Source organism: Neovison vison, chromosome 8 (assembly GCF_020171115.1).
Source record: "Neovison vison isolate M4711 chromosome 8, ASM_NN_V1, whole genome shotgun sequence".
Classification (NCBI taxonomy): domain Eukaryota; kingdom Metazoa; phylum Chordata; class Mammalia; order Carnivora; family Mustelidae; genus Neogale; species Neogale vison.
In genome coordinates, this window is record NC_058098.1 from 94,498,565 (window position 1) to 94,621,506 (window position 122,942).

At 49.6% G+C, this 122,942-nt stretch overlaps 1 protein-coding gene across 6 annotated transcripts; it reads left to right on the top strand.

Annotated features, from left to right (window-relative positions):
* The first annotated feature begins 17,890 nt into the window (after nucleotides 1-17,890).
* On the top strand, nucleotides 17,891-119,389 carry TET3 (tet methylcytosine dioxygenase 3). 6 transcript variants are annotated; one of them, XM_044261411.1, is made up of 12 exons: nucleotides 17,891-18,016; nucleotides 20,085-20,810; nucleotides 35,400-35,456; nucleotides 69,862-71,995; nucleotides 89,695-89,785; nucleotides 95,953-96,046; nucleotides 101,364-101,572; nucleotides 102,573-102,723; nucleotides 105,527-105,616; nucleotides 106,099-106,236; nucleotides 110,599-110,935; nucleotides 111,518-119,389. In XM_044261411.1, the coding sequence occupies exons 2-12, from the start codon at nucleotides 20,508-20,510 to the stop codon at nucleotides 113,293-113,295; spliced, it is 5,382 nt and encodes a 1,793-aa protein (XP_044117346.1). In that variant the 5' UTR covers nucleotides 17,891-18,016; nucleotides 20,085-20,507; the 3' UTR covers nucleotides 113,296-119,389. The 6 variants fall into 6 exon arrangements, with proteins under 6 accessions (XP_044117346.1, XP_044117348.1, XP_044117347.1 ...); XM_044261412.1 differs by lacking the exon at nucleotides 17,891-18,016 and adding an exon at nucleotides 19,180-19,235; XM_044261413.1 differs by lacking the exon at nucleotides 35,400-35,456.
* Nucleotides 119,390-122,942: the final 3,553 nt, after the last annotated feature.

A 122,942-nucleotide genomic window follows, 5' to 3' on the forward strand; every position in this document is an offset into this window, starting at 1 on the left:
CCATCTCAAGATCTTTAGCCTCAATTAAATCTGTGAAGTCCCTTTTGTTATTAAGATTACATAAAAGTGTCGAGGATCAGGACCTGGATGTCGTTGGAGGGCTGTTATTCACCCTTGCAGAGATCTCAACGTCATGGCTCCTACTATCATGACGGGGTGAGGACCTCTGAAGAACTTGCAAACGTGGAAAATGTGAGTCATTTGTAATAGCAGAGGGAATGGTCCAAAAAAACCCTGTATCCCCATTACCCACACCCTGGCCCAATCAGCCTAGGATCCCTAGGAACAAATCTGTAGTTTGACAAAATCCGATTTACTAATTCATTGCAATGAGGGAGGCCACACGGGAGGAACTAGGGTATCTGACCAAACAGGAAAAGAGAGAATTATAGGATTTGGGGGAAGGATAGAGTATAGGTCAAAATGTAAATGAAGCAGTGCTTTGACAGGCTCAAAGCAAAGCAGGTCTATGTATACAAGAGCCAACACCTGGTCTGAACTGCACAGTAGACCCGGATTCATTTCCTGCAAAAATACGAAGTTAAGGTAAATGTGGACTGTTGGGTTCAGAAACCCCGTATCAGAAGCTCTGAACCTGAGGTGCAAACTGAGAACGCTGCTCAAAGTGACTTAGATCCTCCTGGCAACAGAAGGGGGTTTCATTTTTACTGATAAAATTTCAAACAGTGAAATTTCTGATGGTCCATCGTTTTAGAGAAAAGGTTTCTCAGTGAGTCAGAAAGCAGCAGTTCCGCAAAGAAGGGGGTGGTTATGACGCCTTAGCTGCCCTTGGGAGGAATATTGTTCCACAGTAACTTTGTAGCCCTCCAGCTTTGGTTTTCTTAGTCTGAGCTGATTTTTACTTTCTCACCCACTTTGGTTATCTATTCAGAGCAAATCTGGTGTCACTTTGGACCAAATCACCACCCTCTGATTGTTTTGAAGCAAATCCCGGACAGGAGGACGACTTTGAAAGCTAGCTCGGTCCGGACCTCTGGGAATCATTACCTGCCTATCCCTTCTGCTCAGCGTGTGTAAAACAGTCCCTCGCCTCCACACCGCCCGGGGCAACAAAGCCTGTTTCTCTGGCTTCTCTGTGCTCGCAGGTGACCACAGGAGGAGTCCTCCCTGTCCTCCAACTCTCTTTCTACACCCTTTCTCCCCAAATTCTGCTTGTTCCCCTCTGAAAGCTCTCAGACCTTCCCTGCACCTCCATGTCTGCTGCTCTAGCTGCAGGTGTGCAGTGCACGGTGCGGTCCAGTCCCCCAGATTCCTCGACTCAGACACCCAGCACCCAGACTCCCTTCCCAGCATGGCCCTGTCAGGAGCGGCCACAACGCCCACTCCCTGCCCACCCCGTACTTCTACCAGCAAGCCACCTCAGCTCACCCGTGGGCCAGCGTCCCCCCTTATCCGCGGTTTCACTTCCCTGCGGTCTCGGTTACCAGCAGTCAGCCATGTTCTGGAAGCAGATGGTCCTCCTGACGGGTTGTGGGAAAGTCCCAAGCCGCCCCGTGCTGCGTCACACCGCCTACGTCATTCCCCTCACTTCATCTCATCACACGGGTTGTCGCATCTCACAGCATCACCAGGAGAAGGGTGAGCACAGCACAGTAAGATTTGGGGAGAGAGCACAGTCACAAAACTTACAGTGTCTTAATTGTTCTGTTTTGTCATCAATGATGAATTCGCTGTTAATCTACAGTGCCTAATTTATAAATCAAAGTTCAACTTTATCATCGATATGTACGTGTAGGAGTAAAAATAGTATATATAGGGACTGGGGACGACCTGTGGTTTCAGGTTTCCAGCGGGGGTCTTGGAACGTACCCCCCTCAGAAAAGGGGAGACCACTGTCCAAAGAGAACTGTGGTTACTCTCTAAAAGCACAGCTTCCAGTCCGGTCTTCTGCCAGCCCCTGCCCCTTCCCACTCCTGCCTCCCACCATGACTGCCCCTCAGTCCCCTCAGTCCTTTCTGTGGAGAAGCGTTAGAGCTGCCATGTTTATACAACCTCACCAGCCTCCACTCCTACCATAAACCCCACAAGACTACCTGTGCTTCCAGAAGACAGCTTGTGTTTCCCACATAGTGAAATGCTTCTCTCTCATCGTCTCCCACTCTTTCTTTTTACTGAAAAGAACTACTGATTCTGCCAGTCCCCAGTCTACTCTCTCTGGGAGGCTCTACCCTCGCCTCACACAGAAGGAGCCAGTGTTGGTGCGCTTGGACACAGTGCTTATTAAACTCGTCCAACTCTGTATCAGACCTGAATGAAAGTTGACTGGAGACCTCTCTCCCCTCTTGGGCTTTGCCATTTTTGACACAGACCATGTCTTGGTGGCTTAGCACAGTGCCTGGCTTTTATCTATTTACTGCTCTTTGGTGAGCGCCTAATATAGACTTGCTAAATAAATGAATGAGGTAACTGGAGACATGGTCTGCCCTTTCTGGGGTCATCGGGTTTGGGAGCTCCATGTTATAATCACCAAAGTATGAAGTGCCTTCTGTGTGCTAAGTACTATAAGGATATGCAAAAAAATTACGAGGCCAGACCCCACCCTCAAGTTAAGGGAGCCGATGATTATTGAATACCTACTGTGTGCCAGATACCCTGTGGAACACTTTTATTTATTTGTTGTAAAGATTTTCTTTATTTATTTGACAGAGAGCAGGGAGAGCAGCAGACAGAGAGGAAGAAGCAAGCTCCCCGTCGAGCAGGGAGCCCAATGCGGGGCTTGATCCCAGGACCTGAGCTGAAGGCAGATGCTTAACCGACTGAGCCCCCCAGGTGCCCCGCTGAACACTTTTTAAATGTGATTTCATCCTCTCAGTAATCTTATGAAGGAGGCTTAAGGTCCCAGTTTTTACCAGTGAGGAAAGAGAAGCTCAGGGAAGTTAGGGACTCCCCCAGGCTCCTCCTGCACTAAGTGGTGGAGCTAGGGCTCAAACCTGACTCCAGCGACTGCTCTCTTCCCACAACACAGTGCTTGTTAAGGGAGACAAGACAACGCTTTCAGAGAAGAAGGCCAGCATGCATCTCTTTGGCTCCCTCTTTAGATTTATCAGTCCACTGGTGTTGCCCAGGCAGGCAGAACTTCGGGCCTGCTAGCGCTGTGACGTGGAGGCCCCCACATGCGTCCTGAATATGCCTTTGGCTCAGCTGGCCCTGAGCAGGCAGCCATGCTTCCAGTGGCCCAGAGCTTTTCTCTCTGGCAACCACAAGGTGTTGAGTCCCTCCAGGCACCAGGCATTAAGGTGCATTTGGAAATTCGGTGAAGATTCTGGAATGCGTTTACAAATACCTTTCTATCCAACTTCCTGGTCCAACGTGGATGTTGCTATCAGACAATTCTCCTAAAACAGCCTTAATCATATTCAGTCTTCTCCTTTAACAAGATTGGCATCTAAATGCAAAGTGGTATCCTGGATTGGAACCCAAAATAGAGAAAGGACATTGGTGGAAAAACTAGTGGAATCCAAATGGAAACTCCAAAGCCTGGAGTTGAGTAAATAGTAATATGCAAGTGTGGGCTTCTTAGTTTCGGCAAATGTAGCATACAATGCAAGACGTCAGCATCAAGGGAAACTGGGTGAGGGGTATATGGAAACTCTGTGCTACCTTTGCAACTTTTCAGTCAATCTAAAATTATTCTAAAACTGGGGCACTGGGCTGGCTCAGTCAGTAGAGCATGTGACTCTTGATCTCAGGACTGTGGGGTCAAGCCCCACGTTGGGCATAGAGCTTACTTTAAAAAATTATTCCAAAATAAAAGTTTATTTAAAAAAAAAAAAGTTAGGGGCACCTGGGTGGCTCAGTGGGTTAAACCTCTACCTTTGGCTCAGGTCATGATCTCCGGGTTCTGGGATAGAGTCCTGCATAGGGCTCTCTGCTCGGTGGAAAGCCTGCTTCTTCCTCTCTCTCTACCTGTCTCTCTGTCTACTTGTGATCTCTCTCTGTCAAATAAATAAATAAAATCTTTTAAAAAAAAATAAAAAATAGAAAAGAATGTTTGTGCCTCTTACAAGGTAATAACCAAGCTCCTGAACTGGGCTTTTGGGATCCTCCCGCCTTAATCTTCCCCTACCCTGTGGAAGAATCCTCTGGTTAGCTGAATGGTTTTACTCACTGTCCTCTGCACAAAGTTTGTGCTCCCCTCCCCACTGTGTTGTCCCTAGCCACGCACCCTGCTGGACGGATAAACTGCCAAGGAGTCGTCATGGTCCTTAATTGCAAACGGAAGCTGGTTACGATGGACCTAGTGAAGCTCAACTTCAAGGCTGTCATTTGCAAGGTCCCAGAGTGTCCGGCGTGGCTGTTATGAGAACATGATCCCTAGTAACAGCTCCTGCCACACAAATTTCCTCCTGGACTCGAGCCTCTGGTAGGTGTATCTTAGTTGCAGTCTCAGCCACAGGCCCTTGACATGCCAGGTAGCTGCAAGGAAATCTGAGAAAGGTGGTATCTGAGTTTTCCTCTTCACCGTGTGAGGCTGGCTCTCCCTCCAAGCACAGTGGGCAGGTCCCCGAACACAGGAAGAGGATTCATTCACTGCTTCTCCACAAAGTGGCACATGTTCACTATAGGTGGGCTTTCTAGAACCAAAGCTCACACTCGGGAGAGCAGCCCAGGGGACACTTGCAAAACCAGCTTAGTTTGGCCCAGAGGCTGCCTGGTCCACACTATGCTCCTGCATTTGATTCATCGGGCTAGGGCCAAGGGCACTTCATCTCCCGAGAGCACTTGAATTAAAACGCTGTGCACGTCTTTGGGAGTGGCAATGGAAAAGAGTAGTACTGGGGAGCGGCAGCCTCCTCCAAAGCTGGGGACGTTCCCCAAGGCAAGAGAACGCCTGCGTTCTCTGTATCTGCGGGGGTCTGTCCCCCCGCCGCCGGCTACCACAGCTAGAAACAGGGGGGCATTGGACTCCTCCCTCTCACTCATCCCCATCAGCTGGCTGATCCTCTGGGACTAGCAGTTGCCCCCTGCTGTTTCCCAGCTCTTGTCCCCAGCAAGCATCGTCTTCAGTGGCTGACCTCCGCAGCTGGGCCAGGCGCCTTTGTGCTCTTGCTGAGTGCCCTTTGCGTGTCTCTTCTGGTTGCCTTTGCCACCGGAGCATCAGAATGGTCTATTTCCTCGTATCTTCAGTAGATCACTGACTATGTCTTATGAGTCTTTTTATCTCTGGTGCCTGGTACATGGGATATGCTGCTCAGTAACTATTAGACAAATGGAAAGAAGGACAAAGGGGAGAAGAGGAGGCTAAGCTTGAGAAGGGTCCCTGGACTAAGCAATGAAATGCCCCCCCACCTTACTCCTACCCTTTTTGCTGCTAGGAACGTGCCCCATGCTTGCCAGGTCCCAGACCAGCTGCCAGCTGGGGACTGAGCATCCTCTCTGGCGTAAACGGTACAAGCAGAAGACAGCCAGGGAGCCCTCTGAGTCCTCTTGTAGGTTCCCTGCCCTAGGCGATCCCGGGGACCCTGGGGACCAGGCAGGGCCTCATGAGGAGGGAATTGCAGGAGACAGAAGAGGCCCCAGGCCCTAGCTGGGTAATATTGCAACATTATCCCCAGATTGCCCTCTGCAGGCTTCTTCTACCCAGGAAAGATATAAACTTAAGTCACTGCTGTTTGTATCATTGTATACATTGTATACATATATCATTGTATACAGCTCAACTAGTAACCCAGTGGCTCTAAACTTGCCGAGACATTCTCTCTTGCCTCCTCTGGGGCCCTGCTTGCAGGAACCAGCACTGGAGACCCCCCTGCAGTGGATAGACGGTTCCTGTGTCCCCGGGACCAGCACAGGGGAAGAACGAGGTAAGGGGGTGGAGAGGAGCCGTGCCACCCTGGGCCAGTCGTGAGGCCTAGATACTCCTTAGGTTCCTTGCTCTGAAAACAAGAAAGATGATCCTCTGAGTTCTTATAGCTTCAAGCTCAAAGTATTTGCCTTACGAATGAAAAAGTAGTATGGAAGAGATGGAGCGCTTGGGTTTAGGTATCACACCTGGGCTCCAATCCCAGTTGGGCCACGAATGAGCTATGCAACTTTGACCAGTTCCAGAACCTCTCTGAGCCTCTGTGTTCCCCAAGTCTGAAAGTGAAACTGTCTTTGCTCCCATTTTGCAGGGCCGTTCCAAGATTAGAAATACCGTAGACAAAATTCTGGGCACAGAGTAGCTGCTCAGTAAGTGGAGCCGGTAGGTTTTTGGGTGGAAAATCTTTCAGAGAGCCTAGCTGAACTGAGCCTCGGAGATGAGGTGCAGAACAGGACAGGAGGCAGAAAGTAAGGACAGAGCAGGCAGGTAAGGGGTGTGGGCAAAGGAAGGAAGACGCAGGACGTGATAGTGAAGTGGGGTTACCGTGTGGTCCCAAATAGGGAGAGAGGACGTGTGCCTACGTGTGATGCAAGACAGATGAGAGCCATTGCTGCTTCCGGCGAAGGCAGCTGCACGGGTCCCGCGGCCTGTGAGGCGGACACCACAAACGGGAAGAGGGTCTGTAGAGCAGAAGCTGGGATAAGTGGTTGTAGAGTTAGCGCCATGGACAAAGGTGGGGAGCTAGGAATGTGTCCTGGTGCGCATTCTGGGGGCGGGGAGGGCAACGAGGCAGATGAGGAATGCTCAAAGGCTTTAAATAGAGCCCTTGGGGCCCTCTGCTGTGCAAGGCAATGACAGGCCGGCCAGGCTCCGATGTTCACCCTGTGTACTACCAGCTTCCCCTTAGCACCTCGGCGTGGGCTGAGTCTGTGAGGCCAGAGCCAGGATGCCTGGGTCTGGAAAGAGCCTCTGAGGTCCCCCGGGAGACCTGGCAAAGGGGCTGATACAGGACTTGTGTTCAGAAGGTGAAGGGCTTGGAGTGCAAGCAAGCAGGCATTCACTGCCGCTTCCTTCCCGCCTGGCGGCTGGCTGCGCGCCCTGAACTTGACCTCAGATGACCTGCGTGTTCCCTTCCTGGAAACGGTTCCATGGCCAGAAGCTGTTGAGCTTTGGCTTTGGCTTTCTTTCTCCTTCAGAGCAGAGACTTTGCCGCTGCCGAGACCGGCTCTGCCGTGGAATTCTCCCTGCTACCTGAGCAGGACCTTGCTTTCCTCTCCGTCACCTGCCCGCACGTGTCTGCGGCTCCCAAGCGCCCTCCCTGCCTCTTGTCAGCCTGCATGGTTCTCAGTTTTGTATCCGTGACTTTAAGAGTGTGAGATCACCGCATAGATAAGGACAGAGAGACCAAGGGGGAAGTGTAAAATGTTTTCCCCAGGCTGCACAGCGAATGTCTAGTTACTACAGTTACTACGGGCGGAGCCCAGACAGCCCGGGAGCCTGGCTCGGCCAGTGCTCTCTGTCCCGGCTGGGAGCTGCATAACGCTACACTCCTCAAATTCATGAAGGCGGGTGGTGCGCAAATCCAGATTAATGTCAGTGTCTCAACACCCCTGGGTGGAAGTGAGTCTTGTTTCAGGCATTGTTCTTGTTAACAACACCTAACTGGTTGTTTTGTGGACTGGGTCAGCCCAAAAAATAATTCCAAAAATGCTTGGATTTGTCCAGTGTTGCTGATTAGTGTTGCCTTAGGAAACTAAATCCAGTATTCGCCCCGGTAAGGGGAAGGAACTGCAACATTTTCTCTTCAGTCAAATGCATAAGGTGTATAAGAGACAGAGAGAGAGAGCATACTTACCAAAGAAAGGGACTCATTTCTAATCAGCATACAAACTAGAATTTGTTAATTCCGAGTAGGCTGCTTTGGTCCAAAGCCTTTTCAGATTTACCTTTGGAGCCAGTTTATGGGTCCCAGTAGAAAGCCAAGCTGTGGTCACCATTCAATAGGAATATGTTAAACATCTGGGTCCCAGGCTGTGTGCAGGGTGCTGGGAATGAGCGGGGTAGGGAGACAGGCACACGCGTGTTCTTCACGAGTGACCTCTTTGCTTAAAAAAAGACAGTCTTATCCAGGCTTGAATACCATCTTAATCATCAGGTTTGGTTCTGAAAGATATTTTTGACTGTTTTCTAAAATTAAGCTCCTCTTCAAAGGATAGAGAATGAATTCACTGATTGAAACTACCCAGAAAAAAAAATGTAGCTGAGACAAAGGCAATCTCAAAAGAGGAATTCCCAAGACATTTTAAGCAGTGGCCACGCAGCCTCCCAAGGAGACGGTTAAATAAAAACACGTATTTGGAAGCAGTAGGTATTTAAAATGCAAAGGCACATTTTCATGAGAACAAGGTTTGGGCTTCTGGAAGGCAGCCACCTCTCAAAGCAAGATGACCAAATGGTCTGAACCAACTCAGATCTATTGGCTGCTGTCCACTGGCCATGAGCCCTTAGGCTAAGACCGTCCTGGGCATCCACATCTGACAGCACCTGCCTACCGAATCTCCAAATCAAGTCAAATTACAAGACTGACAGAGCTTAGAAACAAACCGGCTTATTTGCATGGGTTCCCATGTTGCCAAGGATATTTCACTGATCAAAGATAATTGTTATCATCTCAGCTTCCAGGTTCTAACAAGGAGCTCATTCTATAGGCTTTCTATTTCATGCAGAACTTTCTTATTTACTCTTTCCTGGAAGCCATACCCCCAGCTCTTGAGGTAAGCAACAAATATCCCCATTTTATGGACAGACAAACTGAGGTTTGGTTAGACAGCTTGCCTAAAGCACACAACTACAGAGGGCCACTGCTGGGGCTTGAAACCAGGTCTTGCAGTTCGTCTAGCACCAGAGGCCTAAACTTCTGCCAAAAACGTGAGATGGCTTCGGCAAGCAGAGGTTCCCAGCCTGGTTGCATGTTAGACCACACCCAAGTGTGGTTAGATGTTGCCAAGCACATGAGGCTTGGGGCCCCCACCCAGATCCATTCAACCAGAATCTCTGGGTGTGGGGCCTGGGCACCAGGATTCCTGGAATTCTCCAGGTGGCTGCAATGTGCAAAGCCACAGTCATTCTGTTAGTAATCAGGATTGGCTTCCTTCTTTCTCAAGGAACTGCTTTCCATTTGTCTTTTTTCAAAAATAATTTTTTAGGGGTGCCTGGGTGACTCCGTTGGTTGAGTGACTGCCTTCGGCTCAGGTCATGATCCCGGACTTCCAGGATCTAGTCCCACATCGGGCTCCCATCTCCTTGGTGAGTCTGCTTCTCCCTCTGACCTTCTCCTCTCTCATGCTCTCTCTCACTCATTCTCTCACAAATAAATAAATAAAATCTTAAAAATAATAATTTTTTATTTTTCCATTGTAGGAATAATATTATTTGTTAAAGTTTTAGAAGAAAGGTATTTGTTTAAGAGATTTTATTTATTTGACAGAGAGAGACACAGGGAGAGAGGGAACACAAGCAGGGGGAGTGGGAGATGGCGAAGCAGGCTTCCTGCTGAGCAGGGAGCCCGATGTGGGGCTCGATCCCAGGACCCTGGTATCATGACCTCAGCTGAAGGTAGACACTAAATGACTGAGCCAGCCAGGACCCCCTAGAAGACAGGTATGAAGAGAAAAAAATCATCAAGAGATCCATTGTTATTATTGCGATGTATTCTCTTCCTATCTTTGTGCGTATCTACTTACAAATGTATATGATTTCATATATTTCATAAATGTTTTCCAATGTTGCCAAATATTTTTCAAAAACACTATTTTAATATTAAAACAGAAAAGATATTTTTAAGATTTATTTATTTTAGGGGAGGCAGGGACAAAGGGAGCGAGAGTCTTAAGCAGACTCTGAGATCAGGACCTGAGCTGAAACCAAAGGTGTCACTTAACCAACTGTGTCACCCAGGCACCTAAAACATAGATTTTTAAAGATATGGTCTACAAAATTAATAGTGATTAACATTGAACTGCATTTTTTTTTCAGATTTTTCTTTTTGCCCATTTGTATTCCCATATGTTGGGAAAGAGAATTGTTACAGTCTTTGCAAAATTGAGTATTTTTATTTTATAATCTACCAGTTTGCTGTGATTATTAATGAGGTTGGGCTTTTTATATCTTTATTGGTCATTTGTATTCCTTGTTTTGTGAATGTTCACATCTTTGGCCTCCCCCTTCACTTTGGATATTCATGTTTTTTTCTTACACATTAAGAATACTAAGTATAGGGGCGCCTGAGTGGCTCAATGGGTTAAAGCCTCTGCCTTTGGCTCAGGTCATATCCCAGGGTCCCAGGGTCCTAGGATTGAGGGTCCTGGAATCGAGCCCCATGTCGGGCTCTCTGCTCAGCAGGGAGCCTGTTTCCCTTCCTCTCTCTGCCTGCCTCTCTGCCTACTTGTAATCTCTCTCTGTCAAATAAATAAATAAAATCTTAAAAAAAAAAAAGAATACTAACTATAGGGGCACCTGGGTGGCTCTGTCGGCTAAGCATCTGCCTTCAGCTCAGGTCATGATCCCAGGGTCCTGGGACTGAATCCCCCATCAGGCTCTCTGTGAGCAGGGAGCCTGCTTCTTCCTTTCCCTCTGCCTGCTGCTCCACCTGCTTATGCTCTCTGTCAAGTAAATAAATAATGTCTTTAAAAAAAAAAGAATACTAAGTATATATAACACTTTTCCTGTTCATTTGGTTTGGAAATATTTTCCCTAAATTTAGCATTTAATTTGGGTTGTTGATGTACAGAAGAGTCTATTGATTTTGTGCTCAGAAATACCTTTAGACTACCTGATCAGTTAAACAGTTACCAACAGTCTCTTCTACAGGTCTCAGTGAATAACTGTGTGATTACATAGGAGCAATTTTTCTGATTAAGCAGGATTTTATTGGTCTGGACTAAGAAACAGTTCATCTCTTACAGGAACCTGACTTGAAATGATCAAAACTACAATACTTTTTAGGACATATTCCTTGACCTGCCCTACCAGATACATGATAATGTGAAAAACACATTGATAAGCCCCACCTTTGTAGAACAAAACATTTAAAAGCAAACAATATGGCATAGCCTCTCTCATAAAAGACTGCCCCACCCTAAAATTAACAAAGCCCATTTTCTCTCTGATTTCAGAAATAGGGTAGGCTGTAGAAAGGTACCACTGGGCCTTAGGTGGAGACTGACTTTCAGCCCCAAATTCCCCTGGTCGCAGGCCTTGGGAGCAGACTCGAACCCTGCAGCAGGGCTGCTTCAGAATGTAGCATTTGATATATACATATGCTAAGAAATGATATGTTGTTTCTCTGACATTCAAATTTAACTGGATGTCCTGTGCACAGACCCTGCATCTCAGGTATATCATGTAAGGAATTCGCCTGCCTGCCTCCAAGGAGGCTTTTATGGCCAAGGGGCAGCCTCCTCCCTGGGCCCTGGGGATATTTTCCAAAAATCCCACAGCTTCGACTTTTCTACACCCATCGGGCCCTGTGGGTTGCTTCCAGCTTTCTGTGTGGTGTTGTTCTTCTCCCTCCTTTTTCTAGCAGCTGTGAGGTTCTCTGGGGCTTCCATCACTGCCTCACTCACGTGCCCTTTGCCCACTGCACCTTCCTGTGTGAGGCGCTAATCTGTATGTTCGCTGTGGCTCTTTCTGCCTTCACACCCCTTTTCTGTCTGAAAGGCTTTGGTTCAGCATAAATAATTATATTGTTTTCCAAAAGTTGGATGTTCAAATTTGTGCTTTATTGTGGTTTGGAATGGCCAATGACAGGCGGATGTGGGTCATGGCCTAGTCCTGTCTTCAGGAGGACAACCTAAAGAATGGCAAGGAGAGGGAGGCATCAGCTCATACCCACCCCTTCCCTGGCTTAGCAGATAAATACTGCCATGTTGGCAATACAGACTCCCTCCCCAGGAACGCTGCCAGAGTGACCTCAAATGACTCCGTCCATCAGTGCAGGTGTTCCCAAGAGCGCCTCTCCTGCTCTACAGGGAAGCACTGCGGCTTTTTCATCTCTAGCCCGTTAATCCCTGAAGACTTTGCAAACAGAACTTCTCCATTTGTAGGGTGCCCAGGAATCACCTGGAAGGCTCGTTGGAACGCAGAGCCTGACTCAGAAGCTCCAGGGCCTCCTGAGAGTCTGCTCTCAGGAGGAGTCTGCAGCTGCTGCGGGCCTACCTGTCACACCTGGAGAGCCTAGACTTTGAAACTTCTTCTCCTCATAGGCTGCAGGATGGTCCAGGCTCCCCGTCTTTTCAAGTCTAGGGCTCTGGTGAGACTGCCAGGCCGAGGAGGTCTGAATCAACGGCGGTGGGATCCATGTCTGTGAGAAAGGAGGCCTTGGGTTGAGGGCAAGGAGGGGAGTGGGAGTGAGAGCTGGGTAGCTACCTGGAGGCCAAGAGAAGGGACAAGTTCAGGACAGTTTAGAGTGGAGGTGGCAGGCGCTCGGGCTGCTTGAATATGTAGGGAAGGACGCATTTGGAAGTCTTCAGCTGGGGAGGCTGTTGGGGGGCTTCTACTCAGGGGCAAGTCCCATCCTGCGCACCTGGACATCATTACCTTCCTTCTCCTAGGTAATACATAATATCCTCCCTAATGATTATATACATTTTAACTCTGGTTGTCATGGCTACATGTGGTTAAAATACTGTAAGTCCCTTTCTCTGTGAATGGGGAAGAGGAACCAGGGGATGGGACGGGATGAAAGGAGGGGACCACCTGAGTGCCTACTATACACCAAGGTCCGAGACAGGACATTGTCATAGCATGGTTCCTTTGATCCTCTGCAAAGGACTCTGCAAAGGAGGTAATATAAGTAGCATTTGGACAGATGGGAAGGAGGCTGGGGGGAGAGGAATTACCTCACCCACAGTCACAAGCCAGTGCACAGCAGAGCTGGAAATGGAGCCCAGGCACCCAGAGGGAGCATGTCAGTGTTTGGGGAAACGGGAGGTGTGGGGGGAGGGGCCCACAATGGCCAAGTGGATTGGTAGGGGCTCTGAGGTTGGGTTTGCCAGCATTGCACAGTTCCTGCAAATGGGGCACGCATAAAGGATATGGGGCCGGGGAACCTTGAGAATGAAAGGGGTTGATATCAAGTTCGGGTCTCAGATGGGACAAGCTCCTGCTCTGCAGAGATGGAATGGGAGCAGCATATAGAAACAAGGCAATGGGACAAACAGGTTGAAGTTGAAGCCATCTTGTAAGGATGCTCAACTCTTCCTAAGAAGGCTTTGCAGCGCTCTGGCTGGATTCTTAAGATGTGTAGCTCAGGAATTTCATGATTTCATAGTACATGTATTTTCTGTGCTTTCCTCTCCCCAACTCTCCACCTTTTTTTTTTTTAAAACAAAATCCTTTTAGAAAGGCTGACCTTGCTCTTCCAAAAACTTCCTTCATACGTCCTCATGTCATCGGTCCCTACCCTGTTGACGTGACTCTGTAAATCTCTCTCCAGTACTTTTCTCCACCCCCACCTCACAACCCAACTGGAGGCCACCATCAGTTTGTTCTCACCTGGGCTCCTGCAGCAGCCTTCCTGCTGGGTGCTCTGCCTTCATGCTGAGATTCTACCACATCCCCGTAGGGCAATCCTGAGTGAGATGTGCTCTCTTCCCACAGCACAGTTCACAGGACGGACCCAGGCACTCTAACAATGTGCTGGGAAGGTTCAGTTTCGAGAGACCATCAAAGGCTTCCTGGAGTGTCACCCAAGTTTAGCCAGGAAGAATGAGTGGGAGTGAATGATGAGAAGGCAGGAAATGCTTCTGCCGTTGCTCTGCTGCTTTAGAACTTTCCTTTAGCAGGTGGGTCCCTGGTGATAGAGATACCCTGAGTCCTTTCCACTGCTGGGTACTTTCTCAATTTAACATTAATCTACTGAGTTTGCCCCACTGCCACTCATCTCTTCTACTATGCTTCCCTCTGCTCAGATTTCCTTGTCCTTGGTCTAAGTCTCAGAATCCTCTCTAGTGGGAGGAATGACAACCCAATAGAATGGGAATCTCAGATTCTCATCCCCAGGAGGCAGAAGCACTCATGAAATGGGCGGAACTGATTGCACTTACACACCCCTCGAATATCCACATCCGCTATTCCCTGTGTGTTATTAGTGCTGTTAACCAAATGTTTGCTTCTCCTTGCAGGCACATGGGAGCATTGCATGCACAGTTCTTCCTGGCCACTTTGCAACTTGCTTTGGCCACTAAAACGAGAGCAGAAATGATGTGAATTGCTTCCAGGTAAACACTTTGGAAATTAGTGCTTGATCTGCCTCATCCTCATTTCCTGCCTTCAGGGTCGAGGGGGCAACATGTCCAGTTGCAGCTGCCTGAGTCCCCGAGTGGCTATGGGAAACAGGGCTCCTATTGGCTCCCAGTGGACATATTTCATGATTGACACATGGGGCTTGTTATTATCATGAAACCTAATGGATCCTGACTGTTACATCGGGTCAAACCAAGGCTTGGGTGTGGGGTTACCAAGGCCTTTATACCTGTTTGGTACTCAGCAGCCTGTGAATCGGAGTCCATCAAAGTTCCCACCCTCCTGTCCAGCCCCCTTAGGCTGGAAGATTTCCAGGTTATTTCATCTTTTTCCTACTTCGGTGGGGACTTCGCATTCTCCTTGCTAGTTATACAGTCTATTTGATTCAGCCTAAATTCAAAAATAAAACAGGAAAGCATTTGCTGAATTACTCAGAAAACATAGTCTAGATATACTACACACATCACACTAACCAATGCATGACCAAAAGGAATCTATGGACACATCTGTCTCTTCCTAGGAGCAAAATGCCGGCTTCTGCCCCATATCAGCTCTGGCCCTGATAGGTGAATTACAGAGGTCCTGGGTTGTAGGCCCAGTTGAGCCACCTGGTAGTGAATGACCTTGGACAAATTACCTCCCTGAGTCCCTGTTCCTTTATCTGTGAGATGGTGATAATAAGAATAGAAGCTATGTCACAGAAAGAAAAGGAAAATAACACTTGCACTTGGTGTATTTGCCACTCTGCAGACAGAATGATAATATATGTGGAAGTGCTTTGAAACAGGAAAACTCTACGAAAACAGCTGATAATATTTTTAACCAGTACAGGACCAAAGAAGAAACACATCCCCAACCAAATAAACCCCCCATGCCTTCAGGTAGGGACCTAGCTGTATGTTTACATTTCTGCAAAAGGTTCCATAGTGCAAAGCTCCTTAAGACAGGACAAATTCCATCTTAGCTAAAGAGAAGGAGCAGGGCCAAGCATCTCAGAGGTTAGTCACACGCGATCATTCACAGGTTCCACAAGCAAGCGGCAGTGTTCATTCCATGAAGTGACTTCCAGAAGAACCTCGCGGGCACATCAGACCCAACTCCCTGTGCTCTTCGCCGCATGCTGAATCCACTGCCGTTCCTCAGTGGAGCGGGAAGTCTTCACGATTTCCCAGCCCCACCTCCGTCCCCAGCCGGGGAAACGCCCCCTGCCAACCCTGCAGAGCTCGCAGACCACTGGGCTTGTTTCCTTCGCGACGGGATTTCCCTTTCTAACCCTTGGGGCAGCTGCGGCAGCCAGGTCCTGACCTCACCGGAGCCCTGGCCTAAAAAAGGTTCAGTCTTCGTTCGCTGGGGGGTGGGGCTAACCACCCTGCTTAATTAAAAGGAGCCTCTCCCGGGTCTACTTCCTCTAAGCGCCTGGGGCCTGATCCTAGCCGCCGCCTGGGTGCTCCTCTGGTTTCTCAACCGCTGGCTTCGGGCGAGTCCAGTGCTCCTCCAACTCCAGCGTGCATCACCCGAAGGCTTGTTAAAACACAGCGCTGGGCCCGCACCTGCAGTTTCTGCTTCAGTAGGTTTAGGTGGGGCCGGAGAGCTTGCATTTCTAACAAGTTCCCAGGTGTGGGTGATGCTGCGCCTGGGGACCACAGTTAGCAAACCACTGCCTCTAGCTTAATGCCGCCTCGGGGGGCGGAGAGCTTCACTGGGCACCTCGGGTTGCTCTGCCACCCTGAGTGTGAGGAAGGAGTAACCCGACAGCACAGGAGGCTGCAGAGCCGAGAAGGCCCGCTAGAAAAAAGACAAAGCAAACGCTCGGAAGCCTGTGGGTCTTCGATGTCACTGGGATATGTCATTGATCAGGTTCTACTGACCTCATTTCTTCATTCAACACATATTGATCCAGTGCTAGGTGTACAGTTACAAAGGTGAAAAGACAAGGTCCCAGCCCTCTAGGAGCCCAGAGTAACTGGGAGGGAAATGTACCAACAATTACAATGCTGATAAGATAAGTGTTGCAAAGGGAGGGAGCCTCAAACTTCTTGGGGGGGGGTGGTAGGTGGGGCTCTGGAATCCAGGGAGCTGGAAAAAGTTTCACAGAAGAACTGGCATTTATGCTGAGACTTGCAGGACGAGTGGGAATTTGGCAGGTAGAAGGAGTAGCTGGGGCGGGGTGTGGGGGGGGGCGGTGAAGTGGGAAGGGGTTTCCCTAGGCACAGGAAATGAGCAAATGAGAAGGGCAGGGTTCCAGAGGGAGAGGCAGTTGGGAAAACACAGGCAGGTGTCTGTCTGGGCCCTGTTCCCCTCCCATCTCCCTTGCTGCTCCTTATTAGTCTCTGTGGCTGGCCCCTTGTCAGGCCTGTTTCTCTGGAGCCCTTTCCTTTCACTCTCCGTGTCTGCTACCATGAGCCCCTCCACACCTGAGGCCTCACACTGTGCTCAGCAATGAGGCTCATGTGTGTGTTTCTAGCTCCACATGTATGGCTCCATGCACGTCTCCTGCCACACTCTGCTTGGTGAATGGCACTGGCATCCACCTAGCTAGCTAAGCCCCAGGGTTTTGTGAAACAACCCCTGCTCCCATAGATGGCTGGTGGAGAGTACTGTTGCACAGTAAATTGCTCAGAATATGGGAGGAAAGATGCCAGGCTCAAATTCTGAACCTACCATTTGCTAGCTGAGTGATCTTGGGCAAGTTACTTAATCTCTCTGTTCCTTTATCTGTAAAATGAGTTTCATGATAGTACCTAGTTCACAAGGTTGTTCTACAGGTGAAACAATAACTGTTCTCATTTATTATGTCCTATGAAGAAAAAAAGAAGTAACTGATTTCAAGTAATGCTGTCTAGAATGCCCTAGGCCAACTACTTGGATTCTCTCAGAGTTGGAGAGTACCTTGTCCAAGGTCACTCTGCTAGCAAATGACACAGCTGGGTCTGGAACCCAGAATTCGCTGTTCCTAAGCCACCTGCTTCGCCCCATTGTCACGCTATCTGGAGATTGTGAAACAAATAGGGAAATGCTTATGGTATAAAGTTAAGTGAAAAGAAGGCAGCAAATTGTGTAATCAGAGCGAGTACAACCACGTTATTAAAAAAAAAAGGAACTAATCTACAAATAGAAAAGGCTAGAAGGAAATGTAGCACATAGTTAAATGGGGTTGTATTTGGGTGATGTTTGTCTTCAAATTCTCTGTATATTCTACATTTTCTTTTACATAATTTTCATTAAAACGAATTATTGAAAACATTAAACATTTATTACACTGACAACAATTTCAAGTCCACAACCTGTTCTCATGTTTGATTGAAAATTACACTCTCAAATTCTCTTCTCAGCTCTAGACTTACTTCCCTGAACAGAAACTTTAGTCCTCTCAAGCACCCGGGTAGGAAGTAAGTACCGCAGCCATGTTCCTACCCACCCACAGCTGATAACTCTGGCCGCTGCAGCATGCTGTCAAAAAAAGGCCTGCGAGGAGGGAAGTTCCAGGCAGAACCCTGGCTTCTCCTACCGCCTAGGGCTTTCTGGACAGCGCTACTTGAGATCAGTTACTTTTTTTGTTTCTTCTAAATAGCCGGCCGAATGCTCTTTTTCCAGTTCTGGCTGAGTTGTTAGCTTCAGCCGGGCGGGGATGCCTGCCAGGTACCTGGCTCCCTGAGCACCGCCCAAACTGGTCAGGCCAGTCCGCCCCGTGGTTGTTTCTGCCAGGACTTGCCCGCGCGCGAGCGTGTGTGTGTGTGTGTGTGTGTGTGTGTGTGTGTTAGAGACCCACCCTTCTCCCCAGCAACCCAGGTAGGTGGAAGGCAGCTGCGGGCACTCGCCTAGCAGTCAGGCCAGATGGGTGGAACAGAATTAATTTAACCTGGAATTTCAACTTGGCCTGCACAACAGGTGAGGGAAAAAAAGCAGCAGAGAGAACGGGCAGTTTGGCAACTTGGAAATATTCTTGTGCCGTGCTCCGTGTCCTCTGCCTGGAAAACAGCCCAGGGTGACTTTTCAAAGTGTGTGCACCGGCTAATGGGGCTTGGTTGTGCCACGGCCCCTGCGGAGGCTCTCCGAGCCCCTCCTGAACGCTGTCCTCCCCCGTTACCCTCCGCGACGCGCCCGTTCCCCCTCCTCTGGGAGGCAGGGCGGGGGTATCGGGTTAGTCTTTGTTTTCGACGCGAAACAGCCGAGTGCGGCGCGGGGGAGGCTCGCGATGGCAGGGCCCTGGGGTCCGCCTGAGTACGGCGCTCGGCCGTGACCCCTGCGAGGGTGCCCCGCGGCCGGCCCGCAGCCTCTGCCCCCGGGTATCCCCTCCTTGCCGGCCAGGCTGACTCGGTACGCAAACGCGCGATGTCCCCCATTGTCCTGCCTCGGAATGAGCGAGCGGCAGCCGGGAGAGGGGGGTCAGTCAGGCCCGGAGCTCAGAGCTCCCGGGGGCTCCGGGGCCGTCCCGGACCGCTCGGGCCCATAGGGAGCGGCAGGAAGTGGGGACACCGGGGCCGGCTCGGCCGAGGGCCTAGGCTGGGAGGTCCGCGTGCCCCACCCCGCGCGGCCCGCCTCGCCTGCCGGGGCTGCAAAAGCGCCGGAGGGCGGGGGCCGCTAGCCCCAAGGTGGCAGCCGGGTCCTGGGAGGGCCGACGCGGGGGTGGGGAGGTGCTGCAGGTGCAAAGGCGCGGCGGCGGAGCCGGGCCCTGCGGCCACGGGCTCCCCGCTCCGTCCCCTCCCCCCTCCGAGGGAACTACCCCCCCCCCGCCATCGCGCAGCCCCGGGCCCGGCGGAGGGGGCGGCTGGGCCGGCGGGGCTCGGCCGGGCCGCACGTGCGCGCCCTCCCGGGCGGGGGAGTCCCCGGGCGAGCACGTGCCGCGGCGCGCGGGGGGCGGGGAGTCCCGCGGACGCCTTCATTGCTGCTGCTGCTGCCGCCGCGGCCGCCGCTGCCTCTTCCTTCCTCCTGCGCCGTCCCCTCCTCGGCCCGGGCGGGGGGCTCCGCGCGCCGAGCTCGGCCCGGCCAGGCGCTCCGTGAGGCGGGCGCCCCAGGCGGCGGCGGCGGCCGCGACGGTGGTGGCGGCGGCAGCGCGGGCCGGGAAACTTTGCCCCTTTGTGCGCTCCGCCCCGGAGGCGGCGGGCAGGTCGGTGCAGTCGGTGCCTTTCCGGCTCCGGGGTGGGGGAGGGGCGGCGGGGAGGCGTGGGGGGCCCGGCCCGGGGAGGGGGGGAGGGGACGGCCCGGGGGCCTGCCGGGGGGGGGCCCGCTACTTTGTTGCGGGGGACGGGGCGGCGGTGCTACGGGTCACAGTGTAGCTGAGCCGGGCGGGGGCGGCGGGGCGGGGCGGGGGCTGCGGAGCCGCCGGAGCCGAGCGGCCGAGGCCCCAGAACAAAGGAGCCCGAGCGGCGGCGCGCGCGCGGCCCGGCCCGAGCTGGAGCGCGCCCCCCTCCCCGCGCCCCCTCGGCGGAGCGGGCCTCCCTCCCGGGTCTGGCCGACCGGCGGGGGAGGGGGGCGCGGCGGGGCGGCCGGCGCGGGCTACCCCGGGCGCGCCCCCGTCCAGGCCGCTTCCGTGCCGGGGGGCGCTCGGGCAGCCCCGCCGAGTGAAGCTCTCAGCAAACTTTATTTTGAAAGCCCTGCTCCCTCGGGGAGGGCCCAGCGACCTCCAGTGAAGGGTGTGTGTGTGGGAATTTTGGTGAAACTCTCCGAAGCCCGGGGGTGGGGGGGAGAGGACAACTTTCTTAGAAATCTCACCTTGATTACCCCCTTACATTCGTCGGGCAGGTTCCCTCAGCACCCCCATCGGGCGCGAGGCCTCCTCCCGCAGGCGGGGAGCGGGTGCCGGGTGCGCCCTGCCAGAGGTTCTGGGCAGGACTTCATGTGAGCAAGCCCTTTCTCTTCCCCCATTTTCTCTTCTTCCAGAAGCAGGAAGAGGTAACATGTGAAAGTTGTCCCTGAGCCTCGAGTGATGCGCTTCCCCTTTCTGTCTCTTTTTTAGGCAACGCTGCCTTCTTCTCCATCATCCGGCCCCCCCCCCGGAGGACAAGTACCAGGAGAACCTCCTCAACCTGCCCAGCCCCCACCACACACCCACCTGCTCACCTCATGCCTGGGTCCAGGGTGGGTGAGGGTGAAGAGCCCGCCCAGCCAAGATGATCCCTTCTCTGGGGACCGCTGCTGGTGTCCTGCCCCAGATCCCGGGCTCCAGCAGATGGGAGACTGGCCCCCGGCTGAGCCCGGCCAGAGTGCTGCAGAGGAGGTGAAGAGGCGCCCATCCTGGATACTGGAGTTACTTGCCTTCACCCTTGTGCACTCTTGACTGTCTTAGGAGAGAAAGACCTGGTGGAGGGCCTTGGCGGGCAGGCAGGACGCTGGACCACGGCCCTTCTCTGGCACCTATGCCCCTGCCCCTGGCAGCACTATGAGCCAATTTCAGGTGCCCCTGGCGGTCCAGCCGGAACTGCCAGGCCTTTATGACTTCCCTCAGGGCCAGGTGATGGTAGGGGGTTTCCAGGGGCCTGGGCTCCCCATGGCTGGGAGCGAGCCCCAGCTCCGAGGGGGTGGAGATGGGCGAAAGAAACGAAAACGGTGTGGTACCTGTGAGCCCTGCCGGCGGCTGGAGAACTGCGGGGCCTGCACCAGCTGCACCAACCGCCGCACGCACCAGATCTGCAAACTGCGCAAGTGTGAGGTGCTGAAGAAGAAGGTGGGGCTTCTCAAGGAGGTAAGCGGGCCCTTGCTCGGCCGCCCTGCCCTTACTACCGACCGCTGTTCTCCCAGGGGCTTGTCGGACACCGTTCAGCCCGTGCTTCCGTTCTCATCCTTTCCGTCTAACTCTGGATGGGGCCGTGGGCCCCAGCGGGCTTGTGCTTCTTTGCCGGGCTGATGGTTTGTAAGCAAGAGGAACCAGGGAGTGGGGGCTCCGGCCAGCACTCTCATCTCTGATGTTTGCACTTGATGCAGGACACATCCAGCCTTATTTCTAGAAGTTTTTTTGTCCTGCTTGAAGCCTCAGGTGTACTTTGGGGTCACACCAATGCTTGAGTGACATGGGGAGTGGTGGTGTCAGGTAAGGGGTAGAGACTGAGGGATTTGGAAAGAAAGATTTGGGGTTATGCTGCCCTGATGGAATGGGATGGCCCCATCATCCTTCTCAGAAAGACAGCAAGAGCGCCAGCTGGAACTGGAAATTTAATGACAACCCATGATTTGGGTTTCCCTGCTGGACTCAAGTACTTCTGGAGGTCAAAGACTTTTCTTTATCTCTTGTGTTCTCAGGACCCGGCCCAGTTCCTTGACATGTAGTCGGCACTCGGAGACTAATGGAATGAATGAGTGAATGAATAAATGATGTACTTTTGAGACCCTGTCAAGCCCAGGAAAGAGTACTCCCTTTATCTGGAATAGGGGGATGGAGGAAAGGAGGAGCGGGGACGAGATGAAAGGGGAAAGTGGAGAGGTAGTGACCCTGTACTGGCCATCTTTCCCTTCTAGTTGGGTGGCGGGCTGCCAGCACGAGGTTGGTGGCAGCCTCGATAGCGGAGAGTTGGCAGGAGTAGTGATGAGCAAAGTTGAGCAGCTTGGGAGGAGCGGTGGAGCGGCTGAGGTCGCTCTAGGCAGCGGAACTGGCGCTGGACAGAGCCGGTGGCCTGCGCTGTCTGCGGGGCTCCTCCGCTCTGCCACTGATTTGTCCGAGGGCTCAGACGACTCGGGCCCCCTCTCGGGGGGGGGGGGGCTGTCTTCTCCCTGGGGAAATGGAGGGGTTGCGCTTGATGGCCTTTGAAGCCCTTTCCAGCTGGGCTGGGAGCCGCCGCGCTTCTGAGGGCTAGGGCACCTGTGGCTTCTACGGGCTGGCGGCTGGTGCTCGGGATTTCCCTGACCGCTGAGCGCCCAGCTGTGCCGTGAGCTTGATGGGGCTGTGGTCCCGTGGCTGGATAGGAAGCTCCAAGTGTCGGGGGCAGGGAAGTGGGTGTCGCTGGGATGTTTTTTGCTCTTTTCACCTTCTGTCCACTCCCGTGGAAGCTGCCTGTCACGACCCAGGACCACAGGCTCTGTGCTTGACTTCCCTGGTCTCTGGTTAAAGCAGGCAGCTCCCCACTCCAGCCTGGGAGACCACGTCCACCCCCTGTATGTTGCTGGTGCCGTGGGGAGTTGGCATCCTGCTGGTGTGGGGCCCTGTGGGTCATTTCTGAAAGCGGGGAGAAGAGCAGGGGTAGGCTTCACTGCTTGGCAAGAGATCTGCTGTTCTGGTGTAAGGAAGACCTGCTCAGTCTACTTTGAAAGCTTGGTTCCCTTGGTTGCTTCCTTCAAGCCTTCACCCTCCCCCCCACTTAATGTTTCACTCTACTTCTCCTGTGATCAAACCCGAGGAGCAGGGGGGCTGATCTTTCCAAGATGGATGTTCCTGGAACCAGTGGCACTGTCGAACCATGTCTGAGCTTTTCTTAGGGCAGCACCAGTGCAGCATAGCCAAGTGAAGGGGGCGGGGAATGAGGCCAGGGTCTTTGTCATCCTTGTGCCTAAGCTGCTGGCCTGGGCAGCCTGGTGATCATGGTTCATAGGGATCTGGCTTCGCTGAGGCTTAGAGACCGCTCTGCTGAGAGATCTGTATCCCTGTGGACCTCTCCATGGCCGGCTGCCCCTGTAGGCCCCCAGCGTCTGGGACTGGTGGCCCGAGGTGTCCCAGGACAGAAGGTCCGCATACGGGCATGTAGACCAGTGCTGGCCCACCACAAAGCTCTCCCAGTTTCTAGAGAAGTAATGGAAAGGGGACAATTGGAGTGAGCTTTTTTTGACTTGTTTTAAGCATAGAACCTTTCAATTTGACGTTCAAAATGTGTTTTCTTTTATAAAATGAAGGTGCTGATGGAAAGTGGGTCGATTTTTTAAAAAAAGTCTTTACTTGGTAAAATACAAGATGGTAACTAGTAGCTTTAGATCTATAACTTTTTTTTTTTAATGAGTCTGTGAAAGCTGAAAGCGTAGGACCACTGTCCAGACCATGCTGCGTTTAATGAGCGTATCTCTGGCATAGTCAAGGAACTGAGAAACACCCCGAGAGGCTCTGCTTGCATGACTGAGCCAGGGAACCAGCCCCGCATTTACCAGCCCCAGGGGGACTGCCGGGACCTTAAGCATTAGACCTGAGCAAGCTTGTAGCAGAGGGAATGCGTCCTGGGATTGGGGAGGTTGGGAAAGGGGAAGACATATTACTGACATCTGGGGGTGGTTTTTGGTTTTGGCTCAGGAATGGACCTTTAGAGTTTGGCCCTGATTCTTCAGGTGGGGCAAGACACAGCATCCAGGAGTCTCTTGAGAACCAGTCCAGCTCCTTGCCTCCCTGCTCCCTGGCATTTCTTCTTCTAGGTCCCTTTTTCTTCCATCCCATCTCCTCCTCCCCCTGCCTCCTTTGAGCTGTCTACTAACAGCTTCCTTGTATCATTCTGTAAAGGGGGGACGTTATCTTGGGCTTCCCGTCTTTCTTCTCTTCTCCTCACTCTTTTTTGTAGTGTGTGTGTGTATGTGTGTGTAGGGGGAGGTCCTGTGGAGCCCCTTCTCTCAGAAAAGAAGTTCATCATTTTAAGACTAGAGATCGCTCCCAGGGCGGGCCCTCCCACCAGAGCCAGGTGACTGCTCTCTGGGACTGAATGCGAGGTCGTCTGCCTTGATGTGGTTCATTCCTGGACTGAGGTCTTTCTTCCTAATGGCAGGAAGGATTTAGGTCCTAGGCTCATGTCTGAGGCTGATAGTCTTCACATTCTTTTTACCTGAGTGGTGACTTGTAGCACAACGAAGATGCCTAATTAGAAAAGTAGGGTTTGGTGGGTGTGGAGACAAAGTACGTCTCGGACCCCAAAGGAAGCACTATACTGCTTACTGTCTTGAGCACTGGTGTCTCTCTTTCTCTCTTTCTCTTTTTTTTAAAGTAGGCTTCATGCTGGGCATGGAGCCCAACGCAGGGCTTGAACTCATGACTTGGAGTTCAAGACCTGAGTTGAGCTCAAGAGCTGACACTTAACTGAGCCACCCAGGCGCCCCTTGAGCATCGGTTTTTTAGTTGTCGGATGGCGTGACCCTTCTCTGCGGGGTTGTTGTGAGGATTAATGGAGATTAAAATATGCATAATGTCTGGCACATAGTAGGTAGTCAATAGACGGGGACAAAACATTCCTAGAACATCTAGAGAAGATGGTTGGGAGGGAACCCGAACTCTGAAGGGGTGGCGATGGGTGAAAGAAACGGAGACAGTGTGGTGTCTTTATGCATAAGCAATTCTGTATTAGTTAGTCTCTGAGTGGTATTTGTAGAGCTATAATACAAATTAAGTGTTTATCTCTAGACATCTTGTAGCTTGCTCACAGAAGAACCCTGGAGCCGGGCTGAAGGAGGGAGGAGTTTGCCAGCCTCTGTGCTGGCGGAGGAGGCTGGACACCCGGGGGCTGGGACCTGCTGTAGTCTTGGGCCTGACTGAGAAGTTGCTCATGGGTGAAGGCACTAAACACCTGAGAAGAAGGGCTGGAGAATAACTATTAATGGAAAAAAAATCCAAACCCTCCTTAGAAAAACATGTGTATTAGGTGGGAAGCTGGACTGAGAACATTGTGGGTGAAAACAAAGGGAAATGGGAAGATATATATATAGTGTGAAAACACTGTGTGGCCCTCGGCCACGTGGCTTTAGTGGCTCTCTCTGCCAGTTTTGAGACAAGATACCTCAGCGTTGGGGACCCCTCCACAGTATCAGAATACCTGTGAATTCTTGCCTTGCCTATCACTCTGTTCTGAAGACAGAGGCTGGGAGGAGGGGTGTTCTCGGGCTGGCACCAGTTCCCACCAGCAAGGGGAGACTTGACTGGTAAAACAGAGGCGATCAGATCCATTGTTGAGAAAGGAACCCCAGCTTAGCATCTGTGAAGCTGGAGTGAAGGCTGGGCAAGGACAGGCATTGGCCACAGAGTTTAGAAATTTTTTTTCCAAATGCAAACAGTTTTTAACCCCATGGCCACAGGCTCTAAAAGGGAACTTAGCAGGAGGGATAGGATTGCCCCCCTCAAAAGGAAATGCCCCTGAATGGTGCCCCAAGGAGGAAGGTGGTGGGACTCAGGGAGGACTGAGCCATCTGGATGGCTGTGCTGGCTGCTGTTCAGTGAGCGTGGATGGTGGAAGGCCACGCTCCATATGTGGAAAGGGGGTGCGTGTCGCTGAGGGCAGATTCAGGAGTGGTCTGACCCCTTAAGAGGAGTGTCAGGAAGTCCAGTGGCCAGAATGTGCTGAGGCTGGTGGAAAATACCCAAGACAATAAACGTCTTGTGTATACTCCTCCGGCAAGAACGAGAAGGAAGAGTAGGCTTACAACTTCGGCTGCATAGCTGGGGACAGAGAACAGCTACCGGGGCCCTGCTGTGTGGGGAGGAGTGAGCTTGGGGAAGACTGCGCGGGTGTGCTGTGTGCTTGGGGAGGGAGGGCCTGTCCGCTGCCCCAGCCTGAGTGTGAGCCATTGGCTCCCTACGGAACAGTCACCTGCGCTTGCAGAGTGACAATCTTTATACAGTCACGGTGGCTGAAAGAGGGCTGAAAGACTGGAGACAGGCAAAAGGTCCCAATTTTGCAGAGATTTGGGAAATTATGAACACATAAGCTTGACTTCTGTTTTGGCCTGCTCTAGAGCAGATTGTTCAAAAGGTGGTTTGTGAGACTAGAAAGGCAGGTGGTGAGCTCTGGGAAGTGGGCTTGGTCCCTATGGCTCTTTATAAAGCTGCCCAGCCTAATTAATAGATCTGGTTTTCTGCAAATAAATGATGGCATCTCCTGCAGCTTCTTGGACAGATCAGAAGGCCAGCTTTTTATTTAAAGTCATCCTGAAGAGAGGCCACTGGCATAGCCGCCTCGTTCGGTCTCTTTATCAACCGTGTGGCCCAGGGATTCCACTTTGCCATCTCCTGGGTTCCACTCTCCGGGATTCTGATTTAATTGGTCTGTGGTGAACCTAGTCGGGCTGGGGCTCCCCAGGTGCATCTAATGTGTCGTTAGGGTGGAAATTCGCTGATGCAGATGAGAGACCGAGGCGATGGGCGCCTGCCTGGGCTCTTCTAGCGCCGGTTGCTTGCTTGCCCTGAGTCTCGGAGAATCTGAATGCTTCGTGACCAGGTGTCCTCTGTGCCTGTCAGTGGACCAACAGCACTGGCGTTACCTGGGAGCTTGTTAGAGCTGCAGAATCTTGGGCCCTACCTAGGACGTACTGAATCAGAGTCTGTGCTTTAACCAGATTCCCAGGTGATTTGTATGTGCATGCGGTGTGAGGAACCGATCTTCAGCACTTATGTGACTGGGAAAAGCGGGTGGAGCTTGGAGAAGGGGCCCTAAGTAAGTCTGGATGAACAGGTAGACAACTCTAGTTGCCAAGAAGAGTAAGGAAGATGACCCACTTGTTTTTCTTTTCTTTTCTCTCTTTTTCTTTCTTTCTTTTTTTTTTTTTTTAAAGATTTTATTTATTTATTTGTCAGAGAGAGAGGGAGAGAGAGCAAGCACAGGCAGACAGAGAGGCAGGCAGAGGCAGAGGGAGAAGCAGGCTCCCTGCCGAGCAAGGAGCCCGATGTGGGACTCGATCCCAGGACTCCGGGATCATGACCTGAGCCGAAGGCAGCTGCTTAACCAACTGAGCCACCCAGGCGTCCCTCTCTCTCTTTCTTTCTTTTTAAGATTTATTTATTTCAGAGAGTGTGCATGTGGGTGCACATACATAGGGTGTGGGAAGGGGCAGAAGGAGAAGGAGAGAGAAACTTAAGCAGACTCGGAGCTGAGTGTGGGGCTCCACAGACATGGGGCTCGATCTCATGACCTTGAGATCACGACCCGAATGGAAACCAAGAGTCGGATGCTTAGCCAAGTGAGCCACCCAGGTAGCCCCAACCCAACCCATTTCTTTGCCCTGCAGGTCAGGGAGACAGGAACCTCTTGAGATTTACTTTAGGTTTATTCTTGTTCTTCTGGAACCCTTTACCTTCTAGTCTAGTGAGTTATCAATAAAACCCCTTAAGAACTTGTGGAACTTGTGTGTGTGTGTTTTGAGACTAGTCAGGAGAGGGCTCTCAGAAGATGTCTGCTGGTAAGCAGCCTGACAGGATCTTGGAGCCCATGAGAGTCGTAGATGGTGGTGGTTGTGAAACAGGGGTGTGTTTATAGAACCTTGGATCTTATGGGAGGGTTTGGAGACTTATGGAGGAGAAGGCATGTGTACCATCTTCCTAAGATGCCTGTTGGTATTGGTGTGAGGTGTTGGTGGGGAGTAGGTGTGTCAGCTCTGGGCGTGGGGTGGAGTGGTGAGGGCTGTGGTGCAGGTATTAAGTTGAATGATAGTACAAGGGGTTAAGTGGGGGTAGTCTTTAGCAATGGGCCCCAGCCAGGGCTGATGGAATCTAATCAGTGAATCCAGAATCTTGTACTTGTTGAAAAAAAGAAAAACTAATACACAGGTAAGGAACCCTGGTTTCCTAGCAAGTGGGAAGAGCTGAAACTCCGAAAGTATTGTTGACAGCCTCTCTTGAGATCTGTCAGAATGGTCACATGTAGGATAACTGAAGGAAATAGGGCTGTTCAGCTTGGCAGTGAAGAATGCCAAGGTGAGTCTTATGTGAAAGAGGGAATTTCTATGTGTAGAGGAGTGTGCAGAACTTTTAGTAGTGGATGGAAATTATAAGCAGGGAGATTGAACCTGTGTTAGAAAAAAGAATTGTCTAGGGGTGCCTGGCTGGCTTAGTCAGTGAACATGTGACTCTTGATCTCAGGGTCGTGAGTTCAAGCCCCACTTTGGTGGTAAAGCTTACTTTAAAAAAAAGAAGAGAAAAATAAATGTCTAACATTTACAGCTGTTCCAAAAATGAAGAGCCAGCCCTGAGAGGGAGTGCCTCTCCTGTGCCTGCACATGTCTGGGGAGAGGCTGGGTGCTGAATGGGAGGGATGTCATGAGGACATCCTCTGTCAGGTGGGGGCTTCCATGCTTGGTGTCTCCTGTTGAGACTGTGAAGTATAATATCAGGTCTGTTTTCATATTACTTAGACAATTACTTTGCAGAAGAAACATTGCTCTTAGTAAAAGTTTTTGGTCAAGTTATAGACAGTCTTAAACCTAGACCTAATCTTAGACCTGTGTTGGAATAAAGTCTGCGAACTTTCTGAAAATTTCTGCCAAATGATGTGTGAAGGTACTGGGTGTGTTTTCTCAGGGGAGCGGGCCCGTGGTTTTCAGCAGATTCTCAGTAATACTCATGGACTCCCCAGATTTAAGAAATGTACTCTTTCTAAGCTGTCCAGTATGGTAGCCATTAGCCCTGTGTGGCTATTTAGATTTAAATTAATTAAAATGGAATAAAACCAAATTCAGTAACTCAACTGTACTAGTGACCCCCAAGTTGCTCAGTATGCACATGTGGCCATGTGCCCAGGATAGCACATATAGCGAATGTTTCCATTACTCTGAAAAGTTCTGTTGAATATGGAGTTTCCCTGTGTGATCTCTGGACCCTCACTGAAACCTGTAACTGGGTTGGGGACATAGTTGTTTGTGCTGGTGGCTCTCAGAAGAATATATTGGATTGGGATCCCTGTCCCCACCCCACCTCCAAGGTAAGCGGGGAGGGGTGTGGAAGGGGCTGGTGCTTTCCTAGGCTAAAACACACCCTGAAGCTCATCATTGCTTCTTCTAGAAGGCATGGGCTGTGTTTTATGGGGGAAAGAACAATAGGAATGAGCCGTGGCTCCCCACCCAAAGGCTATCTCTGAAGCTCCGGAGGGGGAAGTGGCCTTTCCCACCCCCAGTCTTGACCACCCGGAGCTGTTCCTGTGTTTACATCTAGCCCTGTCGTCTCCTTTTTGTCTTAGACCTCCGACTGGTTGAAAGACCGCATCAGGGGTCTCAGTTGTTGTCACTAATACCCCCTTCCCCTCCCCATCACTTCTTCACAGCTCCCTTGTGGATCGAAGGTAGGACGCTCAAGAAGAGAGGTGTTAGAAAGGAAGGGCACCCCTTCATCTTCCTTGAATGCTCTTTCGGCCTGGCCAGCAGCCGGGCGGGGGCGGGTGGTGGTGTTGAGGGCTGCGGTCGGTCTACCTGAGTGGCCCGTGCAGGGCAGAGGCTGCTGCCGTCTCGCCATGGACACACCCCATGGGGCCTCATCTCCCATCATTTGCCTAAGAAATCCCATTGCCCAAGTTTTTAATTAGCTTTTGAGGGAGAAGAGAAAGCTGGCACCTGACTTGTGGGGTGATTGGCTGGCCTGCAGGTGACCTCGGGCCTGGGGCTTGCAGGCTTGCATCAGGTTGTACAAGTTCTTCCTCCACTGCCGGCTCTGACCCGTGTTAAGTGCCAAGTCCAGTGACCACCCCTCTCCCCCTAGCTGGGGAGGCTGCAAACAGAGACGCTGCTGGGAGAGCAGCAGTTCCGGACCCTCCAAACTGAAGGGGAGCTGCGTTGAGTGAAGTCCTTTGGGGGCGTTTACCAGAGGGCATGTGCCCCCTCAGCCCCCACCCCTCCTCCACACGGCCGGAGGAAGCCTCAGGAAGGGGTGTGGGGATGTTGGGTCAATAACAAATACCCAGACACTGGGCTAGATCGAGTCTGTTCTCCAGAGCCATTCAGGCTGGAAGAACACGGACTGGCTCATTCGGGTCTCCTCTTTTCCTCCCTTCACGGATTGCTCTGCTCTTTAAGGGTATGCGTTCATGCTCCGGTATGGTGTGGGGCGTCAGAAGCCCTGGTGCTGGGACAAGGAGGAGAGGTACCTCCCCGGAATGTTCCTCGGGTCCCGGGATGGGCAGCGGGACTGGCGGCCGGACTGGCAGTGTCCCCTGTGCTGGGGGAGGGCCGTCACTCCCTCCGGCACTGGCTTCAGTTTCCCAAGCAGGAAGGCAACTGCTTTGACTCGCAGACCGCGAGTTGCCTTCCCAGCCTCATTCAGCGCAAGTCTCGCCTGGGATTGTCCAGGCGCTGGAGCCTCAGCTGCGGGAAGGAGGAGGCAGCGCTTGCTCTGTCCTTAATGAGCTCACAGTCTGGGGAGGGAGACAAGCGTGGAAACAAATAATTACAGGACAGGCTGCCAGGGCTGTGAGGGAGGAGGGACGCCTGGAGGGCAGAGACCAGCCTTACTCACCTTTGGGCCCATGGGGAAGGGAGGAGATATGTTCCGAGAGTCTCAGTGTAGCCATAGCTGTAGGGTGAGAGGGCTTCCGAGGAAGGGGGCATCTTGCCTGAGTCTGAGGTGTGTGGAGATGCTTCTTGAATGCTCACGACTGGTGTGGAAGGACTGGACTGACTGCAGGGGACCTCTGAGGGTATTCCCAGGTCCTCCAGGTGGTAGGTAAGATGCTTTGTGTAAATTCCTCTTGGAAGTCTTTCATGGGTGGGCGCTGTCCCTGGGTTTCTAAACTACTCAGCATTCCTGTCCCACCTCTCTACAACCTCTTAAGGTCTCATGTTGTTTGCTTGGATCCTGGAACATTTGGTGGCCCAAAGCTGTTGAATTTGGGGTGGGGAAATAGACTCTAAGAATTTCTCCCAAGCGTCTAGGAGGCCTGCAGGGTCTGGGCAGAGCTACAGCCTCTGTCTGTTAGCCTGGGGGCCCAGGTGCGTTCTGTTTGTGAGTAGGGAAGTCTGCGAGCGGGCGGGCGGAGTTTTTGGCTGGCTCTGACTGTGTTCCCTCGGACGCTGCTGTGTACTTGGGTTCAGTCTGTCTCTGCTGCGTCTCTAGTCTCCAGGAGAAGCACCTTTTCTCCTCCTCCTTCTCCTCCTCCTCTTCCTCCTCCTCCTTGTGATTGCTGTTGACACAGACTTCCGCTGCCAAAGCTAATTGTGAGCCCTGATCAGTGAATGAAGGCAAAGGCAGTTCCCATGACAACCGCAAAGAGTTTCAAATATAGGGGATGATGTGTGTGATGGGCTGCAATTACTTGGGTGGAAATTGATGCATGGACACCGGGGACTTCAAACATAGGCTCTGAAGGTGGAGGGGGTATTGGGTTTCTTTGGCAGGATCCTTTGTGTGGTAGAGAGGGAAGGAAAGGAAGGTACAACTTCCCCCACAGTTGATTTCAGGTGCCTTCCGGGTGTGGTATGTTGGACAAAACCCCTCAGGGGCTTTGGAAAGGCATGACTCCAGCCATTCTGGTGGGGGCGAAGCAGGACCCCCAGACTGACAAATAGTACCAAGTGTCAAATGAGAAACATTACAAGTGCTGTCGGCTGGCAAAGGACTGGGGTAACCCTAGAAGGCTTCCTGGAGGAAGTAGGTCTTGAATTGAGCTTTAAAGTAAAGCCTGTGGGGAGTGACCTCATTCAGGACATAGCTGTGCCGGAGAAGAGAACTTTGTCTATTCTCTGCCAGCACTAAAAGGGGTAGGTTGATAGGAAAATCCTAGAACTACCCAGAGCAGCCCCGACTGTATCAGTGCAAGTGAGGAGATGGCAAGAGCCCTGCTCAGTCATTTTCTAGTTGTGTGACTTTAGGCAAGGTGCTTAGTCTCCCTGTCAGTGGATTTCTCTATCAGTAGAATGGGTATGAATAATTCCTGTTTCACTGGTTGATTTTGAGGATTAAATAAAATTGCCATACCATGCTCCAAGTATGGGGCCCTGCGTGGGGTTGACATTTGGTTGATGTTCCTGCACTTGCTCCTGAATCTGTGTCTGCATGTGTCCCCATCCCCTAGTCTTGGTGTAACTGTGTGGTTTCTGGCCTGGGGGTACCCATGTCACTGCGGTTCTCGGTGTTGGGGTCATTTGTGTGCTCTGAGAGTGAGCAAATCCATCTGCCTCTCCTCAGTGGGGATGGCTGTGGCCCTATTCCTCTTGTTGGGAGTATAGTGGGACTGCGGTCATGGCAGCCCCCAGGGGGCCCAAGGACATCTGGGTCAGTCACTGAGAAGTCCAAAATGCAGAAAGAGGGGCCAGTAGAGATAGGAGAGGGTTGGCCGTGGGGTGTGAAGAGTGTCTCTGCTAGGAGCAAGGGCCCCTGACTCCTTGGAGCCCTGGCATTCCAGGTGCCTCAGGAAAGGGCAGAGGGCCCGTGTGGGACAGAGGTGGGGGCAGGTAGACTACCACAGGCTCTTCTTGGGTATCTTCAGGCTGCTGGGGGTGGGGAGCCAGGACCGGTGGGTGGGGTAGGACTGAGCTGGCACTGGAGTGGTGGGTCAGACAGTCAGGGTGACTCCTGCAGGCTGGGGAGGAAGACTTGTGCGGGCTGAATGAGGCTGAGGCTCAGCTTTAGCTCAGTCCGAGCAGGTCTGCCCTCCCAGGAGAGCAGGTGTCCCTCTGATCCTTGGGGACCTCAAAGAGAAGGTCAACCAGGAAAGCGGCCTCCACATTTCAGTGCCCAACCCCCTGCCTCTCCACCCTCCTTGCCTAGAAACTTAGCACATTCCAGCTCTGTGCAGAGCCTAGTAAAGTGGGGAAGACAGGGCCCCCGCCCACGTGGGGAAGACGCCGTGTAAATAAATAACTGTGCTTGGTTGTGAGTGGTGCTCTAGGAGAGGCTGTGAGCTGCGCTGTGAGGCCCCAGAGGAGTGGGGGATGCTCGCGGGGGCTAGAGGAGCTGGGAAGGCCGCCCAGGGAGGGAACAGGCAGAGGAAGCCCAGCACCAAGCGGGGGAGGGGAAAGGGGAGAGGAACCGAGTCAAGGAGCAGCTTCATGAAGTCTCTGAGGCATGAAAAACGTTACTATTCTCAGACCCATAGCTGGAAGGGAAGTGGTTAGGTTCAAATGACCCTGTCCCTTTTTGCATTTCCCTGGGGTTGGCAGAGAAGGGGGCAGTTAGAGAACTGGAACGAGAAAGGCCTAGATTGGAATTCTAGCTCCCTTCTCACCAGCTGTGTGTTGCTAGGCAAGTGACTTACCATCTCTCAGTCGACTTCCCCATTAGAGGCTGTGTGTGGACTAAGTCAGATGTCCAGTCAGATGCTCCTATGGCGTCACTGGCTCGGGGCCTGGGACAGAGCAGGGGCTTGAGAAACTGTGGCAGCCACAACAGCTATTAATTGTCACTGTCCAGGCAGTGTTAGTCACTCTGATGGGGCAGCAGAAGGTGTGTGGTGTGGGGGTGGGGGGCCAGGGGTGGTGGGGACCAGGATAAAGAGGGCACTTCTCTTGGCCAGGTCAGAGTAAGAGCTTTGGGGGTGCAGAAGCCATTTCCCATCTTGAGCCATGGTTCGGGACATTGCTCCTTGCCTCGCCTTGTTACCTACACTGGAGAGGAGCCAGCAGGACTGCCCTTTGTCCCCAGGGGTGAGGCAGGTGTGGGCCCTGGTGCTTCTTGGAATCTCCTCACCAGAGCCGGAGACGGCTTGTCCCATTCTGAGTATCAGCGCAGGACACCCCGGAGGGGGCAGCAATCGGGCAGGTAGCAGAGCTCCTCTGAAACAGAGGCTCCCACAAGTCCTAACCAGTTCTACCAGCTGCCTCTCCCCTGCGGCTCAGCGTCTTCATCTGTGAGATGAGAAGTGGCCCACGGTGAGCTCCCCCTGAAATTCAGAGTGCTGGTGACTCGCTCTGCTCAGTCATGCGGTGGGCACCATGCTACCTTTCTCTGTAGAATCCTCCGGACTGCGCAGGGCTTTGCTGGTATTTGTAGTTCCATTCTACAGAGGAACCAAGTGAGGCTGAGAGGTAAAGTCACACGCGGTGCTGTGGCTGGATAGTGATGGAGCCGGGAACTGGACCAGACACGTGAGCGCCAGATTCTGTGGCTGGCCCTTTCCCGCTGAGGTGGAGATTTTGGGGTGTTCAGCTCCGGGGAGGGTTAGGGTACAGCAGGATGTGCCCGGGATGCCCAGGAAATGAAATGAAATGAAATCCCCATCCTGTTCTTTCTCCTTCTGCTGTTCTTTTAGTCTCCTGGGTGTTACAGTGTTCAAAAACTCAGAGGCTAGGAAGTGAAGGCCAGACCTCTTGGGGTCCTGATCACCTCCTCTCCTCAGCCTTTCCCAGGGCTGGGAACCCCTGAGGTCTGGGGGCTGCCTAGGACCTGGAGGGCCACCCTCTGTGGCCTTTCTGAGAGAAGAGGAAAGAAACATCTTAGTGGTGGTGGTGGCGGAGGCTGTCTGGCTGGGGTGGGGTATGTTCAGGCATGAGGGATGAGTGATCCAGGGTAAGGTGTGGGTGTTTGTGTGTATGGGGAGGGCAGGGCTGACTTGGTGAGGCTTTGAGCCACAGGCAGTGTGGGCTCCAAGCAGTCTCTTTTCTGAGGTGGGCGCTAGAGGGAGGGAGGAGCAGGACTGTGTAATGGTTCAGAGTCTCGCTTTAGAGCCAGATGGGTCTGGCTCGGAGTCCCAGCTCTGCCCTGTTCTAGCTGTTGTCACCTTGGTAAGTTCCTTTGCTTGTCTTGCCTTGTTTCCTCATCTGCAAAAATGCGGTAAAGGTTCACACTGCCAAGACTTTTTTCTGTTTTTTTTTCTTGAAAGATGAGGGGGGCTGTCACCGCTCCTGCTCTTATGGCAGCACCCGGCACCGGCGCTGTCCTGGCTGCTGCTGGGATGAGGTAGTATGCTGGTGTCCTCGGGTTAGAGTGCTGCTGCGAGAGGAGGGGATCGCACCAGTCCACCCCAGCTCCGCGGGGCGCGGTCTGTCCTCTCTGACCCCGGAGATGCAGAGGACGTCCTGGGTATTACCTTCAGGGTCCCCTGCTTGGGAGGAAGCGAGGTGCCCCGGGATCCCCCGCCTGCCGGGGAGCGGCGGCGGCAGACCTGGGCAGCAGCCAGCGCAGCTCCGCGGCACCCTTGGCTGCGCCCCCGCCTCCCGGCTGGGCAGGTCCAGCCCCCGGCGGCCCTGCCCCCGCCCGGCGGGCCACGGGGATTGGCTGGCGAGCGCGCCGCCCCCTCCACACCAGCCTCGCCGGCGGCGGGGAGGGGAGCCAAGCCGGCAGCTGGCCGCCGCCTCCTCTGCAGTGCCTCCCTCCGTGTGCTCCGGCGGGGATAATGGGAGGCCCGCCGGCCGATGCACCAGAGGAGGCCGGCCGAGGTAGAGCGGGCAGGGCGGGGAGAGACGAGGCCAGACAGGACGCGGGAGGAGGGGCAGTGCCCTCCTGGATCTCGGGAGGGTGGAAAAAGGAGAAATGAAAACAAAAACACAGGAAGGCTAAGGAGCCCATCCACCAAGAGTCTGGGCGGCAGCTGGAGGCAGGAAGATGGTCCCTGCTATCCCTTCTTTCCGAGCCCCCCTCCCTCCCATTCTCGTCCTTCCTCTGCAGCGGTGCTGGGGGTGTGCAGCAGAAGGACTTCGCTTCTTTCCTGGTGTCTGCCGGGCTCATCCGTCTCTCTGGCTTCTTTTGCAGGTGGAAATAAAGGCTGGTGAAGGAGCCGGGCCGTGGGGACAAGGGGCTGCTGTCAAGGTACCTTGTGCGCGCGCGCATGTGTGTGTGTGTGCGCGTGTGTGGTGGGGGTGAAGTGTTTGACTGGATTGGATAAAAATAAAGGGTCTCCTCTGGTGATCCCTTAATCTCCCACTGTGTGTGTAGCAGCAGCCGAGGGGGAGGGGTGGCGGGGGTGTGGGCGACCAATGAATTCTCAGGCCTGTGGGTTTTGTTTGGATTCTTTTTGCTTTCTCAGCTGGATGGTTTGGGTTCAGTTGGGATTGGGTTTGTTGAACTGTGTGTGTGTGTGTGTGTGTGTGTTTAAGACATGCAACCCACTCCCCACTCTTGCCTCTGGAAATCTCTAGAGAATGTCCCTGGTGCTGTTGGTTTGCGTCCAACCTGCAGAAATCCCGGGGCGCCGGGGTGGGGGGGGCAGTGTAAGGGGGGAGGGGGGGTTGTGCTCCTGAGTCTGAAGCTGATAGGGTGTCATTAGTCATGCTGCTGTCACCATGGAGATGGCTGGAGAGGAGAGGAGGTGGTGGGGGTGAGGATATTTTGGGTAGGGTGGGGGCTGATGCAACATCATGACTGGGAATCCGGCGGGCGGCTGTTGTTACTCTGTGCGGCTGGGTGTCTGGGGGACTGGGAAGGGAATGTTACCAGGTGCGTGGGCAGCAGAGAAGGGGGCACTGTGATCGTCTGAGGGCTGAGACTGGGGTATTTGGGGCAGGGCAGAATCTGTTGGGGTATCAGCCATTGCTGGGGAATACAGATGTTCCTCTCGCGTCGGCAAGGACCGGGATCGGTAGGTTTCCTTGGGCTTTGCCCCTCTTTTCAGGGCTGGGGACCCACTGAGTGTTTGGGATTACTCAGCAGTATCCTCTGCTGGCCCCGGGTGGAGAAAACAGAGCGGGAGGCAGCTTCGTGTGCCCGCCTCTCAAGTTGCTGGGCAGAGGGGCTGGGGAAGGAGTGTGAGGACTGTTGGGCAGGGGCAGAATGCGGGGAGGGAGCCCGCCCCTGCGCCTGCCTCAGCCCTTGTTTCCTCTTTGGCCCACGGAGCCTGTGGGAATCAGGTTGCTTGGGTAGCAGGTGGGCAAGCTGCTTGAGTCCCCAGACGCTCTTAGACTTTGGTCCCTGGAAATCCTCCTCCCGCTTCCTGGGAAAGCTGTGGGAAGCTCTGTGGAGGTGCTGGAAGTGGCACCCTGCCGCCTCACTGCCTGGGAGGGGACGCCGCTAGGGAGGGGCTCTGCTTCCCCACGTGGGATGGGGGCTCTGGGGCGAGGCGGCTGCTGGGTGGATTGGGAGCCAGGGTGGTTCCCTGGCCTCCTCCCAAGGAACTTGAGGCAAGGAAGTGCTTGGGGGGGAGGGCACGGATTTTGCTCCTGAAGCCGTATTCTGGGGGAAGAAGAAGAACTGGGGGGCCTTAGTTCCTAAGCTGGGAGAGCTGGGCATGCCTCCGTGGGGCTGGGAGCGGTGGGTGGCCCCCAAGGCAAGCAGGGGGTGGTTGATACTGGCCGTGCTGTGGGTGGAGAGGAGAGATCTGTGAGCTCACTCGTTCACTTCTCCAGAGCAGAACCCCTGGTTCCACCTCCACTTCCTTCCCTGGCCTCCCACTGCTGACTGGGGGAGCTGTAATCACTGTGCGTGCTGTTGAGGGCTGTGGGCGCTGAGATCATGTGGTGCACCTGTTCTGCCCCCCACCCTGGGGAAAGCAGGACAAGGGGATGAGGACAGATGGGCTCAGGGAGGAGGCAGCTCCCTCCCTCCTCTGTGTCTCCGGCCTTGTCAGCCAGAGCTTCCCTCTGTGCTGGAGGAAGGACTGCTGGCAGGTTTGTTTACTCCCCAAAGCACCCCCCTCCTGCCTAGCCATGGTTTCTCTTCTGTTCTTTCCAAGTATGTTCTCCATTTCTCCCTGCCTGCATTCTGCTGGCCCCGCAGTGCTGCTGGAAGCTCTCAGCTTCATACCTCAACCTTTGGTAGTGTGGGCATGCGGCAGAGGCTCCTTGAAAAAGCAGAGGAAGCCTTCCAAACACGTCTTCCTCCTTCCCCCTTCTCCGCGTAGAGCCCGAGCTGGCTGTGTTTTTGAAGTTCTGAGACTGTGTCTGTGCTTGTTTTTATTGTTGAGTTGTCTGTCTGAGAATCTTAGCCTCCCTCCTCTTGGCCCGGCTTGGGCATTGCCAACAAGCACCAGGATACAACCCCCCGCCCACCCCTTCCTGGTGCTACCTTTCCTTCACATGGAGTTCCCTTAGGTGGCCAGTCAGGTGCTGTGTCCCACATACCCAATGAGGCAGTGTGACCAGATCCTCTTCCCTCAGCAGTTCTTGGTGTAGGAAGATGTGTTTGGTGCGTGAGCTCATTCTGAGATCAGGCCAAGACTGGGACACGGGACAAGGGGGCGTCACTTGTCATAGTGTTCCCACAGGATGGGTGCAAGATGGTAAAAGCTCATGGGTGAGTGATGTGCAGCAGGCAGGAGGGGATCGGCTCGCTGCCGTGTGCGGAGTCTAGCCAGAGTTTCAGGCATATCCATGAGGTAGGGTTTGCGTAATGCCTAGCAGGGGCGCAGAGCTGAGCTTGCCAAATGCAGTTTGTCGTTGTACTGGCTGGTGTGTTATGTGTCTACCCATGATATCCCGAGGAACATGCCATAGCACACACTGTTGCCACCGCCTCCTTCTTGGCAGCCTGGACAGGAGTGAGTGCCCAGTGCCGAGAGCTCCAGGCCACCCCTGCTTTCGGGCTCCCACGCTGCTCCCACGCTCAGCCCCATGGGAATCCTTGACTGGCTGAGGATGTCTGGAAACTATTTTGGGACCGTGCCCGGGATCTCTGCCTCCTGTCTCTCCTCTGGACCACTGCAGAAATGCCCCCTTTGTCAAGGATCTGTGGTCCACACACCGTGGGTGACTCTTAGTTCTTTCTTGCCTGCTCTTCCTACTCTCCAGGCCCTTTGTGGGGTCTGGCAGAAACATTTTCTCTGAGGTGAGTTTTCAGGCAGCAGTGAACTTGGGGAGATAGGGGCTCAGGTGAGCATGTCAGGCTAGAGCAGGAAGGGAACCAAACACAGAGTTGCCTTTGGGAATGCCCCCATGCCTGATAAGGATTGTATTTAGAGTCCCAGAGCTCAGCCCCACCTCCTTAGAGACCCCAGCCACGTTTGAACCATTGAGAGGACACTGCAGGATAGATACGTTAGCGGAAGGGAGAGTCTTCCTGCCTGCCACAGTGAGGGGCCCCAGGAGCTGCCCACAGGGATCGTGGTGAGGGCTCCGGTGTCCCACTTGCTGGGTTTGCTGAGGGGGGTCTGGGCTCTGGGCTCCCTCCAGATGCTAGAAATGGGCTTTGTGGTCCTGCCAAGTCCCTTCCCATATCCTTGAGGCTGTAGCAAGGGGTTTGGCTCCTTGAGAGTGGGGGCAGGGAGCATGGGGAGAGGCTTTGGTTTGGCTCAGCTTCGAAGTCTCCCAGCTCTCTTTCCCACCCTGACCTCTTGGGCTTTTGGCCTCATTTCCTCTCACACTCGTGCATCTGGCAGTCAGCTGAGGACTCCCCCTTGTTCCCAGCATGTGTGCAGCTTCTGAGAAGGAGGTGGCTTCCTTAAGGGTTAGTTTAGGAAATAGGGGACAGGAATGTCTCAGACGGTGAAAATCTGTTGAGTATTGTGCTATCTGGGACTGTGATCCTACTCGTTTTATCTCCCTTTCCACCCCCTCCCCTTTATCTTTCAACATTTATGAGCATTTACCATGTTCCAGGTACAGTAGCAGATCCTGAAGAATAAGTCATTATTTGCTCTTCACAGTACCACTGGACCCAAGAGACATTGACAATATTACCAAAAATCCTAACTCGGAGTGAGAAAACCAGCACTGGCAAGTTTTGTTTTTTTATGCAGTGAAGGCGTTTGATCTTTCGGTTTAGGGCTGTGAACTTGCACGTGCCCCCCCACCTCCACCAAACCCTTGGCCCCCAGCTGTGCCTAGCTCCTAGCTCTTTATGTTTGCTTTCATCACTGGCTCAGTGGACCTCAAGGGACTTTGCAGGAAGAATCCATATGCCAGCCTTGTTTTGAGTAAGTCAGTGTTTCTGGAAGCTGGTGCTTGCAGATTAGGGTAATGGGGTCAGGAATGAAAGAGGTGGGAAGACAGCTTAGTTTCGAAAGGAAAGCACTGGTCATAGATGTGCTGTGTCTGAGATTCAGGTAAAGCGGGACAGAAATACTGTGTCTGGGCGTTCCACCTTGAATCCCGAATTGCCTTCCACTCAGTGGGAGTGTGTGGGTCCTGCAGCCCTTCCTGCCAGGGGGGTTCCCATGGAGACCACCAGCTGAAAGGAGGAAGCTGGGAAGGGCAATTGTCTGTTCTCCTCTCTGTTCCTCGCTCTTCTCCTATGTGGTAGGCGTGGGGACGCTTAATGTTCCTGGACTTCAGTCATCTTTGTGAAATGAAGGGGTTACCCAAAGTTAGTTTTTCTCCAAGTAAAGGTGGCGAGGTGACAGTTTTCTTTTTTTCTTCGTTACCAAGATGTTGCAGATGGAAACATAGTCCAGCTTTGTTTGTGCCAAGGAGTTTGCGCATTGTGGTGGACATGGCTCCCCTTGGGAGCTCAGCACTATCCAGACCGGTCTGGGAGCTCCTCTGGGCGAGGTGTGTCCGCGAGCACGCTCCGACTTGTCGTGGCAGGTGCACATAGCTGCAATGGTTTTACAAGTCGTGGGGGACTGGTGAGCCACAGCTTACGGGCCAGGTCTTGGACTGCATTACTTTTGAACTTTGCTCCTGGGAGAGCAGAGGGTTCTCTGTTTTGACCCCCCCCCGCCCTTTTCTGGACAGGACCTCTTCTCTCTTCTGCACTGTCCTTCTGGAGGACACGTGGAAGAGTAGAGATCTTAACTATCACAGAGATTCTTTCCAAGTACCTCCAAAGATTTACGCGCCTCTCGGCTTTAGTCGATAAGGATGCCTCCTGTTTGCCCTTACTTCTCTGCGAGTCTCAGATTCTGACGGAGAGGGGGAGAACCTGAAGGGGCAGGAGTGTGTGTGCGTGTGTGTATGTGTGTGTGTGTGTGTGTATTTACTGTGTGCTTTAGAAGACGGGAACAGTTACGGAGAGGCCAGGTCTCCTATAGATGCCGGTGTGGACCTGGACCCTGTAGGACACTAAAGCCCCATGGTGTCATTCAGGGCACCTTGACTTTCAAGCTTTTCCACTTTGGCGGCTCTCGTTCCTTTAGAGGTATAGCTCTTTTCGTCTTGGGGCTGATCACAAACTCTGCGTTGGTTTCTGTAAGGACAGACGTCCTAATATTTTTGATTGCTAAAGTTTGGACATTTCCTTCCTCCTTTATCCCACTTTCCCCTCTACACACTCTGCAAAGCTTGTTGTTTTTTTCTGCTGAGGATCTTTGGTGTTTTCATTTAGGATGCTAAAGACTAGGCAAAAAAAAAGAAAAATAGCCATTTTCTACTACCCCAGCTCCCTTATCCTAGAGGAGAGTGGAGTAGGGACTAAGGCACAGATGACATTGTCCTGCCACAGAAATATTCCTTAAGAGGCAGACATCCCAAGGACAGTAAGATTAGGGTCTGAGCAAATCCTGGTTACTTCTGTGGCCTGGAACTCTTGTGCCCTTGGTGCTTAAGTAATTGGATTTCTCAACCCCGCCTCCAAGCATTTTTCACATGTAATCCTAACCTCATGGGCTTTGCAAGGGAAACAAAGACATTGAAAGGGTTTGCAACTTGTCCCTGACAGTGAGCTCCTAAACTCCCTGCCCTATTGACTGAGTTTTCCTGCTCTGCCCCTTCTGCAGCACGCACCCATGTCCCCTCCCCCGCCCCCCCCCGCCCCCCCAGTCTGCTCTCTTAGCCTGTGGGCCTTGGTTCCCAGCCCTGCTACACAGATGGAGTTTACTGAAGGAGCGATTTCTGCCCGTCTGTCGTCCTATACCTTAGGAAGTTTCTATCCCTGATTCCTGCTGGCTCCTCTGCATAAGTGAAGGAACTAGGGAGACTAGTAACTCCAGCAGAGGCAGAAACAGACCCTGGAAGGGGTCCGGGCTGACAGTCCTGTCTGCATCCCCAGACAGATTCTCTCTCCACCACCTTCTCCCTTGAGAGTGGGCCAAGACCCAAGCCGCCTGGGCCAAGTCATTTCTCTGCTGACTTGAAAAGTTCATGCTGGGTGCAGGGAGTACCGTCTGACCCCAGGCTCTGCTGGACCCCGGGGGGGGGTGGCTGCCTTCCCAAGTGGGACCATTGTTGCCCTCCACCCTGAACTGTACAGAGGGCACACAGAAATGGATTTGCAGTGGGTTGGGGCAGGCTGTGCCCCAGAGATGCCCATTCTTTTTTTCCTGGTGCAGCACATCCCTGTCTCTTCTCCTGCTGTGTTCTCCATCCTAGAACACTGTTCATGGCTTCAGTCCATCCCCACTCTCACCCCTTGTGCTCTGAGCCCAGCCCTAAGTTCTGGGCTGAGCAGAGGGGGCCTTTGAGGGGACTGCTTTGTGGGCTATAAGCCAGGGATGACTCCTGTCAGTTATCTAGGTGCTTATAAGATGCTGTGGGGCTGCTGGGCCATGACAGCTACTGTTTGGGTCAGACCTGTGGCTTCCTCTCTCACACATTTAGTCAGAGTGGTTGCAAGATGAGGGTAGTATGGGGGTCCCAGAGATGGGTTTTGGAGACTCTGGGCAGGTGGTCCATGTGACATCCCTTCTACACTGGCTCTGCCCCTTGTCCCTGAGCCAGGTCCTGTGTGATGGTTGAGCTGTACACTGACCTCTGCCCTGTGGCCTTTCTTCTCGCTGTTATTTTTCCTCGGTTTCCTGTTTTCCAGCTGTGGGTTCCCGGTGGTGTCATTTGGACCCTGGGTAGTAGTTAGGGCTTAGCTCTGGGGTTGTGTGGTTGGAGTGGTACATGTCTTGGGGCTGGACTGGCAAGTGGTCCAGAGCATTCTGAACACCTGGCTGGAAGCCAGAGCCCAGGGCTCTGAGTCCAGCCCTTGGGAAGCTCCCCCCAACCCAGCCTTCCAGAGGATGCCTCCTTTATGCGGGGGCATGATATCCCCCTGTCTCTGCCCGAGGTCTGGGGGTCGTGAGACGTGGAGGAGGGCCTGGGAGGGTGCCAGGGCACTTGGGCTCTAAATGCTAGCTCCCACCCCCACAGCCTCTGCCTGGATGAGCATGGAGCATGCTTAAGCTTGCTCAGGAGAGCGCCTGGGGGCCAGTCCCTCCGGTTCAGCTAGTTCAGTTCAGCTAGTTCAGTGGTTCTCGGTGCCACTGCATCCTGGAATCATCTGGGGAGCTTGTAAAAAAGAAAATATCAGTGCCGGGGCCCCAGGCCCTGAGAAGCTGATGTAATTAGTCTGGAGTAGAGCCTGGGTGCCAGCATTTCTCAGGATTCCTCAGGGGTTTCAGACGTGTGCTCAGGGGCAGAGAGCCACTGGCCTTCATCTGGTTTGGCTTTCCCGTGTCTCCCTGACTGCCCCAGAATTTTTTTCTTGTCCATTGATAATTTTAGTAGTAATCAATAAAGAGTCTGGAAAAATGAAGACAGCAAGACATGTCAGGCAAAATACTGGATTGAATGTTCTGTTCCATGAAACTTGCCCATGAGTTCATATTTATCAAAACCAGAATTTAAGAGGGAAGCCCTGTGGCAGAGGACAGAAACTGAGTGTTCTTCTCTGATTAAAGAAAAAAACCACTTTATTGACGTACAGCATACACACAAAAGGGTACATACTGTGTGCAGCTGGGTGAGTTTTCACAGAGCAAACACACCTGCATAACAAGCCCCTGGCTCAAGAAATGAGTGCTCTCACCCCATTCCCATCATCCAGGCTTTCTGTGTCATTTGCACAAAGTCAGGTCAGGCGCCGCGGTTGTACGGCACTGTGTGCTGGCTGCGGGCCCGGAGGGCTTCGTCTCGTCCTCTGCCGGGAGCTGGGCTTCGCTCCACGCCGTGCGGCGTGGGTGTGCCTGAAACTGGTGGGTTTCACCACGACAGGCGCCCCGGCGGCCCGCAAGCCCCGCCCCTCAGTAACCAGGCCCCCACCCCCCCACCTGTCGTTCCTCCGCCACCTTCTCTGGGAGCCTTGCCCAGGCCTCTATCTTGGCTGAATCCAGAACTGTTACCTTTTTTTTTTTTTTTTTTTTGCTTTTTAGTCTCTTTTTGTATTTTACAGATAATACATGTTTGTTGGAAAAAATGAGAAAATAAAAATAGAGGGGAGGAATTTGCCCATAATTTCACAACCTGATTAACCACTGTTCACTAGTATTCCCCAGACTTGACTCTGTGCACTTGAATAACGTGGATTTGAACTGTGTGGGTCCACTGACACATGGACTTTTGGGTTTTTTTTTCAGTAAATATACTATGGTACTGTCCATGTGTTTTCCTTATGATTTTTTTAAAAAGATTTTGTTTGTTTATTTGACAGAGATCACAGGTAGTCACAGAGGCAGGCAGAGAGAGAGGAGGAAGCAGGCTTCCTGCTTAGCAGAGAGCCCGATGTGGGGCTTGATCCCAGGAACCTGGGATCATGACCTGAGCCGAAGGCAGAGGCTTTAACCCACTGAGCCACCCAGGTGCCCCTCCTTATGATTTTCTTAACATTTCCTCAGCGTTCTTATAAGAATACAGTAGATCATACATAAAACGTTAAATATATGGTCATCAGCTGTTTATGTTATGGTAGGGCTTCCTGCCATCAGTAGGCTCTCTGTAGTTCACTTTTTGGGGAGTCAGAAGCTATATGCAGATTTTCAGCTGCATGGGGGTCAGTGCCCCTAACTTCAGGTTGTTCCAGAGTGAACTCCTCATTTTCTGTTGTTTATAAAAATGGAGTCATGCTTTGTTACAGCCTGCTTTATCCTGCATATTACTAGCTGTAGTGTTGCTTACTGATCACTCCCCATGTGTGTGGTGCGTGGGGCCAAGTTTTCATGGTTCTTGTGACATCTTGGAGGCAGGTGGTAGTAGCCCCACCTTTCGGATAAGAAAACAGATTCAGGGGCACCTGGGCGGCTCAGTGGGTTAAAGCCTCTGCCTTCGGCTCAGGTCATGATCCTGGGGTCCTGGGATCGAGCCCCGCATTGGGCTCTCTTACTGGCGGGGAGCCTGCTTCCTCCTCTCTCTCAGCCTGCCTCTCTGCCTTCTTGTGATCCTCTCTGTCAAATAAATAAATAAAATCTTTTAAAACAAAAACAAAAACAGATTCAGGCCAGTAGTGTGAGCAAGGGCTGCTGTTTCTCCAGGAGGTGGAGCTGACTTCAGAGCCAATCCCCTTGTCTGTAGACTACCACCTCTCTCCTAGGACTATCCTTCCATGTTAAATTCATTTGACAAATATTTAGTGAGCAGAGGCCATTGTTCTCCTTAGTGATTCCCGCCCCCCCTTCACTCTAATATGAATGTTGCTAGTGTTTTACCCATAAGCATGGTATTGCTGATTGTTTGAGGTCTTTATGTCATGTTAGGGAATTTGCCTCTTGCTCCATTTTATTAAGGAGTTTTTCCTTATTAACAGTGGATGCCTCATTTTGTCACATCTGTTTAACATGGTTTGAAGGTGAAATAGGATGAATTGTGTTAATGCATTTTTTTCCTTTTTTTTTAGAATTAACATTTAAACGTGAAAGAATACCTCATATCAAAGAAAGATGAACTGTTTTAGCAGAAATAATGCAGAAAGTAGTAAACATGAAACTACTGAAACCACTGTGATGTCTTGCATTGTTAATTTTTAAAAATAAATATGCTTTTTAAAAAAATTTTATAATTTATTTTTTTACTTTTTTATTTTTTATTAACATATAATGTGTTATTAGCCCCAAGGGTACAGGTCTGTGAATCGTCAGGCTTACATACTTCCCAGCACTCACCATAGCACATAGCCTCCTCCGTTAATGCATTTCTTAGTGTTGCACTATCTTTACATTCCTTGATATTCCATATTTGGTAATGAGGTATTTTTTTTTTTTTTTTAGCATGCTGTTTGATTTATCAGCATGGGAGTTTTGCATTTATTTTTGTGAAGGAGATTGACCTATAATTTCTGTGGCTATTGTTACAAAACATTTACTTTGTGTTTTCTCTGAAAGTGATCTCTTTTCAAATTTAATAGAATCATGGGTATATAGTTATTGCCCTTCAGTTCCCTCAGTAGCTGTGATTTCTTTTCACTTTGTTAATTTCCAACATCGTACATTAATTTTTTTTATGTAACTTAAAAGCACATGGATTTGTCAGTTGTGCTTTCTGTTTTGTTTCCTTCCTTTCTTTCTTTTTCTCCTTCTTTCTTTTAGTAGGCTCCATGCCCATCGTGGGGCTTGAACTCACGACCCTGAGATCAAAAGTCACATGCTCTATACTGACTGAGTCAGGCAGGCGCCCCAGCTTTCTGTCTTCTAAACCATGAATTTCTGCTTCAGTCTTTATTGTCTTCTTTTCCTCAGGTTTATTTGGTATGTGCTTTTTCTAGATTCTCCGTTGGATCTGTAATATGCTCTATTTTTTTTTCTACCTTTTTTTTTTTTTTTTTGGTCACAGACACCTTTAAAAATATGACTTTTTCTCTAAGTTCTACTGTGGCCTCTTTTGCAGGTTTTGCTATTTCATGTCTGCTAGTGCTCTTGGGGAGATGCTGATGGCACCAATGTGAGAAGACCAAGTCCTGATGCATCCTGGCTCACTTTGCTCCCAACAAGGGAGAATCACTGGCTGTGGATCAATGGCAAGGCCAGAGAATGAGCTTGATTACTTTTAGGGGCTTTGTCTCCAAACCGCCAGGCAGGGACCTAGTAACAGCTTAGTAGCTTAGCAGCCAGATCTGTGGGAGAAAAAAAATTTTTTTAACCTATACAAAATCAGTTTGAAACTGATTGAAACTGAAAATTGCTCTTTCTCTCCATCCTGGTGTAATCTCTGTTGTCAATTTATACATATCTTGCAGACTTTAAAATGAGTAGGTGAACTCACTACTTTTCCTGCAGTAATGTGTTTGTACCATCCTTTATATTTTGGTGTTCTTTTATTTGGTCATTAATATGTTGAGGGTATCTTTGCATGTCAGTGCATCTATCTTAGCCTTATAAAGGCTGTAGAGTCTTGCATTTTATTTTATTTTTTTGTCTTGCATTTTATAGAGTTATTGTAATTAAACTGATTTTCATCGATGGACTTGTACAGTTCCAGTTTTTTGTAATTACAAATGTGGTAATTGACACATATATACGTACATTTTTTGGCTATTTGTTCAAGATTTATTTTTGTGTATGTTGAGATAGGGATTGAATTTTTCCCGAATAGAAAGCCAGTCTGTTTATTGATTATTTATAGTTTCCCAAATGGTTTATAATTCTACCTTAAGCACTTTATAAATACATATTCATGGGGCACCTGGGTGGCTCGGAGGGTTGGGCCGCTGCCTTAGGCTCAGGTCATGATCTCAGGGTCCTGGGATCGAGTCCCGCATCGGGCTCTCTGCTCAGTGGGGAGCCTGCTTCCTCCTGTCTCTCTCTGCCTGCCTCTATGCCTACTTGTGATCTCTCTCTGTCAAATAAATAAAATATTTAAAAAAAATACATATTCATGGGCATTCTAGAGCCTCTCTTCAGTTCCATTGAATTATTTGTCTGATTCTATGTCGGTATTTTATTTTATTTTTTAATATTTTATTTATTTGAGAGAGAGCGTGTGCTCGAGCACGAGCTGGGGGGAGGGACAGAGAGAGAAGCAGGCTCCTGATGAGCAGGGAGCCTTACATGGGACTTGATCCCAGGACTCTGGGATCATGACCTGAGCTGAAGGCAGACGCTTAACTGAGCGAGCCACCCAGGTGCCCCAGTATTTTATTGTTTTAATTACAGCAGTTTTTATATAACAGTTGAGTTAAAAAAAAAAAAAAACAAAAAACCCAGAACTCATTTTTTCCACTTTTTTTTTTTTTTTGGCTTTTCTTCTGTATTTCCTTTTCCAAATAAGCTTATAAACAACTTGTCAGATTCTGTGAAAAATGTGATTTCTCAATTGCAATTACATGGAACTTATAGATTATTTAGGGGAGAATGGAATGCTTTACAATGAGTCTTCCTATCCAGGAGATGGAAAGTATATCGGTCTCTTCTAGTCTTTGTATGTCCACCAGAGTTTTAAAGTTTTGGCTCTGACACATTTCTCAATAGATTCAGATCTAAGATGTTGTGGGTCATTACTGCAGTGAGTGGGATCTTTTTCTGTTATACTTCTTTAAAAGTTTTATTTATTTAAGTAATCTTGACACCCAGCATGGGGCTCGAACTCACAGCCCCCAAGATCAAGAGTCATGTGCTCCTCTGACTGAGCCAGCCAGGCACGCCTGTGTTACACTTTTTAACCTGTTTCTGCAGGTATATTGGAAAAGTTCTGGGCTTTGTCCCTGCAGCTGTGCTGCCTGTCTCCAGTGCTCCCACCGCCTGGGCCCCAGCACCCACCCTTCCCTCATTGCCTCACAGGAAGTCTGTACTTCCCTAGGAGTACTTTAGGGCCTGGGATGACTTCCTGTGGTGAGGTGCTCGCTCCTCTCCCTCAATTCCATTTCCCAGGAGCTGGCACAAGGCCTGGCATGCAGTAAGTCCTTTTAATAAATGCTGTAGAATCAAATTGATGGGAGAGACAATGAGCTTCACCTCCTCAAAGTGTGACAGCCTAGGCCGGTCTGAGGAGCAGAATCTAACACAGGCTTGGCTGCAAGCCTGGAGGCTGCGAGCTGGATAATAGATGGGGCACCGGCCTGTTCCCCAATGTAGAAAGAAGGTCCTAGGTTGTTTTCCCACAGACATGCATCAGGGAGGAGCCCTGTGAACCCACACCTTGTAATTACCTGGGGACTAACAGCCCACTTATCATTAACTCTCATTAGTACTAACTACTAGGAGGGGGAGCTGCCTTTTCAGTTCCCAGACACCTGAAGGAAGCCTAAAACACAAACTTACTTGCAGCTGCTCTGTGGGGATGAGGGTTCATGGAAGCTGGAAGTAGAAATTGGCTCCACTTCTGTGTGTCCGGTCTCCTTTCTTGAGGCAGCATCTTTGTTGGTTGTCCGGCTCTTCAGAGTCCAAGACTCCCGCAAGCGTGTTCTAGATAGAGCCTGTCAACGCGCTAATCTTCCCCGTTGTGTTCGCCTTTTATTTTTATTTATTTATTTTCTAAGTAGGTTCCACGCCCAGCGTGGAGCCCAGCTCGGGGCTTGAACTCACGACCCTGAGATCAAGGCCTGAGCTGAGATCAAGAGTTGGTCCCTTACCCGATTGAGCCACCCAGGCGCCCTGTGCCCAGTGCCAGCCCCTCTGCCCTGCCCCGTCCCCGGCCCCTCGCCCCATAACTGCACGTTCCCGGTCTCTGCTACCCCAAGAACTACATTGGAGATGGAGCTGTCTACCTGCCTAGGAAGGTTGCGTCTGCTGGGAGCCATGAACAAGGGACCCCCCAACTTCCCTGGGAGCCGTGGGAACCCCTGCTGCTGTTAAGCAGGGCCCAGATTCCTGTCTCTTGCCCTCCCTAAAAAGGAGGTGGGGAGAGGGGTCATCTTGGCTTGAAAAGAGAAAAGTGAAAAAGAAACGCCAGTTAGATGTGGGCTGTGAGCTGCTTCCCTGTTGCCAGGAGGGTCGTCACGTGTAGGGTTCCTTGTGTCACCAGGTTGCATCTGCAGAAGCAGTGAGCAGTTCTCATCTAGCTGGTGGTCTCTGTTCCTCCTCCCCTTTCATGTTCAGGTGGCGTAGCAGACCGAGCCCTTTCTCTGGCTCCTCTGCTGGTTTTTTAAAGTTCTCCAGGAAACCTTGGAATCAAGGGGGTACCCACAAGGTCGAGGAGGGAGGGGAAGCTCTGTTCCAGGGCTGAAGGAGGTCCCCGTGGGGCCCACCAGCACCAGGCCAAGTCCTCGGGCCCCTCGTGGCAGCTGTGCTGCATCTCTGCTGGCCGGGGAGGAGCTGTCTTCTCGGTGCCACACAGAAACCATGGCAGATGGACCTCCGTGAACCCGTAGAGCTAGCTGTTCCAAGTGTGTTCTCCTGGAGCAGAGTGCATTCTGGCAGGGAGGCTAAGACACAGGGCTGTGCTGGACTTCAGCTCACCTGTTGGGAGAAAACCTTTTTCTACTCCTGCCTTCTACCCACCTGTTGCCCTCTTTCAGCAGCAGGAGCCCTGGTCAACCCTGCACGTGCACAGAGTAGGGGGTGGGTGGAAAGAGACCGCTGTCCCCCTGCCAACCTGTAAGTTCACCCAATTTCTAAACCAGTCAAGACTTCCCTTTTTCTATACTTTTCCCTCACTCCCATAGGGTTATTGGCCAGGCGGGGGGCTTCTCTAAAGATAGGGGACCATCTGGTTCCATATCACCTCCGTGGACGCACAGGGGTGATCACTGAGGGTAGGACCTGGAGGTCCACATCTGCAGCGGGCTTCCTGTGGGTGATTCCTGTGCGCACTGGAGTGCTGCAGGCTGCAGAGTAGGGTAAAGGGCTCTGTTTATCTGGGCTTGGTTCTTGATGAGGACAGAAAGGACGTGTCTTTAAGACTGTGATTTGTGAAAAGGAAATAATGTGTGAGGACTTACGAAAATCCAAGAGAGATTAAGTGTCAAAGCTGTTAAATTACAAATCAGGTCAAACTAAGAAATAGTTAAGAACTTCTTGGTTGTTGTCTGTTACAAAGCTTGTAAATTTACTGCAGAAAAACTAGGAAGTTCACATAAGCACATAAAAATAAAGCATCTGTGGGGCACCTGGGTGGCTCAGTGGGTTAAAGCCTCTGCCTTCGGCTCAGGTCATGATCCCAGGGTCCTGGGATCGAGCCCCGCATCGGGCTCTCTGCTCAGCGGGGAGCCTGCTTCCTCCTCTCCCTCTGCCTGCTTCTCTGCCTACCTGTGATCTCTGTCTGTCAAATAAATAAATAAACAAATAAAATCTTTAAAAATAAATAAATAAATAAATAAATAAAGCAAGCATCTGTAATTTCACCACTTAGAATTCCTGTTAATATTTGGGTCTTTCTAGAACAATCATACATATATATATATTTTTTATTTTAAATGCCTATTGATTTTCCCCTGATTGTCAACAAAATAATACATATTTATTATAAAATCTTTATTTTTTAATTGGCATAAAAATGGGCATAACATTTGATTCTCAGATCTCTTATTGCTCTGTTTAGTTGGGTCTCTGGACTACTATGTGAATATATTTTTATTTCCTTTGCCTCTTTGTGTGTTTCTTTATGAATTAGTAAGAGTTTCATTTATTAGTGGTATTCTCTCAGACCTTGATAAATATTACAAGTTTCTTTTAATTTTTTAATGTTTTATTTTGCTACACTTTTTTGGTGCGTGGCTATAGGATCAGATCTCCCTCCAGCTGTACATAAGTTCATTTTTTTGGGTTGTGCTAGACAGAACAGGCGCTGCTTTTACAAATTTTAAAGGGAATTGAAGCAGACCGGGCAGGTAGATATAGGATAGACCAGTGCTTCTCATATTTTAATATTCATCCATATCATCTGCGAACCTCTTTATGATGCATTTTCTGATTCATCAGGTCTGTCTGGGGTGGGGCCTGAGATTCTGCATTTCTCACATGCTCACAGGTGATGCTGCTTCTGTTTATGGGACCAGACTTTAAATAGCAAGGGCCCAGAAGTTTCTAACCCTGGCTGATCACAGAAGTACTTGAACACTTTGGAACACAGAATTCTCTGAGCCTTACCCCAGAAATGTCAGGCTGTGGGACTGAGTCCCAGGTTGGCCACATGTGGCTGGGTGACTTGGAGACACTGCTTGAGCCCCTCTGAGCCCTTGGATTCCTTGTCTGTGAGAGAGTGTGCTTACCTTATAAGGATCTGGGAGAATTAAATGAAAGAATAAAACAAATCATTTTTATGACCTAGAAAAATAATGGAATAACTTTTGGTCCTGGTGCCCTTTTTTGGGGGAGGGTTGTTCTCTGATATGTTTCTACTTGTCCGGTGATTGATAGTTTTAATATTTCTACCTCTTCCTAGAAAATCATCCTTTCATTAATATTTTCAAAGTTTTTAGTAGTGCACTTCATGCCTTATTCACTGATAATAGTTACATTCCTGTTCACATTTCTAATATTGTTTATCTGTTTTTCTTTTTCAAATGATTCAGCCTTGCCAGAAGTTTCTTTATTCCATTGGTCTTTTGGAGAGCCATCTCTTAGATTCCATTTATAAATACCACTACATTTTGTTTTCTAATCAACTATTTCTGTCTTTATGGATTCCTTTTTCCTACATTTTTATTTACTTTTTATTTTATTTTTTTAAGTTTTATTTAAGTCTTCTCTACACCCCACATGGGGCTTGAACTCCCGACCCCAACGTCAAGAGTTGCATGCTCTTCCGGCTGAGCCAGCCAGGGGCTCCTTTCCTACGTTTTTAAAGGATTCTATTTTCTATCTTCTTGGATGGAGCCTTAATTTATTTTCCTTCATGTTTCGTAAAAAGTATTTACAGAAGCAGCTTTAGAAGAAATAGAAGAACTTTTCCTCTGTGAATAGCTATTATTTTCATGGACATTAATCTTCAGATCTGTAAGTGTGACTTTTTTCCCCAGAAATAGCTCTTATTTTTTATACTCAAATCAGTTTACATATTAATGATATTTAAAGTACATCCTTACCATGACACAGACAAGTAGCACACATAAATTAGAAATAAATGTAGTTGTGATTTGGTTTCTTTTTTCTCCCTTGATCCTAGAGTTATTTAGTAGACTGACTTAGGATTTCCAGATGTTGTGTTCCATGGTCAGAGATGGCTGAAGGCTGCCCTCCCAGGGCCATACTGCGTGTCCAGGCTGTGTTCCGTGTTGTGGGGCTGCGTGTTCTGGTGGAGTTAGTGCATGCATGCTGGCTGAAGCTTCTGGTTAGCCTCTGGGGTGTGCACTAGAGGAACCGTCTGTGCCCGTGCAAGTGGAGGGAAGGGGTCTCTGGAGAACAAGGTGATCTGTTTTCCAAAGCTTTCTGCTTCTCCTGACAGCCTTCTGGTCACTTACTTGCTTTCTGCGCTGAGGTTCTTGTCAGGTATCTAGAATGGTGTCTGGTGCTCACCATCCCTTGCTGTTCGGAAGCTGGAGTCTGGGTGGAGGGAGGACTTGAGTTAGAGACCCTGAGTTCCAGAGCCCTCCTGGTGCTGTCAAGGAGCTGTCCTCTTCCTGTTGCCTAAAATGTGGAGAATGTTACCTTCTTACAGAGACTAGGAGAGTCTTATCAATCATCTAATAACGTGGGGCACCTGGGTGGCTCAGTGGGTTAAAGCCTCTGCCTTCGACTTGGGTCATGATTCCAGGGTCCTGGGATCGAGCCCCGCATCAGGCTCTCTGCTTGGCAGGGAGGCTGCTTCCTCCTCTCTCTCTGCCTGCCTCGCTGCCTACTTGTGATCAGTCTGTCAAATAAATAAAATAAAATCTTAAAAAAAAGAATCATCTAATAACATAATTCTTTTAAAAAGTATTTTATTTTTGGCGTACTTTCAGAGTTTCAGAAAAGTTGCAAGACTAGTACAAGGAATTCTCTTCGCTCAGATTTCCAAATGTTAACATTTTACTACATGCGCTTTGCTTTCTTTTTCTAATTTTTATTTGAACCATTTGAAAGTAAGTAGCAGACATGATTCCTTTTACTTCTAACCACTTGAGTGTGGATTTTCTTTTTTTTTTATATTTTAAAGATTTTATCTTATAAGTAATAAGTAATTTTTTAATATTTTAAAGATTTTGTCTTATAAGTAATCTCTGTACTCAACCTGGGGCTCAAACTTACAACCCCGACATCAAGAGTTGCATGTTCCACTGACTGAGCCAGCCAGACACCCTGAGTGTGGATTTTCCATAATCACATAAATTAATACAGTGCCACGATAAACCAGGAAATGAACATACATACAGTACTACTACAGACCTGATCTACAGACTTTACGAACACTAGCATTATTAACATTATTGACATAAATGAACCTACAGGCATTATTTAGATTTTGCCCATTGTCACAGTCTGTTTCATAAGGAGAAAAAACCCCACAAAGTCACACATATTCAGTGCTCAGGTTTCTTAGTCTCCTTTAACTTGAGTGGATCCTCAGTTTTCTCTAACACATGTAAAGAATTTTTTAAGAGTGGATGAGGAATTTGAGGCCCAGCGAGATAAAATGTTATCCAGGGCTTATAGGAAGACAACCTTAGAAGATGTGAGGGTCCCACCTGGCAAGCTGATGTCTCTGCTGGTCACATGCCCCCCCCCCAGCTCCAGGGGAACATCTTGCTGCTAGGTCTTTGTATCATCAGCCACCTGTCCTCTTCTGCCCTTGCCTTTCACCCTGTGTTTTGGCAATGCCGGGCCACAGCACCCCACCCCCAACCCTTTCCTAGCTGATCTTGGTTTGGCCAGAGATCAAGGCCATAGCTGGGGAGAGAGAGGGACTTTAAAACTGGTCCAGCCTTTCCCTTGAGATGAAGGCTGAGGAGCAAGGATCGTGGCCTTGGGGGGGCACAGCTGCTGCTTTCTGAGGACTGACACCCCCAGGTTGGGGATGTGGTTTTCAGATCTCCCTCCCCCATTAGTTTTGGAGTTAGTGGCTAGGACTTGCTCATCTCCAGCCCAAAGTGGGAACATGGGATATGTCTGGAGGCTGGGCCTGAGTGTGCAAGTCACCAGCTCACCTGCCTGTGTCCTCTCCCAGAGGTTCTAGAATGGTCTTTTCATAACAAAGGGCCTGTATTGTGGGTATTAAAAACACTACTCCGGTATTCAACAAAATGGTTTGCATTTAACTTTTTAAAGGACATGCTAATTGCTTAATACATATTCTTTGTCTTATTTTGCTTTTATTTTACTGAATCTCTGGCAAACTCCCCTCCCCCATTTTTCTTTTCCTTCTTGTTCTCCTTCTTCAGTAAGGGCCTTTTGAACCCACCTGCATTTTGTGACTGTTCCCTGTGACTGCATAGCTGATCACTGGAGTTTGTGGCAGTGAATCTTGGGTTGGGGGACCCTTGCTTATGCATCTTCAGAACGCAGCTCTTTCTTTCTCAGCCCACAGCTTATGGCCACACCATCTTGCTTTCCCCTCCTCACAGGAGGTACCATGCTCCTGCCGTCCTGGGGAGGCTCTTCCCTTCCAAGTGTAGCGACAGAATGGGAGGGGGTGTCCCTATCCTGACCACCAGCTCTCACCCTGAAATAAGACCCCTCTTATTCTCACATTCACTTGTGACCCAGTGGGGAAATGGAAATGTCAAACCCTTGTGAAGGAATTAAAAGGGGAGTTTCTACCAAGGTTCCTGCCGTTCCTCTGTCCCTTACCTTTCAGCGTCGGGGTGGGCTCTCCAGCTCAGCCATCTTCTTGTGAGCGTGTGTTGTTTCTGCTTTTTGTCCTAAGGCTTCTTACAGGGAGGGAGATACAGGTTTCCTCTAAAGGATTTTCCTAAATTACAATTTTATTTCGATATAATTCACATCACATGCAATTCACCCGCGCCAGAGCATGGGAAACGCTATGGGAAAATACCTAGGATACAGTCAGGGAAGAGCTAAGTATTTAAAAATCCTGAATATACTCAGTAACCCCAATTTTATAAATTATATGCCAATTGCATGGGGGGGGACCAAATGTAAACTGTAGTCCTCCCCCGGGAAGTGGCAACTCCTTGTTTTTATTTCTTTGTTTTCCACTTCGCAGGGAGGGAGTCTCCTGTTCTTCCGTCCCTCTCATCATCTTCTACTGAAACTCTCCTTTACCTTTCTTGTCATTCTATTCTTAGGACCCTGCTTGATTCCTTTGGGTCATCCACCAGAGTTTTCCTTGGCTCTGTAATGAGTTTTAGTGTGCCTGTGATAATTCTGTCAGTAGCTGCACAAAGGGCAGCTTCACTCAGAGATAAACGCATAATTAATATCAGTTTTCATTGCTTTCATCACAGACTCAAAGCCACAGAGTCTGTAGCCTAGATTTATGCTGCCATACACACTTCAGAGGTATTGGTCTGGGTCTATCCTAGAGAAACCTTCCCTTGAATGAGATCTAAGATGAGTCCAGACATCCCTAACGTCTTTGTTCATGAGGCAGAGACGGCTCACCCGGTCCTGCCTCCCCGGTCCCTGCAAGTAACACTCACCGAGTTAAGTTTTCAACACAGGCTTGCTGGAAGCGTGCCTGACTTAACATACATGTACGCTCTACATGAAAGGCTGATGGTTAGGATGTGCTGCTAGCATCATTAGGTGAAATTTTAGTATTCTGTGGGGCCACTCTAGCTCTTCCTGCTTTTTCTTCTTTCTTTCTGCTTTAAAAAAAAAAAAAAAAAAAAAACTACTTTCCGGCTTGTGCCCCTTGCCTGCATGGTTTTACGTGGTTATAGTCATGACCTTCGTACAGTCTGGTATTCTGCTGTTTTTCCTGCCCATTTTATCCAACACATTCCCTTAGCGTTCATGGTTTATAGTTTTTGAGGATTCTCTAATATGCCATTGAGTTGTATTCTAATTTACCCAATTGTTGCCCTCATCCGGAGTTTTCAGTTTTCACTAATGTGTAGAAAAGACGTTTTGAAAAAACACAAAATTCTAAGCCTAAGTTCATAAGAGCAGGGTGGCAGGATCTTTATTGCCCTTGATACACGTATCTGTCTACCTACCTACTTACCTGCCTATCTCCTTGTCTACTTGCTTATTTTTACCATTTGAACCAAAAGAAAAGATTGAAGCAGTGAATTCGGCACACTGGTCTGGGAGTTGGGGCCGTGGGTTGGGGGTTCAGTGGATTGAATATGACTGACAGTGTGAGCTGAGGTGAAGGCAGAGGTCAGCTGGCCAGTCAAGGAGACTTGTACTGCACTTATACCCTGAGAGAGAAGTGAAGAGAAAATGGGAAGAAGACAGGTCTGAACTGCTGTTGAGGGGAGCCGTTGGCAAGCCGTCTGCTTGCATATGGAAGCAAAAAGGGGTTGACATCAAACCTTCATTGATGAATAACTTTTCATATGAATTTTTAAAAAACCATGTTCAGAGGAGGAGTTGCTGGGAAAAAGGGGACAGGTGCCGAGTGAGTTGTTTTTGTTTTGTTTTGTTTTTAAGACTTTAAGTCATCTCTACATCCAGAGTGGAGCTCACACACAAGACCCCAAGATCGAGAGTCAGGTACTTTTCTGACTGAGTCAGCTGGGTGCCCTCTCCCCCAACCTGCCCACTGACTTAGGTTTTAAGTGCTTTGGGCCTGCATTGCATCGGTAGAAATGTTTCTTGGAGCGGGAAAGCAGGCTCGAGCTTGAGGAACAGTCTAGGAAAAAGGAAGCTTTAGCGTTATTGGTGCAGGCTGAGCTGTGGAGCCTTGGGTGGAGGGGAAGTTTCCAGAAGACCAGAAGGTAGAAGGGTGGAGAGTAGCTCTGCTGAGGGGATGAAGGAAGAAATGGAGAATGGGGGACCAAGATCTAGCAGCATCCCAGAAACTGGGAGGGAGGTGAGTGGCGTGTGTGCCATAGGAAGGCCAGAGGGAGGACTCCCACAGTCTTCCTCATCACCCCTGACCCTCAGAGAGCATTTCTGGGACGGGGAGGGCCAGGGTTTCTCTGCCCTTTTCTCTAACACTGCAGATGGGACTTCCAGATGAACATGTACAAGAACCTAGATTACGGGCATCTTTCAGTTATCTGGGCTAACAGACTGTAGTGCCTGTGGATAATGAGACTTTATACGGAGATGTGTTGTGTGATTTTTTTTTCCCCTAGGAGTTTAGGACAAATAGAATGTATTTGATTTGTTTGCATTCCTTAGTTTCCTGTCACCAGGCTTCCCTAAATGGCATTTCTCCCCCATTTCCAGTTCTTAGCCCACTTCGTGAAGTAGGTCTTAATGACTGATGGCTGGAGGCCCCTCTGTCACAAATTACTTCTCCTCCAGATTTTTGGGTGCTGGCTTAAAGATTCATTTCTTTGAATGAAAAAAGGTGTAAGTCCTCTTGAGTTCTTGAGAAAGGAAGGGCCTGGGGCAAACTCACCTGTCAGGAGTGCAAGGGAGAGGCAGAAATCCCTGGTGTGTGGGAGCTCATTCTTCAAAAGTGGAGAAGCTTGGCAGCTGGGAGGCCATGGGCATCCACGCTCCCCTCCCGAGTTCCATTGGCTTTTGCCACTCACCAGTGTTGAGCCTTGGAGTCTGTTGGTTGACTGTCCCCCGTTTATCTGCCCATCCACTAAAATGGATGTTGGAAGACTTACAGAGGTTACATTTGAACACGAGAGTGCTTGTTTCATCCGGGATTTCCACCGGCCTTTCCAAAACCATTTGCTGCTCTCCTCCTCAGCGTTGTCCTCCAGCCCTCCCGTGGGGCCAGGAGGTTTCGAGGCCTTTGGACCCCTTTAGGCAATGTGCATGGGGCTCCTGTTCTTTTTGGGGCTGGCGCTCCGCGGGCTGTGGTGGCTGCGCGTTTGCTTCCTCCTATGCTTCGTGTTTGGGGTGGGAGGTGGGTGGTGAGGAGCGGGTGCGGGCATTCGGGTGGGTGGAGCTGTGGGAGTGCCTGGCCTCGCGGGGGGCTGGTGGGGGCTCTTCTGGACGTGCACTGCGTGGCGTGGGCGATGGCCCCAGCGGCTGCTGGAGGGGCGCGTGTGCGTGCGTGCATGCGTGTGTATGTGTGTGTGTGCCTTGCTGTCTGGCCAAGGAGCCGCCTCTGCGTCCTGACCTGGTTCTCGTGCACTGGCGGCTTCGGAGGCAGCTGCTGCGCCTTTCGCCAGGCCTCAGATGTGGTCGGCTCGATTTCCTCCCGGCTGGCCCCCGGCCGGCCTCCGGCCGGGCCGCCACCGGCTGCTGGAGGCAGGGGCTTCCGTCGGGAGAGCTGGCCGCCTCGGCCCAAGATCAGGAGACTGCGCCCAGCCTGGGCTCCCCGCCCCCACCCGGCGCGCACCAGCTCCTGCTGCCTGCCGGGGTCGCTTCGGGGGAGGTGGGGGAGGATTGCGCTGCGCAGGGAGGCGGCTTCCGCAGCCGTGCACGTTGCAGGGCTTTACCTTGGACTTGGGGTGGGAGCACTTTGAGCCGCAGAGAACTATTAACGGGTGGGGAACTTCAGCCTCTGCACCCCACTTCAACCAAACCCTGTCTTCCCCTCCCCCCCCCCCCACGGCTCATCTCGTAGGACTTTCGCTGCTCTGTCCGTGTGTGTGTGTGTGTGTGTGTGTGTGTGTGTGTGTTGGGGGATGGGTAGCACAAACTCTCTACCAAGAGAAATAGCAAGAAGAAACTTCACCCCACACATTCCTTTCCGGGAAGCTCCCGTCTAGTTTTTGTTCAGAGGTTAGTGTATGCCGTTTCAGGTGTGTTGTCCATACTCTGTTCTTAGACTTTCTGCCTACAATACCTACAATAAAGTCTGGAGATTAGGAACAAGGGAATATTCACATTCGGTACCACCCCGAGATGAGCACTGTTACCGTTTCTGCACATTTTCCTTTGGTGTTCTGTTGGTGTGTGTTGTGGATGGAATTCTTAAATTGGGTAATATTTTGGATCTTGTTTCCTTTCTCCACTTCAGATGCTTCCCTGTCATAAAACCCCTCAGAAAGCATCTATTTATGAGTACATTCTTGAGTTTCTTTTTTTGTTGAAGACATTTCCCTGTGTTTTTATAAAAATGTCCCTTTTTAAAAAAATTATTTTAAGTAGTTATACATCTACTGGTAAAGTAGCGTGTTTTGTAATTTTTTTGTGTGTATTATTTGCAATGTGTATTTCGCCTAGTGTTTTATGTACGTTAAATAGATAAAGCATGATAATGCACACATGAAGTACCTACCCAAGATAAAAACTGAATTAAAAAAAAGATTTAAAGAAAAAAACTGTCTGAGTTGTTTCCCCTAACCTTGTAGTCTTTCATTACCTCCAGAGGTTACCACTACCTTGAATTTTGTGTTTATCATTCCCTTGCTTAAAAAAAAAAAAAAAAAAAAAGTTTTAATTACATACCTTTAATTAAATTTCTTATAGCACATTTAATTTTATTTTTTGTTTGAACTTTTTTGAATTGGTAGACTATATATAGCCTTTTAAGCCTTGCCTTCTTTTTTTTTTTTTAATTTAGCTTAGTCTAGTTTCTGAGATTTGTTTGTGCTCCTGTAGTTCATTTGTTTGCACTACTATATAATATTCCATAGTCACTCCGTGGTTGGTGGCGCTTAGAATATTTCCAGGATTTGAGTTTTATGAGTAATGCTACAGTAAACATTTGTGTACAAATCTCTGATGCACATTTGCAAAGTTTCTTTGGGAGTGGAATTGCAAGACTGTAGGGTAGGTGTATGTTTAACATTAAAAGAAAGAACCACAGACCTTTCCAGAATGGTTTTTCTATTTTGCCTTCTACCAGTGGTATATGAGAAAAACATTCCTGCTAAACCCCTCCATCACTTGGTATGAAACTGAAGTTTTCACCCTTCCTGTGTACCTGGTACTGTTGAAAGTGCTTGTCATATGTTAATTCGTTTAATCATGACAACCGTGTGAAGTAAGGTACTACTATGAACCCCAGAAATATAGAAGAGGAAACAGAGGCACAGGGAGGTTAATGATTAACCCCAGATTTACACATAAAGAAATGACACACAGAGAAGTTAACCAACTTGTGCAAGGTCACGCAACTAGTAAGTGGTAAGGGCAGGCAGGATATGAACTAAAATTTTTTTTTTTATTTCGAGATCTTGTTTATTTTATAAAAATTAGTTATTAAAATAATAGAGTAAGCTAGAATCCACTTAACCAAGATATCTTAGCAGCCCGCTGTACCATGAGTAAAATAAAGAGATATGTTAATACATGTACAAAATAACACTTAGGATGAAAGAATGCATATTTATATGCTTTATTTTTCAAGGAAAGGTTGCCTATGGAAGAAAAGGCCTGAGACAAGTATTCATAAGAGCAGCAACAACATGTGCTATGGACATCATACCAGTACTTATTTTATTTTATTTTTATTATTATTATTATTATTTTTTAAAAGATTTTATGTATTTATTTGACAGAGAGAAATCACAAGTAGATGGAGAGGTAGGCAGAGAGAGAGAGGGAAGCAGGCTCCCTGCTGAGCAGAGAGCCCGATGCGGGACTCGATCCCAGGACCCTGAGATCATGACCTGAGCCGAAGGCAGCGGCTTAACCCACTGAGCCACCCAAGCGCCCCTATTTTTATTATTTTTAAAGATTTTATTTATGTGACAGAGAACACAAGTAGGCAGAGAGGCAGGCAGAGAGATAGAGAGAGAGAGGAGGAAGCAGGGTCTCTGCTGAGCAGAGTCCATCCCACAACTCTGGGATCATGACCTAAGCCAAAGGGAGTTGCTTCACCAACTGAGCCACCCAGGCATCCCAAGCTGAGTACTTTTTTATATTTATTTCCATATTCTTTTCATGAAGAAAAACCAACATAACATTTTAAAACCATTAAAACATAACATTTTAAAACCATTCCCCTATTTTGGGGCACTTAGGCTATTTGTAATTCTTGGCTATTAATGCTTCAGGGGAAGTCTCCGGCACATGTAACTTTTTAATTTCTTCTGTTGTCTTATTTATTTTGTTTACATTTCCTGAAGTGAGATTAGGAACACTTAATGATGAAAAAAATTGCTGTGCTCTTCTGGGTTGCTGTGTGATGCTGGTGAAGTGAACTTAGCCTCTCTGTGTTCAGGGTCCTCATCTGTGGAGGTACATCTCCACCGTACAGAAGTCTGTGATGATTGGAGGAGACAAGTGAGAGTGCAGTGATTAGCTTGATACTCTAAGAGGGCTTCATCAAAGTTACTAGACTTTTCCTAGTTCCTCTTCTTTTTCTTTCTTCCCTGAAACCATATTGGTTACTGTTGGGTCAGAAGGCATGAATGGTCAGAGCCCTGTGCTTCTGCCAGATATGGTGACCTCAGGGAATTAGGCCTGAGGTCACTGGGTCTAATTCAGCTTTTTCCCAAGCATCACCCCAGGCATTGAGAGAACTGCTACATCTGCATCCAATTTGTAGTAGGAAAAAAATTAGATTTTAAAGTGTTTTATTGATACGTACATTACTAACCACAAGAGCCCACTATCTTCCCCCACCTCACGCAAGAACACCCTTTGCCAATACATGACAGTCTCTAAAGTTAGACCTAACCCCGCAGGATTTGCTGTCTGCAGAGAGCTTGGGTGTGGAGAGTGTAGACATGGGACAGGACTATCCAGCATACACACCCCCACACTCAGACCCACACACAGACACATGCGGGCGCATGAACACATCTCTGAAAGGGCTCCCCTAAAAGTCTCTTTCCCCACTCATGGATTTGTTTCATCAGTAAAATCCCAGGAGGGGAGAATCCTCTTAAGAGATGAATAATTGATCACCTCTAGACAGAACCTGCCATAAATACAGCCCCTGTGCTGAGAGGTGGTGGGGCCATCAGTTGGAGGAGGGGGGTAGGAAGGATTTGGCTGCTGCCCTCTAGGACTGGGGGAGAGGGCGGAACTGGGAGGTCCAGCTCCTTGAACAGCTGCTGGAGGGCAGAGGAGTGGAGCTGCTGGCGCAGGCTGTTAGGAAAGCGCTGGGTGGGGTCTGTTGGCCAGCTGGATGGGGAGCAGCCACTACTATCTTGGAATCCCAGAAGAATTCATTCTTGGAGATTCCACCATAGAGGATGCACCCAAGACCAGCCCTGCCCCCCAGCCACTGGCCTTTGGTGGAGGCGGACTACAGACTTCTCCATCCTGGCTGGAAACACCTTCCCAACACGCTTCTTCCAACATGGTGCGTAAGTGCTGCCCACCCATGGAGCAGCCCCCTGGACCCCGTGCCTCTTTGGGCTTCCCCTTCCCTAGAGGCCCTAGGGTGGTATGGCCGGCAGGGATCTCTTGATCTTTCAAGATAGCAGTCTTTAACCTCCTTCCTTCTGTTCCCCTTTGATAGGGGATTACTGATTTGGTTTCAGGGTGCTGATACTCTGAGAACCAGGAAGGACTTGGAAAATCCCTTGTCTTTTTGACCCCACTCCCTGTGTTAGAGGCAAAATGAGATGTTTGGCATTTGGTGGCGGAGTTCCACACTTCTCTGGAGCCCCACAGGTGGGGAGGGTGGGCTGCTGTTGTTGGATACCTGCAGATGTCAGCGGACCAGCTGTGGGGGATTGGGAACAGAAGAAGGGAGTTGGTTGTAGGAGAAGAGATGGGTGGGCCCTTGGAGTCCTGAGCGGGCAGGGTGCAGGAACCAATCCCAGGAGAGGTTCGTGGACCCTCAGAGAAGGATCTGGAGTCCCCTCAGGGTGCAATCCTGGGATCAGTGTAATGTATGCACACGTCCACTCTTCACAGAGCGGGATTAAGTCTCTGCTTGGATCTGAGAAGGGCATTTACTCTGCCTGTCTCCCAGGAACAAGCCCCTGTTGCCCCCCATTGAGGGGAAAGCACCCCCAGCTTGGATAAGGCACAGCCTGGGATGGGAATGGACTGGGTAAGGTTGGGTATGTGCATCCCAGTGAGGCCAGGGTGTGGTTCTGTACCTGGAAGGTGGCCGTAAATAGGGACCCACTTTGGCTGGGCCTTCCCATGGCGGGCGGTTAGGGGCAGGCCGTTCCCGGGTCCGATGTCAGATTCCCCAGTCACTCGTGGTGAAGGTGTTCCCGGTGCTGGCTGCCTTACCGACCTCTGCTGGGTATGCTCTGTGGTGGGGCTGTGGTGGGGAAGCAGCCTCCAGCTCTGCCTAGGATTTCACGGGCTCTCCTCTCTAGGTATGGGGCTGAAGGGGCAGGTCCCAGCCTGGTGCTGGGAGGAAGAAGCAGCAGGTCCTTTGGGACATATACCGAGTACTGTATGCTCGGTCCTGAGGGTGTGTCGGAAGCTCCAGTGTGGGCGCTTACGGTGCAGTTGATCAGATTCAGAGGAAGAGAGAGAGATCCCCCGCCAGACGGAGGCTGTGTGTGGGGACCGTAGGATCTGGCTCAGACCCCGTGGTCAGCAGGTCTGGTGAGGTAAGGCTCTATCGGGTGGCGATTGATTCTGTTTCCTGGCTCAGCCCCTGCACTGAGTCGTCCGCTCCCGTAAGCATGGCCCAGTCTCACCTCTCTGCTCTTGCAGGCCCTTATCACCGATTGGGACCTCAGTGTCCCAACTGGTCTTTAGGCCACCAGCCTTGCAGTCTGCAGTCTGAATTCTACAGGGTCACCTGATTGCCCCTCCTAAAAGGTACATCTGCTCTGTTTTGTTCACACTGTGAGCCACACACCTGTCCTCTCCGTGCTCAGCAGTTATCTTTCCCTGCCCCCCACCCCCACCCAGGATTGTGTGTCTTTGCATCTGCTCCTCCCTCCATCTGGAATTCCTCCACCCCTCCCCCCTCCCAAATACCTGCCCAGCTTTCCAGCTTCATCAAAGGTTACTTTGAAGTGAGATCTTTTTTTTTTTTTTTTTTTAAGTAAACTACGTCCAACACCGGGCACCCCAAAGTGAGATCCTTTTTTTAAAGATTTTATTATATCTATTTAACAGAGAGAGAGATCATAAGTAGGCAGAGAGGCAGGCAGAGGGAGAGGGGGAGAAGCAGGCTCCCTGCTGAGCAGAGAGCCCAGATGTGGGGCTGGATCCCAGGACCCTGAGATCATGACCTGAGCCAAAGGCAGAGGCTTAACCCACTGAGCCCCCCAGGGGCCCCAGGTGAGATCATTCTTGATACACATGTACACTTGGCCTGTACCCTCCGTGTAGATGGCTTTCACAGCACTGACAGGCTTTATGGTGTTTGTTTATAGTCTCTCTTTTCACTCATTAACGTCTTGGTGTTCCTGAAATAGTCTGTTCTTTATACCCCAAAATTTAGTGGCATAAAGCAGTCATTTTATTTTGCTCTTGGAGACTTTGGATTCAGAAATCAGGACAGACATGCAGGGGAAGCTTATCTCTGGTCCTTGACATTTAGGGCCTTGGCTGGGGAGGCTCAAAACCTGGGGGTAACTCGACCCCTGGGCTCGAATCCCTGAAGGGCCCCTTCCCGCACACGTTTGGCAGGTGATGGCAGCTATTGGCTGGGACTTCTGCTGGGAATGTCCACTCAGACACCTGCATGTGCCTTTTTTTTTTTTTTTAAAAGATTTTACTTATTTATTTAACAGAGAGAGATCACAAGTAGATGGAGAGGCAGAGAGAGAGAGGAGGAAGCAGGCTCCCTGCTGAGCAGAGATTCCCGATGCGGAACTTGATCCCAGGACCCTGAGATCATGACCTGAGCCGAAGGCAGCGGCTTAACCCACTGAGCCACCCAGGCGCCCCCTGCATGTGCCTTTTGTACGTGGTCTGGGCTCCCTTATCCCATGGTGGCTGAGCCCCAAGAGTGTGTGTCCCCAGAGAATCAGGCAGAAGCTGTGTTGCCTTTTCCAGTCCAGCTGTGAAAGCCATGTAGGGTCACTTCCACCGCTGCTACAAGCCCAGCCAAATTCACGAGGAGAGAGCATATAGATTCCCACCTCTCCGTAGGAGAAGTACATTTGGGATGGAGGGATATAATGGCCATTTTGGAAAATATAATGGCTACACGCCCCAAGCACTTTGTGCATACACATGACATTCTCAAATTCTGGAGGGTGAGCAAAGGTGGAGTGGGAGGAGGAGTTACGAAGTGGTGCTGGGAGCCTTGAGGGAAGGTGAGGCGTCATCAATAGAGATAATCAGTGGGCTGGGGCCCAGGGGGGCACATGGAGTTGCTTAAAGGAGCCGGTGGCAGATTGATAGAAAGTATGCATACACAGCAAGGCTCAAATTAGGGAGCAGGCATGGAGGGGGAGGAGATAGAACAGAGAGGTGTTCTTGTTTAAGAATTGTTTGGGGTCTGGTGATGAGGCACATTGGAAGAGCACAGGCGATGCTGGGGTCAGGAACATTGACGAGTGTAAGAACACTGTCCAGAATAGGAAACTGTTGCAGGTGGGGAGGGGAGTTACATTCTGTTTGAGACAAGCTGCCTCTCAGTGGGCTTGTAACATGTCCCCGGGGTTGGAGCTAGCTGGAGGTCAGCTGAGAGGTCCAGACAAAAAGCAAACATTGGGGAAGATCTTTGGGATGGGAAGGAGACATCGTGAAGGGTTTTAGAGCTGGGGCATTTGAAAGGGCCTTTCTCAACTAGCCTCCATCATCTGGCATTGCCACTAATCACCTGATAAGCCACCTTGTTCCCTTCTCAGTCTCCATTGATAAGAACTTGCTGCCTCCTGCTTGTTAGGGGGACGCGGGCCAATGCGTCAACATCTCTGAGTGCTCACAGTCTTCCCTAAATTTAGTCTTCCCTAAATTGAGCCTACATTCACCTCTCTAAAGATTTACTCACTTTCTAATTCCATCCCTCAGAGTCACTCGAAACGAGTCTAATTCTGTGCCTGACAGACTTCAGATGTGTAAAGACTTTTATGAGTTTTGTCTTCAGAACCTAAAGGGACTCGTACCTCTATACTTTTGCACTGTCTAGCTTGCTCTGTGTCCCCTCACGGACTGTCTGGGCAGAGTGGGGCCATCGCTGCCTGTGCTATGGGTCCTCTTCAATCAGGTCATGCCTGCGTGTGTGTCCAGCTATGGCTTGGGACTCCTTAGTGGGCTGTGAAATCGCCTTACAAGGTTGCAGCTACAAGAAATGGAGGGAGGGATTTGTGTATCTCGTAAGGGGAAATAGTATTTTGCCACCTTGTCATATGTTTAAGCATGTAATGGATCACGTTACAGGATGTATTTGTTACTGCAGACTGTACTAAAGAAGTGGGGGGAAAACCCTGGGTTATAGGACCCTTTGAAGCCGCCACATCCTCCTGTTGCATGTATCAGGAGAGAGGAAAGACTAGCTGAGGACAGAGCCCCGTGGCAGACCACTAGAGACCTCCCCCTGCCCCCACCCAAGTTGCTACCCCACTTGAGTTTGAGCATGGTCATTCCGCCTATGGCGAGCCAGCCTGTCCGGCCTGTCGTTCTCTACCGCTGGCCCTCGAGGGGATCACAGCAGGCCTTAGTAGACTTAAACGTCTATAGCCCAAGTCGCAAGCGCAAATGTGTGCAAAGGCTTGGCAAGTAACACGAATGAAATGATAACTAATACAGGCAATTCAAGTAATCTCTGGCCCCTGGCCTTGGTGTCAAGAAAGCAGCATGGAACTGCGAGGCTGGGGGTGACCAGAGCAGAAGCCGGGGCTTGTCTGCTGGGTGGAGAGGCAGACCTTCAAGACGATCTGGGTTTCATGTCAAATTTGACATTTTAATATTGACAAGATAAACAGTCTTAACGCTGTGTAGGCTAAACAAACCAGGCCTGTGGCTGATTTGGCCAACAGCCCTTGAGTTTGTGATCTGTCAGATACGATGTCTCCCTGTCTCCTGGTCCAGTGACCCTACGACACAAAACAGTAAGGTTCATTGGGTGTTGATGGGTTGATGGTGTTTGTTGAACCTGGCTCCTTGTGGTTCCCCCAGTTACCCTCTCAGGAACCCTCCTGGGGCGGGTCTTGCTCCGGCGACCAGAGTTTGGAACAATGCTTGCTCTCTTCTTGCCAATGGCCCCTTCTCCTGACCGTGTCTTTCCTTCAGGATCCCCAGCCCGTGTCGAGGAATGGGTTATAGTGGAATCCCCTGGCCGAAAAGCTGGAATGTAGCATTTCTTTAAAAATCCCCCCCACCCGTCCTGGCTTCCCTTCCCTCATTTCTTTGTCCACTCTTCCCTTCCTTCTCTTTTTGGTCGAAAGAGCATTTTCTTTCCCAGGGAAGTCAGAGGCCCAAGCGCCAGCCTAGCCCTTCCTTGTTCTTGTTCACAAACCAAAAATAACTTTTTAAATCCTTTTAGTTGTCTTGACCATTTTGGGGAAGCCTCAGCTCCCTCAGCATCAGTCTTCCTGACACTGTTTTTGTAAGTCCGTGCTACCCCCTCAAGTTTCTTCAGGGTTATGCGTGCTCCTGCTGTCTTTTACACACAAGCAGGTAAAATTCGGCCACTTCAGACTCCATTGCCTTTGTCGTCATGGTAGTTTTAGGTTTCTGAGAAGGAAGGAAGGGACGACTAGGTGATCAGCCACATTCCTAGAGGGAAGGTCTCGTTCCTAGTTCCAGGTTGGGAGAGACGGTCAGGGAAAGGTGGCATTTGTGCCTGGGGGCACGGGAGCCCTTTTATCCCAGGAGAGAGTGTGAGTGGCAGCTGTGGGCAGCAGGCACAGAAGCAGCTAAGGAGCTCGAATCGGGTCGGGGAGGCAGCTGCTGGAATGATAGCAGGGGCCGGTGAAAAGTGCTGCTAAGGCCTGTACGGGGTGCCGCGGGAGCCCAGGGGACGGGATGCCATGGGAGACCAGGGGGCGGGAGCCACAGGGCGGTCTGGGGTCTGCTGGCCAGGTCAGGGAGGAGGTTCCTCTGAGCTGGTACTTCAAGGATAAGCCAAGGTGGCCCCACAGAGGCTGGGAAGGGCATTCCAGGCAGTGAGCTCCGCACGTGCAAAACTTGGAAAAGCATAAGGGTCCTTTAGGGCCAGAGTTGGGCAGTGATGAGGATGAGGTGGGAACCCCAGGCTGGGGTCTTTGCTCCCCTCCCACGGGGCTGATCCCAAAGCCCACCTTCCCACCGCTGCTTTGGAGCCCATGCGTGATGGCCGCCTTGCCCAGTCTGGGGACTAGTAGCAACATAACCATCTGTTTAATCCGCTTGATGTTACGACTTACAGAAAAGTTGCAAGAAGAGTACCTGGGACTCCCACATAGTAAAATTATTTACATTTTGCTTTATTTGCTTTATCATTCTCTCTATGTGTGTATATTTTTTATATGCATATCACATTTTTCTGAACCACTTAGGATTAAGTTAGAGATACTATGTTCCTTTGCCCTGAATACTTCTGTGTGTGTGTGTGTGTGTGTGTGCGTGCACGCACGCGCGTGTGTCCCTTAAAGACCAAGACATTCTTTTACATAATCAGAGTAAAATGATTCGAGCCAAGAAGACTGAGACAGTTGCGGTGTGATCTTATCCACGTCCATATTCCAGTTGCATCAGATGTCCTGTCGGTGTGCCTTCTAGCTCTTTTCCCCAGTCTGTGATCTAACTCATGAGCGTGCCTTTCTCTGTCTTGTCTCTTCAGTAAGCTGAAGATGTTTGCGGAGATGTTTGTCTTTCTTGTCTTTGAAATTTTTGAAGACAACAATTCAGGTGCTTTCTAGCGTGCCTTCCAGTTTGGGTTTATCTGATGTTTCCTCACAATGGGAGGCGGGTTGTGTGTTTTGGCTGGAGTTCTGTGTGAGTGATGTTGTGTCCTTCTCAGTGCATCACATCAAGACTCTCGGGCTGTAGGTTGGTCGCAGTCCTGGTGGTGATGATGAGAACTCTGATCGTTTGGTTAAGGTGGCGTCTGCCAGATTTCTCTTTCCAGTTGTAACTCGGTGGTTTTTGTGGAGCTGTCTTGAGACCACGTCTGTATCCTGAGCCCCATCAAGCTTTCACCTGCTAGTTGTAGCATTCACTGATGACTTTCCCAATATTGGCTCTGCTTTCTACTGTGGGGAAGAGCTTTCCTTTCTAGAGGGACGAATTCTGCAAACTGAATTTCACATCTTTGTATTAGCTTTTAACTTGCTGGGCTGGACCCCTGGCTCCTCCTTTTTTATGCCCTCCCCCATCTGTGTGTTTTATTGGACATCAAGTGCATAGTGGTGGTTCTTGGGCTTGGGAAGAGGCCTGGATCTCCGGCCGACCGGCAGCTTGCTTGTCACCGGCATGACTGGCTCGGCAGGGGGCTGCCGCACGTGGTGTCCGATCAGTGTTTCCCTCCGGCCTGCCTGGAGCTGGGAGTGGGAATGTCATCTTGTCACCAGCTCGCAGAGCTCGGCCAGGGCTTAAGTGCAGACAGGAACAGGCAAAGAAAAAAACAGTGGGTTCCTTCCCACTGAAAAGCTCTGGCTGACCTCTGGTCCAGGTTGCATTTTTTCCTCAGAGCTGCTCGCCCCCTCCCTGTACACACACACCCCACACATTTATGGCCTGTGGCTTCTTGGGGTGTTTGGTTAGCTTTCTCCTGACACCGAAGTCGGCATGGCCCCGGGGTCACTTTGGTCCCTGGAAGTTAGAGGTCTTTTTGTGAGTCCTGGATAAATGCTTGGTGTCTGGGGAGCCTCGTCTGTACCATCAATCTTAGGCTCTAAAAAGAGCAGAATTCTGGATTAGGACCTCTTAAAGATCTGCCTTCCATTTCTGTTGGTGCAGCTGGCTGGGCAAGGAGACACGAAGACAAAGATGAGTTCAGGTTCAAGCTGTGTCAGGGGCAGAGTTTGCAAGAAACATGGGGTTTAGGTATGCCTTTGAGTGGTGTGAAGCAGGACAGTGCTTTTCTAATATTATGGCTCATCTTTTTCCCTTTTTTCTCTCTTTCTTCAGACAGGCTCAGAGCTCAGCCCAGTTGATGGACCTGTTCCAGGTCAGATGGACTCAGGGCCAGTGTACCATGGGGACTCACGGCAGCTAAGCGCCTCAGGGGCGCCGGTCAATGGTGCTAGAGAACCCGCCGGACCCAGTCTGCTAGGGGCTGGGGGTCCTTGGCGAGTAGACCAGAAGCCCGACTGGGACGGTGCCCCGGGCCCAGCTCACACTGCTCGCCTGGAAGATGCCCACGATCTGGTGGCCTTTTCGGCTGTGGCCGAAGCGGTGTCCTCTTATGGGGCCCTTAGCACCCGGCTCTACGAAACCTTCAACCGTGAGATGAATCGCGAGGCTGGGAACAACAGCAGGGGAGCCCGGTCGGGGCCCGAGGGCTGCTCTGCCGGCAGCGAAGACCTGGACACGCTGCAGGCGGCTCTGGCCCTTGCGCGGCACGGCATGAAGCCGCCCAGCTGCAACTGCGACGGCCCGGAGTGCCCGGACTACCTCGAGTGGCTGGAGGGAAAGATCAAGTCTGTGGTTGTGGACGGTGCGGAGGGGCGGCCCGGGCTCCCAGGGACTCTGCCTTCTGCTGAGGCTGGCCTCCCAGCGCCAAGCCCCAGGCCAGTGCTCAGCTCCGAGGTCCCCCACATACCTCCCCCCGAGGGCCTTCCCCTGTCCCAGAGTGCCCTGAGCATCGCCAAGGAGAAGAACATCAGCCTGCAGACGGCCATTGCCATCGAGGCCCTCACCCAGCTCTCCTCTGCCCTCCCTCAGCCTTCCCACTCCACCTCCCAGGCTTCCTGCCCCCTCCCTGAGGCCTTGTCCCCTCCTGCCCCTTTCCGGTCCCCCCAGTCCTACCTCCGGGCCCCCTCGTGGCCTGTGGTCCCTGCTGAAGAGCATGCACCCTTTGCTCCTGACAGCCCCGCCTTCCCTCCAGCAACTCCTAGACCCGAGTTTCCTGAAGCCTGGGGCACCGACACCCCACCAGCAACTCCGAGGAGCTCTTGGCCCCTGCCCCGCCCAAGTCCTGACCCCATGGCCGAACTGGAGCAGCTGCTGGGCAGCGCCAGTGATTACATCCAGTCAGTATTCAAGCGGCCCGAGGCCCTGCCCTCCAAGCCCAAGGTCAAGGTGGAGGCGCCCTCTTCCTCCCCAGCCCCGTCCCCATCCCCCATGCTCCAGAGGGAGGCTCCGGCACCCTCCGCAGAGCCTGACACCCACCAGAAGGCCCAGACCGCCCTGCAGCAGCACCTTCACCATAAGCGCAGTCTCTTCCTGGACCAGGCCCATGATGCCCCCTTCCCCCCGCCCGCCGAGCCTCCTGCTCCAGGCTGGTGGGCCCCAGCAAGCTCACCTGCCCCACGGCCTCTGGACAGACCACCCAAGGAGAAGAAGAAGAAGCCGCTGACACCAGCTGGAGGTCCCCCGGGAACCGAGAAGGCGGCCCCCGGGATCAAGCCCAGTGTCAGGAAGCCCATTCAGATCAAGAAGTCCAGGCCGCGGGAAGCGCAGCCTCTCTTCCTGCCACTGCGGCAAATTGTCCTGGAAGGGCTGAGGCCCCCGGCCTCTGAGGATGTGCAGGCACAGCCACCGGCCCCTGTCCCCACTTCCCAGGGCTCTGCTGCCCCCCCGCCCCCAGAACCTTCTCTTGCGCTATTTGCACCTAGTCCCTCTGGGGACAGCCTGCTGCCCCCTACTCAGGAAATGAGATCCCCTAGCCCCATGGCGACCCTGCAGCCGGGCTCTGCTGGCCCTCTTCCCCCTGCTGATGACAAGCTGGAAGAGCTCATCCGGCAGTTTGAAGCTGAATTTGGGGATAGCTTTGGGCTTCCTGGCCCCCCATCTGTGCCCATTCAGGACGCCGAGAACCAGTCAACATGTCTCCCAGCCCCCGAGAGCCCTTTTTCTACCCGCTCCCCCAAGCAAATCAAGATTGAGTCTTCGGGGGCTGTGACTGTGCTCTCAACCACCTGCTTCCATTCGGAGGAGGGAAGCCAGGAGGCCACACCCACCAAGGCTGAGAACCCCCTCACACCCACCCTCAGCGGCTTCCTGGAGTCCCCTCTTAAGTACCTGGACACGCCCACCAAGAGTCTGCTGGACACACCTGCAAAGAGAGCCCAGGCCGAGTTCCCCACCTGCGACTGTGTTGGTAAGTCCGTTGGGTGTCAGGGACAGGAGAGGCCTGGTGGGCTTGGGTGTCTAGGCTCCGTCTGTCGCGGGGCAAACATGTGCTGTGTGCTGACCACCCCCCCGCCACTGGGGCCTGGGGACACTGAAGAGAGCGTGCAGACTAGTGGAAGAGGCCGCGAAGGAAGCGGCTGGTGGTACTGTGGTCAGCGGCACGGTAGCGGAGGCGTGCGCGGGGGCTTTGTGCGCAGAGGGAGGCAAAGGCATCCTGGAGGGCTTTCTGTACAAGACGGCATTTGTGTTGAGGCCTGAGCTGGGTGGCTGTGAGAGGGAGAGGCTTATTTGGACGGCTCTGGGTCCGGCAGGAGCAGGAGGGGTGGAGTACATGTGGGTCTGAACCAGAGGTGGCCTGGGCGGCAGCGAGGGACCAAATCTGACAGGGGTCTGGCAAGCTAAGGTCGGCAGTTTGACCTGATGTCGTAGGTATAAGCGAGCTTCTGAGGGTTGTAAAGCAAGGAATGATCTGTCACTTCGTGCTTCCAACAAACTCTTCGGAAACCTGTAAGAATGGTGTCATGAACCAGGCAAGGAGGAAAGCGGGCCTGATGGAGAGAGTGGGCAGGCAGGGGAGGGGGCCTCATGGGGGAGGGGATGTGCGGTACGGACGGGCCTGGGGGTTCTTCCTGGGTGGTGCTGGTTCCCCAGAGCAGGCCGAGAGCCTGGACCTCTGAGTCGTGGGTTTGGACGCCGTTGGCATCCAGGCTGTGGCTGAGGCTGTGGTCCGGGTAAAAGCACTGAGGAGCCCTGCCCTCCCGTAAGTAATCAGGGCCAAGGCTGTGACGACTGCTCCCCGGGGGCTTCTGTCTTAGGCAGGCACGGATGCACTGGGAAGCTCCAGGTCTCCTCTAGGGCTATGGCTCTCTGCTGTGTATGGTGCATTCCCTAGAAGATGTGTTTTCAGGTGTTGCCGGAAAAGCACATCGATGCTAGTGAGGAGCGTGTCGAAATGCTTGCAATTTTAGGATGTACAAACCAGCTCTGTATTCTCTGCTTGTCAAAATAAATTAATATCGGGGCAATGGTGTGATGTGTTGGGGTGCTGTGTCCTTGTCAGTAAGGACGAGCTGGGCTGTCCAGCGCACTCCAGCTACCCCAGACTGCTGTACTCCTGACAAGGACTCACTTCGGGGACAAGGAGATGTTGGCCCCAGGGTTTCTGTCTGGGGGTGAACAGAAGGGCAGGGTCCTGCCAGATGCTCCCAGATGTGTTCTGGGTTTGTGGTTCCCTTAGAGGGCTAACCCTACATTCCTGGATCTTCATAATGTGATGACTTTGAGGGCCTCCTTATTTCTCAGTGTTTTGGAGAAGCTTGTTCTGATCATGGGAATTGGGCCCTTCCCTTTGCCCTCTTCTCTCTTTGCGTTGGTGTGTATCTGCACCTCTGCCCTGTGTTTAGTTTGTTGTTAGAAATTCCTCCCCCTGCAGTGTAAGACATGACCTTACATATTGTGTAGGCCATAGCTGGTCCTTGCCAAATATTTCAGGTATTGAATTCAGTTATTTGGATATGATGTTTGATCAAACTAGTTTTTAAAATTTGAATTCTAATTCCATCACTTCCTCGTGCCTAAAATGAAAATGATGATAACATCCCCTTGCCAGGGTTGTTGGAAGGATTAGATTAGCTAATATGTACACAGTACTTAGACGGTGTCTGGGGCGAAGCGAGCCCTCTGGGTGTTAGCCGTCACGGGGTATATCGAGTGCAGTAAGGCAAGAGAAAGAAGTGAAAACATATGTATTAAAAAGGAAGCCCAGGGCGCCTGGGTGGTTCAGTGGGTTAAGCCGCTGCCTTTGGCTCAGGTCATGATCTCAGGGTCCTGGGATCGAGTCCCGTATTGGGCTCTCTGCTCAGCAGGGAGCCTGCTTCCTCCTCTCTCTCTCTGCTTGCGTCTCTGCCTACTTGTGATCTCTCTCTCTGTCAAATAAATAAATAAGTAAAAATCTTAAAAAAAAAAAAAAAGGAAGCCCGGTGTTGGCTATGACTTTATTCATCAGTCATTTATTGATGACTAACTCTGTATTAACTACTGTGAAGGATCAAAGTTAGGAGACATGGTTCGTCTCTGAAGGATTTTGTCGTGTGCTCGAGGCAACCGCTGAAACCACAAGATACTCAGTCGCCCCTTTAGCAGGTGTCTGCCAGGTGCCCATGCGGTCGCACGGGTGTGGCTGGACGGTAGGAGTGCTCTGAACCCGCAGGCTTGGTTGCCATTACTTAGGGTGATGTTTTCTTGTTCCGAACTGGGGTTTGAAACAGGCAGTGAACCCAGCCGGGGAGAGGCGAGAGGGCAGCCGCTGCAGCCCCAGGAACGTGTGAGCCCCACCTTCGGGGCAGCAGGAGCTGGCAGGCGGCACGCGGGGCCAGCGTCACAGGGGTGCTCCCGGACCCTTGCTCCCCTACAGAGGATGGGTGTCAGCTCGAAGCTAGTGAGCAGAGGATTGGGCAGGAAAAGGTCAGCGTCCCACAAACCTGGCAGCAGCGATGCTGGCCACCGTTGCCCTTCCGCCGGGGAAGCGCAGGTCAGTGGGCAGCACCTGCCATGGCCAATCCTTTAGTGTTCCAGTTTGCGTTTCTCTGTATGCAATCCTGAGCAGAGAGCCCGAACCGAGCCTAGCTCGTGTTGTTTAAATGTTAGCTTATGGGGACATGCTTGGTGGGAGCCAGTAGACACAAGCAGTACATAAATGATCATCCCACCTACTTTAAAAAAGGGAAGGAAGGAAAGGAGGGAGAGGAAAGGAAAGAAAGAAAGAGGCGGGGAGGGGAAGGAAGGAAGGGAGGGAAGGAAGGAAAGGCAGTAAGGAGGGGAAGAAGGGAAGGAAGGAAAACACTGGAAAGAAATACATCAAAAGTGGCTGTCTCTGTGGTCAGTGGGTGACTTTTATGTTTTCTGAGCTTTCTGTAATGAAATATGTATTTTACAATCAAGAATTGTTTTGAAAGCGTATCCTGGAAATAGCCTGGAAGACAGATCGGTGAAGGGTGATGACCTTGCAGTAGAAGACTGGTTGGGGAGCTATTGAGAAGAAGAAGAATTGTAATAGTAGTAATAATAATATTTACGAAACACCTGCTCTGTGTTTCCAGGCACTGTGCCGAGTACTCTACACTTAACTCATTTAATCCTCATAACACCTGTACGGGGGGCGTACTGTCAGTAGTGCCATCGTAATGAGGAAGGAAGCAAACTTAGATTCAGTAGTTTACCCAGGTCCCATGTCTAGCACACGGTAGAGGCAAGATTCGAATCTAGGCAGTGGGACTCTTAACCAGCACACCGTACTGTGATTGAAATTTAGTTGAGGGGTACCTGGGTGGCTCAGTGGGTTAAAGCCTCTGCCTTCGGCTTGGGTCATGGTCCCAGGGTGCTGGGATTGAGCCCCGCATCAGGCTCTCTGCTCAGCAGGGAGCCTGCTTCCTCCTCTCTCTGCCTGCCTCTCTGCCTACTTGTGATCTCCGTCAAATAAATAAATAAATAAAATCTTTTTTTAAAAAAAAAAAAAGAAATTTAGTTGAGAAAGGAGTCCTATTACGTAAAATGGTGGGATTAAGAGTGAAGAGGGCAAGAAAGATGGGATTCTCTTAGAGCCCGCTTCTTGAGGTGCTGGAGTTCGTGTTAGGGAGAGCCATCCTGTTTTCCAGAAGTATCTAGAGATCCCGCTTTTGGACAGTTGCTTCCATCAGTCAGTATGGCAGAATTTGTCTCTGTGAACTCGGGCTCAGGACAAGGGTTAGGAGTAAAGGCTGCTCACTCTGGCATTAATGTCAGATGGGAACCGTCTCATGTTCCAGAAACTCATCCTCTCAGCAGTGGTAGGTAGAGAGGTGAGGATTGCAGGTCAGTTTGAGGAAGAATTTTCCATAGAAGTGACAGTGGGATTCGGAGATGCCATCGTGCATTAATAATGACCAACTTTATAAAGGCATAAAAAGGTTTTATAGCATAGCAAAAGAAACTTAATATTCAATATGGTGACTTTTGCCAAATTGGTGCTTTTGGCTGACATGGGCTTCACTGACGAACCATAAAACCCATACACAAAGAGCACTGTTTTTCCCTTGTATAAAGACTATGAGTTTCTGAAGGAATGGGTGACATTCATTTGGACTTATTCTCCAAATCTTGAAATACTAGAATTAGAGGCACCTCTTGAAGCTTCAAAGAAATAAATTTAGAAGACGTGAAAGGAAGTGCCCTTCTCCAAAAGGTAGTATGGTATGTCCACTTTTGGGAAAACTTACAAGTTGAAGTTTTATTTTAGATTATTGGAGGAAGAGAGTATTGATGTATTTCTAATACTTTGCGGCACGCAATAGTGATCCCCTTAACCATCCTGTAATACCATTGTCAGGGGCGGGACAGTGAGCAGCAATGACTAGGAAGAGATAAAATACTACTCCTAGATGGGAAGGTTCACAAGATGAGCCAGCTTAGGACAGAGAATGAGTTCAGGTGGCTTTTTAGTGGGAAGGCATCCTTGGAGATCATCTGCTCATCCTTTTACAGTTGAGGAAACAAGTTTGGATTAACTTTTGAGTCTTGTCCCCCGTCTCTGAGGAGCATCGCATAGACAGCTTTAGACATTAGATCACAGGAAAAGCAGATTGGGAGACAGATCTTAGGAGGCACCTTCATAGGAATGACATTTTCATTGAGTTGATCATCTACCTTAAAGAAATAGCCAGAGGCCAATATAAAAAAAAGGTCCTTTTGCCTGGAGCATGGTGAAAGTCTGGGTGAGAGGGAGCTGTTGTCCAGCAGATATGGCTGGTAACAGTGCCATGGGATCTGAATGGGGGACACAGAGACTTACCTCTCTTTACAATCAGGGAAAGTCTATTTTATATAGTTTTTAGGAGAAGGTACCCCCCACCCCTGCCTCTCATTCATTTTGAGATGAAGAGGAACTTCATGTGTTCTAAATATTTTTTTGGGCAATAGACTATTTGGATCCCAGCATAAAGATGGGGAATCTGACTCTGGGGAGGGTATCAGAAAGAAGTTCCTGGAGGAGGTGATGTTTGAGGTGAGACGTTTAATGGATTAATACGAAGAAGGGAGAGTGTTCCAAGCAAAGGAACATAAAGATTGTGGAGATGAAAAACCTCATGAAGCTGGAGCTGTAGTGGTGAGAAAACATGGGGAAATGCAAGTAGTTCTGGTGTGACTGGTGTATTAGATGAAAGGTTGGGAGTGGCCGGACAGGAGAGCTTCAGGGGATACAGAGATGATACTGAAGGCAGAGAAACCAGTTTGCAAGCTGAGGTGTGGTTCAGGCAAGAAATAATGGGTGCCTGAACTCAGAGAATGACATTGAGTGGGAGGGAGGAGAGAAGTGGATGGATAAGAGAAAGATTAAGAAAAAGATTAACTGCCGGCTGTAGAAGCAAAGGAAGAAGCAGCATGTCAGGTGGCTCCTGGGGCTCCAGGTTGGGTGACTGGGGTGGACAGTAGTGCCATTTACCTAGATTCAGAATCCTTGGAAGGAAGCAGGTTTGGACATCCAGCCTTTGAGATATCTGTGGGACCTGAAGGTTATGCATCGAGGTGGGTCTGTGCGTCAGAGGTTCTAGAACAAAGTGATGGTAGTTAATGTTTCAATTATGATCATTCCACCAGGCTGAACGTGTAGATCGAGAAGAGGCCCAGGAAGGGAGCACACTAGCATTTAGAGGGTCTCAAACAGGAGACTGTGAAGGAGGGTGTGGAAGAGACGTGGGAAGACATTGAGGTTGGGGAAGGCTAAAGAGTCAGCACAGAGCTGGGAGGTTGGGAGGGCTGAGAGCCCAGTTCTGGAGAAACTTCAGGATTCAATCCTGGGTTCTTCTTTGTCTCACACGATTTGTTATTACACATGCGCTTGTCTTGTCGATTGAATCCCCAGTTCCTTAGGAATGGGGTCTGAATGTTGTATTTTTAGAACGTTTAGACTGGTGCTAAGCATTCTGGTAGGTGTGCTTCCTATTTTTTGGTTAACTGGTCAACCTTATTCTGCCTCCCTATTTAAACTCTGCAGAGATGTCAGATGAGTTTAGGCACAATCTCCTTCCCTTTAACCTTTGTCATCCGTGAGTGTGCCCCTGTTATAGAAGTATTTGTGTCCACTACCAGCAGGCCTGGCACTCTGCCCATGGACTCACAGGCAGCTGACCTGTGATTTTAGTTTTTAAAAAACTCATCTAGCACACCTAATCCAGGGTAGGGCCCAACCCCCTACCTACCCACTGTGTGGCTTTATGCCTGCCGGGAGGCAACAAGCTAGCAGCTGGTGATAGACTGTCATGAAAATAGAGTCTAAATAGTTAATATAAACCTGAGCTGTTCAGCTTGAAGTCCACTGAAATGGGACTAGGAAACTGAGCATTTTATATAGGATTGTTTGGAAAAAGAAGACCGGTACATAAAACCCTAGTGTGATCTTGACTCCTATGCATTAATTATACCAGTTATCAGTTGTCTCTATCAATGTCATAAAGAGGAAAAGTGCCTCGGCCTGTGCTCCCATGTCTTTCCGTGGCCGTCATCTTTCCCACTGGGAAAGTGTGGGTGCCTTAGTCTCTGTGTAGACCGGGTGGTGGGGAGCAGAGAAGATGGGAGGTTCACTTAGAAATTAAGGATCCTTGGGACGCCTGGGTGGCTCAGTTGGTTAAGCAGCTGCCTTCAGCTCAGGTCATGATCCCAATGTCCTGGGATCGAGTCCCACATCAGGCTCCTTGCTCTGCAGGGAGCCTGCTTCTCCCTCTGCTTCTCCCTGCCATTCTGTCTGCCTGTGCTCACTCTCTCTCCCTCTTCTCTCTGGCAAATAAATAAAATCTTTAAAAAAAAAAAAAAAAAGAAATTAAGGATCCTTCTTGCTGTTAGGCAGTCATGAGTAGTTTCTTGTGTTTGGTATCTCTTGCTGATAGCAGAAAGGATACATTTCATTCTCTCCCTCGCCTAGTGCAAAAGTAGAGCAGAGCATATTTTTCTGTCTTAATGAGCATAAAATTAAGTGCACAGGGCGAAGAAAAGCACCTAGAGCCACATAACCAGCACTTTTCTCAAAAATTGGATTTTTCTCTCCTGAGCTCTGCCCCAGAGCTTCCTACTATGTATTTTAGGGGGGTTGGAAAATCACTTCTTTCTGCTCCAGCGGCTCAAAGTGAGACATAAAGCAGATTTTTCTTCAAGGAGAGTTGAGGAATTCCCTTGCTCTTTCCCTCCGTAGAAGAGGAAGACACACCCCACTGGGGACTAGCAGGAGAATCGGTGACTTAACAGCAAGATAGCCAAAGAACCCTTTCTAGAAGCCTGGTGAAAGGAACAACAACCAAAACAGAAGTGAAAATTCATCCACTGAAGTTTGGAAGTAGCCCCAATCTTAAACCATGAATTCTAGAGGCTGTCTACTAGCTTAAGAGAAGTTGTATTAAAACAAAGGATGATGCAGGGTATACAGCTCGCAGTGTGGGGAGAAACAGTAGTGGACTCTTGGACACTGATGCTTGGAGAGATGGGCTGGGGACCACCCTTCTGGAAAGCATACTCTCTGGAAAGTGGGGAATGCAGACAGGCCCCCTTCCTCTCCCTATTCCAGCTTCTGATGGGGGTGAGGTATAGGGTGAGTTCAGTTAGTTGGAGGGCCTGGAAACCATATCCTAGGAGCCAGCTTTGTAGCTGAGGGCCAGCAGCACCAAACAAAGGCCATTGTACACAGAGAAGTATTTGCTAAACCACCGAACAAAAATCCTGTAATCTGTGGGGCTTTATTTTAACTTGATGTTAACTTATCACAGTGACCCGCTCACTCCCAAATGAGGAAATAAACCAGTATCGTAGCATTAGGACAGAGCACAACCCAACCCCCAATATACAAACATACATCTGTCCTTATTCAGAGGTGTTGGCCCCAGCAGACAGCGTGCCCAAAGATGAAATTTCCTACTTGTAACAGTCCACAGCCAGCTCCAATTCCTCCCATCCCCCCTCAGACTGCTGAGCTTTTGAACTAATAGTCGAAACTTCTCCCCCATCCAGTTCTTGAGCTTAATTTCTAAGGGTAGGATTTGAACAGGGTGCAGGTAAATCGAGAGGAGTCAGGACCTTCCACCCATCCTCCGTGGGGCAGGTGAGTAGACCAGTGGTTTTCAACAATGGGCTCTTTTGCGCTTCTTCTCCCCAGGAGACTTTTGGCAATGTGTGAGGACAATTTTGGTTGTAACAACCAGTGTGGTACGACTGGCATCTAGTGGGTGGAGGGCAGAGATGCTGCTAAGTATTCCCCAGTGATTGATACACAGAACATGACAACACAGGGCTGTCCAGTCCAAAATGTAGTACCAAACGGGAGAAACCCTGGAAATAAACTTTGCCGTGGAAAGATGAATTAATAAGCAAACAAACAGTCCCACATGCAATCCATTCAGATTCTGTGGGGAAAGTCGAGGGATTGATATATAACATTTAGAATGAAAGTTTACATTAGAGAAAACAAAAATTTGAAGAACTGATATATGCCGTCAAGGAAGTTGAACCAAAAAAGTTCCCTTTGAACCAGGAAGTGAAAGATGAGGGGCTAGAATGAAATTACAGAGAAGCTGCATGAGGTACAGATTAAATTCCAGAAGCAGGCATTGCACACAGCTGCACCAGAAGCTGGAAAAAGCGGAATCAGAGTTACAGGAAGAGCCAATCAGTGAGGAAGAGGGACTTGGAGGTCATGGCAAAACAGGAAAAGAAAACAGAAAGGGTCCTAGCCAGAGTGGGGAGATAAGGGGACCCAAAGGCCGGAGGAGGGGTCCTCTGTGCTGACTCTCTGTCAGGAATGCTGGCAACATTCACCGGGGAAGATCCTGGAACAAACTGAGCAAAGGCAAGAGCCAAAGGATAGAAAACTTTTCTGAAGCGAAAGAAAATGACTAAAAATGGACAAATCATGATCCTGACCAACTTACTGAATTTTAAGGATGAACAATCACCTACAGATAAATTAACTGAAAAATTAAGTCACACGTACTCCTTTTTTTTTTTTAAGCTTAAAAAAAATGCTCTTAAAAAACACTGTTTTAATCGAAAGACATATAGGAAGGTATAGAAACCTTAAGTGTATAGCTCAGTATGTTTTACAAAAGGCATGTACTTATGTAACCATAACTAGATCAAGAAACAGCTTTTCCATGGGCGCCTGGGTGGCTCAGTGGGTTAAGCCGCTGCCTTCGGCTCAGGTCATGATCTCAGGGTCCTGGGATCGAGGCCCGCATCGGGCTCTCTGCTCAGCAGGAAGCCTGCGTCTCTCTCTCTGCCTGCCTCTCCATCTACTTGTGATTTCTCTCTGTCAAATAAATAAATAAAATCTTAAAAAAAAAAAAAAAAAGAAACAGCTTTTCCAGCCCCTCAGGAGCTCCACGCCCAGTCCCCTACACCTGATTCACTAAAGCACACTGTAGCCTGCAGACCAAATCTGGCCCTCATCTCTGAGCCGAAGACAATTTTTATGTTTTTAAATAGTGCCCCCCCAAAAATCAGAAGAAGAATAAGGTTTCATGACTCATGGAAATTAGATGAGGTCCAAATTCCAGTGTCCATAATGGAACATAGCCATGCTCGTTTGTTTATGTGTTATCTGTGGCTGCTTTTTCACTACATCAGCAAAGATGAGTACTCGCCACAGACAGCAATGTCCTGTGAAGCCTTACATGCCATCTGGCCCTTCACATAGGTTTGCCAACCCCTCTCTTGATGTAACTACTTTTCTAACTTGTAACCACACTGACCGGTTTGCCTGTTCCTGAATTGCATACGTATCCTATCATAAATCTTTATGTATTCCTTCACATTCTGACTTTTTCTGTTTGTGTTGTGTTTGTGTGTTTGTGAAGTTCATCTATGTGTGTGTAGCGAGCGGTTCCTGTTGTTCCTTCATTCTAGTTGCTACATAGTGTTCTGTTTTGTGAATATACCACAGTTTATCCGTTTGACCGTTGATGATCATTTGGATGGTTTCTGATTTGAAGATTATTATGAATCATGCTGATACAAGATATTTTCTATAGATCTTTTGGAACACGGAGGTGTACACTTACATATTTCCATTGTTTATATACCAAAGACTGAAATTGTCTGTGTTCAGCTTAGGTTGCTACTATTCGTTTTCCAAAGTGGTTGTGACCCTTTAAACTCCTGCCAGCTGTGCTCCACATCCTCACCAGCAAATGGTATCTGCGGTCTTCCTGCCGTTGTGGCAGGTGTATCCCATCATGGCTTTAATTTGCATTTCCCTCATGACTGATGAGGTTGAGCACCTTTTCATACCTGTTCACACTTTTCTATAGAGTGCCCATGCAAGCCATTTGCCCATTTCTCTGTTGTGTTTCTGTCTTTTTCTTATTGATTGGCAAGAGTTCTTTATTTATGGTGGATCAGATTTTTGTTGTTGGAGATGTGTATTGCTGTTCTCGGAATATTAAGTTTGACCTGGGAATTCTATACCCACTTATGTTGCCTTTCACATGTAAAAATTTCATTAAAATACTTCCAAATATACAAGAACTCAAATTTTCTAGAGATGAATCAGATAAGTAATGTATTTGGGAATTTATATATATGATGGGACACTAAATATACTCAAATGTGAAGTCTGCATTTAAATAACTGTGATCATTGTTTTTCTAAAACAAGGGTAATTTATTTACTTATATTTGAAATTGTTTTATATCAAATATCTCTATGATAACAGAGAGGAAAAACTATGTTCACAAGGATGCCCACAAAAAACAGGAGACAAAATGAAGGAGGAGGTGGGAGAAATTGTAAGGATGCTAATAACTTCTTTCTCAGCAAAAGTACAATGAACATTACTAAAGACATACTATAGATTTTTTTAAATTACCAGGGTCGAGGGTAGGGAGTAAAAGAAAATATAAAACCTATAACAAATACAGGAAAGAAAAAAACAAGGACACAGCATGGAAAACATAACATAAAATGACAGAAGAGCAAACATATATTATGACAATAAATGTAAATAGGGTAAACTCAAGTACTGAATTTAAGATGAATAGCATTAAACAGCACCAAAAAAGGTTAATAAACCTTATCTTCCTATGAAAAAAAAGAGAGGCATATATTGCTTACTGATTGAGAATGTGCACTGCATTCTTTAGAACATTATCCCAACCTTGCAAAGTATTGTCACTTGTATGGCACCATAACCAAGTACAAGCCCATTGCTATAGAAAAGATACATACACACACACACACACACACACACACGTGTATATATACATGTATATATGTATATAAATACGTATATGTGTATATATGTGTATGTGTATATATAATGAGACATATTTTCTCTTGCCTATATAAATATATATAATGAAATATATAGCCTTGTGAATATATAAACATATACCTGTGAATAATTACATTTGCAAATGTATACTAGTTTTATAACTAAACATACTTGGTTTTAAGTTTAATTTTTTTTCCACAGAATATCTTCTCCCTGATACAGATATATAATCAACATATAATCAAGGAAGGAGATCTATCTATCATTATGTTTAAATCTATCTATCTCACATGTTTTTATAGATGTAGGTCAGGAAAAGGGATACAGTTAAAGGGAACAGTGCTTCTGAAGGGCTCCCTGGGCTGCCTTGTAAACTGACAGACGGGAAAGAATGACTTTGCTTTTGCTTGACACTCGGAGCTGTGTCTGCCTTTGCATTTTCGAGGCCTTCCCTGAGAAACCTGACCATCCAGTGTGGAGGCTGGCTTGGTTTTGGATCTGTATCTTTTTTTCCCTGCGGCTGGAGTGGCCAAGATTTGGTTTGCATCTTCTCCTTGAAAATCTCCTTTCTCTGCCTTTAAGCCAGTAAGTTTTGAGCTTTTCTGACTGGGGGGCAGAAGGTAGTCACTAAAAGCTACATTTTGTTCTAGTTCTAGTGGAAGATCCTGCAGTCAATCCATTATTTTGACTTTTCTCCAGACAATAGAGCTGGAATAGAGCCCAGAAGTTCTGGCATCTTCTTATATTCTGTTTTCTATATACCATGTAGTCTCCGAGCGCCTATAAAGAGCTTCAGACCACTACTTCCAACACCCACATTCTTATATTTCCTTTCCCCAGCCTTCTCTGGTCTCCCCTCCCTCCCGCCCCCATTCCATATGCTTCCTTCTACAATCCTCTCTGTGTTATGTTCAGAATAGTGGATATTTGGAGCAAGTCATTTTTAATCCTTTAGTTGAAAACATTCATTCATTCATGAAACATTTAGGCACCGATAGGTTGAGAACAGGGCTAGGTGCCTAACTCTCATCTCATCATCAACGATTCTAGAATGCAGGAACGCTATTTTAACTGCTTTTAAGGCTCATAAGGGTTGTGTCACTTGGCCACAGTCACGCAATTTGTTTGGCAGAGCCTGGACAGCAGCTGCCTTTTGAGTTCGTCTCATGCGCCAAAGACTGCACAGAGGAAGGCATGAGGGTTACAGGTCGGGAGGGTAACGGGTCTCAGGTCCCCAGGTCTCTGCAGAATCCACGTTCTTTCTGCCATGCCATGCTAACAACAGACACGGGTGGTGATACGTGCCTTGATATTTCTGCTGTCTGCAAGGTGCTCTGGGAATCCAGAGGTGAAGTGGACCCTGACAGGTGCCTTGGTGTTTCAAAAAGAGGCGGCATTTAAACTAGAACTTCAAAGAGCTTTTCCAAAGACAGAAATAAAGGAGGGCACTGTTGTCAGTGAGGAAACCCTCTTGAAGACACGGAGGGATCGCACAGTTGGGTGGCAGGAGCTGTGCTGTTCGCTGCCGAACGTGGGGTGGGACGTGTGCACAGATGGCTCCATGGGGCCCTTGTGGACTGTGCTCTGGAATTTGGGTTCTTTCTCTTGTCTAACATGGGGTCATTAGGGGGAAGCGGTGTGATTAGATTTTTTTGTTGGGGAGTGTATAAACTGACAGAATTGGGGAGGATAACCTAGGAGGGCTGAGATCGGTTAGACCATGCCCATAATTCAGACAAAAGCCTGACCCAGGACATTAGTGGGGGATGAAGAGCCTCCAGGAGCAGAAGCCGTAAGAGGCAGACACGTCTGGTCAATTAATTGGCTGGACACACCGTTGCTATCTTTTTGGGGGGGATCAAACCATTTTATTGAGGGGCTTCAGGGAAATGTCAAAGGGCTGGGAGTTCAGTGAGATCAACATCCTCAGCCTGGCTGGGACCTGCCCAGCTTCACAGTGGCCGGAAGGCTCTGCAGATGTTTTCTTGTTTTTTTTATTTTACTTTATTTTATTTTAAGAGAAAGGGGAGGGGCGCCTGGGTGGCTCAGTGGGTTAAAGCCTCTGCTTTCGGCTCAGGTCATGATCCCAGGGTCCTGGGATCAAGCCCCATGTCGGGCTCTCTGCTCAGCAGGGAGCCTGCTTCCCCCTTCTCTCTCTGCCTGCCTCTCTGACTACTTGTGATCTCTGCCTGTCAAATAAATAAATAAAATCTTAAAAAAAAAAAGAGAGAGAGAGAAAGGGGAGGGGTGTAGAGGGAGAGGGGGAGAAGGAATCTTAAGTAGTTTCTACACCCCAGGTGGCGTCCGACGCGGGGTTCAGTCTCAGGACTCTGAGATCTTGACCTGAGCCAGAATCAAGAGCCAGATGCTTAACCAACTGAGCCACCCAGGCGCCCCTTCTTGTTTGTTTTTAAAGCCAGAAACACAACTCATTTTCACAAACTTGCTCTTATACTTATTTTTAGTGTGGGTGGTGACCCAAACACCGTTTTGCTTGCACATAGTGTGTATGTGTGATGTATGCACACTCATGTATGTGTGTATATGTGTGTATATGCACACTCATGTATGTGTGATTGCATGTGTACACTGACTGTAGTGTGTTATACATGCAGTATTGAAATTTTCTTTTTTCCTTTCCATTTAAAATATCTTGGAGGTCGTGTTTTGTCCGTAAATCTGGAGCTGCCTCATTCCTTTTGATATTGCTTAGCATTTCATTATACGGACATGCCCCAGTGTCTTTGGAATACATAATGCATCATGATGGACATTGAGGTTTCTGTTATTTTGCCATTACAAATGAGGTAGTGAGTATTCGTGTATACAAGTATTATTGTGCACATATCTGAATTTCCAGAAATGAGTTCTTAGAAGATTTGAAATTCTTTGTGAAATTGCTGAGTCAGATGGACTCATGTGCATTTGTGATTTTAACATATTGCTAAATTACTTTGCATACTGCCTGTTTTCCTGTACTCTCACTAACACAGGACCTGAAGGCAACTTCTCGGGAAGGTAAACCTGGTACCTTCTTGTGTTTTACAGATGTTTGAGCCATTTGCATTTCCCTTTTATCCTTTTTAATTTTTTCTCTTGAATTATTGACCTTATTTAGCTATAGAAGTTCTTGATATTTTAAGGAAATTACCCTTTTGTCTGGTATGAATTCCAGATATTTGTCTCCAGTGTGTTATTTGTCTTTTAGCTTGACTTTTGGTAGTTATTACTATAAACTTTTTTTTAGTTAAATTTATCGGGGTTTGTATGTATGTGCCAGGGGGCTTTAGAATTTCGTGTTACACTTAGAGAAGATTTCCCTTTTCTTTTTCCCCTTTTTTTTAAAAAAAGATTTATTTATTTGACAGATAGAGATCACAAGTAGGCAGAGAGGCAGGCAGAGAGGGAGGAGGAAGCAGGATCCCCACTGAGCAGAGAGCCCGATGCAGGGCTTGATCCCAGGACCCTGGGATCATAGACCTGAGCTGAAGGCAGAGGCTTTAACCCACTGAGGCACCCAGGCACCCCAGATTTCCCTTTTCTATGAATATTTTTTTAACTCTCCCGTTGTTTTTCTTTCAGAACTTGCATAGATTAATTTTTTTTTTTTTGTATTTAAATCTTCCAGCTCTTTGGAATATATTTGAGGGTAAGGTATTGAGTATGGATCAGATGTTTCCCCCATTGTCTCAACACTGTGCATTGAAAAATGAATCTCCCCATTGATTCGAAATGCCATTAGATATCTTCTTATTTGTGGATATTATCTACCCAGAGAGACCATAAACTTTTAAAAGGCAACAATTAGATATCATCCTATCTTGAATCCCCCATAAAGCTGAGCATAACGTTGTGCATAAAAGAGGTATGAGAGTGTTTTTATATACAAAGAATTGTGACTTACCTGTATAGGAAAGTACGCAAAACATTCACATATAACTCAGTGAAAATTTATAAAGTGAATGCCTGGGTAGCCACAACCTAGATCAAGAAATGGGCCTTTCCTCCTCCTCAGAAGTTCCCTGTACCCCTGTCCCATTCCCATTCCTCTTCCATCCTCCAGAGGCAACCACTCTCTTGACTTGTGACAATGATTTTCTTGTTTTTCTTTATAATAAGAATGGACCATATAAAATCACCATTGTTTGTAGGTAAAAAAGCCTTTGAATGTCTGCCATTTCATATTTTAGCCTAGTAATTTTACCACCTCTGCATGTGTCTTTAAACAGTATAGTTTAGCGGAGCCTACTTTTGAATATTATTTAAGTGTAATCTTACTGTATTTGTTCTCTGCCATGCTTCTTTCCATTACTGTGACATTGGTGCTCAACCATGTTGTCGAAGGTTGTCAGTTCTCACTGCTACAGAGATCCCATGGTACAATGTACCACACTCTATTTATCCATCCCACTGTGGCGGGATTATAGGTTTCCAGTTTTGACTATTGAAACAAGGTTGCTATGAAAATCTTTGTACATGTGTTTTGATGCATATAACTAAGATTTCTTCTAGGACAGAATCCACGAAGTAGGGCCCGCTCCCTAGTTTTTTATTTTTTTCAAGCCTTTAATGATTTTATATGTATATAAGAGTTGCAGAGTTGGGGGGCGCCTGGGTGGCTCAGTGGGTTAAAGCCTCTGCTTTCGGCTCAGGTCAGGATCTCAGGGTCCTGGGATCGAGCCCTGCATCGGGCTCTCTGCTCAGCAGGGAGCCTGCTTCCTCCTCTCTCTCTGCCTGCCTCTCTGCCCACTTGTGATCTCTCTCTGTCAAATAAATAAATAAAATCTTAAAAAAAAAAAAGTTGCAGAGTTGGAACAGAGAGTTTGTGTATACCTTTTATCCATCTACCCCTAATGTAAGCATCTTACATAGTTATGGTGCACTTAAAAATCAGACATTAATGTTGATACAATATTATGAACTACAGACTTTGGATTTCATCATTGTTTCCACTAACATCCTTTTTCTGTTCTAGGACCAGTGCGGGATACCACATTGCACTTCGTTGTCCCATTTCTTTAGACATAAAACAAACTTACCAACTACAGTATATATAGTATTTGTGTAAAGTTCTTTCTGTTTTTAGCCACATATAGTAGCCAAAAGCTCCTTACTATGACATAGTCATTTGGGTCTCCTTTCTTTCACTGAGAAAAATCCATTTAAAATTCATCCAGGCTCCGTGCCTCAATAATTTGTTCCTTTTGTGAATGAATGAATGAATGCAGCGAATGTCCAAAACATAAAATTCAACTGTTGGGAAGTAAGCACTTCTGTGGTGTTTAGTACATTTACAGGGTACATCACATCTGTCCAGTTCCAGAACATGTCCATCACCCCAGCACAAAGCCCCGTACTCGTCCCGGAGTTCCTGTGTGCTCTGTCCCTCTTCCCAGCCTCCAGCCGCCGTCAGTCTGCATTCTGCTTCCGCAGCCTCGCCGTTCTGGCTGTTTCCCGCGGGCAGGACTGTGCAGCGTGCGATGGTTTGGGTCCGGCTTCTTTCACATGTCCTGTTTTTCAGGTTCATCTGCCTTGTACCCCCATGTCAGTACTTCCTCTTTTTTTTTTTTTTTTTTGGTTTAAATTGTGGCAAAATATATATAACAGAACACTTGCCATTTTCACCATTTTCAAATGTACGGTTTAGTGGCATTAACTACACTCACAATACCATCCTTTTCATCCCCCCACGCAGAAAGGCAGTGCTCAGTAAGTCCCCTTTTGCTGCCCCTGCTGGGCCTGGTACCTTCTAGTCTAATCTCTTTCTCTAGGAATTTGCCTGTTCTGGGCATCTTTAAGCGGAGTCCCACAGTAGCCGTCTTCTTGCGTCTGGCTTCCCTCACCCAGCATCAAGTTTTCCAGGCTTATCCATGTTGTAGCAGGGTTCAGAAGCTCGTTCCTTTGTAGGTTTGGATGACGCTCCACTGGGCGGTGACCCCTGTCCTTCTGTGGATGGACATTTGTGTCGTTTTCACCCTTTGGCTCTCATAAATTAGCCTACAAGTATCCGAGTGAGTCGTTATTTTTTATTCCCGTGTGTATAGCCCTAGGAGTAGAGTGGTTTGCCAACCCTGGTCTAGAACGCGGACAGCGCGACAGACTGAATTCTGAAGTGGTTCTACCACAGTCTTGACAATCTTGACTTGATTTTACCAGATTCTTCCGCTTTTGCCAGTCTGTCTGGTGTGCCGTGGTGTTTCACTGTGATCTTAATGTGCGTATCCTGATTCCTAAAGGAGTTGAACACATTTTCACATGTTTATAAGCCATTTGAATTTCTTGTTTTGTAATGTGCCCATTAACGTTCCTATTGGTGGTTTGCCTTTCTGAATTGATGTTATGAACCGATGCCTCCAAATAATGTTTACTCTGTGTCTCTGCAGAACAAATAGTGGAGAAAGATGAAGGTCCGTATTATACTCACCTGGGATCTGGCCCCACGGTAGCCTCTATCCGGGAGCTCATGGAGGAGCGGTGAGTGACGCCCAGGTGTCCAAGCAGAGGTGGGCAGTTAAGAGAGCGTGGCATTGAAGCGCCTCTCAGTGTCATTGCCTCATACCGGACGACAAACAGGAAGGAGGTCGTGATACCCAGACTGGAAGGTTGACTACGGGGCTCTCTCCGTAGGTCTGCCCTCTCTCGTCCCCGCCCCGGCTCTTCTCTCTCTCTCTTGAACTACTTTTTATTGAAGAAATTTGGTGAAATGACCCTGTCCCGTAGTGTTTCTCAAGGTCTGAATTTTGCTGCTGGCTTTTTTGAAGTATCAATTACTTTGTCCTTCTGCCCTCGCTATGGCCTATAAATTCGCAGCTGGAGCTAAAGACGTCATGGGAATCAGATCATTTTTTCTTTCTTTTTTTCAAAACAACTTCATATGTGGTTTTTTGTGCCTCCACTAGGAGGAATAGAATGTTTCCTCGTTGGCCAGTGGGTATCTATTCAGGTTATACCCTGAGTCGTTGTGATGCTGTGCCAGGAGTCTGATAGCTTTCTCCATTCCTCATGTGGTATTATGCTCGGGGCTCACATTCCACACTTATCCAAGAAGCCCCAGTCCCTTTTACTGGGGGAAAAGTACTTAGAAAACAAACTCTGGTACTAGATGTGCCCATTGCTTCTAGGCCATTTCAGTAGAAAGAGTTAAGAGAGAGGTGTCGGGTTTTTATTTTTGGTTATTGATTACTGATCAGATACATCGCAGTTTACATTAACATTTAGAATGCAAACTCAGGACTATAGGATTTTTCTTTAACAACACGGTTTTGTTTTTTTAAGCAGTTTGTATATATAGAGACTTTAAAATCTATGTACGTGTCCAAAGCAGATTTGAAATGCCATGAGTTCCAGTGTACAGAAGGGTAAAATAGCTTGATGATTGAGAACATGTGGATACTGGAGCTAGACCTCACGATCTAATCCTGGCCCTGCCCTTCCTGCTGAGTCCTTGCGTAAGTTGTTCCACTCTGTGACTCAGTTTTCGTGTCTGCAAAATGGAGCTGATAGAAGTCCACATACACTGTAGGAGAGTTACAAAGAGAAGCTGAATTCATGTCTGGAGAGCACTTCGTGCTTATAGGGTATGACCACACACAGAGGTTCTGTCTCATACATATATGTACTGGTAGAAATTTTATAACAAGCATTAGCATTTTAATAGTAAAGGCAAAGATTATGTAGACAAACATGTTTGTGTGTACATATATAGACAGATGTGTGGAAGGCTGAGTGGCTCAGCATTCCCACAGATTTGGGAACCATATTTCATCTGATCGGGGAGCCGGATGAATCCAGTCATTAATGTAGCAGGGAACATGATTTTGACTTGGAAAGCTCTACTGGCATCCCTGAGTAAGTAAGTGGTAAGATGGATGGAGGACTGTGATCTCTTGTAATGACTCCTAATTGTCCTGCACCATCTGCAAACATTTAGATTCAAAGTAGCCCATCAGAAAAGCATTTGATCAAAGACCCAATCTGCACATTCGAGCCTGATTGCAAGGGTACCTCTGAGTCCATGAGAACGGAACATTTAAGACAGGGTGTGCGTTATACATGCACGCCCACCTGTGCCGACACGCGTACACGTCACAGCGCCAGGGCTGGGGCAGCCAGCAAGTTGGCCCGTGATGATTTTTTTTTTTTTCAAGGAAATCTTGATACTGTGGTTTGTAGATTGAGGGCTACAGGGGATTCCAATGTGCATATTGATCTGGGATAGTTTTTGTTTGTGTTTGTTTCTTGGTAACAATTTTACAACATTTCTAGACAGCTTGCTAAATAACTTTTAGTTATGGAAGAGTATGTTTTGAAACAAGGATTAGGAGATAGTGATAAAGTTGAGATTTGTCCTTTTTTTTTCCCCCCCTCATTGCTTTAAAAATAACAGCCAACTGTAGATTCTTCAGAAACTGATCCAAGGGAGGAATTCCTGTCAAGACCAGGAATACTTGTGTTTTTCCTCAGCAGCTGGTTTATTTTTATCTTAAGGACCTTGTAAATTATGTAACAGATTGCGTTTCCATCTTCGTTAGCTGCTGGTAAGCTTAGAGCCAGATTTGTGTTACCCCTATTAGGAGGAATGTAATTTCTCATCTTTGGCCCATGGGAACCTAGTCAGGTTCACTCCTGAGTCCTTTTGACATGACCCAAAGGAGTCTTCATGAGTTTGCTGGATTTCTCATACAATGAAATTTTCTAGGCCCATCTCTCAGAAATACACACAAGACCCTACTGCTTGCATTTTTGCACACCAACATTACATCCGTCTTTTCCCCCTTTACTCTGATTTCATCACCTGTTATTTTTATCTTATAGACCTTTTTTTTAAAAAAAGTTTTCTTGTGGAAGAAGGAGAGGAATGAATGATCAGTGAACATCACCAGGTTGGGGGTCTAGTCTGTGAATGGTCCAGGCTGTCTCTTTCCCTAGACCTCTCCTCCCCAACCCTCTCTCTGCAGGACTCTACCGCCAGAAGTTGGCCAAAGTCAGGAAGGGGAAGCGAACTGAAATCAAGGAGACGTTGGTGCTTTTAGCTTCTCTGGTAAAGATTTGGAAAAAGGAGGGGGAGGTCAAAAGAAAATCCTAAAATATTCTCCCAACTTATTTATGGGTTCCACCTGTGGGAACCCAGGTCTCCACTGACATAGGTAATTGTAGTCAGTTGTTCAAACCCAGGGGATTCTGTGCAGCCTAGGAGTTCATTCAGTGTTTATTCGAAAAACAGAGAACCAGCACCGAAAAGCCTCTGAGTTTAGGGGGAACTGGTCTCGTTACTGTGTGATAAAGGGAACCTCAAAGAAGTCCAACTTTCGGTCAGTGGATCTCAAACTTGAGCAGGCTTCAGAGTTTCCCAGAGGACTTGTGAAAGCACAGATCCCTGGCCCCACCCCAGAGTTCCTGACCCCGCAGGTCTGGGATGGAACCCGCGAGTCTGCATTCCTCCGAGTTCCCAGGTGGTGCTGGTCCCGCCACCACCCTTTGAGAATCCACTTGCTAAGATGATCGAGTTATTACTCAGAGTAAGGTTTCAGCCTGTCCTTTCAGACTTTGCTTAGGGTCTAGGAGTTTGTCTTTCTATGGGGATGAACATCATCTAGATGTTCTAGAATATGATCTTAATGATAGGCCAGCGAGTGAGACATTTAAGGAAAAAAAGAAAAAAAGAAAAAAAAGAAAAGACCCAAATCCAGAGTTGATTGGTTGTGTTTAAGCACAGAGAGAGAACGTCTAGCTGATCAGACAGTGCTTGGCCCTTTTATTTGCAGGTCAGTGCAGGACGTGTTTCTCACACGGTGGGATGGCAGGGAAGGTACTGGTCAGAAAGCTCACGTCAGTGTCCTCAGCACACCCTCCTGTGGGGAACATGATATCCTGTCTGTTTTGGTGAGAGCAGCGTGGACACCTTGGGCTGTTCTTTCCACAGGGACCCCAGGACACATCAAGTATCCAGCTTTGCACTTGGGGGACCACTTCCTCATAAATGTTTGAAAGTTTTCCAGGAACTGAACAAAAGTGGCACTATCTGGTCTTTTCCTCTGGAACCAGGCCACACCATGTCAACTCCCCAGGGTCCTTTCCCCAAACACATTCTATAAGGGACTCACATAGCCATAGAATTTTCATGTGCTAATTCTCAGAAATGCTTTTCACCTCTTCAGTATTCTCTGTTTCCCTCAAGATCTCTGGGAACTCAAAGAAACTATACATCAGTTTTTTAAAAAAATAATTTGTTTTCTTTCCCAATTACAAAAATAAAACCTGTCTGTAAAAGTCTTGCTTTAAAAAAGCTAAGAATGAATAAAGCTCTCCAGCAATTATCCAGAAGAAACTTTAAAAAGAAAGTTTCATGCTTACCTTTCAGTTTTTTCTAAGCGTTTATAGCTACACATATATAGATAAATTTTACACTAAAGGGGATCAATCATAACATACCCGCTGTTTGCAGCTGCCTCCCCCCTTGTTAATTTCCTCCATGTTAGTGCATACAATTATGTTGAATCCTTTTTGATGGCTGCATGGTTTTCCATTATGTGGATATTTATTATATTGATTATATTGTATTTAGCCAGTCCTATGCTGGATATTTAAGTTGTTTCTAATTTCTCAGTTGTCGATGCAACAATGAATATCTTGTTCCTAAGTCTTGGTGTGTCTGTGCAGTGAGCTCAGAGGCCTGGAGATTCCTGGAAGCAGAGCAGACACGGGAAAGAATGCAGGTCTCCCGCACTATCCAGAAGTGGAACGTCCCTTTGAAAATTCTCCTAAACCAAAAATGGCAGTAAAGTGAAGCAGCAGTTACATTTAACTTACAGGGAGAAACGTTTGAGCATTCCTGGACCCTCCCCACCTCCAGTTATCTCTATTAGGCTTCTCACATACCTTAAGATACATCTGGCTAACGGATGCACAAAATAAATCAATAAAAAGCCCAGATGCTCACGGACACAGTTCAGAGCTCTGGCAGCTGGATGTGGAGATGCTGAGTGGAATTCCTGGGGAAGATGCTTAGTGGGGCCACTCTTGCCCCGTTATTCCGGGTGCGCACTGCCTCCACAGTGGCTCATTGCGAAATAGACGCTGAACACGATGTTCGCTTTCTGCCTTTGTTCACAAAAGCAGAAATTCTCTTTGGATTAGTTTCAGTTACCAAAAAACAGGGGCTGAGGTCGGTGTTTTGTAAGAACACCGTGGTATAACACTTTGAGAAGTGAGGGAGTGCGTATGAGAGCATAGGTAAACGGGGTCAGGTGTGACATGTCATCATTTCTCTCTATTGAACTGTGTGTTAAAGATAATAGGCAGTGGCCGACTCGGATTCATTACAAAAATACAAGGATAGTTTGATTTAGACAGTCCATTAAAGTAGCATACCGCGTTAATTGACTAAAGGAAAAAAAGAACCATTCAGGCATCAATGTCCTTTGATGCGAAAAGTGCTTTTGATAAAAGTAATAATTCTTGATCAAAAATCCTTCGAACAGGAGACCCCTAGTAAGTGGCTGCCAAGTAAGGCAGTCTCTGTCTCTTCCCTGGGTCCACTGGCTTCACGCTCAGGGATGGAGTTGGCAGCATTTTAGTCGAGGGAGGGAATAAGCAAAGGTGCTCGCTAGCATCTGGGGAGCCCTGACTGGGGCAGAAAGACGGAAGCCTGAAATGGGGCGTGAGGAGTGGACAGGAGGAAGGGACCGCTGACCCTGCTTGCAGATGCTACGACTTGGTTCCAGAAACTAAAAAGCTATTTAAAATAAGACAGTTCAGTCAGGTGGCTCCTTGCGTTGTTAAGAATAGTTCGTGAGCTCCTACCTCGTGCCAGGAACTTCAAAGCACTTGAAACCATGTAGCCCCTGGCGACAATCTCCTTTATTCCCTTTCCACGTCTAAGAAGTGGGAGCCCTTTTTATGTCCATTTTGCAGGTTAGGAGACTGAGGCCTCGAGAAATTCAGTCACGTGGCTGCAGTCCTGTAGGCGGAAAGTGGCAGGCCTGGCACTGCAGCTTCCGTTGCCCACACCACTGTGGTCGTGTGGCCTTGGGCAGGACAGTCAGCTCTGTGGCCATGGTTTCCTCCCCTCTGTGTGAGATGGCCTCGGGCCCCCTTGCACGTGCATGTGCGTGTGCAGGCCAGGGCAAGTGCGTGTGCGGATCGTGTGTGCTGTCCGTGGTGGGACATGGACAGTTAATGCTTGGTAGGGTCCCTTCCCCTGGTCTCAGCTGTTGGTCTTCCTCATGCTCAGGTGTCAGCTGGGGATTGCGGAAGGAAAACAAGAAGGCTTTCCCCATTTACCTCATTCTGCCTGTTGAATTTATACATAAACTCTCAGGGTGACTCAGCTACCAAGGCTGGATACAAAGGGCCATGTTTAGCCACTGGCTTGAGCACCCTTCCCCAAGGCTTGGAGGTAATAATCAGGGATGTTGTGCTTGACGATCCCCTCAACCCTGGGTGAGATGGACCAGAGGCCCTGGAAGCCTATGTCTCCAGAGGCTCTTGGCACAGAACAAACACTTAAACTCTTCTCCTTCTCTGTTGACCCCATGGTAACGAAACCCACGCTGAAGCACACTGAGGCTTGCCTTCTTACCATAAGCTACTCTCCTCTGGGGCTCCACTGTGCTGATGGCGGCTTCTGTCTCCGTCTCCAGGTACGGAGAGAAGGGGAAAGCCATCCGGATCGAGAAGGTCATCTACACTGGGAAGGAGGGGAAGAGCTCACGTGGCTGCCCCATCGCCAAGTGGGTGAGTGTCAAGACCCCCCTCCCCCGCCCCCAGCCAGGGCTGTGCCTCATTTCCCTCCCACAGGCCAGGCCAGGGGTGTGTAGAGCCTATAGACGCTTCCTGTCCAGCAGAGTCAGAGTCGGCATCTGTGCTGCGTTTCCCCCAGGCTGCGCTGTCTGCTCTTGTTCCAACGCCAGCCCCTGGCATCCTGGCCTGGCCTCAGAAATGCTCTAGTCAGGGGCGCCTGGGTGGCTCAGTGGGTTAAGCCGCTGCCTTCAGCTCAGGTCATGATCTCAAGGTCCTGGGATCGAGTCCCGCATAGGGCTCTCTGCTCAGCAGGGAGCCGCTTCCCCTTCTCTCTCTGCCTGCCTCTCTGCCTACTTGTAATCTCTCTCTGTCAAATAAATAAATAAAATCTTTAAAAAAAAAAAAATTTAAAAAAAAAAAAAAGAAATGCTCTAGTCATTACGTTCAGTTCAGACTCTCCCCATGGTTTGGAGACGTGGTGGAAGGGAGGCACAGAGACGGCGCCTCCCTCAAGGTCCCTGTGGACCACGGGACCTCCGGGCCCCACGTGTGGCAGAAGAGCTCGGCCTCCAGGGGCGGGGGGTGTGTGTGCGGCGCGTGCATCTGCGTGACTTCTGAGCCACTCTTGCCTTCGAGGCAGTCTAAGTGTCCCAGCAGGGGCAACAGTGGTGACTGAGACCCCCCCACCCACACAGTTTTCTGACCTCGTCCTTCCAGTCCTGCAGGAGCCCTTTGTGTCCCTGCAGAGTCTGTGCTCCAGAGCAGCCATGGGGTCGTCAGGTAGCCGTGAGCTTGGCTCTGTGCCGGGTGCTCGGTGGAGGGATGCGCCCGGAACTAGAGAGCTGGGCCTGTGCCCAAGCGGCTTCTGATGTAGAGACACGGGAAATAAAATCAGAGACCCGAAACATCAAGGTCTGACTTTGAGACAGTGCTGTGAAGTCCAGAGTCCAGGGACGTGCATGGTGGGGGGAGCATGAGGCTCAGTTTCTTGGAGGAGGGGGTGTGCATGGGGCCACGACTGTGGGGCCGTGAGCGCAGGGCCATATAAATGGCCCGAGGGGAGAGCAGAAGCATTTCTGGCGAGGAGAGTCATGGGAGCAAAGGCAAAAGGCCGCATGAACACACAGCTCCCTTGGAGTGAGGAAAGGCTTCCCTTTCCAACCAGCTGCATGTCTTCGTTCACCGCCCGAGCCCCCAGCCCGTACGTTCATCTAAAAGTAGTATGCCTGACAAATTCAGGACTTGACTGGCCAGGATCTCAGGGACAGAGCTGAGGCTCGTCATGGGTACCCACTAAATGTGTGTTGGGGGAAGGATCTAAGAAAGCAGTGGGATGGCCCAGGGAGCCCACTGGTAACCGCCAGTTGTAAGGTGGCCCATACAGAATATGGAAGTTGCCAAGCGTGGGAGTAGGGGAGTGACCCAGGTCGCATTCCTAGGGTTCAGTATAAACGGAGGCATGCCACTGACAGCAGAAGTGGGCCTTCGGTAGAAGAATGTGGAGATGCTGCATGGGCCAGTCCATACCGATGACTGGGGACAGAAGGCCAGTATTTGAAGGCCCGTAGAGGGCACGGTGGAATGGGTATCCTGGGGAAACCCGTGGGTTGAAACTGAGTACCAGGAGTGGGAGCTGTGGGAAGACAGATTTGGGCTTCTGTTGCGTGCAGTGCTCAGGGAAATCCTGCGCAGAAGCTGAGTGGGCTGTCTGTGGTTCTGTGGTGGCTTATGAGCCATTGGTGTTGCCGAGCTCAGGTGTTGGTTGGTGTCCTCCTGCCCTTCCGTGGGCCTTTCAGTTGTGCGCTTTGTGCATTCAGTCCTGCTGGCTTTTCCTAGTGTGCATAGGGAGCTCCACTTTACTCAGTTTTCTAATGGTTTTTTTGAGGGTAGCCATAGGCCTGTGAGGGTATGGCCACAGAGAGCTGTCTGCTCGTGCTAGTCATGTTTATGTGTTTGCCACTTGGGAAACCAAAAGGATATGGCCTCAATCTCAGCTCAGACAGGTAAGGTGGTTCCCTGTGTGCTCGGAACACACGGTCACACACGGGTGCTGTGAGCCAGTGCCCTGCCCCGTGCACTGAGCAAGAGGTGGACGGTGGTGCCTCAGGAACCCTGGTGATAGGACTGCTGTCTTTTTTTTTTTTTATGCAATTTTTAAAAAAGATTTTTATTTATTTGTCAGAGAGAGAGTATGCGTGTGCACACACACACAAGCAGGGAGAATGGCAGGCAGAAGGAGAGGCAGGCTGTCCTTTGAGCAGGGAGCCTGGTGCAGGACTTGATCCCAGGACCCCAGGATCATGACCCAAGCCAAGGCAGACGCTTACCCGACTGAGCCACCCTGGCGGCCCAGGGACTGCTGTCTTATCAGTCCCTGGGATGTGCGCAGCTGCTCACAACACGCCCGGACAGTCACACAGCGAGTCCTCTCATGGCAGGCTTCGTTGCACGTTCATAAGTTCCTTTTCCCAGAAAAACAGTTTAAAAAATAATCATGTAACGTATGCTCCCCTGGGATGGCTCAAAGCAGGAACTTGTGGGCCAGGGATGTGTTTTGTTTAGCCTGCAAAGTGCCCCTTAAAATTTGAAAGGAAATTCTGATCCCTGCTGCAGCCGGCATGAGCCTTGAGGCTGTTACATGGAGTGGATTAAGCCAGTCACCAGAGGACAAGTCCTGGACGACTGCACGGGTATGAGTTTCTGCACACAGTCGCCCTCCTCAGAGGGTCAGCAGATCGAGTGCTTGTTGCCACGGGCTGGGGAAGGAGGCGAGGGGAGAGAGTGTTACGAGGCTACAGAGTTTCTGTTTGGGGCGAGAGAGTTCTGGCGGCAGGTGCCCATCAATGGCAGCGAACAGATGCTACCAAACCACACATGGAAGTGGTCAGTTTTATGTCCTCGGTGTCTTACCACGATTTAAAACATTGGAGTAAATGCTCACATTGTTATTTATTTATTTATTTATTTTTAAAGATTTTATTTGTTTATTTGACAGAGAGAGAGAGATCACAAGTAGGCAGAGAGGCAGGCAGAGGGAGAGGGAGAAGCAGGCTCCCTGCTGAGCAGAGAGCCCAATGCAGGGCTGGATCCCAGGACTCTGGGATCATAACCCGAGCCGAAGGCTTTAACCCACTGAGCCACCCAGGCGCCCCAAAATGCTCACATTTTTAAAGCAGAGATCTCGTGTAAAAGTCTGGATCTCTGTTGGAAGAGGTGGGTGACCTAGGCTGAGATTCTCCTCAGGCACTGGTCGATGGAGAGAAGGCCGGGCTTATTCCTTTTGAAGGGCAAGTGCTGCTTTTTCAAGTGGCCGTGGTCTGTCCGCACTGCTCCCGCGTTGCCCGTCTGACTCACTCTCCTTATTTATCCTTTCTGGCTGCCTCTTCAGATGTCTCCTGCACTGACACACTCATGACCAAGTGTGTGTCCAGCACAGGCATCTCCTGACCCCAGACCCATCTCCTGGGGCCTGTGAGGACTGACTGCTCTCACCCCGGTCACATTCCCAGTTAACTCGCCAAGAAGCAGCCCACAACCCACCCACTGTCCCCTGCCACAAAAGTGAAAATGCATTTAAAACTTTCTCCTGTCCGTCAGCCCCTGGAGTCAGAGGGCCCCAAAGTCTCCTCTCTCCTCCGTGTGTCTGAATGCGTTCCTTTTCCCATGTCATCCGCCATGGCCCTGCTTCAGCTCGTGATCCACTTCGGCTTGTGTTAGGCCTGTTCGTGGCCTCCCTGTCCCTCTCCTCCGCCCCTACCACCTGCTCCCCTTCTAGAGCAGGAAGCTCCTCAGGAGAGCCCCCCGTGTTGATTCTCCGTGGAATGCCACCTCGAGTCCTTGTTCCCTGGAAGTCCTTCCCAGTCTACCCTCCTCATAGGCCCTCATTGGCTCCTGGAATTAGCTGGGGTTCTTAGGAGAGGTCAGCCACCTCATGCCTCAGCTCCCGGGCCCTTTGCCGTGGGAGCCAGGTGGGAGTTCTGGCAGTTGGGGGGGGGGCCTGGCTGAGGAGCCATGGGGTACAGAGCCCCAGGCCCTTGCTCGTCATGTTAAGAGCCTTATTGAGACACAGTACACATACCCTACAATTCGTCCACTCAGAGTGTACAGGTCATTGGTTTGGGGGACATTACTAATCTTTAAAAATTAAGTTAAATTATACATAATGTAAAATGGACGCTTTTAACCATTTTTAAGTGTACAGTGGTACCAGCTACATTCACTTTTTTTTTTTAAGGATTTTTTTTATTTGACAGACAGATCACAAGTAGGCAGAGAGGCAGGCAGAGAGAGAAAGACGGGGGGAGGGAAGCGGGCTCTCAGAGAGCCCGTTGTGGGGCTCGATCCCAAGACCCTGAGATCATGACCTGAGCCGAAGGCAGCGGCTTAACCCACGGAGCCACCCAGGCGCCCCTACATTCACATTCTTATGCAACCATCACCACACTCTGGATTTCCAAAACTTAGAATACAGAAACCCTGTACCCGTTAACTAAGTCCCCATTCTCTGCTCCCCGAGCCCCCGACAGCCGCCATTCTACTTGCTGTCCCTGTGAATCTGACTGTTCCAGGTACCCTTTGTAAGTGGAATCCTGTACAGTATTTGTTCTTCAGCATCTGGCTTATTTTACTTTACATAGTGCTCTTCAGGCCCATCCCTGTCATCGTGTGTGTCTGATGTTCCTTCCTTGCTGACGACTATTTCACGTATGGAGAGGCCACATTTTGTTTATCCGTGTCTGTTGATGGACATCTGGGTTGCATCTGCTGTCGGGCTGCTGTGACTGGTGCTGCTCTGAACAGGAGCATGGAAATGCTTGTTCCAGTCCCCGCTCTCGGTCCTCTTGGGTAAATTCCTAGGAGTGGCCCCTGCCTGGTCATGTGGTAATGACATGTTATGCATTTTGAGAAACTGCCCAAAACTTTCCCATAGTGCCAAAGCCCTTGTTTTGTAACTAAAATCATACAGATAAGCAACATTTTCTCTGCAAATATTTTAGGACGACATAAAAAGAAATCTCTGAATATATCTTGACTGACAATTTTATCTCTATATTTTTAGTTCTAAGCCTATGCAATTCATCAATAACTTATTATAGTAATTATTCTTTATTTTGCTCTTAAGAAAATGTTTGTGTTTATTATTCCCTAATGATAGCGGTCTCTCAGCCTGCGTGGTTACTGTCGACACTGCCCTAAAGACCCCCCGCCCTGGTCTGGTGGGCAGAGGTGAGGGGGTATCATGTCCCAGGCAGAGGAGCGAGGGGGCCAGTTTCCGACAGTGAACAGTGTGCCCCTGCCCACATCCCTGCAGGTGATCCGTAGGCACACGCTGGAGGAGAAGTTGCTATGCCTGGTGCGGCACCGGGCAGGTCACCACTGCCAGAACGCTGTGATTGTCATCCTCATCCTGGCCTGGGAGGGCATCCCCCGCAGCCTCGGAGACACCCTCTACCAGGAGCTCACCGACACCCTCCGGAAGTATGGGAACCCCACCAGCCGGAGATGTGGCCTCAATGATGAGTACGTGGGGAGCAGGGCAGGAAGGGGGGGTCCCCACATGCAGGGGTGGGGGCAGCTGGGCCAGGTGGCCATTGGCAGGGTGCTGGACAGCAGATGCAGGGGACTCTCTCCTCCCGCCCCAGGCCCTGCCTGTCCTGCAGTCAGGGCTGTGATGAAAGCAGCTCCCCCATGATCCCGGCCTGGGTCTTCTGGTGCCGGCGGCAAAGGGTCTCTTCCCTGGGCTCAGCTTTGCTGCTGAACTCACGCGGACTTTGGGACTCAAATGCTGGAACAACTGTGAAAAAGTGTGTGAGCGACCCCCGCCAAGTGTAAGGCATCAGTAGTCATCACGAAACCTGCCCTCCTAGAGTCTCTTCCCAGTTTTAAAATTAAGGTATTTTTGCTTTAAAAAAGTAGAGTAAAAATTCATCCTTTTAGGTATATACTTTGAAGAGGGTTTTTTTTTTTTGAAATTTTTATTTAAATTGCAGTTAATTAACCCACAATGTAATAGGGACTAATGTTTACAGTGCCGTAGCCAACACTGCCACCATCCAGATAATGGAACAGCTCTGTCATTCCCCCCAATTCCCCTGCGCCCCTTTACAAGAAAGTCCTTTCTTCTGCCCTTGGCAACCAATGGCCTATCATGCTTCTTGTCCCCATAGGTTTGCCTTTGCAAGAATGTTCTATAAATGGAACCAGACCGAGCATAGCCTTTTGGGTGTGGCTTCTTGCCCCGAGCTTCATCTGTGCTTGTGTCTGCTCGTGCCTTTTTACTGCTGAGTAGTATGCCACTGCTGGCGGGGGCACCTGCAGGGGTAGGAGAAGCATGGGCTGCTCAGAGCGGACCGTCCACCCCAGGACACTTAGGAGAGGAGTCGGAGGTGGGGCAGGATGTGGTCCCAGTCACTGGGAGGCCACGGGCGCTAAGCCTCCGCAGGACCTCCCCCCTGGGCAGGGAGGAAGGTTTCCGAACAAAGCCTGTGTCCGCGTGCCTAACGTGGGACGTCTGTTGCAGCCGGACCTGCGCTTGCCAAGGCAAAGACCCCAGCACCTGTGGCGCCTCCTTCTCCTTCGGCTGTTCCTGGAGCATGTACTTCAACGGCTGCAAATATGCTCGCAGCAAGACGCCGCGCAAGTTCCGTCTCGCAGGGGACAACCCCAAGGAGGTGAGCGGTGGGGTGGGGGGAACCCTCCTGCCAGCCCCCCTCTACCTGCTGGCCTTCATGCCCCGGGGGGAGGGCGGGTCAGCAGGTGGGACTCAGACGGGGGCAGAATGCAACTTGCTTTGTTTTTTTTGAACTGACCTTATCTTGCCAAGAGGTAAGGCGTGTGGGGTGTGGCGTGAGGGCAGGGGGAGTGAGAGATTAGACTTAACGACAACTGGGTACCCCAGACTCTTCCAGCTTTAAAACCATCTCTTTATGGCAGATGTTCAAATTCTACATCTGAATGGGACCCGCTTCCTGGGTCATTTCATCTCTTCGTTCTTGCCAAGATGTCTTTCAGAGGGTAGGATGATTAGTAGGAAGGGGAGCCTCAAGGCCATGGGCCATTTTCTGGGGCCAGTGTTGGATTTCCCAGAGTGACCTTCATCCTGCTTGGCGGCCAGTGACCTCTCTGCGGCTGTTCACCTGTTCGGGCCCTTGCTGTCTCTTTTCTGGGAGCCTGGCCTGGCCCTTAGGTACTGGCCTGGTGTCCATACAGTACGGCCTCTCAGTAGCTGCCTCATCAGGTCAGGCTGCCCGCCGCCCTGCCCCTTCCTCTCTGTTGCCCTGCTTGTGAAGGCCATTCCAAGAGTTGGGCTCCCCTCTGAGTTCCAAGTGCAGAGAAGGTGCAGACCTGTCTGGGCTCCCTGTCCTTTCCCTTTCAGCCTCCCCACCCTCCTGCCTGAACACCTGTGAGGTAGGGTACTGGACCCTTTAGTGGGGGTCAAGGCAACATCTTGATCCCTGGTTCTACCTTCCATATATCCCTAAGCTCCTTGTACCAGAGGGTTTCCCCCTTTTCCATGGGTATGGGGACTCCCCTTGGGTGTGTGTGTATTGTTTTTTTTAGGATTTTGTTTGTCAGGGAGAGAGCGAGCACAAGCAGAGAGAGTGGCAGGCAGAAAGAGAAGCAGGCTTCCTGTTGAGCAAGGAACCTAATGTGGGACTTGACCCCAGAACCCTGGGATCGTGACCTGAGCCGAAGGCAGGCGCTTAACCAACTGAGTCACCCAGGTGCCCCAGGCGTGTGTTTTTCTACTATACATGTAATAAACAATGCTCAGAGTTCTCAGCCCTGCTTTTCAGAAATAAAAGGAAGCATTTTCAAAGCAGAACTTTTTTCCCTCAAAGCCTGGCTTTTTTTTTTTTTTTTTAAGATTTTATTTATTTATTCATTTGAGAGAGAGTGGGAGTGTAAGAAAGAACGAGAACAGGGGGAGGAACAGAGGGAGAAGCTGACTCCCCACTGAGCTCGGAGCCCAATGCCACCAGGCTCAATCCCACAACCCCCAGATCATGACCCAGGAGTTGGACGCCCATCCGACTGAGCCACCCCGGCGCCCCCGAAGCCTGGCTTTTAGACTGTTGCACAAGCTAGTCTACCAGTCTGGTTTGACACTAGACTTTTATTTCTGGCGGCGTCCGCCCTCTCCTGGAAGCAGCGAATGCAATTGTTTCAATGACAAGAGGAGTCCGGGGGCCATGGGAAGTAAGAATTATCAGGAGAGAAAATGCACTGCCTTCATTTTTCTCTCCCTCGCCCTGTTCTGTCAGCTAGCATTCCCGTGCACTTCCGTCTTGCTGCGCTCGGGCTGGCGCCTCCCAGGTGTGCGTCTCAGCCAGGCTCATGGCACCCGAGGGTCTGGGCGCTACTGCTCCTCACTTTGTAGAGGAAGCACATGGCTTGCCCAAGGCCCTGTGGCAGTAATGGTGAAGTTGGGCATGGATTTCCCCGTAGCTCCTGAGCCTCACCCCTGCACTGTGCTGGCCCTGGCCCCGCTGTGCTGGTGGCAGCGTCTGGACCGCAGCCAGAGGACGGCGGTGGCTGGCTGCTCGGGCCGCCCGGCTGGACAGATGCTTTGCCATCGGTCCCGCGCTCACATTTCCACTTCTCTAAACTTGGTTCTTTCTCTCTTCCGTCGTCTTCCTCTTTCCTCTGAGTAAACTCTGCATGCCTGTGCTCAAGGCCTTCTAGGAGGCCTCTGGCCGGCCCCCTTGGAGGGCCGGGGGGGGACACCTGAAGCCTGACCAAACGCAGCGGGGATGCTGCTGCCCTGTGTGGGGCGGCACTGGCCAGCGGAACACCCCTGAGGAGGGAAACGTTCTCTGTAAAAACAGCATGGGAGCTGCGTGGAACCGCTGACTAGTAAAACAGGGGGACTGGATTCTTCACTTTAATTAAAATTCACATTTATTTCGGTAGCCGCGCCTGGCTGGTGACGAAGGCACACGATGGCGCAGGTCTGCAGGGCACGGCTCTGAAGGCTGTGCCGCCGGCTGGTGATGGGCTCTGGGCCTGGCTGGCTGGGGGACTCCCCCGCACAGACCTTGAGCACCCCGCTCGCCTTCACCTCCCTGCCTGTAACACCGAAAGAGAAAGCCACATTTGTTGCTCCTGCTTTTACGTGCCTGCCACACCACACCTCTGGCCCGGGATGCTCCGAACTCAAAACCAACAGCCTGTTTTATGGGTTGTGAGCTGCCCTGAGCGACAGCCTGGAAGAGCAGTAGCTGGGCAGTCCAGGGGCTGGACCTTCAGGCCGAGACTTCCTGAGTTTCCATGTCTCCAGCTTTAAAACGGACATGGCACTGTGCCCCTTCCTGAGGGAACTCTGTCAAGACCCCTGATGGCACCTAACTTCTACCTTCCCAGCAGCCTAGTGGTTGGTGGTCCAGAATGGAGGTCAATTTCCAGCGTACAGAGCTTGTCGGGGGGGCTGACAAGAGCTTGTCAGAGTGTGTGTGACGGCTCTTCTTCCCACAGGAGGAAGTACTCCGGAAGAGCTTCCAGGACCTGGCCACTGAAGTCGCTCCCCTGTACAAGAGGCTGGCCCCCCAGGCCTATCAGAACCAGGTATGGGGTCTTGGGCCTTTCTCTGCCCACGGGTCATCCACATCTCTGTCCTCCTCCCATGGTGTTCCATACGGGAAAGCTCGGCTAGCGAGACAGCGACAGTGGAGGTCTTGAATAAGATCCTTTCTTTACACTGAGCTAACGGCATCCCAGACCATCTCTCCTCTATCCCTTGCTTTCATGCCTCTTCGCCTATTCCTCTCTCACCTCCTCTGGTCTGGCTTCTCCCGGGGAGGCTCCAGCTTCTCTGTCCTCTTGCCCCTGCATCTCCCGGATGATGTGGGGGGGGGTACTTGAGGTAACTCAGAAGGAAATCATTTCTACAGGGTCTTCAGCCAGAAAGCCTACCTTCTGCAGCCCATGTGCAAGGCAGCCGCAGTCCTTAACCTCCCCCACCCCCCCCAAGACCTAGCCTCCCCGGTGCAGAATCCAGGCCACTGACCTCAGGTCACACAAGCAGTTCTCCTTGGCTGTCCACACAGGTGACCAATGAGGAAATAGCGATTGACTGCCGTCTGGGGCTGAAGGAAGGGCGGCCCTTCTCGGGGGTCACGGCCTGCATGGACTTCTGTGCCCACGCCCACAAGGACCAGCATAACCTCTACAATGGGTGCACTGTGGTAAGGAACCCTGAGCCCCCTGCGGGATGATTCTGGGACGGGGACTGGTTTGTGCAGACCTGTGAGCTCAGAGTAGGGAGGAACCTGGAGACAAGAGTCTCAGATCTGCAGGAGGCGTGCCCTGCCTGACTGCTCCTGCTCACTTCTCTGAGAAACACGTGGACCGGAATGCTTGGACCAGGCTGGCCTTGGCTCTGTGTCTCATGCGGGTGCTGCAGAGCGCAGGCTCTTGGATACCTGTAGGCCCTCCGTTATCTACAGATGGCCCCAGGTCTCCCTGAACACTTGGATTTAAATCCAAACAATCTCTTGAGGCACCCATTGAGCAAATGTTTATTGAGCTGGTCTAGATGCTGGGGAATAAAATGGACTAGGCCCTGCCCAAGGATGTGATACAGTTCATGTCTGGTACCGATGAAGATGGAGTAGAGGAAGGGGAAAGAGCAGATGCTGTTTGAGATGCTGTGGGCAGAGAGGACTTTCTGAGAAGGGATGGCTGAGCTGAGACGTGAATGAAACGAGAGAGTGAGGGATTGAGCGTCTGGGGGTGGAGTGCTCCAGGCAGGAGGACCAGCACAGGCAAAGGTTCGGAGGCAGGGTGGGATCAAGACACAGGGAGCCGGAAGGCAGACAGAGCTGCGAGCTATGCTCAAAGTGTGATGGGAAGCCCTGGAGGGCTCTTCAGCCAAGAACGGTAGGATCTCATTTATGAAGTTAGAAGCTTCCTCCTGCAACTGGCAAATAGAAGTATGTGGAGGTGGTGGATGGCGGGGGCAGAGGAGGAGGCCAATTAGAAGGCTGGGACAATGTTTAGGCTAGAGGTGAGAGGGCTGGGGCAGGAGGGAGGGTGAGGAGGAGGGTAATGGGATGACTCTGGGTGATTTTGAAGGTCCAGTCAAGGGAGTGTTGATGCAGGATAGGAGAGGGAAGATGCAAGAGAACCACCCAAGACTTTTTGCTTGAGCACCAGGACATGTGTTGGGGTGACACACTGAGCTGGAGACTAGCAGGAGAAGCCAGTTTGGAGGGAAATTCTCCTGAGAGGCCTGCTGTCTGCCCACATAGACGTGCCGAGTATGCAGGGGAGGGGGCGTCTGGAGAGCACGTAGCTCACACTTAAACAGCCATAAGGCCAGGTGCGGTCACCAGCAGAATGAGTACAGTTGGAGAAGAGGGGAGGTTTGGGCTTGAGTGGACCTCCTTGAAGGGATGATGCCAGCTGTCTGCTTTGCTTTGTCCTGGGTCCTGGCAGGCAGGGCTCCCTGGGGAACTGTAGCAGAGGCCCTGGCAGGTCATCTGAAAGGGGGCTCCCAGAGTTTGAGTGTGACTTGGGTCTGACACCAGGATTGATGGCATAGCCCTGAGATCGTATTTCTCTGCCTTGTCCTCCTTCCTTATGTCCAAGGCTCAAAGCAAGGTGGGGCAGGCATCTGTCTACACTGTACAGGGAGGGTTTCCAGCGGAGACAGAGAAAGGGAGGGACCTGCAGGATTTCGGAGAGGGTCAGGGGAGGAGGAGGAGACACTGGGAGGTTGGAGCACGGTGAGGTTACTTCAGTCCCAGAGCTTGTAGAGTTTGGAGTGAAAAAAAAAAAAAAAGCAAACTTTTTTCAAAATGAGCAGTATTTTTTCTGATTAAGAAACCTATTCATTGTTTAAGAAGGTATAAAGTAAAAATTGCCTGAAATCTCCTGGACATGACCAGCGTGAGCATTAGGGTGACCATCCTTTCAGGCACCTGAACGTGTGTGCACGCGCGTGCGGACAGCTCTACACGTTTTATACAGATGTGATCACATGATACGTATGTGCTGCTCCATGACCTGCTCTTCTCAACTCAGGAGTACACGATGGACAACTTCTGTATCGCTGGGTGTAGATCCACTTCAGCCTGTGCTCAGGCTGGATGGATGGCTTTGCCATCGTTTATTTGACCGCCCCCCTCTGGATGGACAGTGAGTGCTTCCACATGCCCCCTCCAGAAAGCAGAGGGGGGCTCCAGGCTTACCGAATCTTGGTGCAGTGCTGGGATAACCTCGAGGTCCTGGGGCCAGGACATTTCTAGGCTCAGAGGGGTGCTTACTGGCAACACAGACCTTTCTCAGTTTCTTGAGTTTTTGCCTGCCTGAGTGGCAAATGTATCTCATGGTACTTTGTGTTTGTTTTAGGACTAGAGAGGTTGAGTATCTTTTATATTTCTCACCCATTTAAATTTTATCTTTGTGACTAACCTTTAAAAAAAAAAAAAGGATAGCCTTAGCTGTTGACATGGATAAAGTGTGTCTGTTAGGGAGATAAGGTGTGTATGTATGTGGTGACTGCTTCTGTCATCACTCCTCCTTTGCCTTTACTTTTGCTATTTTATTAAACTAGGTTTCAGGGAATGATTGGAAGCAGGGCGGTGGTCAGTCCAACCCAGAAGGTACGCGGGGCCTGGTCAGAGCAGATTAAGTCACACAGGCCCCATGTATGTGGGGAAGAAACCTACATGGTAGAGTATGACAGCAGAGGAGAAGTTGTAGATGGGAGGCAGAACTACAGCTAATTTCGCAAAAATCAACTGTTTCTGTTCAATAATAAAACCCTACGAGCAAAACTGAAAGGCCAATCCAAACTGGAATACAGCATAACAGTGACAAAGAGCAGGATAATCTTCATATGCAAAGATTACATAAATGATTAAAATGAATAGTCTAATATAAAAATGGGCAAAAGGCATAAAACTCACGAGAAAAAGAAGACAGTGGTATTAAAATACACCCAAGGTTTGTTTGACTCGAGTATGACCTGAAGACACAGATGTGAGCATCAGGAGGGCAGAAGTTCATCCTCAGCATTCAGAGGCACCTGCCGGGCCATGCGGAAGCTGCAGGATGGGCAGGGGCAGGGGGTGAGAGGGGAGAGCGTGGCCCGAGACTTTATTGGAGATTTTATGGGAAGGAGTGGGCAAGGCAGAGTAGAAGGCTGAGTAAGTGGGGATTGGAGAGTTTGGAGTTTCTTGGCACTCTGGGCCATAGGGGTGGCCCCCCATTGCCTTCCCTGGCCCTGGGTGATGTAGGGCAGCGGGAATATTGGCTCAGGGTGCGAGAGTTTGATAAAGAGAGAGAGCTGGCTGTAGGCTCTGGATTGGTTGGTTTGTGTATCAGCATGCACCCAAAGGAGGTGATTTGCTATCTCTAGGCATTAGCTAGTCTTGGGGGTAGGAAAGCCCTTCCAGGGTCAAGGCCCCAAATGGCAAAACATCAAGAACACAGAAAATAAAATATAGTCAACACAACAGTAAAGAGTAAACTTGAGAGGAAAAAAAAAATCAAACCTCGTTAGTAATCAGAGAAATGCAGACCAACAATGAGACACATTTCTGTAATGAACAAAATGTTTTTCAGAAGTGAATGGCAAAATTATAAGCAAAAGTGTAGGAAGACAGAAGCTCCCCTCATCCCAGGATGAGGGGAGCACTGAGGAGACCCGTTGCACAGGGCAGTTTGGCAACATGTGGCCCTTGACTTCACAGAGTTTATTTCAAGGAATTATATATTTTAGGAGATTTAGCTGAAAGTGTAAAAGTATTGTTTATGGTAGGGAAGAGATGGAAACAAGTTTTAATAGTGATGAAGGTTCACATGAACACATTGATAACAGAAAAATATGATGCAAGTTCTGAAATCACATTGGGGAAGAATAATTTTCCTTATTTCATAAGGAAATCTTCATACTGGGTTTAAAAAGAAGTTACTATAAGGCTGTATGCATAATGCGATTCAGTGTCATTACCAAAGAGTGAGTGTGGGTTTGTGTGTATGCAAATATGATCAACATGTTTATAGTGATTATTTCTGGATGGTGGGATTATTGAGATAATTATTTCCTTTTTGCTGGCCTAAATTTTCTACAAGCAATACAGGTAGTTTTTATTACGAAGCATTTTAAAGAGCCAAAGGACGCTGCGTGTTCAGGACACAGAGGAGAACGGGGTGAGGTCTGAGGCTCAGCGAGGTGACGAGGTGTCAGGACAAGTGTCTCACTGGAGGCAGAGCACGGCTGCCCATCCTGACCGGCCCCTTCCCAGCCGCGGGACCTTGGGCCAGTCATCTCTTCCCCTCTCCCTCGCCCGAGGGTCACAGGAGACAAAGTGATTGGATGCACTTTGAAAGCTGCATGGCAGATTCTAATGCTGGTGATAGTGTTACTCTGAGAACCAGCAGAACGCGCTTTTAGACACTCTCTCTAGAGTGGATGGCCAGTGTCGGGACGGGGCGGGGCAGGGGGAGCTCTTGCATGCCAACGCTCAGCCCCTTCCTCCTTGCATGTGCTCGGCAACCCCGACCCCACACACTCTCCCTTCCTCTCTCTGCTTGGCCAGGTCTGCACTCTGACCAAGGAAGACAATCGCTGCGTGGGCAAGATCCCCGAGGACGAGCAGCTGCACGTGCTCCCGCTGTACAAGATGGCCAACACGGATGAGTTCGGCAGTGAGGAGAACCAGAACGCCAAGGTGGGCAGCGGGGCCATCCAGGTGCTCACCGCCTTCCCCCGCGAGGTCCGGCGCCTGCCTGAGCCTGCCAAGTCGTGCCGCCAGCGGCAGCTGGAAGCCAGGAAGGCGGCGGCCGAGAAGAAGAAGATGCAGAAGGAGAAGCTGAGTACTCCTGAGAAGATCAAACAGGAGGCCCTCGAGCTGGCCGGCGTCACCACTGACCCAGGTGTGTGAGGAGAGGGTGCCCACCAGAGGTGGCACCGTCGGGGCGGGGGTAGATGGATGGGGGGGTGGCCCTGGACAGCTCCCTCCCTGCCCCTCTTCCTGCCGGGCGAGGGAACTCCAGACCGGAGTCCCTGGGCCTCTCTGGGCCATCTGAACCCCGTGGTATCTTAACTTTAAGTCAGCACAGTATCCGTGGCAGCCCCAGGACACCGGAGTGGGGTGGGGGGTCCCATCTTCCCACAGAGGAGCTGGGCTCCTCCAGCTTGCCGTAGTGTCTGCAGAGTGTGCTGGGGCCCCAGGCGCATGGGCCGCAGTGGGGTATGGGGCTGCTCTCTCATCCGCGGATCCTGGTCCGGCCAGAGGCCAGCACGCGGTGGCTGGAGCTTCTGTGCAGACCTGCAGGGTTCACCAGGAGTGCTGCAGGCGGCCTGTGGGCTCTGGCAGCCGCTTTTCCCTGGGGCTTTTGTGGGGCTGGGAGCCCCTCGGGAAGAGGGAGCTTCCATCCCCAGTCCTCAGGCCGTGGGCCCATTGTGGGCTGTGGTTCTCTCTGCTCCTTCTTTGTCTTGCCTCCTGTCTTCCCCAGGCCTGGCCCTGAAGGGTGGACTTCCCCAGCAAGGCCTGAAGCCCTCCCTCAAAGTGGAGCCCCAGAACCACTTCAGCTCCTTCAAGTACAGCGGTAATGCGGTGGTGGAGAGCTACTCGGTGCTGGGCAGCTGCCGGCCCTCCGACCCCTACAGCGTGAACAGCGTGTACTCCTACCACTCCTACTATGCACAGCCCGGCCTGACCTCCGTCAACGGCTTTCACTCCAAGTACGCTCTTCCGTCGTTCAGCTACTATGGCTTCCCATCCAGCAACCCCGTCTTCCCCTCACAGTTCCTGGGTCCTGGCACCTGGGGACACGGTGGCAGCAGCAGCAGCTTTGAGAAGAAGCCAGACCTCCACGCTCTGCACAACAGCCTGAGCCCGGCCTACGGTGGTGCTGAGTTTGCCGAGCTGCCTGGCCAGGCTGTTCCCACGGACACCCACCACCCCACTCCTCACCACCAGCAGCCTGCTTACCCAGGCCCCAAGGAGTATCTGCTTCCCAAGGCTCCCCAGATCCACCCAGCATCCAGGGACCCCTCTCCCTTTGCACAGAGCTCCAACTGCTACAACAGATCCATCAAGCAAGAGCCAGTGGACCCCCTGGTCCAGGCTGAGTCTATACCCAGAGACCCTGGTAAGATGGGCAAAACACCTTTGCCCGAGGCTTCTCAGAATGGGGGGCCCAATCACCTCTGGGGACAGTACTCAGGAGGCGCAAGCATGTCCCCCAAGAGGACTAACAGTGTGGGCGGCAGCTGGGGTGTGTTCCATCCTGGCGAGAGCCCTGCCATCATCCCCGACAAGCTCAGTTCTTATGGGACCGGCTGCCTGACCCCTTCTCACTTCCCGGATGGCCAGTGGGGGCTGTTCTCTGGGGAGGGGCAGCAGCCAGCACCCCAACCCGGAGGACGGCTTCGAGGCAAACCGTGGAGCCCCTGCAAGTTTGGGAACAACACCTCGGCCTTGGCCGGTCCCAGCCTGACTGAGAAGCCTTGGGGAGTTGGGGCCGGGGATTTCAGCTCTGCCCTGAAAAGCGGTCCTGGGTTCCAAGACAAGTTGTGGAGCCCCCTGAAAGGAGAGGAGGGAAGGATTCCAACCCCGGGGGCAAGCCAGCTGGACAAAGCCTGGCCGTCCTTCGGCGTGCCCCTGGGCTCCAGTGAGAAACTGTTCGGGGCCCTGAAGTCAGAGGAAAAGCTGTGGGATCCCTTCAGCCTGGAGGAGGGGACAGCCGAGGACCCCCCCAACAAGGGGGCGGTGAAGGAGGAGAAGAGTGGGGGCGTGGAGGAGGAGGAAGAGCTCTGGTCCGACAGTGAACACAATTTCCTAGACGAGAACATCGGCGGTGTGGCCGTGGCCCCTGCTCACGGCTCGATCCTTATCGAGTGTGCCCGGCGGGAGCTGCACGCCACCACGCCCCTCAAGAAACCCAACCGCTGCCACCCTACCCGCATCTCGCTGGTCTTCTACCAGCACAAGAACCTCAACCAGCCCAACCACGGGCTGGCCCTCTGGGAGGCCAAGATGAAGCAGCTGGCGGAGAGGGCCCGGGCGCGACAGGAGGAGGCCGCCCGGCTGGGTCTGGGCCAGCAGGAGGCCAAGCTCTACGGAAAGAAGCGCAAATGGGGGGGCGCCATGGTGGCCGAGCCCCAGCATAAGGAGAAAAAGGGGCTTGTCCCCACACGGCAGGCGCTGGCCGTGCCCACAGACTCAGCAGTCACCGTGTCCTCCTACGCCTACACGAAGGTCACTGGCCCCTACAGCCGCTGGATCTAGGTGCCCGGTGCCAGGGAGCCAGTGTACCTCAGCGTCGGGCCCGGCCCGAGCTGCCTCTGTGGTGCTTTTGCCCTCACACCTGGGGGCGGGTTGGGGGTGCAGAAGTCTTTTTATCTATATATACATATATAGATATGCATATATATGTATTTATGGTCCAAACCTCAGAACTGACCCGCCCCTCCCTTCCCCAACTTCCCCAGCACTTTGAAGAAGAAACTACGGCTGTCGGGTGATTTTTTTCGTGATCTTACTATTTATATCTCCATGTTGGTTTTTTTCTCCCCTCCCCCCACCTTGTTGGGGGGGCTTTTATTTCCTCTTGTTTTTAAAACTCTATCCTTGTATATCACAATAATGGAAAGAAAGTTTATAGTGTCCTTTCACAAAGGAGTAGTTTTAAATTCCATTTAAAATGTGTATTTATTGGATTTTTTAAAAAGCGACAATAGTAATGGTAAAGGAGCGGCGGGAAAGGCCAAGAGCGCGCATTCCTGCCCAGTCTTGCTGGGCCCTGCGAGCCTGGCCCTCTTGGGAGCTGGCAAGGTTCTCTCAGCCATCTGCCCCTCACGCGCCAAGTGCAGACTGTAGCCGCCCGGTCCATCCCTCCTGACCGCTACGCCTTCCCTTCAGGGGAGGGAGCCCTCAGGACAGCTTCCGTCCTCTCCAGCAGGATGGGAGAATCTGTAAAGAAATATCCGGGGTCCCTTTTCCAGTCACCGGCTTGGAGTCGGGGACCGGGAGGCAGGCGCACCCCCAGGCCAGGCACCGGAGTTGCTGGCGTCGATTTCCCCCGGAAACCAGGTTGGAAGTAGACAGCTTCGAGCTTGCTAGTCTCCACACTGAATCCTCTGTCCATTGTCGATCAAGCCCCATGATGTCACGGTTCCCCAGGCAGCACCTCCTTGCAGGAGCTGGAGTTGAGAGGCTCTTTGGAGCCCTTTCCACCGGGTTGACAAGCCAATGAATGCTGGGCTGAAGGAATTTGTCGTAGTGGCAGGTTTTTTTTTGTTTGTTTAAAAAAAAAAAAAAATTGCCCCAAAGCCTATGCTGATCTTGAAAAAGGGCTACTGTATCTCTAAACAAGAAGCTGAACCCAAGCTGTGAAAAGCCAGCGTTGGCCCATGGCGCGGCGCTGTGCAGAGCCTGGTGCTGTATTACCGAGCTGGGACTCCGGGCGGGTGGCGTCCTGCGGGAGCCCGGGCCCCGCCGCGTGACAGCAGTTAGCGCATCTCTGTTCCTGGATCTCCACATCAGACAATGGTGCAGGCCTCCCCACCCAGGCCCACCCTCTCCACGCTCTCCCGGGCGGGGCTGGGCTTACCCTCAGCAATTTTAAAATGCAGGAGTCCAATGTTTTCAGCAGGTAGCTATGATTTTCCTCCCTAATTGGTGCCATTTCTCGATTTGATCATCTTCTCCTTTCCTTCCTTCCCCACCCCCCTCCTCAACTGGCCCCTTCTAAAATTCTGGTGCATTCGTTTGGTTCTTTGAAATGAGAATGTGGTGCTTCATTTTTGCAACGTTGTCAGAGAGGTTGGGCGTGGCTGGTGGAACTTCCGTGGACAGCAAGTCAGACTCCCTGGCGTGTGTGTTTTTCCTGTGGTGTGAGCGACGTTTCCATCTGGCTGCCCGTGTGGATGTGCGTGGTGAGTGGGAGGCTTCAGCAGGACACACGGAGGGGACCGTGGCCACACGGTGAAGGACAACCAAGCCCTGAGATATAGGTCCGATATTTATTGAGCAGTTTTATTCAGACGTGGGTCTTCGTAAAACGAGTTTAACAATCAGATGACGATGCTGAAGGCAAGTTCCTGAGCTTCCAGGTGCCTTGTGTAAGAGCTGAGAACCGACCCGCTGGGTGTTTGCTGTAACTGGTCAGATGCACGGGCGGGGAGTCGCTGTCAGATGTCCTGAGCATTTATGTGGTCTGGTTTTAACTGTACATAGTGAAAGATTTTTTTAAGCACTTTTGCCTAGATTTAAACAGCAACTTGAAAAAAAAAAAGTATGTTTTAACATGTAATTGTGGGAGAAATTGTAAATAGTAGCTGAATATTTAACGTGCTTTGTCTATCCTTCACTTTTACCATATTCTGTAAAGTTGCATTTATTTTACAGGACAAAAATGAAATATTATTGCTTTTGAAATAAATACCCAAGAGCTTATCAGGATTTAGAATTATTCAGAACTCAGATTTATAGGAAAACCTCTGACCTTCAGTTTGACAAGCTAAAGGAAGCAGAGTCTTTAATAAGCATGCTAATTTTCTAGTTTTGAGGAAAAGTTGGGTCCTTTAAATGCTATTTTGCTTATCGCATCAGTACTTTTATGCAGGTCTCATTTGACTCCGTGCTTAGGTAGATGCGGGGGTGCCTTGAAAACTTCATTTTAAATGATCTTAAGCAAGAAATACAATATTTTACGAACCATTTGGAGAATGTGACCGTCTGTATGACCCGGGAAAACCCCAGGTTGGCTGTTGGTTTGGAAGGTCCCGAGTGTAACCCAGGTGATTCGGATACTTGGCATGTGTGAATCTTCCTGATGTCTGTTAAATATTCTCTTCCCCTCGTCACCCTTTGGTAGCAAAGCCATTAGATGAAAGGAGAAACCGATACAGGCTCAAAGCATGTGATGTCTGTCCCCGCAGCCCCAACAGCCTTTGGTCCGTAACTTTCTAGACTAGCACCAAGGCTGCTGAGAGCTGAGTCAAGAGGCGGTCTCCATTGGATGTTCCCGTTCCCCTGACAATGGTGTTTCACAGATTAGGTGGTGCTGTTGCCATGCTCGAGTCCATGCTGATTTTTACACACTACATGTATAACCTACCTCAAATCTCAGTCATTAAAATTAGCATGCTTTAGACGTATATTTAAAAAGTAACTATGCACAGCTCCTTATTCCCCCCCCTTGCTGCTGAAGGTTTCTTAAAGAGAAAAATCAAATTTTTATTTTTTACTGGCACTATCATTTTTTAAGTCCTAAAGATGATTAACAGACATTTTTATCATGAGAAGAAAAATAAAGCCATTGCAACTAAAGAACCTAACAGCATGACCAAGTTGTAGAGTAATATTATAGCAATGAGAAGCGATGGAGTCCTAGAGTCCTCTCCCCAGTGTGCCCTGTCCACAGACGCCAGCCACATGCAGTGCAGATATCTGGGTCCCCCTGTGTTTGGTTTCCCCTGCCTTCTGCATGCAAGGGAAGTGCTTGCAAAGTTCTGTGCTAAGAGATTTTTAAAATAATAAATCGCTTTGCGGCAGGTTCTCACAAAATAACTGGTGCTAGCTCAAGAACCCATTATCAGAAATCTTGACTAAAGTTGTTGCGTGGATTTTGAGGTTTCATTGTTTCTTTTGTCGTCGTTTGGGTTTTTGTTTTGTTGTTTTTGGGGGGTTTTGTTTTTGTTTTGGAGGTGTTTTGTTTTTTGTTGTTGTTGTTTTGCTAGGGCCTAAGTTTCCCACATGCTGGCTTCGTGGGTACTGCTTGCCCTCTCGCCGGGGTGACCGTGGTGTGCATGGAAAGAGATCATACCCTGCCCCTCTTGGTCCTTCCACCAGCCTCTTGTGGAAATGGTAGTTTATAGAGCAAGGGATTTTTAAGTGCTAAAGCCAGGAAAGGAGCAGAGCTCAAGGGCTTTGTCCCAAACAGCCCTAGATGTGTGAAGACGGTTGATGAGTAGATGGTAACCTGATTTCATGGAGAGAAATCCAGCTAGACTTTGTGAAGCTGACCCACCGCCAGATCTCAAAACCAAGGCGATGCTGGTGGAAAATTTAAGTAATATCCCTGACGTGCCTCAACCAATCTCTTTCCTTTTGTTACGGAAGTGTGTTTTATGGACTAGGAAGCATTTTTATGAATTGAAATAGTCTAAATAAAATGGTGCTATGGTGTTTTAATGTGACTGTCCCTGATCCTGTCCTGCTGAGGTGCTATCAAGGTTCTGAAACCATAACCAACCAAAAACAAGGTGGGCTCCAGTCTCTCTTGGCTTCCCCCCCTCCCCCTTTTGGTGCTGTCTCCTAGACCTCTGTTTACCGTGCTAAAACCTGCTCTGAGCAGTTTTTCTGTTTCGTTTTATTCTTCTTCCCTTGGTGGCCGAACACAGAAAGGCAAGTTCTGAAGGCAGTCGGCTCCCTAACAGTGACGGGAGTGGGCTTGCCTGGCTTGGCAGGGGCTCTGGTGACACGTGTGTCCCCTCACGCCTGAGGAGAAAGGAAGGGTGAAGGGCTTCTTTTGAGGAAGGGGAGTCTGGTACTCCTGCCCCTTCTACCATGGCAGGCATTCTCATAGCCAGGGACACACACTTTCCCCTGCAGCCCAGGGTGCCAAGAAGGCACCGCTGAGGGTCTCAAAGGCCCTCACCTACCAAGGCGTTCCACAGGGACCTCCTTCCTCCCCTGGCACTGGCCAGGGCCCCGGTGCGCAGCAGGCTCGTTCCTCTGCTCCCCCCAACCCTGGCCCCAGCGCTGCTCCTGCCTGTCCCTCCTCGTGTCCAACTAAAGGAAGGAGCTTTCTTTGCTCACTTGATGCCACTGAGGCTGCTTTTTAGTTGGTGCTACTCTCCATTTTCTCTTGGGTCCACAAAAGTTGATGTTGGAGAAACATAACAGGAAGCTTCATTTTGTGTCATCCACTGTCACAGTAATTTTTTTAAATACCTCAAAAACAGGACATTGTGACAACTTCAGTAAAGTAGATTCCGTGAGGGTCTGACACCTGCAGGTTGTCCATCCGCTGACTGACTTGACCTTGAAACATCTGGGGTCGTTTTATTTTTCACTCTTCGGCAGTTAATCATGGCAGAACATCGAAAGGAAGGAGTGTGGTTGACTTTCTTTCATTTTCTTGGTCAGTTTTGCTTTCGGATACAATGTGAATCTCCCGTGCCCATTTCACTGAGCTTTGGCAGGCATTGTTGCTGTCATTTGACATGACTTCCTCAAAACCTACTTGATCAGCCAGCTGCATCTGCTGGAGTACGCGGCCAACTTGGACACACCCTGGACCAAAATTTTTTGAGGTGCGTATCCCCAGCATAGGTTATCTACGGCCCCACCCCATGTGTGCGTAGAGAGTTTCCGCGTGCGACCCTGTCTTGGCGCTCCCGGCCCTTCCTCCCACAGAGCAGAGCAATAGGCTTCTCCCCTGAGCAGAGGCTGCAGCACAGAAATGCAAGGTCTAAAGTTGCTTTGGGCCTAAGGATCAGTGCGTGATTTGGCCGACTTCCTCGTTTGCTTCTCTTCTGATATCAGGGATGCTTTTTGTAGTGGTGTCATTTGCGCTCTTCTCATTTTGACTACCCGTCGTCATTCAGGGAAAATTCATCACTATTCACATGGGGATTGAAAAATACTATTTGGCTCATTTGAACATCCAAAATTTTCTTGATTCCAGTACCTTTTTTTATTTGTTTCATTTTATTTTATTTTTTCTTTTGAGGGGAAAAAGGAGGAGAAAAACAGGAGTGATGTCATTTCTTTTTCGCATATTCTAATTATAAAAAGAAATAAGGGCAGGTCATATTGTGGCATATTAATGCATTAGACTTAATCTAGAACCCCTATAGCTTTTTGATGTGTTTTATTTCTTCTCTCTTTGAATTCCTGTTTGGTTACTTGGCTTCCAATGGAGGTGAACTTAACAACCATACTTGAATATTCCGTCTTGACTTTGTAACTGTGGCTACTTGAAATGAAGTTTATCTGGGGTTGATGGATGAATGGTAGATTTTTGCAATGTCTCAAGGCAATAGGATGTGTATTATTAAACTGTAGATATTCTTAGTACAGTAAATTTATGCTGATAATTTTATTTTGTATAATTTTTACCTTTTTGTTAATATTTTTTCCTCCCACTTTATTGGTTTGCCTCCTGAGCTACCCCTCCTTACCCTCCCTTCTCCCCCAGTGTTTCAGTAAATTTAATTTAGGGTGCCTAGAAATTGCAAGTATGTATCCTTTTTTGATTTGTATTTTATTATAATTTACACAAACAACTGGGTTTGTGAACTGTATTACTCCTGGTATCTTTAAAATATTGTGGGTGTTTTAATAAATTTTATATTTATTTTTTGCACTCAAATTCAGAGTGGGTCCTTTTTTCCCCCCTGTCCATCCCCACTCCCTTGAGCCAGGCCCAGACTGGTATTTAAGGCTCACTCTAACCCTGCCCTCCCACCGTGTGTTGTAAGTGCACCCCTGAAGCCCTCACTAACAGCAACAGTAGAGCCTGGCCTGGTCTCCTCCTGCCACCTGCATAAAGTTCAAAGGCCATCAGCTTTTGATGTAAATGAGGCATATGTGGGAACAAAACAGAGATGGCTTTTTTCTCATCTATGTTTCTGTTTTGGGTTTTTTTTTTTTTTCCTTTTATCTTTTCATCCCCTTTTTTCATTCTAGTTGGAGACTCCCTCCCTCTCCCCCCAGTTAAGATTGTTCACTTCTGATGTAATATTTGCTAAAAAACAGCTGATTCCAGCTTCATTCTGATGACCTGAACACCGGGTCTAGTAGGAAGGGCCATCACCCAAGTACAATTGTAACGGAATATTATGAAAACTTACATGCCAACAATTTGGACAACGTAGAAGAAATGGGTAAATTCCTAGAAACATATAACCAACCAAAACTAAAGGAGAAATAGAAGATTTGAACAGAGCAATTACCAAAAATGAAACTGAATCAGTAGTCAAAAAACTCCCAACAAACCAAAGTCCACGACCCGATAGCTTCATAGAATTCTACCAAACATTTAAAGAAGAGTTAATACCTATTCTTCCTCAAACTATTCTAAAAAAAACAAAAGACAAAAGAAAACTTCCAAATTCATTCCATGAGGCCGGCATTACCCTGATACCAACACCAGATAAAGATATTACCAAAAAACAAAAAAAATAAACAAAAAAATGAAACAAAAAGCATACAAGCCAGTATTTCATGAATACAGATGTAAAAACCATCACCAAGTATTAGGCAATCAAATCCAACAATACATTTGAAAAATCATACACCACAATCAGGTGGGATTTACCCCCAGAATACAAGGTTTGTTCAGTATTTACAAAACAATCAACAGGATACATCACACCATTTAAAGAAAGGACAAAGTGCCTGGGTGGCTCAGTGGGTTAAGCCTCTGCCTTCGGCTCAGGTCATGATCTCAGGGTCCTGGGATTGAGTCCCGCATTGGGCTCTCTGCTCAGCAGGGAGTCTGCTTCTCCCTCCCACTCTCCCTTTGTGCTCTCTCTCAAACAAATAAAATATCTTTAAAAAAGGATAAAAACCATATAATCAGTTCAGTTGATCCTGAAAAAGCATTTAACAAAGTACAACATCCATTCATGATAAAAACCCTCTGCAAAGTAGGTCTAGAGGAAAAATGCCTCAACATAATAAAGGCGATATATGAAAACCCACAGCAAACATCATACTCGGGGTGCCTGGGTGGCTTAGTGGGTTAAAGCCTCTGCCTTCGGCTCAGGTCATGATCCCAGGGTCCTGGAATCGAGCCCCACATCAGGCCCTCTGCTCAGTGGGGAGCCTGCTTCCCTTCCTCTCTCTGTGCCTGCCTCTCTGCCTACTTGTGATCTCTGTCTGTCAAATAAATAAAATATTTAAAACAAACAAACAAACAAACATCATACTCAATGGTGAAAAACTGAGCGCTTCTCCCCCTAAGGTCACAAACAAGACAAGGATGTCCACTCTCACCATTTTTATTCAGTATGGTACTGGAAGTCCTAGCCCCAAGCAATGCACATAAATAAAACAGACAACATAAAGAAATAAAAGACATCCCAGACTGGTAAGAAAGAAGTAAAACTTTCACTGTTTACAGATGACATGATGCTCTATATAGCAAACCCTAAAGACGCCACCAAAAAGCTATAGAACTCATAAATGAATTCAGTAAAGTCACAGGATACAGAATCCGTGTACAGAAATCTGTTACATTCCTATATACTAATAATGAAGCAGCAAAGAGAAATTAAGAAAAACAATCCCACTTTTAATTACACCAAAACCAATAGAATACCCAGGAATAAACTTAACCAAAGAGATAAAAGATTTGTACTCTGAAAACTATAAAACTCTGATGAAAGAAATACAAGACAATGCAAAAAGTAGATATTCCATGCTCATGAATTGGGAGAACAAGTAATGTTTAAATGTCTATATTATCCAAATCAATTTTCATATTTAATGCAATCCCTGTCAAAATACCAACAGCATTTTTAACAGATCTAGAACAAAGGATCCTAAAATTTGTATGGAACCACAAAAAACACTGAATGGCCAGTCTTGAAAAATGGAGCAGGAGGAATCACAATCCCAGATTTCAAGTTACACTACATTACAAAGTAGCAGTAATCAAAGCAGTACGGTAGTGGCACATATGGATCAATGTGACAGGATAGAAAACCCAGAAATAAACCCACAATTATTGTTTAATTGATCTTTGACAAAGGAGAAATGAATATGGCATGAGAAGAACTCTCTTCAACAAACGGTGTTGTGAAAACTGGACAGCTACATGCAAAAGAATGAAACTGGACCACTTTCTTACACCATATTCAAAAATAAACTGGATTAAGGACCTAAATGCAAGACCTGAAACAAAAACAAACAAAAAATTCCTAGGAAGCACGGGTGCTAATTCCTAGGACATTGAGCATAGCAACGTTTTTCTAGATAGGTTTCCTGAGACAAGGGAAATAAAAGCAAAAATAGACTACTGAAACTACTTCAAAATAAAGAGCTTCTGGACAACAAAAGAAACAATCAACAACACAAAAAGACAAACTACTGAATAGGAGAATGTATTCGCAAACAACATATCCCATGAAGTAACGGTCAGTATCCAAAATATATAAAGAACTGACACAACACCAAGAAAACAAATACTCCAATTAAGAGTGGGCAGAAATCATGAACAGACATTTCTCCAAAGAAGACATCCAGCTGGCCAACAGACACATGAAAGGATGCTCAACGTCGCTCGTCATCAGGGAAATGCAAATCAAAACCACAGTGAGCTATCACCTCACAGCTGTCAGAATGGATAAAATAAACACAAGAAACAACAATTGTTAACAAAAATGTGGAGAAAAAGGAACCCTTGTGCAGCACTGTTGGTGGGGATGCAAACAGGTACAGCCACTGTAGAAAACAGTACAGAGGTTCCTCAAAAACTTAAAAATGGAATTACCTTATAATCCAGTAATCATATGACTGGGTATTTACCCAAAGAAGAGGAGAACACTAATCTGAAAGGATACATGCACGCCAACGTTGACTGCAGCATTTTTTACAATAGCCACATTACAGAAGTAGACTAAGTGTCTATCAGTGTAAGAATGCATAAAGATGTGAGCTTTATATCTGATATACAATATATCTGATGTAGATCTCAGATCTTTACACACACACACACACACACATACACGCACAGAATATTATTCAGCCATAAAAAAGAATGAAAGTCAGAAAAAGACAAATATAATTTATAATTTCATTCATATGTGGAATTTAAGAAACAAACAAAGGAATAAAAAAGAGACACCCCTCCCAAAAAAAGACTCTTAACCACAGAGAACAAAGAGATGTTTACAGGGGTAGGGGGGAGCAGGATGGGG

Coding starts and splice junctions, on each gene's coding strand:
- TET3 (XM_044261411.1), top strand. CDS start 20,508: ATGAGCCAATTTCAGGTGCCCCTGGCGGTCCAGCCGGAACTGCCAGGC. Junction 101,573..102,572: donor AGATGTGGCCTCAATGATGA/GTACGTGGGGAG, acceptor CGTCTGTTGCAG/CCGGACCTGCGCTTGCCAAG. Junction 105,617..106,098: donor CCCAGGCCTATCAGAACCAG/GTATGGGGTCTT, acceptor CTGTCCACACAG/GTGACCAATGAGGAAATAGC.